This window comes from Ruditapes philippinarum, unplaced genomic scaffold (genome assembly GCF_026571515.1).
Source record: "Ruditapes philippinarum isolate M1 unplaced genomic scaffold, ASM2657151v2 ctg1212_1_1_1_1, whole genome shotgun sequence".
In the NCBI taxonomy this organism is placed as follows: Eukaryota; Metazoa; Mollusca; class Bivalvia; order Venerida; family Veneridae; genus Ruditapes; species Ruditapes philippinarum.
Window position 1 is genome coordinate 25,645 of NW_026856678.1, and position 123,019 is coordinate 148,663.

A 123,019-nucleotide genomic window follows, 5' to 3' on the forward strand; every position below is an offset into this window, starting at 1 on the left:
TTAACATTCAATCGGAAATAACAAACAAATAGTTTTTAAATTTTTGTCATTTCATAAATCAATTGTTGACATTTATAAATATAATTAAATGAATACATTTCTTGTTTAAAGAAGTGGTTATAAAATTATTTGTTCTTTGTAAACACAGTTGGAATACATTAAAGCGTCAAAAAAGCAAACTTTGTACGACTTGATATTGTTTTACACAAACATACATACATACCTAATTGGGAACTGTAAAGGTAGTTTCAATAGCTCCAAAATAAGCACATTTTGTAACGGTAGATGATTTTCATTTTACAGAAAGCTTTGATGAATTATGCAAATACATTTTAAGTATCCTGACTCTCTTTGTTATCATCTATTTTAGGTTGATGTCTACTCTTACCACGAGTTACATTATTGTATTGGTGTTCCTTTGCGCATTGGCGTGTATCACCCTTGCAGCTTGCTTATTATACGTTGTGTTTGATAGCCTGAAAATAAAATTTACCAACAGACTGAACGGGCCAACACGCCCGACAACAAATCCCTTCATCATTAATAATGTTGCTGTCAGGAGCAAGAACAACTATACCGACAGATATAAGACAAGACAACAGAATAATGAACGGACACAACGTTATGGTAATTAACTTATCTTAAAATAGCAGGTCATTTCATTTAGTTCCGCCCATTTTTTTCTCCTTTAGGGCACACGCATTCTTTTACTTTGGGACCATACGCCGCTTTTCATGGAATGGCACGAATGTGTCACATTGAAGGCCGTATGAATATATTTGAGGATGTTTCTAAATTCAAAATTTTATCATTTTCGTGTTTTAATGTTGAATTCTGCTTATGCCGGTGCTGGGTGGGGGGCGTGAACGGTTACTTGCACTTTCCAGCACCGACCATGAACAGACTCAATTAAACCGAGCCGTCAACATTTTCATGTATGTCGTGTTTGGCTTTCTTTAGGGATTCTGTTGTGGGGTTTTTTTTTCGCTATTTTTTTGGCACGATACTTTATTCGTTCAACAAGGAATAATAACCATTGTTATTTATTTGTAGATCACATCAGGTTTGTTGATGCTAAAAAACAACTGCACGTTTTGTAAAAACTGTTATCTTGATCTGAAAAATAAATTGCATGTAACTTAATAGAAATGTTTTTGCAATTTCAGAAGTTGCGATTGAGATGATATCCAAATAGTGTAATGGAGCAGCAACGAAAAAAGACATTGGAGCGTGTAAATAATGATTGGCCCGGTCCATCTGATGCATTCATCTTCAAGTAGTCATATGAATAAGAATTTTATAATTTTGTAATCATATGATATCGTCTGGATCATGGATATACAAATATATCAAGTTATTAATGATAACAAAAGAATATTTACTGCAAAGTCATTATTATTCGTGGGAAACTATTTTTGTGGTTTTCGTGGATAGGTCAATCCACGAATTTATGATCCAACGAAATTTTATTTCGTCTGCCGTAAGATTTTGCATTACTTTATTTACATTTTACCTTTTTTGGAAAAATAAACAGAACACGAATTAAAGAATCCGCGCACGGAAATGTTTTGGTTTTTTTATTTATTTTTGTCACAAAACCACTAAATTTCTTGCCCACGAAATTAAGTGAATTCACAGTATTCAGTTCTTAAGCTGTGCTACAAGATATAACAAAAACACAGAGGTCATAAAGATTCGCCCGAAGAATTTTTTACAATATACGAGTATTATAACACTTACATGAGAACCAAGGAAAGACCTTTCTTGGTCGCCACATAGTGCAATGGCATTAACCAACAATGAAAAAAAATCCGGAATATATCATCATTTTCTTTAATCACTCATTACATCGTTATTGATCTCATAAAGAAAGTCGGAACACCCGTAAAGAGACTTACGGACTTGACCACTTACTTTATTTTTTCATTTCTTTTGTGTTTCTTTGTCTTTTTGCTCCTTGCGTTTCATTACTTTCATATTCATGAATACGTGTATTATTTCAATGTTTTATATAGTAAAAACATAGCAACTTGATTTGATTTATATATATGATTAAGATATAGCACTCTATGGAAATTGTTTGTTTGTTTGTTTTATTAGAATTTAAATAAAAACGACAATGTAAAGGTCTTATGTCGACTTCCGTACTTTACTGGTAGATTATGGTATCAAGTGCACCTCAGGCTCGAGCGAGCACCTGAGTAAAATCATTGGCCTTCCGTAAACATCAATGAAACAAAGGTGGCGTTTCCGTGACGTTATAAAAATCATAGTATTATGATACATGACAATCGTATGTTACTGATGAATGCGATAGAAGTGCAAATAGAAAATGTGTCCAGAAATTGATAACGTACGTGTACGAATATGAGGCAAATTAATTGTGACCCAAACATCCAACGACTCTTACTTGCAGGACAGCTTTAAACTCATCATCACCACATCGCTTTAAAGGGATAGGAATAAATGGTGTGATCAAAGCTTTACGTAATCAATTGTCCTTTAAAGTGGATTGGTGTACAGTGAGAAAATTTTCAAATACAAATTAAAAAAATAACAATATTTGTTTCATTTGCATATTATGAGAAAATGCTTATAGAATGAGCATGCTTGAGCATCAACATATTTAAGATGAATAATAATATTTTGTTTTGAAACGAAGTATTATCTGCTATACACCGATATGTAATATCGCTTCATGTCTGTCTTACCTACCAACAACATTTGTAAATGTGTCTTTTGTTATTTGTTGTAATGACTGATACTGAATACTATCAGCATATTTATTAATGGTATTGAGGACCATTCTAAAAATAGAAACACCATGGAAGTCACCACTTATCCCGGTGCATATTTTCGAAGAACGCAGAAATTGCTACAAGAACAACTGGACAGGTATTCCGTATGCAATGTAATTACAATATTTTGATAATTAATGATTCTGCATTTATAGAAATACCATAGCAACAGTTAGACGGCCGAGTAAATTCACTTATGATTCCTTTGTCCGATAAAATATATTTTAGATTTCTCAATGACATGTAAGTGAAAATTGAACATTTGTAAAAGTAAATATTCTAGCGACATTTTCAATTGTGCATATTTCTGCATGGCTTGCGTTATATCTTGATAAAAAATTGACGGAGTAATAAGCTATAATTGAAGACGATTTCTGAAAAAAATTCTACATGCGAGCCGTTATAATATATGATGCCATTAGGCATGTGGTGACTTCACTGAATACATGTTTGTGTATAGAACGTGTATTGGTCACGTTATCACTTGTAAATGTCATGTAAATTATGTTCTTTGAATGCCCGTATTTCTATCTCCAAAACAGGTCAGCATCCAACCCTTTTCATCTTTTGTATATTGCATTATTTACAATACAGATTATTGTTACGTTTTTAATAATGATAAGAAAGAAATGCAATAGCGACAAGAAACTTTTTGGATTTAGTAGGCGAATTTCTGTTTTTTTTTTTTTTTTTTTTTTTTTTTTTGTTGTTGTTGTTTTGTTTTTTGTTGATCTGCTTTACAATAAATTGCAAATAAGCGATTAGAAGTAACAGGTGCTTGTGCTCGCAATAAACGATACACATATAATTTTAAAAAAAACACTTCCATACAAAATATCAAATCAGTGTAACTGTACTAATGGCAAAAAATCAAAAGATTGTTCAGAAAATTAGGCAATGAGTAACTGTTTGGAAATTATAAAAGGGTTCCAAAAATAAAAAGATTTTGAGTAATAAAAATAAAAGTACATCTACAAAATAATGCGCCTTAAAGGACCAGTTGGTCGATGCTTTAAGTTGGCGACTAACTGTTACTTTGGCTTAAAAAATATGAAGGAAATATAATCACAACATAATCTTTTTATATTAATCTTTATTTATATTCCAGAAATAGGAATAAGCGTCTGCTTTTCAAGACACTTACTGTTTACTGACATATAATAAATACTCTGTGACAGCCATATTTAATAATATAAACAATACACAGGGTATAACATAAAAACACCTAAACAAGATTAAAACTAATGTCAAAATAGCTGGGATTGTAAATATTGCCTAAAAAACTGCATTCGTCAATGTGCAACGCATAAATGATCATATAAATACTTTGAATAATGATTTTGTCCCTTGACTTTGTTTTTGTGAGTGTGTGTATATATATTTATATATATAATAAAAAGTTAAGGTGAAATGTATAATGTGCCTGATTTTATTTTTAAATTATTAAAGAATTAATCTCTTAACATTTTATCCTTCTCTAATCTAAGGCTTGAGATTAACATGTACAGTATTAAACCAGAATATCTTAACACATTTTTGTGTATTAAACTACGCGTTAAAGGAATTATGTAGTTCACGTTGAAAAAACGTAAGTGCCTTTTATTTTCCATTACTTTTTAAATGTTCTAAATATTTTATAAAAAAAACCTTGCAGGTGAATGATATAAGAATAAATTAAGCTGCAAATTTACGCAGTTGTGTGTAGATAACTTCAATACAACCAGTTAAAACTCAATATGAGGAACAGACATATTCATAGGCTCATTATGTCATTGCTACCATTTTTATTTCTCAGAAACTTTCATGTTTAATATTTTGTCACAGTTTCTGAAAATACCAATTTGCCGTATAGAATTATATTTTGCTTCTTTAGCTTTCTTACCATTTTGTATGGATGTCAAAATACTACTGCGTTTACATTTTGCAACCTTTACAACACATAACTGCATGTTATTCATCGGTTGTTAAACATGTTGCATGCTCTTAATCCACTAATAAAATATTATAAAAAAAATGTTTGACATTTCTAAAAACTGAAAATATATGTATTTCTACGACTAAATTTGCCTTAAAAAATATATAAAAACGTAATGTGAATAACGGAAAAAATAAACAACTGATATAATGAACACTGAAATAATGTTTTACACAATTGCATAAAAAGAAAGATCAGATCGTCACCTTAGTGCAATAACTGATTAACTTATTGGATTTAGAATACATTATTACGTTACTGCACTAAGGTGACGTAATGATTTATTTTACATTTTGATTTCAGAATTGTCCATGGCTGGCACAGGAGACGCTGTCCTCATAGGATTTATAATAACAGTAACCTTGATTGGTATAGGAGGCGGTGTAAGTCTTGGCGTCTTTATTTGCGTAAAATGGCGGGAATGCTTAAAGCGAGGCCGAATCCCCGTTGCCCCGTCACGACAACCGACACGACGTAATAGGAAGGATTACGTGTTCACAATGCTACACCACAGCAAACACGACGAAATTCAGGTGAGCAATTCTGTCAATAAACGATAAAAGAATATCATCCTTCATTGATGTATAATAATGAATCCTGTGCTTAAATAATGCATTTTTATGAAGATCACTGCATTTCTTTAAACAATAGGTTTGCTATTATGATAATATATAATCAGTGTAATGAAACAAACGCTTTTCTTTATATATACATGTATTATGTTTTTTTCTCATATCAAAGGGGTTTGTTGTTGTTGTTTTTTACTATTGTTATAATGGCTTTTATCTTTTCAAACATTTCCTCTTTGTGTCACATACGATAATGCCAGTGCAATTAATTGATCACTTTTGTTTATTCCGTTTTGTTATAACAAACTAAACATACATTGTTTACATTGTTGTAGCAATTCCTACGATGGAACCTCCACCCCCATATTCGGAAATAGAGGCGGACCTTCCTCCCCCGTATTCTCTAGGAAATTTTGATTTGAATCAAGCGCGTCAAGGGTCATCTAGAGGAAATACAAGAGGTTCTAGTGGAATAGGTACTCCATTTGCACGGACAAGAAATAACAATTCTGTTGCGCGAAACTCCTTATTTTCAGTTCATTTAAACACCGGAAGTACGAATACTCCAATGATAACGCCTAGCGGAAGTATGTTTGCATCATCAACCATTAATGCTCGTGGACTTTCAGCGACGAATGCTCGTGGACTATCGGCGTCGAATAATGGCCGTCAAGGGCATGAAAATATTGAAGATGGGATAACCTAAGCAATTCGAGAGATTGTTTATTTTTTACTTATTAAATACATGTATATGGCTAAATTAATTAGTTTTCGTGATAATTCAATCACTTATACAAAATTCGTACATTATCATTGTATTCAATCATGTACTTGTACTTGGTGCACTTGTTTGTACATGAGTATTTGTCATTCAGGTACAAAATATATTCATACTTAAGAACTGATTTTAATAGTGTTTGTGCGTTTGTAAAATGAAAAGAAAAAGATAGTTGACAACAGATTAACTATTTTATCACACTCGAGGTATGTCGGCTGGCTGCTTTTAATAATGTGCCTTTTGGCAGCCTCTCCCAGTACTCGATTTTATTTAGTTGCATACGTTTGTTTAGTTTGAGACCATCCACAGATGGCAGTATCAGTGTTTTGAAACCCCACCCTAATCTGCCCCTGGACCCCTGCTACAACCCTGAAAAAAATCAACACTAAGGCTTACTATAAGATACCAAATACAAAAAAACAAGAATAAAGATCAACAAGGCAAAGGCAACTTTCACAGGACACCACCGATTTCAGGGTTGTAGCATTGGTCCAGGTGCAGATAGGAATGGGGTGTCTAAAGACTGATTCTGCCACCTGTGGGACCATCCGCCTCTTGGAAATTGTCAAATATAAAGTTCCATGATCATCTCCGTATGAACGCATCGTTATCACAATTATAATCTATTTGTTACGTTGAAGTCTGTTTAAAAAACTGTCAGAGTATCTGATCGCCTGTGACCATACTTAAATGTTGAATTCTGCTTAAGCCGGTGCTAGGGGCGTGGGTGGAAGCTTGCAAATACCATTTACGTCCTTGAACAATTAAACCTATAATACAACATTTTCAATTTTGCCGTAATGGACTGTTTTTCTCTAGTTTAGTATTCATTTGTTTGTTTGGTTTTAGACGTACCAACACACTTCAGGTCATGTTGGACCAAAACAGGAGATATGATTTTCGATAATCTCGGTTGCCATTTACATGGAAAAGATAAGCCGATGTTTATATCATAGCATGGGGACTTTTCTGTTGAAAATGTGTCAAATTAAATTGTATACATATACATGCACACCCGCACACCAGAGCATGTCCATTGATTGGCCCATTTTTGCTAGGGTTCACTTATTATGACGGCAGAGAAAGGCAATGCGACAGAAATATCATATTCAGATGCTCGTTCATTGGTTAGTTTTTTCTGGGATTTCATACTGTGACGACAGGGAACGTGTTTTTATGCTTGACGTTGATACAAAAGAGAAAGAACATCAAAACACTCGGCAATCTGATTAATACTCGTGGGCTACACCCTCTCGTACAAATCAGATAGCCTCGTGTTTCGATGCTCCTTTTATTACTTATTAAACGGCATATACGTGTCATTATGAAGGTTTTATGACACATCTATGAATCTATAACAAAATTCATGAAAAAATTGTAGTCTCGGTTTGAATGGGCCTGGTATTTGACTGTAACTATGGCCGAGTGATCTTTCATCCTATAGGTGATGACTTTACGGTAATTTTGGCCTCATTTCCCCTTTTCATAAATTATTTTGAGTGGGTTTCTTTATCTTAATAAATTTTATAATTTTTCAGATACAATAATATTCTAAAAGTATCTAAAATAGAGAAAATCAGTCCCAAAAGAACACCCGAAACGTCATAATATTACATTTGTAGGCTCGGGTTGATTGAGCCTAGTGGTAAGCAAGCTACCGTCCACGCCCCCTAGAAACGTCTTAAGGCGAATTCCACATTTAAACATGAAAATAATGAAAGCATCAATTTAGAAACATTCGTAGATCTGTTCATTCGGCGGTTATCATGGAATGGGTATCCAAACTTTCCTTTACCGGTCAACTGATATTTGATTAATTGTGCTGGTCTGTCACCTCGCCGTCAAACAGAAATACTATTTTGTTTGTTATTGTTTTTCTTAGTGCCCTGTAAACTTCCGTTTCTTTTCCCCGTATCTGTTCGGTACTCCTCAGGGTGTCCTGGGACTCCTGGAAGCCCTGTGATTTTAGATTGTGCATGGGCGGCAATCCTTTGTTGTTATTCTCCCTAATTGATTGTTAATACATCAATCACAATTTAATCAATGTGGCTATTTTTAATTATTTCATTATTTTGCTGGCTCTCTATTGTTTAAATGATATATATTAGACTGTAGAGTGTGCTCGACACTTTTTCTAAATATAACCTCTTTAAAGTACGGCTACTCATACTTTAACTAAATTAAAGATTTGTTTGGATTATTTCCCTTGAAAAAACTAAACAGTTCTAACATAAACGCTTGTAATTCTTTTAACCTCTTTTCTCTTTTAAATAAGTATTTTTCACTTTTGCATCTGATTTAAGTAAATATCATCACTTAGCTGCCTTTAAAATGACGGAAGAAAATATGTTAGCTTAAGGTCATCATCTATCGCGTTTAAATGCTGCTGCACATCAGATGAATAAAAAGAAATGAATAAATAGAAATGTTATTAAACGAGCTATTTTATGTTTTGGAAGCTAGAACTAGATGGTAAATATTTTACAATATTGCCTTCACTAAGCAAAAATATTCGTTTTTAGAATACGACAATACTCGGTCTAGAAACACAACTTTCATTGGATAGTAAATATACCCCGGTAGCAAAAATTTGTTTCAAAAAGGGCCCTACAGCTTATCTAGAGGTTAAATATGTTATTTTTAGATTTGTGTCTAATAAGGAAACCCCTTGATCTCTTTAATCTACCCATCCGCTCTCTATATTTAGATTTTAAAGCGGATTTCTTCCTCCTCCATGATGCGCTATAATTAACTCCGGGGACGCTATACCAACACCACCACGTTAACAGTGATATGATGTACTTTTCCGGAAAACATCGTTTGAAACATCGAATAATTGTTTTTCCAACGGAAAAAAAGCTGAAAGTCGCATTAAGAAACGGACGAGTCGATTTTGATACATATCGAGTTATGGAAATGCATGAAAAAAAACAACAACAATCTAATCAAAACAATACGGAAAATTGCTGACTCGATTAGAATGAGCACTGTTTATCTCAGTGTTTGGAGCCAAATTGGGCGTCCAATCAGATCGTCTATAACAACGCAGGTGTCAAAATCCAAAGTGGCAAATGTGAAAAATACCGTGAAACAGAAAAAAAAATCGAAAGAATATTGATATTCGTTTGACTTGAATTAGGTTCTAGTTCTTTTATTGATGTTAATGAATGATGGAGCGATATGCCACCGGAATACGCCTCAGTCGCCGGAACGACAATTTCCCGTGTTCCACATTGTTTGGCAAATGAACATACAGTAGGCTTTTCACCTTTCTTGTTGTGTGTTTGGTATCTTATAGTAAGCTTTAGATTGTTGAATTATTTTTTAGGATTGTAGCAGGGGTGCAGGGGGTAGGGCTGGATGGGGTTGCCAAACACTGATACTGCCACCTGTGCTGTTCACGAGATGTTGAGAATCATGCAACATTTTGCCTCATACCCCTATAAGCACCATAGTTATAGCTAAAGAATATTGAAATAAATGATCGCCCATCACCTTATGACATTACACTCACATGAGTTGCTTACCAATATATAGTTAAAAAAACTCATCGTCGTTTGTATATAATTGATAACTTTCAGTAGGTCACAACTGATAAATAATCATTATGATAGCGAGACTGATGTATGAACAGTTAGTGTTTGTCAAAGTACAAGAGTGCATACATCATTACGTAAGCATGCTTAACGAAGTTTACAGGCACCGGTGTTATGGGGCTCCAAAGTGTGAGATTCATGATATATACAACATGGATCGATCGCAGATATACAAAAAATATGTCAAAATCAGAATTACACACAAACAAATTTTCTACTATTCTTAAATACAAACTTGTTCATCTCCTCTATGTTTTCTTTGATGCTGATAAGTACAGACAAAAGATAAAATATGAAAAACTAGATCAACAAGGAAGGGTGGCGTTTAGTGAACGCAACCTCCGCACGATCCTGTGACAGTACAGGGCCACCGACAAGGGGCCCAAACAGGGCAAACAGAAACAGGACAAGGCACAAAGTCACGTTTTGATAAAAACCATCACGGACGTAACCTACGACATTGCATAACATATCATGTGGATAGATATGGATTGTGTAATTGTGGTAATTTGTTACGTTCCATCAATATTCGTACGCAATAACCTCTCAAAAGAACAATTCAATTTGCTTTCAATTGAACAAAGACATATGTGTCGTTTTCACATTCATTTAACTTACGTGATAAAATTTCTGATCACCTTCCCACAAACTTTTTAATTGTTTATCGCCCTAGGATTGCCAATTTAAATCTAACTTTTATATTTTTGTTTATCATTGATATATATATAAGGAAAGTATGTAGAAAATGTATCTATTTGTGACGAGAAAGATTCGCACGTGTAAGTACGTCTTTTTTCAAACTAAAAATCACTAATTACATATCTGTTATACATATTCAAGTCCCATTATTATACTTTTCCTTATGTTGATAAGTTAAACACAATATCTTAACGTGTTCAAATCTTTCAATCTACGACATTGTTGCATCTTACCATCTTACAACTAAAATTTTCAAAAATGGGTTGATACGTTTATATACAAACACATGTGTTAAACAATTTAAATCCAGAAATGAGAACATGCTTTAAGTTTTGTTTATGTGTTAATTTATTTTTCAAGGAAAGCAAAAACGTATTTTAAACTAATTTATTTATGTAGTACTCGTTTGAGGATAATTGATGAAGTAACAAGTAAAAATAAATTACTAAACCACTTTAACTGTACTTAATTCTGAAATGCAAAAAGGCAAAAGATGGTTAGCTTCTTTGTTAATATTTAACTTTTTGGAAACTGTATCAAAACACCAGATGAAAAAAAAGGAAATAAAGTAATTTCGGAGGACTTAATTCAAATCAGTGCCTTGCAACGCAAACACTGTCCTTTTCTTCACTAAAAAAGTTACATAATATATACGCAAGTTTTTATACAATTTAAAAGCACGTTTATGTTAATTGATTGCTCCACAGTAAAAATAGAAACATCAGATAATGTCAAAGACAAAAATGATAACGGTACAAATGGTTGTAATACATGATATCCCCCCTAAGCACCGCTTTAGGTATAAATCATAGTGAAAAACCACGTTTGAAATTTATTCATTAAATTTATTTGCATATTTATTATCAATTTATTTATTTATTTGATTATAATCAGTCGTAAATTAAATAACTATTAACGAGTCATAATAATTGTGAAGATTCTTTTTCTTTTCTGTTTTGATAAGACTACAGAAAACATATAATTAGAGATCTTAGATATTTTGAGAGTATAGAAAATTATAAAATCACTCTCTGTCACACTTGTTACCATACAAATAAACAGTAAACAAAACCAAAATAGCCATATAATCTGTCCAAATCAAACATTTACATTTTGACTAAGTCATCCATTAAAAATCGTTTTCGAATACATTAATTTGAGTTAACAATTTGCATATTTGTTCTCCTTTAAATCAACTGTGATTAATTCCACTTAACCTAAAGTCATGTAAATCCTTATTTTTCATTCGGAAAGTATTAATTTCATGTTAAATAAAGCGAACATAATCTTTATTAATTTCAAAAGGTCGTGACAAAATAAGAAGCAAAATAGATGTCGGAATTAATGTAATAAGAATTAAAACTGAATGGCTAGAGTAGGATCAACCAAAATTAAGCCCCATTGCAGCCATGCCTATCCTCTAAAGCAGGTGTGTCTTTTAAATGAATATAATAGAATCAGGTGAGCAATCCATTACTTACAAAGGTATTTGAGAGTTTGAAAGTAAAACATTAAAAAAGTTGTATCTTAAAATATTAATTGAAATATAAGGAAAAAAGGATATAGACAGTTTTTTACTGAGGAGAAAGGTATGAAATGTTCATTTATCACATTGTTTTGCTAAAAAGAATTGTGAAGTCTTTGTTATGTTGTATTATGAATAAAATTTTATATGTTAAACAAGCTCCATTAAGGTACATCATCATTTTAATTTATAACTTCATTTCAACGCTGAAAATGCTCGTCGTCGAAAACGTAATTAGTTGCACCTAATATATTCACTTGAAAACGATGTTCCAGCATTTTCTCTTCGTTTGAAACGTTGATTTCCTATCTGTCTCACAGCTGTACAAACTCTTATATCACGGAGAAAAGACGTTGTTGACATATTCATAACATTTTCTAGGCATATTTGTAAACAACATGTAAATGTTATTTGTATAGAGGAAAGCGGATTGTTGGGTTTCTGTCAGTTAGGTGCAATTTTCATTCTAGTACAAATAATGTTTTTGACTTCCAACTTCGAAACAGTTGTTATTAAAAATGCTGAATTTAAAGTAAAATGTGTGTTAGATTTAAAAAAAGTAATATAATTTATGAGCTTTTTGTAATAATACAAATCTAGTAAAGCTTATAAGGCACATGGACTTTCAAGATAAAATTCACTTTTGTTCCCTTAAAACGTAGAAACATTCTGTCCATTCTGTATCATTTTAGGCTTCAAACAATGTGTATATATTCTGTTAAAATTTTAACATTGAAAATATATTGTTTTTTTTTTAAATGGGACGTTCTCATTCAGTTAACCTAAGACAACAGAAGGGAATCTTAAATGATACAATACGTGAAAATTCACTTAAAGTATTATCCGATGCTTTGAAAAATTGGTTTTTATATAAAACAGAAGCTTTTGCATTAACGGACAAAGGTTTGCAAATTACTTTATTTTATTAGCTGGTTTCTTCCAATCATTCAAATCTAGAACTGTTTATTTCTTAAGTACAATTTGTATTTTCATAAGATAACATCACTCAACCTACTTATCGTCTACTTTTTGAATTAATATCTGAAACATGAGAAACAAATTGTACCTAAATTTTCTAAAGTGCCAAACTTATAAAAGTTATTTAAATGGATGCTTCTTTTTTATGTGTCCTCTAAATTATGAATTCTAGGGAAACACAGGTCTTGCAAATAGTTCGTCATCATCTCGTTACAGGCGCATGAATTTTATATGCACCATTTCATTGGTGAATATGCTACAATATCGCAATACAGTCACGTTTATAAAGTTTCAGAAACTTTTCTAATAGATTAAAAGCACCCAATCGATTCCAATCAATAGTAGCATATTATATGATATGTCAAAAATGATTATAGAGTAATTTTATGAAACACAAAAAGAAAGTTAGTTAAAACATTGATAACTTTCGTTTTGCCTTTGCTTACTAGTTCATGTAACTAAATGGCATCAAACTATATTCATAAATTACGGATATCATTGTTGCTATAAGAAAATGCAGGACAAAACTAAACGACAGCATAAGAAAGTGATTTATGATTTATGGCCATCAGAATAATGTTTTCTTCTTAGAGAATGATAAACGAATTCTTTGGTGGATTACAAAGAAGTAAATGAAAGGAACTATTTCATTGGAACCTTCATTAGATTGTCAGTACCTGCATTTTTGTTACAGGTATGAAACAATTATGTCTCAGAATATCAATCATAATTACAGGCTTAATTATATTTTCGCAAACAAATTGTTCACATATCCCGTGTAAAAAGTTTGAAACGGGTTTTTTTTTCTTCCTCGGAATCAGTTTCCAGCTGTGTAAACAGGTTTTCCAAGACAATATTTTCTAAACATATTTGCATCATATTCCTGGCGCATTTATTAAGTCTGATTATATAATCATGACTTTTGCAGGACAAGAGAAAACACGGTGCGTTATAAGATATTATGTCAACTAAGTATTTCAAACAATCCATATACTCAACAAACTAACAATTTGCAAATTACATGTATTATTTTGTGCTTCCTATGAGAATTGTGATTATTGCATATTGTGCACATGTTTTGCTTTTGTAATTATTTAAAAATGTTTCGATAGTGTACCCCATTGCGGGGGATACAGAAAAAATAATTCAAACTTAAAATGTAATATGTTTAAATAAAAACAATTTTTATTTGTTTGGGTCGTCAGACCAAACAAATAATGGTAGCGAAATTTCAGAGTTTGATGCTGTTAATTGCAAATGCCGAAAGTAGGCCGCTTTTTTGAAGCGGTTATTTCCCTTTATATGTTCACTAACGCCGAAAAAATTCAGGGGAGATCACTGCGTAAAGATGGTCAAGTGACAGGCGCATTCATTTAGATATACATGCTTATAATAAACTCCATGATTATTAACATCTGTGTTAAACAACAATGCGTCGAAATAATTAGAGTTACAAACCCTAATTTAGAATAATATGGTTACCTTCAGGCCTTTTACATATAACTTCACCGTGGCCGAGGGGTCTGGAGTTCAAATCCAGGAAGGCAACTCTTTTTTTCTTCAAATTGTTTAAGTCAAATAAACATTGAATTGAATATCAGTGTTGCAATTAGTCTTAAAGCCAATTAACTACAATTAAAACGCTGGAAAGCACTGGTGGCACTATACAAAAACAAACTGGTTTATAATCTCACAACCTTCACCTTTCTGACATTCTGAGACCCAAACAAATTCAGCGCCTTCTGTGCTTTGATTAATATAAAGTAGGGATAAGTTTTTAAATTTGAATATATCGTTCAATGATCATGAATCTTTGATCTTTCATGTTGACTCTGTAAAAAGCTAAGAGCGAGGTTAATGTGTTTTCTGAAAGCATTGAAAAAAGGTATGTCCGAAAGCATTGAAATACAGCACCTTCAAAGAATCAACCTCAAATATGATCATATATATTTGTAACAATTTAACATTTGATATTAAGGGAATATCAAGATTATTAGAAAAAAACTCTAACAATTAACACATAATAAATCTTATTTCATACATTTAATTACAAAATCTGAATGCCTATCCTTAGTGAGGAATTACTGAACAGTGGTTTAAACGACTGCTAAAATAGATAGTTTATTACCTTATAAGTTGAATTACATTTTTTATATATGTTAATGGCAATTTTCGTACGTGCTAGACGATGTAAAAACTGATTTAAATACACTCCTTACACGCTCCTTAAACGCTTAAACGCCTTTTTAAAGTTAGACTAATTGTCATGGTGATATGTCAAATATGTTAAAAAAATAGTCCGTAAGCGAATTGTGGTTATTATAGGTATTTGATAGCAATATTCAATTTGGCTGTACATTATTTAATTTCGCTGATATGTGGGAATGTAAATCACATTAAGACATATTACTGTCTGTCTCTGAAGCGTGTATAAATAGTACTCAAGTGCAATTTGATAACGGTTAATATTATACTATTCCATTTATGTAAGAACTTCTTAAAGTTATTGTTGGCGACGCCGGTGTGCGGCGTCGCCATTTATGGAATGCTTCGGGGTTCTTTGGCCCATGGTAGGAGCTGTTATTATTAGCAGTTAATGTCATGTTGTGTTTATTTGTTTTTTTTTTATTCTTAAAAATTAAGTAAATAAACATGTTGTTATATTTGTTTACTTATGACATTACCTGAACATGCAACATTTTGACCATGTAAAATTTCTTTGTCTGATCATGTCTCCCAATGATTTTCTTTTTCAATTGAATTGTCATTTTATACAATTGATAAACTTTGATGGTCATTCGTGTTTTGTTAAATAATGAGGACATGCCTTGTACAAAAAGTATATTTAAAACTTAATATTCAATAGATCAATAAATCAACGTCATATTAGCGATTATGATACTTCATAAACATTTCTTGTAAATACATTGTATATTAATTTACAATATTTTCTAGACAAATGATGCATCAAAAAGTCATGCATGGAAATGATTTTTGCAGTATTATAGATTCGTTAAATAATTAATGTTATCATATATTTTCCCAGTACATACCACCAGCAACATTTATAACTAACACTTTGATATATGTTGCGGGGTATGTGGAAGTACCAGTAGTGTCTGAAGTGGTGATTAGCGCGAATAATTAAGTATATTAGCACAATCAAGTATCCAGAGTGCTAACGAATCTTCAAATGTGCCAAAGAATACTTCTGTCAAGCGGTTACCCCTGGGTGACCTCTTAATAATAAATAACAGTTTTCAAAAGAGCGTATATTTATTATAACATAATTCATTTACACGAAAACTGTACTCTAAGTTGCTAATTATACATTAATTCATTATCATATAATCTTAAAACGTTTTAAGATTATATCTAAAATATATTTAAAAACGAAGACACTTATAATATCAAAATGATACATTCGAGGAAACTTTAAACAAATTTTCGCAAATGACCTCCAGCTATCGAAATGCGTATCTAAAAAGTTGAAATGATTTATTTTCCACTAAAAAATATGTTAACCTCAAAATTACATTTCAAACAAATCTAAAATTGAAAATCAATTAAGTTACATTTCAGTAAATGATAACATTTGAAAGTCATGTCAAATACCAATTACACAAAAACAAAATGATTTACATAGAAAACAATTTTAATAGTCACAATCGTAACATTACATTCAGTCCAAAAAAAGGAAAGGCAACAAAAATTATCAGGAATAATGCAAACTAGATAATTTAAGATAAAATTTGTCAAACATTCATCGTCATCAGATTTGATAAACTGAGAAATGAGATATAAAAACATTACAAAAAACTTTCGAACATTTTAGCACTGCGTACACCTGCGTACTCCAAGTGTTATGTCAAAACTAAGTGCATAGACTGCACTTTTAGTACGAATCTTGTTTTAAAAAAAACTCCTTAACTATTTTGATGACTATGAATATAACTTTAGCCAAAAAAAACAAATAAGAGAAAAGAAAAAAACTTGCAGTATTGTTACTAGTAATTAAAGTCAGCGACAATTACAAGATTAACGCACTTGAATCCCTGTAGTGAATATAGTCACGTTAATAATTTAGGCTCTCACAGGCCGGAAATTGGGAAGCGAGGAATTTCGTATAGGTTATAAACTGGATTAACCATTATGATACTCAAAAAATCTCACGGGATGAACGCCTTTGATCATTTTGGTCTGGCCGATTCATTCATGAAGCTGGAGAGAACACGTGTTGAGGTTTACACTACAAGATTGCGATACCGTTTGATTTGTTATATACTTGAAGGTGCTTGGAAACACAGGTTTCTTAGAGTGATATTTCTAAGAAACAATGTAAACGGGGAAAAACTGTTTCAAGTGAGGTTTATGTCAATACTTATGATTAGTACCTAAATATTATGTGATTGCATATTATCAAACAAATCAAGGACTAAACAAAAAAGTAAGTATATATTTATTTTGACAGGTGTTAAAATATAGAAACCTGTTAAGTCAATCATATATATATTTTTTCATGCATAAATCTTAATGCTTTATGTACTATTAAGATTTTATTTTCGATAGTTCAATGATAGAATCAGCAGGTTATAGTTTTAAAATTAATATCTAAATAAATGACAGGCATACATAAATGTGCATTGAGTCTTTTTGTGTTATTAAATAAGTAAATACATAAATGAATTAACAATATTTTTCTTTGGTAAGTTTCCGGATTTTAGTTTGCTTTAGATTAATGAATTTTAGGCATTTTTCCATAATATTTCCTTGTTACAACCCGATAATGTCAGGATAAATGTTCTGTGTATAGTTTGTGTAATGTTCTGTATTTTGCATGTAAACTGCGTTTCTCGTTTAGATTCATTTAAGAGTTAGAACTTGTATTGTTTATAAACTGCAAAGTGCCCGATGAAATTGAGCTTAAAGTTTCAGTTTCAATTCTACTTATTTCCCGTTGTCTATCTTCTTATTTTTGTATAATTAAGAAGTGTGATATAGCTCCTCCTTGACGTATACCCAGACTCAGAATCCCAGAACGAGGTTCACGAAAGTTTCCTTTCATTACAATTATTAGATGACATCCCAGAAATGTAATGAAAATTTATGATATTGTCTGACAAATGAAGGCTCAAGTCTCCATTTCGTCTAGTTTTAAGTGTTTCCATATTTTACGTATTACAAGATGATCATTTATATGTCATTAATTCACGTTTTTGTCAAGGTAAATTTGTAGATACTTAAGTGTATACTAAATGTGCTATAAAACGCATTAGCCCCCGTACCACGGTATGATAAAGTGATATGAATCTAGAGACAAATTGAGAAAAATGTAGCTACCTGCAAAATATTACTGTTTCAATTATCGCTAACATAAGCATTGGAAATTCATGACAGAATTGTGTAAGATATTAATAAATTCATAGCTTTTTAAAGTAACGAAAAAAAAAAGATATATGAAATGATAAATTCTATGTGGTTTGGGAAAATGGCAAGGCTTGTTTTTGATTTGATATAACTATTAGGTATTTCTTTATATCACAGACTTTAATACAAAATGGCTCTTCAACCGGTGATATTGCTGAGATTGTTTTCGTGCTTTCTGACTGAATAATACATTGTGATTATAAAAAAAACCCTTTCATTCTTTGTAACTTTATATTAAACTAGCTCGAAAATGTTTAAAAAATTTCCCCAGGCCAGACTTGCATTAGGTTCATTTAAAAAAACTCACGTGTGATCAATTAGATTTATATTCAATCACCGTAGCCGTTGTTAGACTATTTCACATCGTTGTACAAGCAACTTTCATATGTATGTAATAAATTATAATTAATTGCAGTATTGTGGCCTACTGACCCTTCAGTTATGCTAATGACATAATTTGTTTCAGCCTGGAAGTAATTAATTACATGATAATTTTATACAATTTCTATATTTAATTTGTAGTTACTCATGCTGATGAATGTGATTCTTACAAAGCAAAAACAATGTAAGCTTTATCATTAAAATGTACATATATGGTGTCTCGCGCTATTAAATTTTTGTTGAACAAGGCAAAAAAAACCATCAACATAAAAACAAAAAAAAAACGCAATAAATTACGTTTTATAAAAAAATGTTAATCCTGTACAGAATTTGTATTCCGTAAATGTTCGGCTAAGTACGTACATCTTACGTAGATAGACGAAAGTCACCATTCGGTATGTCGAGTAGTAAGCGATAAACTACGTACATTTTTACTGCGTGGCGAATCAAATTCGGTGTTTATATACGCTTAGTTATTTCATTTATAAATCAGTTATTTTATGCAAACAGTGAGGGCAAAAAAATAATAAAGCGATCTAAGAAGCGGTAAATCTAATCATTAAACACTTGTAAAAAGAAAGAACCAGTGTTGAGGTAAATGAAACAGAACTAACAATATAAGTGAATGAAGCAGTTTATGTTGATTCACCAGTTTTCTTGTAACAGAATGTTAAACCTGCGTTAGTAAGGCAGAGAAATATAATGTAAAATGTTTTCTGTATTTTCAGTTTTCGAGAAGCTTGAGACATAAGTAAACATGGTTGTGACATTAGTGCTGGTTTGTATTGTCATGGTTGTAGCGATTGTTTGGATAGTAGTAGGAAGATCAAAGGAAAGATCACAAAGACCGCCACCGGGCCCAAGAGGACTTCCATTTATAGGTCAAGGATTTCATCTTAAGATTAACTCAGCGCATCTGCAGTTTTCGAAATGGAGCAAGGAATATGGGGACATATTTATGTTTAATGTCTTTGGAACCAACGTGTGTGTGCTTAGTTCTCCGGATAAAATTTGGAGAACTTTTCATGATAAACAATTAGCAGATCTCACTAGTGACAGACCTGCGTCATTTATTGGAAAATACATTGCTGAATCTTATAAAGACATTTTATTTCGGCGATATGATGACGTTTGCAAAAAGCTAAAAACTGTAACGTTCAGGGCCATGTATTCATCTGGCACCGGAAGTGACGCTTATATAGCAAATCAGCAAGCTGCTATAAACGAGTACATCAACAACATTACATCAGAGAAAGGAAGTGACGTGAATATCATAGAACCGATGGAAAGGACTCTTTGTAAATTAATCGGTATTATGGTAAGTGTTTTTTATAATTTTTTTTATAAGAGATACATTAATTATCGAATTGCTTGAAATAATGAATAGGATTCTGTTAATACATCTAAATCTGAATATCAAATTTGAATTGGATTTATTGAAAATTCTCGGAGATAACAAGCAAAACAGCTGACCACGAAACAACTGACAAACAAATTAGGGTGCGGGGGAAAAAACTCATTGCAATAAATCGCTATAAATTGCATTCTTGATAAAGTAGATTCTTCAAGAATGAATCCTGTTAGCAAGTTATGTCTGTACTATTCTGCAAGATACAAATGTAATTAAACTAAGTTTAACATGAATGATTAACCATATAAAAAAGGAATGGATTGAACTGAAATTCGATTCAAGAACTATTTCTACCGAGCAAATATGCAATAAAACAATAAATAAGCATTTGAGAGAAATCACAAATTAATTGAAAGAAATCGCAAATAACAAGAAACAAGTCACAAATGACAAAATACAAAAGCGGATGAATACATTAAAAGAAACAATCAGATTTGTAAGAAGTAAGATGATAATCAAATATTTCTGATTTTGACTTATTTTTTCTCTCTGCTTCGTCCTACTTGCCTCTACTGTCATTGTCCCGAGTAGCTTTGGTGTCCTGCTGGGAGCTTTTGCGATGGTCTTGTCTCTTACTGATGTCTGGGCTGCTTGCTGCGAACGTCTCACTCTCTTCTTAGTTCGTTATTTTTTGTACCTGTACTTTTATTTTTTCTCATCCCCCAAATTGTGGGGAGGAATTTTGATATGAAAGTTTTCTAGACATTGCCTTTTATGTAATAATATGAGTATACGGATTAAAGGGATTAGATAATTAACTGAATTCAGAATTTAGCGAAAGGAAAAAAAACATAAACTTGACGTTATAAATTATATATAAATATTAATAAATTTAAAATTGTAAGAAAAGGGAAGGAAAATGAAATACCAAATTGAAAACGGTTGTTAAAATCAAATGTTGTCTTCAGATAAACTTTCTGACTTAACTATGGTAATGTTTTTCTTCTTATGTTTAAAACATATTTTAAATCGCAAACATGTTGTATTTTAAGCATTTAGTTTAAATGATATTTTTTTAAGTTTAAACTATTCATTAAAAAAAGTCTATGAACACATACTACTGTAAAATTATTGCTGTTGATGCTGTTGCTTAAATAATATTATGTAATAATTTCGGATTATCTACATTGTGTAGACATAGCATGTAATTGCTTTATCACTGAAAGATGTCTGAGTAATAAATTAACTTTTAAACATACCTTTTTACTACAATAAATGACAATTTCTTTGACGTCATTTCAACGGGTTGAATGTAATAAATCAAAACAAATATATAATGTATACAATTTGTAATGAAGTATTTATGAACATGGGTGCTTATAAATGTTAGAATATATAATTGAGCCATACTTAAACGTAAACAAGTGAGTACTGTTATTTTCAGATTTGTGTGTTACCATATAAATAAAGATATTGAGGGCAAAGGCTAACAAAAATAATATTTCGTTTACAATGTATTAGTCAGAAAATATCGTTTGTTTGCTACTTAATAGCTTAAAATAGTTAGATGATAGTAATCAGAAAGAAATGAGTTTGTGATACACTTAAAGAAATATACCATTAAAGCAAAGCTTGCAATTTGTTTGATGTTGCACAGGTATATATCTTTTAAGCTAAAGTGGCGGCACGGCCAAGTGGTTAACGCGTCAGACTAGTAATCTAATGATTGCTAGCCGCATGGGTTCAGCACCAGTCAGGGGCAAAATGTTGTGGGTTTTTTTAGCAAAAAACTTTATACACATAGCTCAGTACTGGTTGGTTTCAGGAACAGATTCGAGAGGGTGTCTATAAGCTTATAGTTTCCTACAGAGTCGAACCATAATTAATTCTATATAAACCAAATGAACATAATCAATAATGTTAAGGGGGAAAAGAAACATTATAAGAAATAAAAACATATCCGAGTGCTGTATTTGCAGGTTTAGCAATGAATAACATTATTGTATATATAATGTATTTACAAACATTTTGTATACCAATTTCAATTTTTATAAATTTTATAATTTTTATATATTTTTATTAAGTATTTTATGAGAGAAAAAAACTACTCATTTTTTCTATCTATTTCATAATCTAAATATAGTTATATACAATTTACTGATTTGTATCGAAAAGGAAATGTCAGATTTTATCAACCAGGAACTTCAACATGAACCTATTAATAAAACAGAACGTAATAGCTAACAGGAAATCAACAATGATTAGCAAATTAATCCCCTTCAGAACACATTCTTTTGAAATGTCATCCGAGTACTAATTTGTTTACACGATTTCACACTCTTTCTCAAATTTGGCCATATATGGATTTTGTTTTCCAGTTTTGCAATAAGTACTTATATTCCCGTTTTGAATATGTATCTTGAAAATAGACAATGTGTGCATCTTGTTTCTCAGTGTCTACCTCTTAAATTAAATGTGCCAGGTTATTGTTAAATTATACTTTTGCACTGTGATTTTATTCACATATATTGAATAGCATTATATCAAGTTAAGATTATACGAGCTCCTTTTGACCACGAAACTTAATTATAAGTAAAGATATATGTATCAAACATGAAGTTTATAAGTACATATCAAATAACTACATAGTTTAATATAACTTCAAGCTTTCAAACTTTTTATTAAAATGACCTGATACCACGTTTTTGAGACGGTACATATTTTATATCAGTCTGTCGGTACTTAATATTAGTCTAGAGGTTGATTACAGAGCAGGTGTTTCCAGTTAGTGTTGACCTTGTTGCGGTAGAGTTCCAACTACAAATATTTAAAATATTATAGTCTCTCATAACTGCCATAAAACTATATTGAAAAGCAGTCAAAAAAGCACCGTTGAAAAGTAGTTTTCGTTTTTGAATTTATAAGAAATTGCGAGTGATATAAAAATATAAAAACACATTTTTATGAAACAAATGTAACTAAAAAAATTATTTACTTTGTTTAAAGTTACTTATGTGTGAAAACAATTGATAAAAAACGTTTAGAGTAATTCTTATTCTTATCCACCCTTCTTTATAGAATTTCTTTAGCTATGAAAGTAAAACAGAAACCAATTCTTTTTGTCAAAATAAACCGTTTTTGTCATCTAAAAGCGATACAAGATTGGTTTTATTTCCTGGTTTTATCTACATTATGAAGTGATACAATATTCAGTTCAACATTTATAAGCCCATTCCCTTTAGTAACATAACATCGAAATATCGTTTGATACAGAATTTTATTTTGGTTCGACTGTGTAGGAAGGTAATAGCGTTCGTATAGGGACACTATCGAATCCGTTTCTGGAACCAACACAGTTTTGAGCTATGAGTGTAAAGTTTCTTGCTCAAGAAAACAACGGCACGTTAACCACTCGGCTTTGCCGCCACTTTTCTTCAAGAAATAATTTAATCACAAAATATAACTTATGATATAATTTCATTCATAAATAGAAACATTCTTGATGTTTTGCTTACTAATAACAAAATATGCAACAATGACCCAATTGAAAAAAAACTGTAAGTATCCACAAAAAAATGTTTGTAATTAGTACATTTTTTGTCGGGAAAAATGGATGAAAAGAAAACAACAAGTGCGAATCACTTACATCCATTAACAATACATAAATAAAAGTAACCCCAATAACAGGCCAACATAACTAATACAACATTTAAAGGTAGTAACTCAATATAACTCAAAATTATCTCTTTTTTTTCAGTTCACAGGAGAAATTCTGGAAGACTGTGATCCCGCCCTGAAAGCAATTGTCAACTTTGATCGCCATGGCAACGAGATGATTACACCGTCTGTACATTTTATCCTAAAACTGCTTCCGGTCTTGCGTTGTTTTCCCGGTTACTATGGTGACTTATATAGAAAAACTGTAAGAAGTAGAAATAATCTGAAAGCTGAGCTTCTAGTTAAGTTAAAGGTATATTAAACGTTTTATAACATTTTTTGTTAGTTGTAATTTCTCTAAAAAAAAGTTGTATGCCACTTGTTACATATATTTGAATTTTATTCAATGAATGAATACTTAAATTTAATCGAGAGTTTGTGCATATTAACCAATCTTTTAATTTTTAAAGATTTAAGACCACAACACTTACAATGAAATATTTATGACATATTATTTATGTCGAATCTCATTCATACGTTTCCGGCATTCCGCCATACAATCATATAATTATGTTCTTTTTATTCCATATGATTGATGTTAAAATTACTTTGAACATCAATTTGTACATCATTTCAATATTGTTAAAAGCAAATAAAAAGATGACATTAAAACAAATCGTGTTTTGTTTTCCAGGATGAATTTAAAGTAAGGAGGAGGGATTGCTTGTTGCACTCATTATTCAGTATTCAAGAAGAGGAAGAATGGTTAACTGATGACTTTATCCTAGGTGTTCTGATGGATCTTATAAATACATGTAAGATATTCATGAATTCACAAAATATTTACTTTTACTTCTTTAGAGGTGGGCATAATAGGCATGCTGTATTTACGGGCGAAGACTAAACAATTGCAACATTTTATCTTTTAAATGAGAGTCTTACACGATTGGAACTCCAAACACTTGCAACACGTTCACTATTACTAATTGTTACATCAATCAGAGGCGGTGCTGGATAGGAGTGCTAGATTAATTGAGGGTGATTCAAACTTTCATAACATTCGGACATGTAAACGCGGGTCTAATATGATTGCTCTATTTATGGCTGGAGCTCTAAACAATGGCAACACTTCAACACTTTTACTCCGGTGGGTCTGATACGTGTGCTCTATTTATTGATGTAGCTTCAAGAATCCGCAACACATTTACTATTACTTCATTAGATTGATGAGAAGCGGGCCTTATTATATTACGTTAAACATAGTTATGTTGTAATCTTAATTTGATTGTTATTACAGGTGATTTTAATCATGTTTATCCTTTACGCTTTACGGTCACATGCAAGTTTATTGTGTTTAAACGATCCAAACCGTGGATGATTTATGTCACCTGTTATATAATCGTTTTATTTTATTTTCAGCTACACTTACATCACGAGGTGTGTTATCCGGTCTTTACTTCTTACTTGTACATTTTCAAAATGTCCAGGATAACATATATCAAGAAATTAATGACGTCATTGGCCAGGAACGACAACCGGAACCAGAAGATTTACAAAACATGCCGTATACGCATGCGTGTATTCTAGAAATTCTGCGTTACCAGTCACACCTTGGTTTATCAGCCACACATACAAATACAACTTCTGATATAACAATTGATGACTTTGTGATTCCAAAAGGCACCTCGGTATGTATTAATGTTCAGAAACGTTGTAAACAATTAAACTATATAACAAAGTAAATTCTGATATGAAATCAAGAGTATAATATTACCATAATGAAAACAGATATTAAAAGTATTGAAAAAGTACACTTTCGTATTCCAATTACTGATTAAAAGCAAATTAATTTTGATAGTTGGTCTTTTGTTGTAAGCACTTTATCGTTCTGTTAATAAGTATATTATTTTATTATAATCTTGTATTCTTAATTTAATCCGGATTAGACTTAAATGTTTGATTTTAAGATATCACAACCGCATTGCAATACTACATATTGTGTACCACGCGTTATTTTTTCGCCTGCTCAACTTTATATATTAATACTGTTGTATCAAACCATTACTTGAATTAAACATAAAGGTGACAATAACGGTCTAGCCTTTCCGACGTCAGTCAGCTCAAATTGTTTCATTGTGTCCAGATTGTTTTAATTCACGACTATTCATGAAAAAAAGTGCTACTAAAATGTTTAAAATGTTTACAGAAAGTCAACGGTCATGCACTTTTTACCTCTCAGTGACATACAATGGTTTTGAGTAATTATTTCTGAGCAATTCCATTGATATGATTGTATGTTATCCTATTTATACTTACAGATATATGGAAACCAATTTTATGTACATCATGACGAAGTGTTGTGGGAAGACCCCTGGGTCTTCAAACCAGAAAGATTTCTACAAGACAATGGAAATGTAATAACTATGGAACATGATTTTAGAAATAGGTAAATCTTTTAAACAAATTGCTTTCGGACCCTAACCTAACATTAAACGCTATCTAATGAGGTACTTTGAGTCACGATTTAATACCCAATAGTTTATTTTTTTGGACAAATCATATATGATTTAAAAAAGAATAAACATTAATTATGTCTCCATGGGAACACGTGTGTTTACTTAATTAGATGATAAGAAAAATATTTCAAATGATGTTTGGAAATCCCACTTGCTTATCTTATAATTGAACTCCGAATGTTTCAATTAGTTCTATCTTTACCTGTCTTCATATTAATACTGTGGTGACGTAGACATATCAGAGAATAAGCGTAGATATATTCTAGGGAGAAAAACATGAAAAATAAAACATACGTACCTACACATTATCAAAAGTGATATTCTAATGACATAAACCAATGAGTTAGTTAATGTGCTTATTCAAAATCTGAGGTAATTGTTTGACATTTAGTCAGAAAATACTAGTATTCATGTGGTATTTAAGATATTTAAATTGTATTTGTGGTATTAAAAATGCACTTAAGTAAAACTGGTTCATACTAACGAAGCCAATTAAAATTGAACTGTCAATGGACCAGTTGACAATAATTTACATTTCACTTCAAAAATTTCGTATAACATTTCATACATCATAAGTCGGAAGTAAATGTAATTTATTTATTGATATATCATTACTATTTTTCTGTTTCAGGTATTTTATGCCCTTTGGTGTAGGGAGCAGATCTTGTATGGGGGTGTCAACGACCTTCCATCGGATGTTTTTATTTATGACAATCCTTCTACAAAAGCATAAACTTCTTGCGCCATCTTGTGGCAAATTACCATCCCACGATCCAAGGGAACTTACTCCAGGAACAGTATTACAAGCACCGCGTTTCATGTGCAGAGTTGTCGATCGCTAGACGATTCATTTTTATGTGCCAAAGCTTTTCCAGTGCAATCTTATTTATAAAAACTTCTGTATTATTTATTTATTATTTTGTTTGTCTTTAAATAAAGCATTGATTGATTTAGAGTGAGTTTGTTTTATTGTGCCCCGTATAATTAATTATGAATATAGAAGTTATAATTTAATGAAGATTCATAAATAATTTGTTTGTTATTTTCTAAAGAAATGTCTTAGTTAGTGCAAGGTAAAGAAAAAATCGATTAAAAAGTAGTCTTCATCTTAAATGTCATGTCCATGCGTTACAATCAGATTACTCCAAGCATTTACATTCCTTTCTAACTGTAATTTTACCTTTTTCTTAAATACATCGCATTATATCCAACGCATAAGCATTAACATCAAGCGGATGACTTGACTCGGTTGATGACATCCACATTCTTTTGACGGTAAGCTAAGCTGAGCTGGCCATCATTCTTTCTATTTTGTGGTATTCATTTCGAAGCTGCTTGTGCTTTTAAATCATGTTTGATATTGCCGGTCTCCTTGGCATTCGTGTGATTCGAATGATTTAGTCTGTCCAATCTGACCTTACTCCCCACAATGGCTGCATGGACAAATAGAAATAACTTGAAGTTTGCGGTTTTTCGAAACGACCGATTTCAGCGAATTGCTTGAGAAAATAACGGATAGTATTTTCGTGAAACATCAAAAAATTAAATATCATAAAGGTGAAAAATGAAAATCTGGAAATGGATAGATCTGACGGAAGCAATGAAAACACAATAATTATATGATAATTCCAGGCTCGGTTTCATTGAATCTGTTTTTAGAGATAATGTTAATGTCCAGCATATCGGGAATCAATGATAAACTCTGAGGTTTTTTTTAATTCTGACTTACATGAATGGTGTCGAACTATAGATTGACAAGGGTATAGCTGTTGTTGTTCTTGGATCCACGCAGAAGGCTGAAACGATGATGTGAGAAAATGAATTATCGTCTTTCAAAACTTTATGGAAAAAAATGTCATCGAAAAGTATCATTATCTTCATGAAGTAACATGAAATATAACACAAATCAACCGCCATCACTACTTACATGTATCGATTCTATGGGCGACAAATTGTCAGACAATATCAATAAGAACCTATGAAACAGCTGCGACCCCTACTGCTGATATTTCAGACCCCTTCTGCTGTAAATTAAAAAAAAGTATGAATATTGATTCGCGTGTCAATTGTTTCGTTAAAGTTGACTATTATTACTATATTTTTGAGGATTATCGAATTGACATGGTGCGTTATCTGTCTTTATACGATTTATAATTTTGTCCCTGGTTCCACAATCCTTGTTAGTACTGTTACGCTTTATCCTAAAAATATGATATAGGAATTTTAATAAATGACTGAAATAAAACCATCTTCTTTTACCATCATGAAAGTTATCGAATCTGGTGTATAGCAGATTTCCGGCAAATTTTACAAAACAGTTTATCTCACCAACGCAATTTTAGATAAATCGAGCAATTTTAATACAGTTCTGTCTCTAATTAGTCTGAGTACCAGTAGATCCAGACACAGGAGAAGATCAAAATAACGTTTTGTATTTTAATACATTGTATATATATGAAAACTTTGACCAATAAAGTAACATCTCTATGGGTTCCTTTCACACACTCCGGATATCGTTTTCATTTTATTTGAAATATATCATAGCTGTCGATCAACAAAATTGGCAATTACGCCATCCGATCGTAGATTACTTCCGGTAGTAGTGAAACTTTGCCGCTAACAATTGTACTTTTTGTATTAGAATTGAGAAAAACAAAACTAATTGGAAAACTTTATTATTTTGTACAAATAATGTGAAGTTATTTTCAGAAATGTAGAAAAGCTGTTACAATTACTTAAAAAGCTATTATCGACCGAGCTTTCAGTAAAGAATATGAGAATAAAGATCAAAAGGGCGAGCCACGTTCACAAAACGTAACCCCACAATGTAAACAACCACACCCAAAATAATACCAAACGGGCACTGGCAGACGAACGGGGCGAACGAGGTTCCAATCATTAGATATTCATAAAAGCAATTTTACAACTGGCCACATTAGGCATACAATTTTTATTCCGTATCTTCTATGCTTTTTGATCAGAAATGGTATTTAATGAGTAAATTTCTCAAAAACATTCATCTCTTTGTCACCAGTACAGAGTAAGGCCAGCCTTGATGTTGAAATCAACTTTTCAAAGATATAAAGTTTGGCAATGTTTTACACAAACACGGCAGGTTAAGGGATTTTCCGGTGCTAGAGGAAGTAGGATAACGTTGCTTGCCTCCTTAGTAAATTGATATTTACATACATTTTTTTGTTTTGGTCTTTGCTTTTTTATCATTACATTCAGTATATGTTTGGTTCATTAGATGCAATAGAATAGTCAAAGAGGAAACATTGAAGATTGTCAAATATTAAACAAAGTTTAATATGTTGCTCGGTTTGTTGGAGCCCGTTTATGGACGGTGGTGGTAAAAGCAGGTTAACTCAAGCCTGCTTGCACCATATTAAGCATAAATATGCACTTACAGCTTGTTACAGATGGCAAATGGTTAAACGTTTTAATCAAGAAACAATGGAAGCTGTGATAATATTGTGGTGGTCGTGGAACCCTTAGTCCATAAAATACGGGTCGCTATGTGTTATATGATTGTGAGAAAACAATAGGACACTAAATAAAATGATTTTTTCAAAAGGTCATATCCCCCGTGTTTTCTTATCCTCGTGCTTAATCTTGAATTAATGTGAAATTTATTTAACATGTAGACTTATGCAATCACCTTAAATTGACGAAAGAGAATGTTCTCAATCTTAAACAATTCAAGGATATCTATGCAACACATTCGTTTTCTGACAAAAACTTTCCTACTTGGATGTAGTGAAAGTTGATTTCGATACAAGTAGGTTCAGGTGGTTTCTATTCTGTCTATTTCTCATCATCAATCATGGGTTACAGGGGTTACAGAGACAAAACAAAAACGGGAAACGTAGATCATTTATGTATTGTAGCTTTTTCTATAGATAATTATATCTTAAAGAAGGATGTTTGCGTGGTTTCTCTTATATTCCATTTGAATCTTTGAATAAACGTCTTTGAATGTTTTCTTTTCTTTCTTTCTTTTCTGTTTTTTTCTTCTTTTTTTCACACATTAATTTTAAGATATTGGCAATTTTACTTACTTCAGGTGTGAATGCCATAGTCTAATTTGTTTTCCATCTATTATTATTACTTTTCCTTTCGTAATCAGATAAATTGTAAAACTTTTATCATTAATGTTTTTCTTAGTTTGCTTCGGGTTATAAGTCACACAAAAACTGTTATGGTGACAAAGGTTTATGACCTTCCGTTCCTGCAGCTGTTTACTATAATCTAAAATTAACCGTAACAAGAAATTCATTTTTAACCAAATTAAAAAAATAATCACCGCATATACTTATTTTCTATTTAAATGGGACATGCCTTTTAACCTTAAAACCTTTAATCATATGTCAATCTGCTAATCCGGATTAGGTTTGCTTTTTGTCATATTCACAATACATATTATTCTACTCAAGCAAAAACTAAACTTAGGTTCCCTTACTAAATGTTTGGCTTTTACTTATGTACTTGCAATTTAAGATTTATCAAAAAAATAAAATAATGTTAACACTGGTAACAGCACATTCGGTTCCGTCGCTGTTGTTTGTTAAAATGTCAAACACTTAAAAAACGGTTTATTCAATATTCAAATCAATGGTTTTAATGTAATATCAAATAGAATATATACATATTTATGTGCCCATACAATACGAAGGTTGTCCAGAAATAGTGTATAATTGTGTAACATTGAAATTTTGCAAAATTAACTCATATTTCAAATACATTATTCAAGGACAATTGATTTCATTCTTCAAGGACATGAGTTGAACAAATAACACAAAATTTGAAAACAAAACCGACCACTTAAACTTATTTGAGTTTGTACAATTTAAACGCCGTATTTGAACGGATCGGTGCTAGACTGTATGGGAGCATTTGCAGACATCTCGAAATACTCTCAGTTTACATTGAATGGTACGTTATACAATACATTCTGTTCTTTAAATAGATATACTCGTAAATGTTTGTTTAATTATGTACAATAATCAAACAACTGCTGCTATTTATTAGAATGTTTTTGTAATTAGCTATTAATCATTGTCATCAAATGGTTCGCTATTCATCTAGATGTATATAACTAAACGCTTTTCTGGAACAACCTACACATATATTTTAGTTAGTTTCAAAAGCATTATTATGAGATTCTAATGCAGACAGTATCTTTTATGAATGTTTCTTATACTGTATCTTCTGTTAATGAAAATAATAAAAAATTCTACAAAACAACAATTTTTCTTCAAATTTATATGTTAAGCCAAAAACGCGATTTTGGGTAATTTCAGGTATTTTCATCATTTTTGTTGACCCTTTACCTCATATATACGCGAAACAACGAACTTTCTACCCCCCCCCCCCCCTCTTTTGGGCCTCAAATAGTGACAAAATGTCCTGTTTGGGCCCCAAACACATGTTTTCGTTTGAGAAATGTTGATAAAAAAGTGACCACATTTTCGGCGCCCCCCCAAATAAAAGATACATCAGGGGGTTGCCAGAAGGGGAATGTGCCCCTTTCTGTTTGGGGGTTTGAAAGACGGCAGTCCCCCTCATTACCAAGAAAATTTTAGACTTGTTAGAGGCTACAAATGACCCCAGATCGATCATAAGGTAACGTGTTACCAACGCTGAATAGCATTTGACTCTATCTCAATCCATTGAGAAGTTGCAGCACTTTTAAATCAATTTTGATGGGAAAAAAATCAACGCAATATAGTGTGTTTTGGCAATTTGAGATATCCCCTGGTTGCCACGGTAACAGGAAATTTAAGCTTGAGCATGTTGTTACAAAGCAATGGTCCAGCCAACATTTGTGCCAAGTTTGATTAGTATTGAAGCAGTTTTTATAGTTTTATAGCAATTTGTACTTATAACGGGAGACTTTTCAATGAAAACAGCCATTTTTCACAAAATGCTCATGAAGTAATGGGTTAAACAAACTCCGATTTAGTATTGTTCTTTTTTAATGTATGGAGTTATTCATGCCATTAATTTAGAGGCCTGAAAGAAAAAATTAACGAAGTGAAACTGTATCAACCGATTTTAAAGAATATATATACCTTTACTCAATCATTTAAATAATTGTTTACGAAATGCCTTGGGACTAACAAGGGAATGGCATACAGTGAACGCTCCCACACGACCCAGCAACATAGGACTACAGGCAAAAGTAAAAATACGAGTAACATTACAATTGATTTAATGTTGAAAAAGAATAATTCCAAAATATCTCTATAAAAGAATATGTTTGCATATTTTCTTAAGATTGAATGGCGCATGCATGGAACTATTGTTAAACGTATATTAGGGATTTTGTTCTTGTTTGCGCTATAGTTATTTGATGTATGTAAAATAGCAGAGACTTTCATTTTTGCAAGCATACTTTTCGAAAATCGCACATAAGTTTGAAAACAACTTTGATTTTATTAGATAATTAGATTTTATTGAAATATATTTTATAAGAGATAGCTTTATATTCCTTCAAATAAAGTAACATGAGTAATATATCCAAACAGCTAAGATTATCGTGGAAGTATTTGCGTTTCAGATCAGATTTGCGTTTCAGATCAGAGTAGTAAATGTTTTTAAGCTATTCGGGTCATTTATTTACTATACTATACTCACTATATATTTAAAAAGTCTCGTACCAAGCCATTTGGCTAATTATTTACACAAGAACTATGAATTAAATTTAATTCAAATGTAACATTCTATATTTGTTATGGTTGTGCAACAATATTTCATTATCAAATCGATTATCATACTTTCCCGGAGGAAGGTTTTTCAATCATATTTAAAACATCAACAACAATAAATAAATTAAAAAATAGCATTACTTTTATGTAACTAATTAGTCTGGTGGCAATCTGTTTTCAGCACTGTCATATTTTTTTAAAAAAATCACTGTAATTTCTGAATGAATATTAAGCACTTTGTCATACAAATGTTAACATTCAAGAATACCGGATATCGTTTTCATTTTATTCGAAATTAATGATGGCCGCCGATCAACAAAATTGGCAATTACAGCAACTATCCTTAAGTTACTTCCGGTCTTGTGGTCTTGCTTTCTAGGCATCAATTGCGATTAGTTAATAAAGATTGAAAGTAACAAAAGTAATTGGACATTTTTCTATATAATAAAAGGAGGGTATTGTTGAAAATTTAGATAAGACCTTCTTGTATTATTTTGGTATTTGCATTATAGATTTGATTGCAGTTTCAACAGGTTAATTTTTTTCTTGAGAAGCGTTCTGCGAAGTAAGATTGGAAAAATGTATCTATGCTATAACTAGTACCTTGGAATCAGGACGGCATTCTTCATTTAGTGATGAATTTTCGTTTCTCTTCTATGTTTCAGTATAATCGTATTTCTTATTTTGTTAATATCACGATGCACCTTATCGCAGTAAGACAAGCTCCGTGAATTCTAAAACTAATTTGCCTTGCAAATTGCTTGTGACCGAGAGAGATGTAGTAATTTTAATTTTAAGATCGATATAAGTGTGTGGTGTTATGTGTGGTGTTGTGTTGTGTGTGGTGTCCATTGATGACTTTCTTTAACATGGGGACCATACGCCGCTTTTCATGGAATGGCATGAAAGTGTCACATTGAAAATACCATGATAACCAACGTATGAACACATCTGCTGATGTTTCTAAATTCCAATTTTCACCATTTTATGTTTAAATGTTAAATTCTGCTTAGGTCGTTGGCTGTAGTTTCTCCATGAACAGGCTGAATTAACCGAGCCTGCAACATTTTTTTTCCGTTTTGGACTTTCTTTAGGGATTCCTATTTTCTCTATAGTATTTCGAATGATATATACTTATATTGATATTAGAAGACCTAGAAAAATTTGAAAAATGAATTATATGCTTTTGTTGTTTATTTGTTTGTTTGTTTTTGTTGTTTCTTGTGTTTACATACAATGCATTTTTATAAGTTTATCGTTATATTTTTTAGAACATATTTTCAACCAAACTACACATTTTGAACATGCATTTATACCCTGTAATTGCTATTACTGAATGAACCAACATACAATCAAGAGATAAACTAAAACCAGAGACGCTGTTAATAAGATGGGTCAAATTCAAATATATTTTAAAGTGCACGTAAACACCAATTTCATTAGTTTGACACACGTTTCTTACCTTAAAATGTATATATGTAAATATTCGGCTCCTCCAACAGTTCAATTTTCTACGCATGCAAATCTTAGTAATGAACATTTTTAAGGGTGTCATAACTAAACTTACTAGTCCAAGTTTCCGAGTACATGACATCTGTTAAAACGGCTATATATTCGACGTCCCGTGACGTTCAGGATAACTTACATTAGTTTCAATGGAATCAGGTTTGATGTCATTGACGCCCTCGGTGTATACAAATTATATTTATAAAAGCAAAGTATTCCGGGCTCATTTAGTATATACAAATTAATTTTTGTTCAATTGTGTTGGAAGCTATAAGCTTATTGAAACACTTTCGAATCCGTTCCTGAAACCAACCAATACTAAGCAATGAACGTAAAGTTTCTTGCTTAAGGAAACAACGGCTTGTCAATGACAGTGTTTGAACCCATGCGGTCAGCAATCCTTAGATTACTATTCCGACGCGTTAACCACTCGGCCACGCCGCCACTCATTTTTTGTGCATGACATAAAAAAAGACTTTATGTCTGTAAATACTAAGCTGCTGATATGTGTATGATAAGCGCCATTTTCTTTAATATCTGGGTAAAGTGTGGTCCTTCGGAAGCTTTAATCACAACAAAATTACATGAAAATTGCAGACACGTGTTTGAATGTTTGTACATGGGGGATTATGAAAATGTGCATCTATAAGTTTGCTTCAATTATATTACACCATTTCTCCATATAGCCAACAAAAAATTGTAAATCGAAATTGCTGTAAATGCAGAGTAGATGCACCTTTTTATGTAACTAATTATCCTTTTGATGAATCTTAGAACAAACAAACATCGTTTCCAATGGTCATAAGGTTTTATTATATGCCTTGTTCTAATACAGTTTAATGACAATGGATTTGATAATGTTTAAAGATACAGTAATAATTGACGTTTGAGCAAACATATATAGAATTTATTAAAATTAATAAAAATAACAACTCTTTCGGTACAGATTTTATTATCTTATAAAGTTTTTAAATGTTACAACCTTCAAAAATATTTGTTTTAAAGTCCATATACCTAAAACAACTTTTGATTATAAATGTTTTTACAAATATTGCATGGTAAACTTTTTGAATTTACCAGAAATAATTAGGAAATGAAATTTAGCCAGTTATAAAACACGCATAATATTGTTTCATTAAGCTTTCTCTAAATAATATGTCTTGTTCTAAGTTAGGAAAACAGGAACGTTTGATAAGTAAGTCATACAAAATAAAATTCATGGGCAAAATTAATTCAACTAGGTTATTGGAGAAATAGTTTAAACATTTGATTTATGTATACAATAAACAGTAAAGTTAGAGATTAAGCATTGTACTGAGCTAAACAATAAATTTAAACGTGTTTTAGGGGTCAGACAGGGCGAATGTCTGTTCCCTATTTTTCAATGTTTGTAAATGATATTGAGGATATTTCTAAACAAAAATGTATGTGTACATTTGATACTTGTGTTTGTTACAAGCATGTTACTTTGAATTGTCGCTAAATTTGAATACATGTATATATCTTTGTTTTGCCACATGAGTCTAAGACATTTGGGATGAAAATAAATTTTAAAGAATTCAAATACATGTATCATACAAAACATAATCTTGCTAAAAAGTTAATATGTTTTCTGAACAAAGTATAACCGGGAGTTGATAGAAATTAATTGTAAATAACTAAAAGGGAACGTTGCTTTAAAAATAATGTGTTTAGAATAAACCTCATAATTTTATTTGTCACAAAGGTTATTTAGCAATTTTGCTGATTAAACAATCAGATGTTTGTTTTCAAAGATATTGCAAAACAATCATTTTTTATTTACTCAGAAATGAGATGGTCCATACAACTTTAAAGTTAGATGATATTCCAGTCTTGATTTAATTGAATCACTCTGGTTGTATTAACCTATAGATACGAACATGGTATTTAGAATTAGCATGTTTTATTTAGTTGAGACTTGCATTCATTTTTAAAATTTGATAAGAAAATATACGAACAGAAAATTATAATACAATTTTAATAGACATGGTTATGTTCATTAAAATTATTGCTCGAATAAGCGGTTAAATTCATGACGTCCTTATTCTATTTGCAAATGCAATAAGTATCCGATTATTACTAAAATTACTTTTCTTGTATTTAAATGTTTGATGCATTTGTTTATATGTTTATAAGTATGTATACATAACATTATTGTTTATGGCAATATACATAATGTTACTTGGTGCTTTAATAAAATTTTGAACTTTGAAAATCTTGAAACTTCAATGTGCCTGTTGAAAAGGTGACAATAAAATTGCCTTCAACTTAAGAATGCCCAAGATATCATAACAGCGTATTGACATTGTCTTCAAATAGTTTTACTTATGATATTTCAATAACAACATGATAACCTAATAATAATCAAAACGGCCATTTTAGAATTTGTTTTAGATTATCGTCATTTTGAATTAGTATATCCGGATTTCATCTTAACATTTCCTGTCTGCCTAATAAATGTATGACTGGCATTTTGGTTTTAAAATAGAAATCGTGAGTCTGAATTGTCTCGTCTGTTACGTGGCTTCATGACAAGCTATCATTTTCTTTTTTTCTGTTTTCCTATAACAATCATTTCAATTTGCATAAACATGTTAGTCTGGACATCTAAAAATCTATCATGAAAGTTTTTTTTAGAATCCCTTCGGGATCTTTCATTTCAGACGATTTCATGCTGCATTTCATTTAATGTTCATGAGAATATATATGTATACAAAAATAGTCTGCTATGTGAATTTGATTAGTATATTGAACCAGTTTAGATACAATTCATTGTATTTCTTGCAGAATTTCCTAATACTACGTATCTTGAACAATTTTGATATCGGTGTCAAAGTCATCATGCAAGATACGCGTTTTCTATGATGTTCACATTCTCAGAAGCTCCCCAGTCATCTTAATTTTTGTAAGCATTTCTAGCAAACGTTTAGTTAAAAACCTGGATTATAGTTAAAAATGCATTTATATGCAAAATTATACAAAATTATAGGACTCTTAGTGATATAGTGGCCGTCAATGTCTCCTATCACCCACTAATTCAGAACACATAGTTTATAATATAGTTCAAACCTGATAAACATTGCTTCACATGTTCATATTGCTTGCATAAAAACTATTACACTGGTGTTAAGACTGTGTTTATTAAAATATTGCAATACAAGAACGCTGTTCTTTTAACAAAACATTTGTAACCATTTGCTCAGAATCCAATGAAATGTTTATTCCTTTTTGTTTATTTCTGTTTATTAATTTTGATTGTTGTTTTTAATTTACTGTATCACTGTATTGTTAATGATTAATGTTTTCATACAGTATATACTGACATGTTTCTTTTTAAAATGAAGTAAGTCTATGAAGGCATACAAGCAGGAGTATGCCTATTCAATATATGTTGTCAAACTCCGGATTTATCCGATGAAACAGCTCTAAATATCCATCAATGTCATCTGCTTCAGTAGGATCACCTATATTATAAGAAATAAAAGAAATAAATGTACATTGCATTTAAGTATATACTATTCTATGTAATTATATTCAGTATATTCTATTCTATATATATAATTTATGACAAATGAATTCAAATGATATGTGTCTTGTAACTTTGGGGGGGGGGGTGTTGTTTTTTGTTTAAATGAATTGACGTTTCTTAGTTATTTAGTCCCTCAACTTTAAAAATTGACGTCAAAGCACTTGACTCAGACCTCTGGTGGTTCGCATCCTGCCCGGGACTTTGGATTTTTTTACTTAAGGAAGCAATCTAGCTACTACCAAACGGGACGTCGGTGGTTCAACTCAGATCCCCGTTTGAATATCGTTTTAATATCAAAGCCTTAATACGGGAAAATTCACTTTTTTAATCTCGTGGCGATAATTTTAGCATAGAATTCAATAAACATAGTCCGATTTACTACAAATCAATTAAAATGTTTTCATTAATAAGCGAATCTTATGTGAACAATTGATCCAGGTTTGCCTGATGAAAATATAGAAAAAAGGCGTGTTATATTACACTGGCTTTGAAATGAGAGCAAACCCATCCATGTGTCAACTACAAATTTTACACAGTTTCTGTTTATACCAAAACAACATTCAATGAGGACACCTAAGTGTAAATTCCATCTAAACTATATATGAGCATTCATTCTGTTTCCTCCAAATTAATCAATTAAATTCGATTTAAAAACATTATAGGTTTATACAGGCTCAAACAAACCGAGCCTTGAACATTTCAATGTTGCCGTTTTGGACTTTCTTAACGGGATTCTATTTCTTTTTATTTTATCTCAAATAACCAAGTTTAATAAAAGTTAATTATAATTTATTAAAAAAACTTACGTTGTTTTTCGGATTTATGCTGTACTGCTATTAATATCGGCCGGCTTTCGTCTAATTGTCTTTCCAGTTTTGACTTTCCATATAATTTTTGATCATGTTTACCTAGGTTCCAAGACTGTTCATCACTATCAAAAGCATTTAGTTCTTCATTGTCCGGACTTGTTGTTTTATAAGTTTCTTTATATTTTGGAGACGAGTACTTTCCTTTTAACACTTCAAACATTTCAAGTCGTTTACCAATTCTGGGATAGTCATTTTCACGACTGTTTGTGTAGAAAAGCGTTGAGCAAATATGAGAGCATATTAATATTAATAATAGTTGGCAGCGTAAACCTGTTGTAAACATTGTGAGAGATAAAACCTGAAATAAAAGAAAAATAATGATTTTTAGTTAGGTATTAAGACATTTTGACGAGACGGTGCTAAGGGGCGTAAAGCACTTACTCATTATCCCTCATGTACAGACTCAATCAAACCGAATCTGCAATTTTCATGTAATTGTTGTGATTAATGCTTCCGAGGGATCACTTTGTTTTCAGATTTTTGACTAGTAGTAATAAAATGTAGCAGAAGCCTTTTTTCATTCATTTTTACCTCTCCTCCCAACTCCCCGTCTCTCCTTTCTTCACTTCTCCCCATAATTACCTGTCGGCCCTTTTTAATTGAATCTTTTAAGGCCTCAATTTTATCTTTCATTAAGTCAAATCGCAAGGCTTGTCTAACGCTATTATACTTGCAATTATTAATCTACTGGCACCCTCTATGCTTCGTTCTTTCTTCCTTTTTCGAACGTTTACACTGTATCTGTAAGGTGCCCTGCTGGGAGCATTTCAGGTAGTCCTATATGTTCGGATGTGATCGTAACGGATGTCACTCTTTATATTTACATTGTATATTTTGTTTTTGATAAAGTTCAATTTTGTTAAATTTAAATAATACAATTTTTATTTTTTCTTCTTTAATTTTAAAAAATGTTGGTCTTTTATTTCACAAATGATAATACTTTAGATAGATAATTTAAAATATAAATGATTTGAATAATATTTACATAATTATTAAACAGTAAATTTCATAAGGATAATCTTCAGTATATTTCCATGTGCATCCAAAGCAGTTAATCTGTTTAAGCTTTGGTTGAATATTCTTAACATTTTTATATAATACATGTATATATTCAAGTGAAAAATACATAACCTAGACAAATTCATTTAAAAAAGGTATCACTTACTTTAATCGAAAGCTAGTTAAATTAAATCCAAATATGACGAATTTACAGACGAAGACTCCGAACACCTAAATATAACTTATGTAAACTAGAATTATTGGTCTTATCATGAATATTTATATGAAATGGTTTTATGCGTTACCATAAACTACAGGTATTATCCTATTCAGAGACACAATAAATTATTCCAAACCAAACACTAATCAATAAGGTAAAAATTGGAATCAATGCGTTGTTTGTAAAAAAGATCTCGTAGGAGTAATTTTCCATAAGTGTGATATATTTTTTTTTAGTTTTTAATTAGCCTCAGACTTGAATTCATGATTGTACGCATTTTTTTTCGAAAAATATTTTAAGTAGGCAAGTATAAATAGAGATTTATTACATTATCTATCAATGGAATCGGCTGACCGACCTTTAAATGATCTATTTATACAGCATGATATATACTTTTTTTATATATAATACGTAGTTTGAACGTAATGCCGACAAAAACATTTGTCCTTTTTACAAGATATAGTCAAATTATTGGTACGACTTAAGGTAGTAACAAACGTATAAATTAATTTCGTTGTTTATTCATCAAAATATTAATAATAAAACAGTTTTACTGTAACAATTTTAAATGAATTATTTGGGTACACAATTAATATTTTTGCAATTCAAATATTGCATCAACTTAAACTAACAACTTTAAAATCCCATAAGAACAATTGATTGCTGATAAAAGGTCATATCATTTGATTTAATGAAAACTTTTTTTTTAAAAACTTTACTAGTGAAAAGTTCGTTAAATCCATAGCATCTTAATTATTACATAAATTAATCAAAATATACATCATTACATCAATTAAACAGCTAATTATATTAACTCTTAATAACAGTTTCAGTTTAATTTTCAAGTTAATTTGTTTTATTATCATTATTTAAAACTTACTTAAACCGTATTTTCAATGTAGAATCCGTTAAATAATATTTTTTTCACATTAACCATAAATTCCACCGCGCAAATAAAAAGTATCGAAGATTCAATATTTATACACAAAATTTATTCTTAACCATCAACAAAACGTTTAAATAAACAGAATGCTTATTGAAGTATGCTTAATAGATAAAGTTTTACGTGACCACTCGTTTATTCCTAAAAGATAATATTTTCTGCGTTCAAATACAAAAACACGGCATATTAAATATCCCAATTTATGCACGACGTGTCACGTTTCTAACGCTCATCCTGAGTTAAAGCGAATGAGTCAAATTAGTTGGGTGAACGTGTATATTCAGTCAGAATGGTAGCATATTTAATAAATATACAGTGATTGCTTTTGCATTTAATCATAAAAATTAGTTGATTGGTTGATTTTCTATTGCTACAAACAACCATTGATTACGCATTTACTGTACATGACCTGTCAAGGTATTTTGCGCTTAAACAAATTAAAATCATGATAAAAATATATCTGCTTCTCTATAAAAAAACGAACTTTAATCAAAGTGTACTAAGAAATAGAAATTCAAAGAATCATAAAACAACAAGGCTGTTATATGGAAATTCTTGAGCGCGGAGATACCTCTTGAGTATTGAAAACAAAGTCAAACAACCAATAAATATTTATCATGTACTTATTTCAATTCTGATTTCCTCCCTGTTTTCTTTAATGTTATTTTTTTTAATCTTATAAGTGAAATTCTGACTTACTTTAAATTCTGTATCTAGTTATATCTTAGTTCTTGAATAATTCTTTTCTTTTTATTTACAACTAATATAAAATATAGATGATCTTTGATACTTTTAGTTTTGTATCCTTGATAATTTCAATTTCATTGCAAAAAAAATATATTCCCCCGATGTATGATATTAAAATAATGAATCAGATGCTATTTTAAACCCTAACGATAAAATGTTTATAATTCAAATGATATTTGAATAGCCCTAGACGCATCTAAGATGTTTTTGATTAATTCGATTTTAAACATCCATCCCTGTGCATTTAGATATTTTTATAAGAGATGATGTCCATTTTACAGTTCAGTTTAACTTGTAATAATTTCGTCAGTGAAAAATAAAGTTTTGCATCTAACATTGGTATTGCACCTCAATCATTGTTTTCTAAATTGGTTACGTTCATTCGCATTTTGCATTTTCAAAGCAATTAATTAGCAAATAGATCCACAATTCTTTACCGTCACTTTTAAAGCAAACACTTTTTACGTTCAGCATGTAGCAATATCACATTGTCTAGCCGTTAATAAGAATTAAAATAATATTGTTAATTAAATTGTAATGAATTTACTGAAATCTCAATTATTATAGAGAGGCAAGACAAGAAAAAAATATTCAATTTTGTACTTGATTTTTTTGCGATTCAAAAACAAAGAAAAAAATACTACGACTATTTAGAAATATTAATTTTCTATCAGCAGTCCATAGATAAATATCTATAAATAAATAACATTATTTTTTCAGATAATACAAAAGTCCATACCTACAAAAGCCTATTCGTTCCTTACAGTTTCCAGTAGTTGATCATCTAATATCACTATTGTTCATGTGGGTGAATCTTCAAATGTGATTTATGATATATATGCTATATGATAGCTTCATAAGCCATTAAATACTGAATTCTATTGAAAAGGGGAAGATCTTTAGAAAATAATCAAAGAATACACAAAGTCAAGAAATGTTGTTATTCGCGAAAAGACCATTAAACTCATAAGTACAGTTACGTTTCATTTTTATAGACACGTTTCTCTTTTCTGTTTTTTTCTTCTCTTTTATCATGTAAAGACCAATACAGTTACGTTTCATTTTTATAGACAGATTTCTCTTTTATGTTTTTTTTTCTTTTTTATTATTTATTAATTTATTTATAATTATCTTTTGCGGTTGTTTTTTTTTCTTACCAAATATTTATGTTTTTGTAGTGGTATAGTTTATTGTGTTTCTTTACATTTTTTTTACAAAAGATATATTTTCATTTTATTTCTATCTTTTATGTACACTGAGGTCTTTTCTTGTATGTATATCATTTCAGTTTTGAACTTTAAGGTTGATTTAAGGTTTATGGATTGCAAAAATTCATAAATACAAATATTTTTAAGCCTTTTAATGCTTTTTTTCCTTATTGGATTATATTTATATGATACACTGGTATGAGATGAAACTAGCATTATAGCAAGAATGTCGTTATTTATTGCAAATGTCGTGTTTCGTGTAGCAAACAGACGTTGTCTCTTGAAACAGAAAAAAAATGTAATTGATGCAAGTACGATGAAGTTCAGTTTAAACAAGAAGTGTCTCGTAGTGTATGTCGGAGTTTAGTCATAGCATTTAATTTCTAGATCTATGAAACACAACATATATATGTTTCTTTTTGAAACTGTCGTGTTTCGGTAAGTGTTAGAATGGCCAATAAGATTCCTTGACTTTCAATTTGTTATTTTACAATGACCAATAAAAAGCATACTTGTATTAATTCCTTTCCTGTAAAGTTTACAATTTGACAGGAAGTCAAACTGCTCACAGACTGATTTTGTCCGAAAAACAAAATGTCTGAAATGTAGTTAGTTCTTTTGGACATTAACTGTATGTTTATTATCATTTAATAGATGTCGTTAATATTTTCAAAAGATAAACATACTATTGAATACTGAAAGAATATACAGAATGCACTGTAATTATAACTACAACGAATTAATAGACATAATTGTTGTCATCTTCTTTAGAATGTCAAGTCGTGAATCAACCAACAAGATGGGAGAGTCGCTTTATTAAGATAAAGCGGATGCAATTAGCTTTAGCCGACAGTTTAGAGCCTGATCAGCCTGCACTTTCCTGCAGTCTGACCAGGCTCTTTATTGTTTGCAGGATTTCAATGGTCAAGTGATGGTTGCAAAAGTCATATACTAATATCCCGAAAGAGCAATTGTAGACAAATGTAAGAACATAGTGCTAAAGAGAAAACAAATAACATACGTATTCTCTTTTTTTAAATGAGAGCATTTTTATAGACTTTTTATTATTTCTCATTACTTTTGCAGCATTATCAAATTCATATTTGTATACACATATAACGACTATTACAGTACATACTTCTTATGAATTTGTATTGGAATATATTACCAAATAGCCTAATGGCGTTGCTGTTTTAATACCAAGTTACAGTTTTTTTAATTTATAACAATCAACATTTAATCATCAATAGTACATGCACTTTTAATTTAGAAACTTCTGTGAAAGTAGTATTACAACGGTTATCAGTTGATACTATGAAACCTTCAATGTATCAATATCTTGCAAGCTAAAGATAAAGGTACTTGGTACTGATCATTCCTGTAAAGTTTGGATGAAATTGCACCAGTAGTTGTGACGGACAGAGACACGACGAAGAAGTGATCACTATATTTCGCCACTAAGCTGTGGAGGCGACACAAACATCATAAAAAATAATGAATGTCTTACCACATACGGATAAATGACACCAAATATTAATTAATGGTACTATTATTATTAACTACTGAGTTAAATTTGACAAATAAAAAAATTCTAACTACAATGAAGGCGATAAATTATGAAGATAAATCTATGACATTATAGATATCAGGTGGTTAGTGATCAAATACTTTCATTGTATTTACAGTATGTGTTCATAAGATTTAAAATCACCATATGTGACTAAATTTAATTATTGTAAAAGGGCAAAATGAATAGAAAAAAAAACTCCATAGTTAATGTTAAATCGAATAATTCCTTTTTTATTCAGTCTATCAATAACTATTTTAAAATAAATTGTATTTGAAAAAAGAAAGACATCGCCTCAGTTTGAAACTAGTATTTTTATGTTTGACAAATATAATTTTTTATCAAGAATTTACTGAATTTAGAGGCAAAGACAGTACTTTTTCCTACGGATATTTTTCTTCAATTTGTTGTATATTCAAACGCCAGTGTGCGTAAAATAATTAAGCATTTGTTTTATTTTTTTTTTAAGCAAAAATGCGAATACAATAACAAATATACAATAACAATACTAATGTATTACAAAAATAATAAAATTTGAAATTATGATATATTGAATTTAATTAGAATTAGATAAATGATAATTCATCTATAATCAAATATAGTAAACAAGATCAACAAGGAAAGGTGGCGTTCAATAAACGCAACCCCCACACGACCAAGCAACAAAGGCCAGCTGCAAGGAGCCCAGGAGGACCCCAAACGAAAACATGACAAGGCACAAGGCAGAACGCGTACAAGAAAAAATCACATACTTATACATAAAGGAAATAAAAGTAACCGAAAAAGAAATCAAATATAATTTATTGATTTATAGACGCACAAGGTAAAAGGGCACAGGGGAAGGGGACGGTCAAAATTTAAAAAAAAATAGATCTAGGGGCTAAAGGGAAGATACTTTAAACAAGGGACACAACCAAAAGTGTCACCAAAACAGTATGAAACAACAAAGACATACATCTGAGGAACACATGGATGTCGCCTTTGAACGGTCAGTAGCATAAGTACTACTGTGAAGGGTGCATCAAACAACATTCTCAGCCCCACCATGTTCCTATAAACGAGACAGTGTAAATAAAATGAATACCAGCCAAGTGAAATTCTAACAGTTGTTATGTTCAAAAAAGGTGAAATAAGTAAAACACCGAAATGATCATGTAGAAACATATAAAAGAAAACCCAATGACCATAACAAAATACTCAACATCTTAAAAAGTAAGACAGAGCAACAAGAAAATCACCTACAAAGGTCCGATGAAGCAAAAAAGACAAACATTAAGGCAATTCAGTCCCAAACGGGTTTAAGAACTGTCCATCATAGAATATCCTACTTGGTCTGTCAGATGTAATCAAAATAGGAAAGCGTAGTGTTAAACTGTTCAAGGGTTTAACACTAAGCATGCGGTATGGTCTTAAAATAGTAGTGCCATAATCTCTTCTAATAAAACGTGTAATAATTTTAGTAAAGACAACAGTAGAATTACAATGACCCAAGATCTTACTAAGGTTGTAAATAATATCCCCATAAAAATCAGGCTGGCTAATCCCTTGTCGCAGAAGTGTTTTTAGAGCACTATCGAATTTTGAAATTAAATCAAAATTTTGTAAAATATTTACGTAACTTATAATAGCGATAGCCCTGTAGTAATGAAAATATTCCGCTCGTTTAAATCCTCTACGTTGCTCTAGCGAATCTAATCAGCTAAGATACATAAACCCCGTAAAAAAAGATGTTGCATGCGGTACGTCTTCATCTAAATGTTGATAATTTACTATCGTCTCTTTATCATAGATTTTGTGTTATGTTATTAATATACAATGTACATGTAATTGTTTTTGATAGTAATATGAAGATCCACAAATGATGTACTTAAATTTCAAGATTTCGTTTTATTAAGTTGTAGCTCATTAGGATAAGTATCAGACACAATTTGATCAAAATAAGAATTAACTTAATTAAAAATGTCATCAAGGTATCTGGAAGTGTTATTTAATGCAAATATAACATCTTGTTGTGTATTTTCAGAGAGACTCAACATAAAGTCTCTTTCATATCAATATAAAAACAAATCGGCGACCAGAGGTGTACAATTAGTACCTACAGATAGGAATTCCTATGATTTGTTTAAATAGAGTATTACCAAACCTGACATAAATTTTGTCTAAAACAAAAAAGAGTACTCTACAAACTTCGTCACAGGTCCACATAGTATAATGTTTTACAATACAATTTGTAAAGAAAACTTTTTGAGAGTTACATGCAAGAAAGGTAACATAAGATAAATTAGTATACAATGTACCATTAATCAAATTATATGGCAGTGTAGTATAAAGAGTAGCAAAATCGCATGTACTGACAGTTGAAGTTTGATAGTTCTATCCAAAATTTCACCAGAATTTTGGATTGATCAAAATAGATGTTTACCTGTGTTTTCGTAGACTAATCATTTAGGAATCAAATACATGTTATTTTTCATCGATTCGAACTTTAAGACTGGAAATATAAGTGATATGACTGTTAACAATGTATATTTCAGAAGCAGAGGTTTTGAAGCTTCCTACTCAATCCGTACTATTTATTATTTGTCAATTATCATGTAAATGTAATGTTTATAAATAAAATATTGTTTAAGCAGTAGTTTTAGAATACGAATTAGTACTATTAAGTTCCTTATGGAACACGTTAATGTAATGGATACGTCATACAATAATGATATTATTAGCCGCCTTGTCTGCTGGTACCAAAACAAAATTTGAGTGAAAAGCTAGAATATCTTTTTTTCAGATGTCATAAAGTAAGTCTCGGTTTAGGTAGAAGAACATGTTCATTTCCACGATAAAAATTAATAAGTAAATCAATAATTTTGAACATGTTACTATAGCATAGTATCCGCATTTTCACGGCGACACCATTTAATCGAATAATCCTCAATTGATTCGGCAATCTGACCACGACAAGCATGAAAATCAATTTCCGAAGCATGATGTTTATGTAGAAAACAAACAACATGTCATTAAGTTTATTTAGTTTATTTTTTGGCATCGAAGACCCTTATTAATAATGAGATCTTTTTTATCTTTACTTATTGTAGCATATTTGCGATGTCTACACACAGTGTCTCATTTTGATAAGATACAATCGCATCTATACTCGGTCTAGGACGTATTACGACACCACAATATTCGGGCGTATTCTTTTATCCAAAGGGCCATGAGTTTTGCAGAACCCTTCTAGACAATATCTCAGCTCTTGTCTTTTAATTTCTCTGGACTTTGAGTGCAAAAGCAGTTGCTTTTACTTAAAGGGGTTCTATTCAAAACACTTGAACCATGTGCTGAATTATTTTTGACAATTGTCATTGTATCGTTCATTTATAATGTAAAAAAGATCCACAGATAAGATAAATCAAAATAATGGTTACTTAAACTCTCTCAGCTAATGTATCGTTTTGTCTTTCTGTTACAGACAGTGACAAGGAAAATATGTTATATGTAGAATTATTTTGATTAATTGTTCAATGTTTTGGGTTGGTTTGCAATGTTACGAGCATAGAATATGCCAGTAAAGGTTACGATCGTATTGTTTTCAAAATAGCCATATCTTATTCACAAGAAGGTTATATCTACTTACAAAATAATCAAAATAATGTGTCTAGACAAATAAAGGTATAAATATATCCAGAATTAAGCGGCTAACACGTGCAATTAATGGTTATATGATATGTTCTGTTTCTTGTGTATTGGATTGAATATGTGAATTAATTTACGAGATTACTTCTCAGCTTCATTGAGAATACACCGTATTTAAACTAAAACCTTTATTGTCAAATATCAAATGCACTGCAAGTACTGTTTTTATTGCTGTGGTAAATACGACATACGTATATGGTACAAATGATTGGTCTAAGTCACATTGCTATTTTTTGATTGTCAACATGTTGAAAATACTCTTGGAAAGGCATATCCAAATGCTCATTACAAAATAAAAGAAATTAAGAAAGATATATTAACATAAGACATAATATATGAGAACTATTTTTTTGAAAAATCATCATTCAAATAAACATTATTTTTGCAATAATCTACACATGTTGTCGTACCGCTAATCAATTATTTATCTATTTGTTTGTGTGTTGTTTCATTTAGTTTTTATGTTTTTGTTCGTTAATTTTTATTGTTTTGTGTGTTGATCTTTTTGTTTGTCTGTTGGTTTGTCTTTTTGTAAAACAACAGTCTGTCTTTGCATGAAACATTTTGTCTATGAAGGGAGAAAACAGGGCCGAGAATTATTTGGTTAATTTATGACCCTTAAGCATGTTTTTTCCAAAACTGTTTTTGCAGAATGTCAAAAATGGTAGTTTTAAAATTAGAATTTTTGTGTGTGAAATGTTTTCCGTATTTTTAATTTCTTATTTTTTCGTTTTATTTTTTGCTTTTTAAATTCTTTTCTAGAAAAACACATTGCCAATTAAAACAATTTGATCATATGATCATTAATTTTTAAACATATTGTTTACATTAAAAAACAAAGGCCATGTCATGCAAAGGATAATATTTTATATATGTTTGATTGATGAAGAATTGAATAGTATACATAACACTGAATTTATAGCTATCTGATGATTAAAATATACTTTGAACAGGTGATTTTATTGTTATTCAAGAACTACTTGTGTATGGAAGATTATGCAAATATTACCACACACCAATATTTCTGAATGATTGTGAAAAATAGTACATGTACAGGTGCTTCCAAACGAATAATACATGATTAAGCAATCATTTGTGCATTGTACTTGTTGTTGTTTTTTTTCCATATAAAGCAACCAGAAGTTATCATGTTGTAATATTTTTTATTATTTATCTTCCATAGAAATTTACAAAATCTTTAACTTTCAGAATATAATATTTAATCTTATTTCTGTTTCAACTTAGCAAAGAGAGTTTCCATATACAAACATGCCCAGGGCGGCGTAATTCACTTTGAATGTAAGCAAATAGAATTGATTTAAAATTATTATGGAATGAATCTATAATTTTTATTACATTAATGTAAGACATATGAAGGCTAAAGGGGATCAGGGGAACAATAAAATCGTTTGATACTTGAAACGGCTTTATTGAGCTAAATCTAGATGGTACTAACATTTGCTATAGCGCGGATTGGACCTTTGCAGTGTTTCAAACTAATTAAAAATTATTGTCACTTATCTCTAATGTCATATTAAAATACTGTTAATAAATTCACATATACATTTCATTGTCAAAGTTCTATAAACTTTGTAATAAGCAAATCACCATTGTTTGTAAATATGTTAATCAAATATTCATTTGGTGTCATTACTAGTTATAGTATACATGTATTGCTACGTATTCTAACGATAAACCCCATACCATATGCCCACAGATATCTTTCCAAAAGTTGAAACGGATTGTATCTATTTGCAATTTAAATAATTTTAAAAAATTGACAAAATGTGTCCCCCCGGGAAACAAAAAACACAACAAATTAATGAATTTTAGACCGGTTTGATTGAGTCTGTACATGGGGGATAATAAAATGATGCAACATTCCTCACGTCCCCCTAGCACCGGCTTGAACGATACTCAATTTGCAACACTTAAAAGTGCTGGTATTAATGATTTAGAAGGACCAAAAATATATAACAACATTGAACTTGTCCTCATAATGATACACACTATGTTAAATATGATTACAATATCGCCACTTATATACCAAACATTTATTTACAGCTTTCGAATCACAGCATTTTAGTGTAAGTGTATGATTCAGCCAAAAAATCAAAACTTTTGACCTTTGGCTATTTTTATTTATTTTATGCTGAACATATGACCCTCATCATGGTTTTATTTGTGCGAGTATATTCAAATACAACTACAAGAATTTATTTCTATAAGCAAATAATAGAATAATATATACATGTAATAAAATAATATTGATATAATCCAAAACTCCGTGTTTAAAGGTGTTGCATCTTTAGTCTAAGGTTAACAAGTGAACGCAGATTTTAGGCTTGCTAAAAACCATTTTTGCTAGAATTTTACCATTGACACGGTTAAAACGAGGTACCAAGCTTCTAAAACGGTCATGTATGTTTGTTGTTGTTGTTGGTATTGTTTTAATTTCTTTTTTAAACATTATATTTTAAGCATTAGAAGAAACATTATAGTCAAGTATAATTACTGTAACAGGTTCTATAAATAAAGTTCCGAAATATGAACAATTTTCGCTTTCACATTTTTATGTCTTTAAAATGGGAATATTTCATTCATCAATTATTCTCTTAGATGATCTTATATTGCTACATGTTACAGTGACATTATGCCCATCCAATAGTAAATGGTGGGTGTCAAAATAGCTTTACAATCTGCCATAATCAATTTCATTTTTAATGACCAATCAATAACCTGTCTGGCCTAAACAAATTTGTACAAATATCATTTTTATTGGTAACGCAAAGAAGATAATCATTTGTAAAAGCCAGTTGTTGGTCAGGCACCATTATATTCCTTTGAATTATCTAGCAAATACAATTCAAAGTGGATAGGGATGTATACTTATTATATAGATACTGTGAAAAAATGAGCATAATGTCACTTTTAGAGATATATTTTTGTTATACTTCTCAACTTCTTGAGATGCAGTAATAAGTCTGAATACAATGGTATATTTATTTTTTATTTATACTAAATTACCGTTGCATATGTGCATTAAAATTTATTGTTATTATTTTGATACCACAACATATAAATTTAGATTTTTTATAAACAAAAAAAAAGAAATATAATCTTTTTTAAAATGTCGATCATTAACTACTTTCTTTTTTCCAGATTCTCTTCTGCTAATACTATTATTCTTAACTTTGAAACAAACATTTTTAATTTTCTAATGATATACTTTTAAAATTTGCTGCAGGCAAGCAAAAAGTTCAAAAGCATATATTTCCATGAATGCTTTGTAATATATATTAACATTTATAGAAGATACTCCTTCATGAAAATTTTGTTTCTATATGTATTAAATGTATTATGCTGTTTACAATTTGTATTCAATAGAGCCTTCTAACGCATTAAAACATCTTTATTTTTTAATAGAAAACTTGCTTACCTGATAGTTAAAAATGAGTTGATTTTTTTTTCTGTTACTATGTTATCCCTGTGTTTGAACAAAAGCCCTGACTTTAACAAAAAATATTCTTCCACATATGCCTACAACGAAGATACCATTTACTTATTTTCAGTCGAGTAAATAACCATGGGTAAGTATCCAAATGAAAATCTAATATTTGTGAACTTTAATTTTGTGCCGAGTCGCCTCAGACTTTATTGGATTTATATTTTGTTCAACAGATGTAACTTTAAGTATAAATATAGGCTAAAGAGAACAGCATGTATAAACATTGCTTATGTAAGAATTTAATATACAATAAAAGTGTATTTGAGTAAAAAAAACAAATAGAAGGCCAAATGAAAATATTTATCATTTTGTATACAATGCACATGTATGTCTGTTCAACACAAATAAAAAGCAAAGATTTCATCTTTGGCAAGTTAAAACTTAAAGCGAGCCTGGAATGTTTTCAAATGTGCCGTGTAGGGCGGCCTTTCAAGATTCTACCTTAGCTATTTTTATGAAAATATATATATTTGAGTAAAGAGCAAATTGTTGAAAACTTGTTGACTGGCTGGACTGAATATGGAAGAGAATGCAATAAAAAAACTTACAGTGAAGTTTGATGTACATTGAAGCCACAAAGGTAACTAAACTTTTGAGCGCCCATGAATACATATGTGTGGTGCAAATCATTCTATTTATATTTTAGGAACGCCAAATAGGAAGGAAAAATAGTATGCCAGTCTTTTAGGTTGCTACCTCATTCATTAGAACAATAGTCATTAAATGCAATACACCAGTTATCAATTTCTTTAGGGAAATTACCGTTGTGATCTGGGGTTATTTAAAAATTATTATAGGCTCAATGAATATAAAGATGCTTTATTATAAAGCAATGAGCAACATTATCAGATAAATGCTATAACGAAAAGAAAATATACTTCAGTGCATCTATTGAAAAGCGTTATCCGTACAAGTATTTACCTATTTTTTTTATAAAATGTGTCTTGTAAAGTCTTTTAATAGAGTGTATCTTATAGATTTACCGTAAAAGTTAGAATAAGATCTGTCAAACATGTTTACAAAATGCCGTTTCAAAATGTAAAAAAGAAATCACCATTTTAATCATTAACTTTTTTTAGAAAATAAATGGTTCCAGAGCAATTCAAAATATCGGTGTTCATGATATAATGACAAAGAGTAAAAACATCTGGCAACCTCCCACCCCCGCACCGCTTTAATATAGGAGAAATCAGTAACCACCAGTTTATACTGGTTAGCACTGTAAATAACAAATATACATTTACATATGCACTCTGTAGAATTAATTAAAATTTTCGATCCATTGGCAAAGTTGATACAAACGTATTATCCCGTTGAGGAAAATAATCATTGACAAATGCTTATATCTGAATACAGTGTTGAATATTATGTCTTTCATATTACTAAAACGAATAAATTGACCTTAATTTGATATGCGATGTATCAATTAAATTTTATAATTATTGTGTATTTGAATAATTCATGTAAATCAGAGATTTTTATATGCATTAAGTCGTAAATGTTCAAGTCGTTAATTTTATATAAAATTAAAATCCATTGCTTACGGTTGGATGGGGTCATGTAGCAGATAGGAACAGATTCTACCATAATTCTGGCTTCCCCTTTTTAACATTTTTGTTCATCATTTGATACGGTATGTCAAAGTATATAAACAGACACGCCGAAGACCTTAAGTTAATCCTACCAATACAACTAGCGCAGACTAAGACTAGAGCCCCTCTCACAAAAAAAGAACAAATTCATTTTATTTTTGTTTTTGTCGTTTTGGATTATTTCCATTTGTTTGGTTTCTTTTTTTGTGTATATGGATTTTAACAAGAAGTTTTTCATTTAATAAACATATTTATTTAAAACTATACACATCGCTTTTAAATTGATTTCCAAAACAAAGCATGTCAAAACATTTTGCTTCATATAGAAGTTTCAAAAGAGGTCAAATGCACAAAAGACATAAAAGTTCAAATGCATAAAAGACATAAAAGTGCAATTGCAATGAAAAAAAATATTCAAAAGATAATGAAGAGCTATACTCAAAAATAAATATCGATTGTTTGTGCAATTTTAGCCGGATTTGAGTTAAAACATTATTTGGGTCAATTTGCACTGTAGAAAAATTATTAAAACTACAAATACATTGTATTTACTATCATAAAATATATTATATATATTTAGGAAAAATGGATTGAGAAAATAACATGAAATTTAGACATTCATCAAATTGTAATTAATTCTTGAAAATAAAAGTTTCCACTTCCTTAATGTAAAAACCCACTGTGTAGTCACTTAAACAAATTAAGCCATTAAAATACATTGTATGATAAGCAATAACTGTAACAATTACCAGGAAAACACTTGAATATTATCAATTTGTAGAAAATCTGTATTACTTACTGCAGCTCTGAGAACGACCAAACAGTTGTTTCTTTTATCCAAACTCTTCTAAATCCTGAAACATCGCGAGAAAAGTAAAAAAGAAAACAGTGATATGCTCTTGAAAATTTAGTTTATTTTGTCTGATATTAATATCTTCAAGTATTTACAAGAAATATTCGTGCATTTTAAATTCATTCAAAGCATTGGCGGGCCAATAATTTTCGAGATGAATAATTGAAAAATCAAACAAAATACGAAACAGTCTTACGTTCATGCCATTGCAATTACTCAATTAATTGATATTCAATTCATGACATAGACTGACAAATCTTCCTGAAGAAATAAAAATAAAAGTATCTAAAACGTTTTGGTATCATTTAAACGATTGAAAAAGAGTAAACAGAGTTGAAAGCAATTTGAAATTTGAGAAAAAATGACAAATGACAAATGTAGTTCAATAACCTAATTGACTTGGCTCAAGTTGGCTGTGGTGCGTGCTTTTAACTGGTGTCTATATTTAACTTAATCTAAATATAGAAACAATGGCAAAGGCCAAAAAATGCACGTTCGTGACCAAATGGTATAAAATAAATAAGTTTAAGGATTAATCATTGAAGATACTGAATTGTATTGAAGTAAATATTTGTTTGATTTTTTGAATGTCTGCCAAGTTATGATACATACAACAAAACGAATAACTAAATGATCTTTTAATTGTTGAATCACAGAAAATGATTAGCTGCATGTAGTTCAAAGAAAGACGTTCAAGGGCATTCAAAACCAATGGAAGACATTATTATCTTCGAAGGTCATTCTGGAAGTCAACTTACTAAATAAACTGAAGGGTGAGAAATAATTGGAACGATTTAGGTCATTAGGAGTTGATAGTTACTTTTACGCTTTGGTCAATGAAGTCATTAAGATGATTTATGTTAATGTGAAAAATCAAATTAAATTTGCAAATAATGTTTAGTCAATATAACTGGCCATGCATGTAAGAATAATACATTGGATTCAAGCAAATATATTACAATTCTAAAAAGGGGAGATCTCTCAAAGGCTATGTAGGCAAAACAAAAAGCGAAAATAACGGGTTGGCATTGTTCGTGAGAAAGGTGCGACATCTTTCACGAGGCCCAGCACCTGTATACATGTCAGTAATATTCAAACTTTAATCACTCACGGCTGTGGGTTCGAATTCCGACAGGGACTTTGGATTCTTTCATGTAAGGATACGGAACGTCGGTGGTTCCACGCAGGTGCGCGTTCGTGTTTGAAATAATGCATGGAAGGGCACCTGAGGTCTGACTAACCACATTGAACTGGGGAAATGCGTTCCTGACATTGCTTTAAAAAGACTTTCTTTCTCTCATTTTAATCATAGTATATTATAATAGTTGACCTGTTATAAGAGACGGTGCTTTTTATAAACGTCTCGGCCCTTTTAACCTTAAGTAATTTAAATATGCTGTTCATTTCTTAAATACACGTCATTTTAACTTAGTATGGGAGCAATCCCATCTTATTCCTATCATGGGTTGCGTACTTTTATACGAACTTGTGGTAGGAATTATGGCACACACGTAAACACATGTACCGATAAAACTATAGACAAATTAAATTAGTTCCCATATAAATAAAGCAAGTTTTAAATGAAGTTTGTGCTCGCCCATATGGTTCATTCCGGTGGCTAGGGTAAACAAACCAAACACACACACAGAGGTCTGCCTCCACCAGCAAAACTGATCGATAGTCGCCAAATGTCCTATACTGGGCCGTTGTGACGTAAATCCCAATCAATGAAACAAACAAAATTCAATATTTAAGTATAAGATATGAAATATGATTTCGAAGGGCTTGCAAAATATAACGACAAAGAAATGTTTCATTTATAATGATTTCTGCTGCATAACGTACACGTAAAGATCCCTTGGGGGATTCAAAATTTATTGACCATTGCAGCCGGGGCCTGAGAAATAATTGAGGTACATCGATGTCTTACAATACATCTTACAAGCACTTGAAAATATATAAAACATGTGTTCAAAATCATTAACTGAAGAACTTTCTTGTTGGTGACTTTTCGAACATTTCGACTTTTCGTGTTTTCATCATCGTACTGTCGCGTTCTCACCATAGTAGTTTCGTGATTTCGCGTTTTCATCATCGTACTGTCGAGTATCGCGTTTCAAATCAAACCATTCATAGGCGATGGCCCTAACGGCATTCCGTATATATCCCTGCATGGATCATGATTTGTGTTGAAAATTTTTACTTGTAACAAATTATAAACAATTGACACATTTGTTAAGGTGCACGTATTACTCTTATTTTCGAGCGTCTAGATATAATTATCTATTAAACTTTGTGTATTTAAGAGAATATGACGACAAGTGATATAAGTACGGTGGCACAAAGGTGACATATGTGTGTTTTCATTTATCTCGTGGCCACGAGATACTAAGTCGTGGCCACGAGTTACTAAGTGGTGGCCACGAGATAGCTAAGTCGTGGCCACGAGATACTATGTCGTGGCCACGAGTTACTATGTAGTGGCCACGAGATAGCCAAGTTGTGGCCACGAGATACTAAGTGGTGGCCACGAGATAGCTAAGTCGTGGCCACGAGATACTATGTCGTGGCCACGAGTTACTTAGTGGTGGCCACGAGATAGCTAAGTCGTGGCCACGAGATACTATGTCGTGGCCACGAGATACTATGTCGTGGCCACGAGTTACTAAGTCGTGGCAACAAGATAGCTATAGAGTCTAAGTCGTGACCACGAGATACTATCTCGGTATTTGTTTATGTAACCGAGAATATGAAAGTTCCATGAAATTTCTGTTTTTAAAGTAGAGTTATACAGTTAGTATTGATTTGTATATAACACAGTGTAAGTACAAAGAGGATAAAGGGGTTTAACGAGTTTGATAAACACCGTAATTGCCTTGTTTACTCGATTAGAGAATGGAACTATTTCGGTCAAGGTTTTCAATCGAGCACGCCGCATATGTTTACATTTATTGACCTTTTCGAAAACCTAGCTAAACACCGTTTTCCGGTACGTTACCGATTTAGCTCTGGGGAATTACACCAAATGAAGAACATAACACAGTTACATGATATTTCTATTTTTCTTTCATTATTTTATCGTTTAAGGTGAAAAGAATTGATGTTATTGAAAAATATCAATATTCCGTTAATATCTATTGCAACTTTTTCAAAAAAATAAGTTGTTTAATATGAAAATCAATAAAATTTAAACCGATGTAGTGGAATCTTCCATAATAAATAAGGTTATTTTCGGCGTAAACTTGCGTATTTACTTTATTTTTTTGTATGGAATTATTCATACAATGATATTTAATTATTTTCTTATAAAGAAATAACTGTTTTATTTCAATTTAATTTTAAAAAAGGCGGAAAACATCGAGTTCGCTATTACACTCCATTAGGTGAATTCCCCAGAGCTATGTACAGAAAGTACCGGAAAACGGCGTTTAGCTAGGTTTTCGAATTCGTGAATCTGACAAATAAGAGATTGGACTATCTGCGTTCTTTATTTATTTTATTGTAAAACCCGAGAAAAGTTATGAGTGCAGAAACAAATGGACAAGTTGATGATCCCGCTTCCAGTAGCAGTGGTTTGTATCTTGCATGAGATGATCTGCGCAGTTTTTAACCTTCTTTTTTGCAGCTGACAAATTCATGATATGTTCACATGTTTCCATTTTTTTCTCCATCTTTACCAATGTCACCTACTTCTATAACTGTAATATAGCTCCATAACAATGTCAATCTTTTGGGAACAAATGGGACTTCAAAACTTCCTGTAGAAATCCATAATCCTGAGATAACTCACATAAAGAACTGAGGGAGAAAAGATTCTAAAATTTTTGGGAGTGTCTGTAATAAATTTTTAGATTTTTGTTTGTTTCCATGTCAAAATCCGTGTACAGTACAGTACACTTGATCTGGTTTCCATAACTTGATATATCAGATTTATGATTGTTGATATCCTGATATACCAGTTTATTGAAGTCAGGGTCTTTCAAATAGATTTGTCTGGAATCGGACCAATTTTACGAAAAAAGTTGTCTCGGTTGAAGCACGTGATTAGGACAGTTATGATTAGGTTATTTATCGACCGTGATCTGGCAAGGTATATCACCACTCTAAAATCAAATTATAAGATAAAGTTTTGTTAAATCGATCAAAAAATTAATGAAAACTTATCCCGGCTATACATAACATCAGGGTCTTTCAAATAGAATGGTCTGGAGACGGACCAATTTTACGAAAAAAGCTGTCTCGGTTGAGTCACGTGATCGGTTTATCTACCGACCGTGATCTGGCTTAGCACATCACCATTAAAAATCAAATTATAAGATAATGTTTTGTTAAATTAATCAAAAAATTACTTAAAACTAACTCTGACTACATTTATTACCAGTTTTTACTGTAAAAGTAACAACTTTATAGATTTGCAATGAAATTAAGAATTTTTCATTCCCGGTGTCAAGGTAAAAATCTACCGCTCATACTTGAAAATAGGTCCGAGTTTCATGAGCTTTTTTAAATTTATTCATTGTTCAATGACAAAATAGAAATTGATTTTAAAGAGAAAAGATGTTATTCAATCTTATCATGTAGAAATATCATAAAATTTCACGATATTATTTGTAAATATTGAATGATTAATTTCGCGATTTTCAAAATGGCGCCGTTTATCGGCAAATATTGTGAAAAAGCAATCTATGTTTTTCAACAAATATAGTTTTAAAAAACATTATTTTCTGAAATATTTATCCTTTTTTCACAAGTTTAAAGATTTTTAAATAACATCATGTCGTTAAAATTTTCATTTTTTGCTCTTGTATTTAATATTCGCCCTTTTCTTGAACACTTATATAATTTGCGTACAGCAAACTATACCGAGTTATACCGAGACATGTTTAATTGTAGTGAGAAGGGTTTACATAGCGTGTTTCCAGACCATTCTATTTGAAAGACCCTGATAACATTATTAGTTTTTACTTTAAAAAGTAACAATTTTATAGATTTGCAATGAAATTAGGAATCAGGGCTCTCAGTAGGGTCAGAATTTCATGAGTCAAAGACTCTTTGGCCAAAATTTTCACGAGTCAAATCATTTTTTTTCTAGTGTCATTTGACTACATGAATAATTTTTATGTTACAAAATTGACTGTATTGGAGGTAATTTTTGGAGATTCCAAAGTCTAAATTGACAGAGAAAATCCATAATTATAAATGTCTATACCTCCCCCCCCCCTAAAAAAAAAACAAATAAAACAAAAAAATGAATTGCTGTGAAAGAATAAAATAAGCAGCAGCTTTTCTGATTAAATGTAAAAAATAGGAAAAAAATTATCTTTACTGGTATGTTATATCATATTAATTTTAAATACCAAAATGTACCTTGGAATATTTAATGGAAAAAGAAATAACAAATGCACAGGTACTCCAAGTAAATCAAAGACGTATTATAAAACTTTAAAAGCAATCAATAATTGACACCTCAAGTATGTAAATCTTATCAGTTGTGTAGAGCTATTTTTAGCACTGTCAAATTGCAGCCACTGAATTGTCACGCTTCAGTGCACAGGGTATAAACAATGCAGTGTGTAAAGCATTTTATACACGGCTTATACTGCCTGTTGACATTTTTAATGAGTGAGATTTGAACATATGTAGGATTTGATAGGTAATTAGGGGTGGATTAAAGGTAATTATTATTGCATAGCTGAAAATCCCATGTGGCAAATTGACTCTTGAGCAGATTTTATCACGTGTCAATTTTGTGCATTTCCCGATTTTCACGAGTCAAAACCCGGATCCCCGTGTCAATCGAGAGCCCTGAGGAATTTTTCATTCCCGATCGGATGTCAACATAAAAATTAACTGTTCATAGTTGAAAAGATTTCAAGTCATTTCAGCCCCAAGATGTATCGGCCCAAAATTACCTAAGACGTTTCGGCCCTTTACCAAATCGGCCCCATATTTAGTTAAGAATAAGTCTTACCGTGTTAACGTGTTTTATACCAGAATTTTAATAGCATATAAATAAATGAAAGAATAAAAGAAATGAGATAATTAATTGAATAATTAAATTATGAATTTTAATTGAATGAGGCTAAAATAATAGTAACAAAAACAAACAGAACAGAACATAAATTTTATTTAACAAAACATAGTACACGAACACTGAAACATATTTAATCTGCTTAATATCAACAAGTTTTTTTTTCAAATTTGAACGATTAATAAGGAAGACAAAGAACAATACAAACATTTACATTATCAACAACTATTAAATTAATAGTAAGTGACGAGTTTATGCAATAACAGTTAAAAAATTAAAAGATAAAACAAACAATACTTTGTAAACAGACATTTTTTATATAAAAAAACAAACAATAAAAGTGATAGATTTTCAAGCAGGGCATATATTGTCAAGAGATTATATCAAATCATAAGTTAAAAAAATCTTTGATATTACTAACGGCTGATTAGCAGTACGCTATAAATAATTAATTTGTTAAACCAGTATTAGGTGTTTTGTATTTCTTGCATGTCACACCTTGAAAAAAACATTTATCTAATTAGCAATTGATAGACCTATAATGGATTATCAATTAAGGATTAAAATGTCATAATTGTTTGTGTGCCATCAATTATCAATATACTACAATTTTTAAGGATTTTAAGTATAAAAATTCCTTTTATACTTAAATAAAACTGTAATAAAAAAATAAAACTGTAATAAAAAAGGGCCGAAATGTCTCGCGGAAAAGGGCCGAAACGTCTAGGGGTCGATTTTTGCACAGGGGCTGATTTGGTTTGGGGCCGAAACGTCCTGTTTGCTTTGAAAATAGGTCTGAGTTTTATTAGCTTTTTTAGCTCACCTGAGCATGCTCAGGGTGAGCTTTTAGGATCGATGATTGTCCGTCGTCCGTCGTCCGTTCACATTTAGTTATTAACACTCTAGTGGTCGCATTTTTGCCTCAATCATCATCAAACTTGGTCAGGATGCTTATCTAGTTGATAGCTCGGATGAGTTCGAACATGGGTCATCTCGGATGAAAAACTAGGTCACAAGAGTAAAAAATAGAAAAACCTTGTTAACACTCTAGAGGTCACATTTTTGCCTCAATCATCATCAAACTTGGTCAGGATGTTTGTCTAGGTGATAGCTCGAATGAGTTCAAACATGGGTCATCTCAGATGAAAAAGTAGGTCACCGGAGCTAAAAATAGAAAAACCTTGTCAACACTCTAGCGGTCACATTTTTGCATCAATCATCATCAAACTTGGTCAGGATGCTTATCTAGTTGATAGCTCAGATGAGTTCGAACATGTGTCATCTCGGATGAAAAAGTAGGTCACCGGAGCTAAAAATAGAAAAACCTTGTTAACACTCTAGCAGTCACATTTTTGCATCAATCATCATCAAACTTGGTCAAGATGCTTGTCTAGGTGATAGCTCGGATGAGTTCGAACATGGGTCATCTCGGATGAAAAAGTAGGTCACCGGAGCTAAAAATAGAAAAACCTTGTTAACACTCTAGCGGTCACATTTTTGCATCAATCATCATCAAACTTGGTCAAGATGCTTGTCTAGGTGATAGCTAGGATGAGTTCGAACATGGGTCATCTCGGATGAAAAAGTAGGTCACCGAAGCTAAAAATAGAAAAACCTTGTTAACACTCTAGCGGTCACATTTTTGCATCAGTCATCATCAAACTTGGTCAAGATGCTTGTCTAGGTGAAAGCTCGGATGAGTTCGAACATGGGTCATCTCAGATGAAAAAGTAGGTCACCGGAGCTAAAAATAGAAAAACCATGTTAACACTCTAGAGGTCACAATTCTGCCTCAATCATCATCAAACTTGGTCAGGATGTTTGTCTAGGTGATAGCTTGGATGAGTTCAAACATAGGTCATCACGGATGAAAAACTAGGTCACAGGAGCTAAAAATAGAAAAACCTTGTTAACACTCTAGTGGTCACAATTTTGACTCAATTGTCATCAAACTTGGTCAGGAAACTTGTCTAGGTCATTACTTGGAATAAATCGAACATGGGTCATCTCGGATGAAAAACCTTGTTGACATTCTAGTGGTCACATTTTCGACTCAATTATCATCAAACTTGGTCAGGATGCTTGTCTAGGTAATTGCTTGGATGAGTTCGAAATCACATGTGAAACTAAGTCGACTCAATTATCATCAAACTTGGTCAGGATGCTTGTCTAGGTAATTGCTTGGATGAGTTCGAAATCACATGTGAAACTAGGTCACCGGAGCTAAAAATAGAAAAATCTTGTTGACACTCTAGTTGCTACTGTTTTGATCCAAGTATCCTGGAAATTGGTCTGAAAGTTTGTTTTGATGATTGTTTGAATATGTGTCACCTGGGTAAAAAACTAGGTCATGCACACTGCTCAAATATGGATAATCCTTGTTAACACTGTAGTGGTCACATTTTTGACTCACCTGTCATGAGACTTGGTCAGAATGCTTGTCTAGGTAATTGTTTGGATGAGTTTGATAAGTCAGGTGAGCGATCTAGGGCCATCATGGCCCTCTTGTTTTAAATTTATGCATTGTTCAATTGGAAAATAAAATTTGAATTTACAGATAAAAAATGTTATTTAATCGTATCATGTAAAAAGTTTATAATATTTCATGACTTTATTTACAAATATTTGATGTTTAATTTGGTGTATTTTCAAAATGGCGCTGTTTATGGGCAAATTTTTAGGCCCCCACAGAGTGGGAGCATATAGCTTTGCACTTGTCCGTCCGAGTGTCCGGCCGTCCGAGTGTCCGGCCGTCCGTACGTCCCAAAATCTTGTGAACGCAACTCCTCTTAAACCGGGTGGCAGATTTTGCTTAAACTTCCAGGGATGAACAACCTTAATGTGTGGATGGTAGTAAAGGAAGGAATTTTTGCTGCGACCAAATTTAACAGAATTATGGCCCTTTGTTGATTTTTTCACTATATACTATGTAGAAATTTTGTGAACGCAACTCCTCTTAAACCGGATGGCAGATGTTGCTTAAACTTCCAGGGATGAACAACCTTAATGTGTAGTTGGTAGTAAAGGAAGATATTTTTGCTGCGACCAAATTTAACAGAATTATGGCCCTTTGTTGATTTTTTCACTATATACTATGTAGAAATTTTGTGAACGCAACTCCTCTTAAACCGAATGGCAGATTTTGCTTAAACTTCCAGGGATGAACAACCTTAATGTGTGGATGGTAGTAAAGGAAGGAATTTTTGCTGTGATTAAATTTAACAGAATTATGGTCCTTTGTTGATTTTTTCACTATATACATTGTACTAAGTAGAAATTTTGTGAACGCAACTCCTCTTAAACCGGATGGCAGATTCTGCTTAAACTTCCAGGGATGAACATTGACCTTAATGTGTAGATGGTAGTAAAGGAAGGAATTTTTGCTGTGACCAAATTTCACAGAATTATGGCCCTTTGTTGATTTTTAGTTTTCAACTTGTGGCACATGTAGTCCAAAAAATATTTGACCTAGAGTCATGAGATTGACAGAACAGTGGCGTGTGGGGGCATCCGTGTCCTATGGACACATTTCTAGTTTTAACAAGCAATCTATGTTTTGTATTAGATATGGCTTTAAAACATTATTTTCTGAAATATTTATCCTCTTTTCACAAGTTTAAAGATTTTTCGTTTTTTGCTCTTGTAAATAAATTTCGCCCTTTTCTTAACCCATTACTTCATATACACGCCTTTTAACGCCTTTTTCATCCCCCCCCCTTTTTTGTTGTCTCAAATGATGAAAACATGCCTTATTTAGGCCCCAAACACTTGTTTTTGTTTGAGAAATGTTGTTAAAAAAGTGACCTCTTTTTCGGCGCGGCCCCCCAACCAAAAGATACATTAGGGGGTTTGAAGGGGGGCGGAGTCCCCCTCATCGCCAAGAAAATTTTGGACTTGTGAGAGGCTGTAAATGACCCCAGATTGATCATAAGGTAACGTGTAACCAACGCTGAAAAGCATTTGACTCTATCTCAATCCATTGAGAAGTTGCAGCACTTTGAAATCAATATTGATGGAAAAAATCAACATAAAATAGTGATTTTTGGCAATTTTGAGATGTCCCCTCGTTGTCATGGTAACAGAAAATTTAAGCCTGAGCATGTTGTTGCAAGGGCAATGGTCCAGTCAACATTTGTGCCAAGTTTGATTAGTGTTGAAGCAGTTTTTATAGTATTATAGCAATTTGAACTTGTAACGGGAGACTTTTCAATGAAAACAGCCATTTTTCACAAAATGCTCATGAAGTAATGGGTTAATGAAAAAAATAAATAAATCTACAAAACAACAATTTTTCTTCAAATTCATATGACAGGCCATGTTTAAACATGGAAAAACGCGATTTAGGGTAATTTCAAGTATTTTCATCCTTTTCTGTTAACCCATTACTTCATATACACGCCTTTTAACGCCTTTTTCACCCCCCCCCCCCCTTTTTTGTTGTCTCAAATGATGAAAACATGCCTTATTTAGGCCCCAAACACTTGTTTTTGTTTGAGAAATGTTGTTAAAAAAGGTGACCTCTTTTTCGGCGCGGCCCCCCAACCAAAAGATACATCAGGGGGTTGCCAGAAGGGGGATGTGCCCCCTTCTGTTTGGGGGGTTAGAAGGGGGGCGGAGTCCCCCTCATCGCCAAGAAAATTTTGGACTTGTGAGAGGTTGTAAATGACCCCAGATTGATCATAAGGTAATGTGTAACCAACGCTGAAAAGCATTTGACTCTATCTCAATCCATTGAGAAGTTGCAGCACTTTGAAATCAATATTGATGGAAAAAATCAACATAAAATAGTGATTTTTGGCAATTTTGAGATGTCCCCTCGTTGTCATGGTAACAGAAAATTTAAGCCTGAGCATGTTGTTGCAAGGGCAATGGTCCAGTCAACATTTGTGCCAAGTTTGATTAGTGTTGAAGCAGTTTTTATAGTATTATAGCAATTTGAACTTGTAACGGGAGACTTTTCAATGAAAACAGCCATTTTTCACAAAATGCTCATGAAGTAATGGGTTAAACACTTACCTAATTTGGGTCAGTGATTTTTCTCACTTAATTTGGAAGAGGCCTTTGCCATTTGATTTTGGGAAAAATTATTGCTAAAATTGCTAATTTGGGAAGTAAAAAAGCAGGTTTAAGTTCAGAGTTTTGGGAAAACTGCATGATTTGAAAGACAATTTCAATTGGGAAGAGGTCTTTTATTGTAGTCTGTTATATAAGCAGGAAAATCACTGTGCGTATAGCAAACTATACCAAGTTCTACCGAGATATGTTAAATTATAGCGAGAAGGTCTTACATAGCGCGCTTCTGGACCATTCTATTTCAAAGACCCTGTTGCAATGCAGCATCCGACTTTGAGGCCATGCTACAGAGCCCTTGTGTTACTGATCGAGCCTTTGTATGGCATTGCAGTGTCTGGGCCAATACAAACCATGCTACAGAGCGGTGAATGGGGATATTTCCTTTAATGTTTCTCTTTATTTGATTAAATTAAATTCTTCATTTACATATTTAACAAGCTTTGTAAATGTTTATAAACCTTTATGAATGATGCCGCATGTTGTTTATTCTAGAATTTATATTGATGTTACTGACTTGAAGTTGTTTTCTTTTTATCTTTCCAATGCATTTATTATTATTTGTGTTTATAATCATTATGTGGCATTGTGCCCATCCAAGCATAAATAAAGAGTGAACAGGTGAAAGTCAAAATAAGTTAACATTTTGTAGAAATTCTTTTCAATTTCAAAGTTTACTTTGCATGACAGATAAATATTTATTATTTACTCATGTGACCCAAGGAACTATCTGTAAATATCCATTGGAATTTACTTGTAACGTTCAATTTGTAATTTGAGAGTGGCCTGAACATTTTAGTATTATATTGTACTGTTGGTCTAACTCACCATTTGTCAGTTAAATTTTTTGAAATATATACTAGAAAATTGTTGTCAATTCAGCTAAAATTGATATTGACAAAATGAGGAAATTTCTCTTTAATGAGCACAATTATTGACAACCACATGATAATTATAAAAATACTTGTGTAACTTGACCCAGTGTACATAATTAACCCTGTAAGGAGGTAATTTACCCACAGATATGTCTGTCTCCAAAACCCCAAAGGTTTTAAGAATTTTATACTTCTTACTTCGAGGAAGGATTATTTAAAGAAAACTGCTATCGAGAGAGGGAGGAGTGGTGGCATAGTGGTTAAGGTGTTTGTCTCTCAACCCACCAGTCATGGGTTAGAGTCCTACCTACTCAGGTCAAGACCATGTTGCCTCATATGACACCGGTACTGGTTGCTTCTAGGTCAAGGAAGCAGACTGGAAAGTGATTAATATAAGTTGCAAGAACTTGTTTCACAATCAAGCTAAAATTAATGTGTTTAAACTAAACTAAAGAAAACTACTGTTTTTAACTTAAGTTTCAGAGAAGATTGTTGTCCTTTTGTCGTGCTGTCAGAATCCTTTAGATATTGGTAAATATTGTCTGAATTGGCTACTTTGTTGAAAGTGTAACTATATTAATTATTTCTTAAACTGCTTGTTTTTTTTACAGAGAATTCAAGCTCATCAAAAACTTTTGAGCCGCACTCATTGAAGTTTCCAAAGCATACTCTCAGTGGCGCTGATGACGCGTTTAAAAGTCTTGCGGACACTTATTACCAGCGTACACTGCAGGGAAGGAAGGAGATATCCGCCCCCTACAAACAAGCGAGCTACCCAATAGAACAGAGAGAAGATAACCAGTATTTTGAGCGACAGTTGAGTACAAGGTATATTTGTACAATATGAATAATAATTTATCAGACTGATGATTAACTTTTGACCTGCTGGATGAATAATCAGAATATCAGTGTGTAATGGATTTGCCCTTCTTTGAATTTGGAACAGTCCATTGAGTTTAAGGGAATTCATTATCAAAATACAAAGTATCAAACATTGATCTAGTATCAACACAGAGATCGAATTCTCCACTCGTCTGCTTGAAGTACAAGTGGAATTTAAAATAATTCACTGTAGGACGATTCGAAAAATATTGCCTGCACATTTTATTTAGTAGCTCTAGTGACTCTGAAAATAATTTTCGGTGCCTGCCAACAGTAAAGAATCTGGTCATGTAGCATGGATGTGCAGGCTGCCTGGGCTCTGTACTGGTGGTCAAGACTCAATCACTTCCAGTTCCAGCAGGCTAAGGGTTAATATTGAGTAAATGTGCTGAATTGCTGTGCTTTAACTAACATTTGTTCTCCTTAACATGGTTCCCATTTATTTCCTTACTAAACAATTACTTAGTTCTAAAGAGCGGAAATGTAAAATCTATACCTCATGTTGATATGACATATCATGTATGATGTCACTAAACCAAATTATGTTGGGTTGAGCAACAACTTTTAAACATCAATGAATTTAGAGCCAGAAAACTACAAGCAAATTCAGGCTTATAATTTAAAAAAATTATAAGCCCAACCAAAGGCTTAAAAGGCTACCACTAAATTTGCATACTATTTAGATTTTAACTATTTTGTTGTAATAAAATGAGAATAGGAACATTGATCTTATTAAAGCATGGAAGGTCTTGACATTTTTTAAGAGGAAAATAACAATTTGCAGGGTCACAATACTGTGCATATTCAGTATTGTTTGAGAGTGTCATGAAAGTTGCTTGCTGCTGCATACAATTGTACCAGTACTGTGATTTGAAATTTAAAGTCACTGTTATATATAGGTTTTTTTTATTATCTTGTAACATTTAGTGTCAGTGGATCAAGAAAGATTCAGACCAGTGCTACACCTGATAGGTAAGGATTAGGATGCTCAAAAGAAGGTCTTAGATAATATCTACACTTTAGTCCAGTAATAGGTTAACTCCTTACATCATCTAATAGGAGTTAACCTGTTACTGCACTAAGGTCCTCTAGGCAAAGCAGGCTTATTTGATTAACCCTTAACCTGCTGGAACCAAAAGTGCCACCAGTATAGAGTCCGTCCATCCAGCACATCCGTGCAGTCTGACGCGGCTCTATACTTTTGGCTGACAAAATTAAAATTTTCATCTAAATACCCCCAAAAATGATAATGGACAGTTCCAAAAGTATTAAATGTATGCTGGATTAGTCCATTTTAGAAATTCAGCAGGTTAAAGGTTGAGATGATATGTATTCAATTCAGTTTGCCTCGGCTTTTGGTCTCTGCTTGTTGGATTGACAAATTCAAAGACTTCCTTACTCTGTTGGCTAGACAGGTGGAATTATATTTTCCTGCATCTTTGAGAATACAATCATGTACCTAATCATTATGGGAAGATGATGTTATGGTACCCATATCTTACATGTAACTTATCAAAGGGACTCCACTGAGGTTTTTGACATTATGGGATTGGAAATATTTTCCCAAGATTTGTGTACCAATTGATGAAGGTCTGGATCAATGACTTATGTGCACATTTTCAGGTCTTTCACTCACCCTGTTTTTCTAGAATAATCATTTTTATTGTGCAAAATGACACAAAAATGAAAATCATTACAATGCTTTTCATTCAAATCCCGCTAAGAATCGCACAAAAATAGATATTCAATTTAATTTTGAGTATAATATTTAGTTATCCTTTGCAGAGTTTTCCGTTTTCACAATTTTCCATATTCAAATTTTATCTTTTTATGCCTTTCGACCTCAGTGGAGTTCCTTTAAAGTTATAATCTCTATTCTTTGATATTGTGTCAAAAAATGTATGCATTTTCTGTTAATGTATACGTTTTCTATACGTTTTCCCAAAATCAAACTCTCTAGCTCTAGGTTTTGTGATAATGGTAAATTTATTAAGTAAAACAATGACCTTAAAAAGAAAAAGTTTCATTGACAATTATACATGTACTTCATTTGTATATTATGTATAACTTTCACATGGAGACAACCTTACCGCTGTGGGTTGGAATCCTGACATGGACTTTGGATTCTTTCATGTGAGGAAGCTATCCAGCTAGCTTCTGGAACGTTGGTGGTTCTACTCAGGTGGCCGTTGGTGGTTGAAAAATGCACAGAAGGGCATCTGAGGTCTTCCTCCACCAGTAAAGCTTGAACATTGCCAAATGACCTATACTGTGTTGCTGTGACGTAAAACCAAATCAAACAAACAAACATGGAGACAATCACAAAGATTTTTTTTTTCATTCAACATTTGTCACCAGTCATAATTCTCTTTCTTGTTCTACGTTGTATAACATAATTATATAATCACTACTTATTATCAGTTATCTGGGCACTGCTTAAGTTTTAATGAAAATTACTGTAAAAACCACTGACTTTGCTTCCATTCTACCTTATTGATCCAAAGATCAATGATTTACTTAGTGCTAAGTTATATTAGTTGTTACATATCTGCAATTAGTTCACAAGATGGTCATTGACGTTACTATTTTACATTTTTTTTTGTAATCAGGTGCTTTAGTTATTGTGTAATGCCACTTATATATTATTATAATCATTTACATTTTGGTTATATTAAACTTTTACTGCAAAAACATAAACAATCAAGCTTTATTTTTCATTCTGTGAAAATGCTGTGTGTGGAAAGTGAGCACTTAGATCTTGTTACATGAAAATTAAGGCAATTAATTCAATTTGTGCAGTTGAAAAAAGGGCATTTATTACAATGAAATTGATAATTAATGCTGAATAAAAATGTACAATTGGGTGAAATAGGAATTGAAGCTTAAATGATAATGTGAAAAGAGTAAGAATATGGAAATTGATAAGGAGTACTCAAAAATGTAAGTAGGTTCAGTAACCATTTGTTTTCTCATAAATGCACTAAGGGTGTTCTATTTGTACTTTTATAAATATTGTTTATTAAGGGAGGGAAGTTTATTAGAATTCATACAGCATTTGTTGCATAATAAAGTTATTAAATATAAAAAATCATTGGTGTAATATATTTGTCAGCATCTACACATATATACATTGTATCAATTTGTGTCATCTAAAAATAGAATAGTCAAGACAAAAGCATATTTTTTTTATATAGAATTTAACTATTTTATAAAGTATGCTAAAAGCACTATTAATGGGCCTTTGATATGGTATCAAACCAAAAATGTAATTTTTTCAGGAGTTATGCCCCTTTTATATGCATATTAATGATTAGCTTTATTAAGGTCTGTGACTAAAAGTAGTAATGATATATCAAGGACCTGGATGTAAGTTTGTTTCACATGTATAATGGTGCTTGTTAAAGTATAATGAAAATAGTACATAAGTAAATGTAAATGATATGGTAAATTACTTAAAAGCTGAAGATTTACATCCATTTTTGACATCATAAAGCCCATAAATACCAGAAAATTATGAAAAATTCAAGGTCTGGCTTAAGTTCATGGTGATAAACTGAGTAAAAAAATGTTTATGTATAACCCTTTAAAAGTTAGTAGTAATGATATTTTATTATTTATCACTACCTATCACAGACCCTATGCAAAAATATATTAGATCAGTGAATAATAATTAGATTTTGGAGCTAATTTTACAATAAGATCTCAGATTCTAGTGGTTTCAGAGAAAGACTTTAAAGTAGATTGCCATCGTTGGCTTCTTTAATGTCAATTTAAATGCTGAAAAAGTATTACAAATGTATACAGACTAAATATTGGAATATATAGTACATGAACTTAAAGTTAATACAGTTGTACATGTTATATAATTATGAATATTAATTAAGTAAATATGAATTATATGCTAAATATTGAATATATGCTATTTCGTATAATGTTGAACAAAGGTCTTGTGAAGAAGAAACATTTTATGAATCTTCATGACATTCAAATGTCACCTTTTGAACCATTTAGATCTACTAAGATAATGTTACATGTATATACAATTTGTATTATAAAATGATTGTTTGTTTACTAAGATGTGACTTCCACTAATACAATATTTACTCTGTACGTTTCAGACCTGCTCCGTTAATTGCGGAAACCCTCAGCCCAGTCCATGACGATCCTGTGTGAGTGAACACCTATATATAATGTATAATCTTTACCCTGCCGGAACCGGAAATGATAATCATTTGCCACCAGTACTGAGCCAGGCCAGCCTGCAAATTGGTGCAATCTGGCGAGACCCTTATACTGTTGGCTGAATTACTTTTAATTTTTCATCCTGATTTACTTAAATTGATAATTGACAGTTCCAAAAATGGAAGCTGGACAAGTCCATTTAAGAAATTCGGCAGGGTTAAGGATAATATGCACGCTTGTTTTGTATTTCAGAATGGAATGTTGTGTGTCAGTCAAATTTGTGGTAAAATATCAATTTTGTCAATTTTTCCTTAAACATTAAAATAAGCACAAAACCTCTTTATTTCCCTATGTTTGATTTAAGGAAGATTTGTGCATGAGTCTTGTACTTAATATCTTTCATAATCTATGAAAAATCCTTAAGACTGTAAATTATAAGGATTAAAAATGGTATTTTTGTGTACTGGTTGTGAAGCACTTATAGTAGGTGTTGTTCATTGGTAGATGGCCAGCTTGAAGTTGAACTGTCTCTATATAATTCTACTCCCAATTTTAGCTTTTCTGTATAAAGAATGGATAGTGCTTAATTAAAATAAGGGAATGGTCAATATGGACAGGTCCATTTAAAATGTCCCTAAAATTGATAATGGACAGTTCCAAAAATTGATGCTGGACAAGTCCATTTAAGAAATTCAGCATTGTACTAAGGGCTAATATTTGAAATTGCCACAAATTTGACTGACACTGTTGTGGAAAAACTGCCGGTAGATGATTTAGAAAAAAATGTACTTGTATGCATGGATATTGGGGCATGAAACTTGTCTTTTTGTTTATATGCATGTAATCTACTTTTATTTTTTGTATGTAAATATAATACATATTTATTCCAGAAACATTAACCTTAGAAAAGAATTTATTAACATCTAGAATTTATGTTAAACAAGAGATATGTTTTCTTTTTTTTTAACTGTGAAATAAGTAAAATGAGTTTAATGCATCTTGCAGCATCTTGTTATAGATGTGTAAGTAATACAATGTTTATGTGAACACTTTCTGAGATCAAAATTTTTACTTAATTTATTTTTAATTTCTACATTTATAGAGCTTAGAGTTATAATCAATAATTCCTCTATAATGATAAACAACCAATATCATCAAAATGTCCTTTTTTTTTAAAGTCTGGCATTATAAACTCATTTATTAAGCTATGTAGAACTGTAACACTGTAAACACCATGTGATAACTTAATCCATCATACTCAGTGTAGTTCAGCATAGACCTTAGCTCAAAATTTGCCAATCTTAGTTCATTCAAGATAAACCAGTAGTTCAAGATGAACTAGCTGAAGTTCAATATTTACCCTAGTTTAATTAAGGTGAGCCTTTCCCTATAGTTCTTTAACACCTTTTCATACCACTTGCCCCTCACCGCTGCAGGTGTGAATTTGTAGCTTTCACATTGCACAGTGTAATGACCAAATATATAATGAAAGGGAACAGTGGCCTAGTGGTTTAAGATGTTTGCCAGTGTCAGCCAATGGACTGTAGGTTTTAGCCTTGCTTAGGTGATGATCATGTTTCCTTTTATGACCCAACACTGGTTAATTCCAGGAAGCAGGCATGCATCTGTGGCTATGCACTTTCCCTATATTAATCATGCTGAAATTTGTTATGTTTAAACTTATTATTATTATTTCATTCATACTGCTGTAACTTAAACATGTTAGACTCCTAACAACTCTAGTGTTCATACTTGCATCCTGTATTTTGTTTTATGCACCAATATACCTTTCTTTCAAGATCCAACCTGCAAGTAAACATTTAATAATTATAATAGTTACTTACTTTTCTGCAACTTAAATTGTATTAATGCTGATGCATGAAGTAAAAAACAGTCATTGTCTATCTGTTACCTAGATAATTTTGTATATATAAATTTTCAGCATTTGTATATATAAATTTTTAACAGATTTTAATATGAAGAACAAGAAAAGTGCTGTACAAATGTTCCATAAATAAGAGTAGTGCTTTGAAAATGTATGCCAGAAATTTGATACCATCTTGCTGCATTTCAAACTCTATAACAGATAAAGGGCAATTATTTTCCTTGAAGATGTTACAGCTGAACTTGTGTAACATCTGGACTTATGTGACATCTGAACTGATGTAACATCTAAATTATGTTACATCTTAACTCAACTTATGTTTCCTCTGCACTCATGTAACATCAGAACTTATGTTACCTCTGCACTCATGTTACAGCTGCACTCAAGTGACATCTGCACTTGGGTGACATTTGAACTGATGTGACATCTGAGCTTGTGACACATCTAAATTACGTTACATCTTAACTCATGTAACATCAGAACTTATGTTACCTCTGCACTCATGTTACACTGCACTCAGGTGACATCTGAACTCAGGTGACATCTGAACTGGGTTGAAATCTGAATGAATGAATGAACAAATAAACCGGAGGTTGATAGATTGGTGTAGTTTTCTTTCATTTTTCTCTGGCAAAAAGACCTATCAGTTTAAAGACCTATCAGTTTAACTTCAGCAAATGATGTTATTTTGGCTTTTTATCTAGTTAGAGCAAAATATAAGTGTAGTTTCTTAAGTTATAAACAATCATTTTAACTGGGTCATAATTATAATAACCTTTGGTAAATCAATTTTATACTTATTACCTACATGATTATATATATTTAAGTGTTTGTTGTACAATATTTTGATATCTTATACATTTGGCTATTCCAGTGATATAGAGGCGCTGTCAATTTCAAATGTCTCCTCGTAAGATAATGTTTGTTTCTGTTTAAGAAGTTATTTTCAGATTTTCAAAGTATTCATTAAGAGAAAAAAATGTTTTCAACATTTTTACTGACAAGTTAAATTTATTATGTTTTAAAGAATTTAATTTAAGTTTTTAATTATTATTCAGTTGTATTGTTACAGTTTATAGTTAAATTGTTCAAAAAATCATATTATGTATGACAACCAGGCATCAACAGGATAGTAACACTTTAAAGTTTTGTTTGCAATTTCATATGTAAATTATGGTTAAAGTTATTTTCTTTAAACTTCACAGAATGTCTTTTGGTCATTATTATAGGTTGCTGCCTCATATCTCTCTAGCGTAGACTTTTACCCCTTCATGAACTTTTACTAAATAATATCCCTTTGTAATTTTCAAGAAAAAGTCCTGCATGTACTGGGTTGTTGTTTTACTTTTAAGCAGTGATGATGGGCCATATCTGTTATTTTGTTTTCTTTAATGAGCCTTTAAATAGCAGTATTTTGGTGTTGATTTTATTTTTATTGCATACCTTTATTTTTAGTAAATTTTAGTTTAAGGGAATTTTCTTATTTACATGTTTTGATGTCATTTTAATGAAGATTCTGTTATTTCATGTAATATGATAATGATTTTCAATATTGGTTTTGTTATGACTGATGTGGTCTGTGTGGATTTTCTTTAATTGAGACTGATCTTTTAAATTTTAGGCACCATAATTTTATATACAGGCAGGGGATTCAGGATTGTGTGCACATCAACATCCCCCATCCCCCCCTCTCGACCGCCCCTTAAATTTTCCAAGCAACCCCTCAATTACATAAATTTGAAAGTGTTCATTTTAAATTAAAATGTAATATTTGTAGAGCAAATTTCCTTTGATATCAATAAAAATTAAAATAAAAAATGGGAGAAAGAGAGTGACTGAACACTGACTCTGAATATGGTTCTTATGAATAATTTGGGGAGTGTCTGAATGTCACTAAATACCCTTAATTGCATCTGAATGCATCATTTTACACCAGTCCTACCATTTCTAAATTTATCTTGACCTTTCAGGGCTCATCCTGGGGGGAAATTTTAGGAAGAAGTGACTTCCTCGCGAAAATTAGAGAGAAGGGAAACAACCCAATGTGTATGCATGGCTATACATCCTTTAACTTTAATATAAACACAATAATTATTAACCACACATTTCTACAGTTTATTAATTAATAGTAGATCTGGCAATGGCATCTAAATGTTTTTGAGCTGCAAATATGAATAAAAACAAATTATTTTTGATATCTATTTATCAGCTATTTATAAGCTTTCTCTAAATATATGTTTATATATTTCATGTAGGTTTGTTGATAATAATGTATAAGAAAAAATATGATGAATAAATTAATTTTATATTTTTTACTTTCCTATTGTTACTTTCAAAAGAAGATGAAGTTACATTAGATAATTATTGAATAATAAAACCTGTTCTATTCTGTTCTGATAACAGGAATTTCTTTTAAGATCCTTTATGTAGTGATGTCACCTTTAAGTGAAATTTTATACATGTATATAATTATGCTTATAAAACAATTTTCAAACATCAAAGAATATGTAAAATATGTACTGCAAACATTTGTGCACATTATATTTAATCACTAAAATTATATACATTCTTTTCTTATTCAAAAATTTGACTGAGAAATTATAGAAAATAAATTTCTAATTACCTCCCTTTATTTTCATGAAATGTTTAATTCGGTAATATCTTTATAAATAATGCTTTTTGAAATTTACAATATTGATAAATCTTAATCTGAGCGTCATATTTATGACAAATAAAACAAATATATATATTGAAACATTAAGAACACTTCTTTCCTGACAAATTTTGTTGTTATATACATTACATGATATATGACCGATATTTACAGCATGACGATCATGATTCGTAGTTTTAGCCGGGATGTCGTGCCCACTTGCGTAAACTGTGTCAAATTTGGCATTTCTACACAGAGAACAATGCCAAACACCCTCACTGTCCACAACATACCAATCGTAAGATTTTTGCGAATTTGGCTTTCGTAAATTTTCGCGTAGGTGTATCAGAATTTTCATCTACAGTAACTTTCTTTTACTGCTAGGTTTGGGTTTCGCCCTGTAGCCATGACGTGAGCGACATAACAATTTTACAGTAAAAAATTGATGTTAAAGGACTGATATTATTCAAAACTATGATTAAGTTTTTAATCCGGTCGCTGATCATTAATGAAATTGATTATTTTTAATTGACTAACAGTTTTTTGATAGCCGTGAAAACTCCATTGCACCTTGCCTTTACTCGGGTTAAACACCGCCATGGAAGTGAATTGAGTATATCAATTTAGATATTTGGGAAAAAACAATGTATAATTATTGCTAAATCCCGTATTAAACTCGCAAAAGTGTCACACAATTATACCCGTTTTGGGCCGATGCTCTCATTATTTACTGTTTAAAGTAGTCAGTCAATCGCTTCGCATGCATTCAGGTATATTTAGCGTAGTATAAAGCGACGCTCTGATTGGATAATGATAATTAGCAGTCGTCATATGGGCGGATTCAATCTCTGCTCTTTGCATCGCCAAGTAATTACTCTTTGGGAATTAAGATTTTATCAGCGAAGTTGACTTCTCTTTGATTAATCGGGAGAGGGAAATGGGAATATACACGGCGAAGTTTTCGCCTGAATTGCCCTTCCGGATGAGCCCTAACCTTTGCCAACTTTTAGGGAAGACCCCTTCCATAATATCTACCCCCAACTAGCAGCCATGCTATATTTGCATATGTGCTCAGCTGTGCTTATTGGCATCCAGAATTTTCCTGGCACCCACCCTCCTCCAATCTAATCCTGGAACCGCCCCTACAATACATAAATTCATTACTTGGTGAATGTAGATAAATAAACCTTTGTGAATCCTCAGCAATTATTAAAATGTAAGTACTTGAAATAGTTATTAGATGATAATTACATACAATAAACATTTTAAATTTGTATAACTTTATTTCATGCAATTAAAAATAAAGACATGCTTCAAGATATGCATTCTTTAATTTTCTTAAATTTAAGAGATTTGTAATTTAGTAAAGAAAAGATGTTAACATAAACAAGAGTGCCTGGGCGGATCCTTCAATTTACTGAGAAACATAGGAAAAGGGTATCTGTACTTAAATTTGATATATTATTCAAGAATTTTAGGAGAAATTCAAGATATTATTAATTGGATATTCATAGTTAATATTAATGAATGTGGGATTTAATCCAACACACCACATTGGCTGTGTCATTACACTTTGTTAAGGTTTTTCTAGAACCTTTCTTTTTCTGTAATCAATGAAGTACTCCAACTTCAAATATATCTAATAACCAGATTTATAAAAGGCAAAATGAAAGAAATCTGGTCATTTGGTTGGTGAATGTCAGCTGATGGGCAGACTGTTGGAGAGGGGTGTAAACTAAAATTTCTTTGTGTAAATACTAAGCAATTTAAGCCATATTTCCTTAGAATTACATTCCACAGCTTAAGGGCAGATTTTAGGCAGAAAACTTTGTTTTGTGACTATAATTCTGTCCCTTTTCAGACATGTCTTTGGCATCATATCAGTAATTATAGATCATTGATAAAGATACATAACTCTTACATAGATTTAAATGAATTATTCCCCTATTCCCCTTTTTGAACATCCTAAATTTTCACAACCACTAATAGTTTTCACTGAAAGTCTTTGCAGTATTAATAGTAGATGACAGACCAAGACCTATAACTAGTTTTAGCTAGGATAAGATAACTCTTACTTGTATTGACACTGAATTATGTCCCTTGGTAAATACCTATTAAACACTGAGAATAGTCAAGTTTGCTGTCCCTCTGGCAACATTTATTTGCTTATTTACTGTTGTGTAATTTAATTTAGAAAACTGCCGCCTAATAATTCTTGTTACACTATCAAGCATAACTGCTCTTACAACTTTAATGCATGTTTTTGCTCAGATTGTTTATAACTATACATGGTAACTTACCAATTAACAATATTAATTACTGTATTTTTCAACTCAATAATTTTGTTTTTTGTAGAAGTACATAAAAATCGTAACCAAATTGATTTTTTTTGTAGGAAAGTCAAGTAGGTTAAATTGTTAAAATACTAGTATTTCAGAATGGACATCTGCGGCAATAAAGGTATTTAAATAATGTTTTATTTGCAAATAGTAATGAATTGATTATATGTTTTACAGTTCCGGTAGTTTCCGGCATGGCAGTGGTGGAGACAGGGATGGGCATTCTCATCTTGAACGTTTTCCGAGCCAGATCGAGGATGAGTTTGATGAGATAGCTGAAGTTATAGAGGAGTATGACAATGCTCCCCTGTTCCAAAGAATTCATATCACCGGGGAAGACACTTCTGGGGTAGGTATTTATCTGTACAGTGGAACCCCTAGATATGAGAATGGATAAGTAGATGTTAATTATAAATGTATATAGAAGTCCACAAAGGGCATGCCGACTTAATGGGAACTGGTTTAGAGGGGATACATAACAAAGTGGAGGGGAACCAGTTTTGAGAGGAGATACAGACGGGGACCAGTTTAAAGGGGATACATTACATTATAGAGCGGGACCAGTTGAGAGGTGAAGTAGACTAGAGGAAACAAAAGAATTTAGAGGGGATACAGATAGAGGGGGACTAGTTTAGAGGGCCTTACCAGTTTATTTATTGAGTTTCTTTTTTTATATAGAATTTTTTATCACTAAATAGCATAGATAGATATGTTAGTATGATAAGGGAACCTCATTTATGGAAACAGAATATTAAACTTTTCAATCTATGGCTATAGTTTCTAAAGTTTACAAAATTATTTACCAAACAATTAGGTACATATGTATTGAAATTTCTAGTTATTAGGAAAATAATAAAAGTTCAGATGAATTTTTTTTTCATTTACATTGATTCTCTTTTATAAACTGCACTCAGGTCCAAAGACTTTGCAGTTTTATATTCATCTTTGCAAGGATTAAAGAACATTCCGAAATAGAGTGAGGCAATCTTGTTGGTTAATTTTTTTGTTTATTCAAAATTTATTTCAGTTAGATTGTGTAGAAACCTATACTAATAGACACACTCTCTGTTAGCTTATAGACTGGAACCGCAATGAGTTTCAAGGAAATAATGGCATGCCTCTAACAGGGTTTGAACCCATGCCATTTTTAGTATTCTTTAGATATCTTGACTAACATACTTAAACCACTTGACCATAAAAATATATGATCTTCATCTTTAGATGAATTTGTATTATTCCATTATAATTGTTTGCTTTATGAATACAGATTCATACTGTTGGCCCGGTAAGTGGGGTTTGAGCCTTTGGTGAAAGTTATATTTCCCCTGCCATGTACACAGTACATCTTTAATGTCCTCTCCTTTCCCACATGTTTGTATTGAAATGAAGTCAAGGCATGTTTGGCACATATTAGAATAATTGTTTTTGCTCAGATGCTTACTAAAACATGGTTTACTAAAGGCTTATCTGGCTTGTTTATAAAATAATAATCTGATATTGCCAGTGGAAAATATTCTGACTGGTGACGATGTAAACTGTAGTATTTAGGTGAACTATACAGGTGAGTTTACTACCAAGTTACCCTGTTATAATGTGAAATGAACTTGACCTGATTTGACCTTTGAGAGAGGTCAATTGATAATTACATTTTCATGAGTCTATCAGATTTGCCTTCAATTAATTCAAGTTTGTTTGAAAATATTTGGTTTGGCTGTGGCGACCTTGGGCAATTACAAAAGGTAAAGATGTAAATATGAAAAACAATGCTGAAGGTTAAAGGCTCGACATGCAGAAGTGCTGTTCTAGTGTGAAGAGGCATGTACCTATGGTCTTACAATCCAACCTATAAAACTGTAAATTTCAGTGTTATGGTCTTAACATTATGTTAAGTTACTTTAAACCCAACCTTTATACAATCATGTTTAAAAATGTTATGATAAAGATTAATGCATGAAATGTTTTACCAATGTTTTCTAATATTTTGAAATTGGGTTAAACTGTGATGCTTAACTGATATTTGCAGTTGCTTTGAGTGATAATTTATGATACTGAATAAAAACGGGGAGAAAATGCATGGAGCATGTAGAAAAATTTCAACAATTACTAATCCTCCAAATAAGTCTCTTTAAATGATCAATAAAATAGTACGAGCGTTATTGAAATTTTGGTACATATATGTTCAATGTAGTGCCATTGTTATGTTGAAGGACAGTGGTATGAAGATTTGCATGGCATTAAGCAAATTCTAATTAAGTGTTAAAAAAGTCCCAGAAAAAACAGATTTAAAAATTAAGAATAAAATAAAAAGAGTAAAGTTCAAGTTGACAGTAAATATTGGTCTAGTAAGTTAGGTTTAACATGTAAATCCTTTATTATTGACTTCATAACTCAGGAAAGAAAGTTGACAAAATTGTTATTAAAATGACCATCCGGATATTGTCCTGTAATGTCACGTGGTACTAGAAAAAAATAACACTGAAAAAAAAAATACTGTTGTATATAAAACAACATTTCAATTTATTTCAACAATTTTTATGTATTTTGAAGAGATATTTTATAGGATAAAAAGATCAAAAACCATCACAATTTATCAAAACATGTTTCGCTTTGAAATATTAGTATATCTTGTAGAGGTGAATTACTTTAAGAGAAAAATTATATAACAGATTCATATCTACTCTAATCTTGTACAAAACTTTTTATATATATCAGAATTTCTATAATTTAAAAAAAAAACCAACAAAAATTAATGAATAACATCCTGTCATGATAAGTGTTAATATATAAATCTTATACAATGTATGTGTTATTGAATTTTTTCATGGATAGGTGCCGCAAAAAGACCTTGAATTGGCCTCACAGAGTCTCGTCAAAGCATTGATGATCCGTGAGAAATATATGGCAATGGCCCAGCAGACATTTCCAAAGATTACAGCAAGGTTCCTCCAGTGTCTGGAAGATAAAGAAGAGTTCCAAGGCCTTACAGAGGGGATAGATTTGGCCGATAAAAAAGTTTTAGAAGGTATGAGGCCCCATTGAATAAATGGTTTAAATTTTTATTATAGCTTTTTTCATCTGTTGTGTGCATTATATAGCAATGTTTCTATGAAATGTATTATTTCTTTTCTGTTAAAATTCCTTGGCTATCACTGAGAATTGCAGTATGCTCTCAGTTAAATGGTTACTAGGCATTTAAATAGTTTTACTTCTTTAATATAGAAATGCTCAAGATTTATGCTGCTTATATGTCCATTTATTTTATTTACTCTGTGGCCTGTATTCTTTATAAATATGCCTGATTTTCTTTTTAAAGTCAATGTAATATCAATGGAGCTTAAGCCATTAGAAAAAAACTTCTACATCTATGTTCATATGTTGAATTTGTCTTGTCATTTGTCTATACATGTATATATACACGCACATACATACAGAGAAAAATCACACAAAAAATCTGCAGGCCACAGCCAAGACTGAAACTTGATTGCCAGTCCAGTATGCTAATCACTATTCAACAGTGGTTGTTGCCTTTTCTTCGTGCTAATTGAGTACCAGCTGTGGTATGCCAATTTTTGTGTGTGATTTTTCTGTGAATGACTTCCTGCTCATGACCATCTTTCTTTCATGGTTTGCTAATTGGTGTCATAGTGTTTATAAGTGCATTTATTATTTGCATATTAATTGAAAATATTACAAGTATTCCCTAATTTATCCTGTGAATAGACTAACTCCGGAATTAAGAATATTTGGGTTTTTCCCAGCTAATCCAGGGGTAAATACAAACTTTCACAGTTACAGCTTCGAAATTAAGCGCAACAGGTTGACTAATCTATTGTAGTGAAGCTATAACGCAAATTTACAGATTTCCAGATAACATCTATTAACTTAGCATTCATAATGGCTTAACCTATGCTACCAGTATAGAGGCATGTCAGCCAGCATACCTGTATCCATACACTGTTGGCTGCTTAAATTTTGATTTAAGATATTGATATCCCTCTCATTAAAATGGACTGTTCCAAAATAAAAGCTGGACAAATCCATTATATACTTTTTAGCATGGGAAGGGATTAAGATATGCATGGAAGACAGTTTTCAGGCATTTGCCTGAAGTTCAGGTTTTTTCATACTCCTGAAAGCACTCTTTCCTATATAAAACCAGGTAAAATAATGCTAAATTCAGGGTGTTTAAGGTTTTCTGACATTTTGAACTTGCACCTATGAATATGTCCCTATTATTCATTTTTTTCATAAACTGAGAGATGGATAGAGTTGAATGCATGGTATTTCATTCTTTTCCGTAGTTTTTTCTTTTTACTTTGATGTAAAAATAGTAGATCTTGAACTTACTAGTTTTCTAAATACCATGGTAGGTGATGGATGGCAGTATTTATGTTGGCATTTTGCTGACAGATAACATAGTTGTCTTACTATATGGGAAAAGAAACAAGAATCAATGTCAAAAATGATTTTACTTTTAGTGACTGACTGACACTTTAGTATTATCAATCTTAAAGCTGCTCAACCACAGTAAGGTGATATTTTAACTGAAAAATGTTTGGTTGAGCAAAATATATTGTTCTTATAGAAATATAGTAATCTTAGATAAAAATTTCAGTTGAGCAAAGAAATAGATAAGTCATAAATGTAAAAATGATATTTTCTTTTTATAACTCTCTTAAATGCACAGAAGGGTACCTGAGGTTTTCCTCCACCAGTAAAGCTAGAAAGTCACCATAATTATGAACTATTCTGTGTTGGTGTGATGTTAAGCTTAAACAAAAACAAAAAACAAAAAAACAACAAAAATACATAAATACTGAAAAAAAAACAAAAAAAACAAAGCTTTAAATTATTCATTATTTTAGGGGCACTTCATGCAACTAGCTAGCTAATAAGTCTTGAACTTATATTACCTTGATTGTTTTTGATAAAATCTAACTGTGATGATATAACATGGCATTGTAGATATTTGGTACATTAAAGACAGTACATTCAAAATAGTCCAATCAAATTTAATGTCTATTCTTAAACCAGTGTGAATTTAATTTGGTCAGTTTAAGGAGGCATACATGTTTTAATTAAGATAAGATAAATATTGATGTAACTTTACAATGTTAATTGATAAGAAAGGTGTATAAATTTCCTCCGAACAGTCATGATTTTTTGACGTTTTAATATTCTTTCTTCAAAGGTGCTTTTTTAATACAAGTTTGAATGAAAGTCACAACTTATGAAAGTCACAACTTGATGCTTTGATTTTAGTATAATTATTATAGTTATACCAAACTCTTTAAGTGTTAAAAAATTCATTCTATATTCCCACTTAATTAAATAACAAATCCCTATTTTGTCCTACTTTTTGGTAATAAAAAAAATTAACCATGATAGTTTTTCTATACTTTTTGTTGACAAGGAAATAAAAAGCCTGTATTAATATAAACAGATGCTGTTGATATTAAAGATTGTATAGAACAAATTTTTCACCATGTCAAATATATTTTTATATTCCTTTCATAAGAAGATATTGGAATGATGTTTTATTATTTTACCAAATAATTACAAATCTTCAATATGCGGGGAACGATGTAAATTTTATTAGCAGATGAGCCCCTGTGGGATTGAGGTTTACCATTTAATGGGAAGATTTAATAAGAGTTTTATATTATGTTATTTATAAGTATTATCTGTAATTAAGATTTTCTAATATACTTGTATGCATATTGTCATTTAATGTCTTGTTTTGTTTGTTCCCCTGTAAGAAGGATTATAATAATATGTAGCAAAAAATTTCTTAATGAAATTTTATTCTTAGAATGTAATTAATCAGATTTCTCATAAAGTTCATGTAAAAATAAGAAGGAATAACTATGATTTGTTAGTGAAAAGGCCACTAAGATTTTTCACCTCAGTTGATAATTAACTAAGAATTGCAGAAATTACTAACAAATGGGTGCTTTTTTCACTTCATGTTATTATGTAAAACATGTTAACATATTCTGTTACGGAAGACAAATAAACAAAGTAAAGATAATACAATTTTTTATTGCAATGTCAAAACAAAAATAAGATAAAAAAAAGAGACCTTAAAGGCACATTATGTCTCAGGAATAAATTAAATGTTTCAATCTTGAGAAAGTCATCAGCATTGATTTTAATGGGATGGGGATGTTGGTTATTTAAGGATTTTTAAAGGTAGAGAATAAATACAGGCATTAGTCAAATTAAAGTCCAGTAACTCATAGGGACTTTCTTCATAATAGCTATGATGAGGTTATTATCAGTATTCATCTGTAAATTTCATAAAATGATGTAATATGTAGAAATCTAAAAATTTTATTTTACATTCATGCATGATGTATTTTTTTATTGTTTTATATGAAGATGCAGATTTATCTGTCTAGTGTCTACTGTAAAAAATTTCTCTAACATCTGAGTCAGGCAACTACAAGCAATATGACTGGTTAGAATTTTCTGATTTATTTACATACATTATGGCACATGATAATTAAACTGATAAATGATCATGTCTTGTCATTTTAGGCTATTTATATACTACATTCACACAGAGATCATTTATTTATTACAACAATGTCATCGCATGCTGTACAAGAATATGAATTTAAATATTCTTTAATCTGGCTGACCTATTGCCTTATGATTACCATCTTTAGGTTGATTCATTTTGTCCTGTTAAGTGCTAGATTTAACAATAATTTTTAATAAGAACTCATAAACATACATGCAGAACCAAACTTGTCAGCCTTAATGATTCTATGTAACATATTAAGACCCTAATTGGAGCCATATTCTGTTTAAGCTTATAAGCCTCTAAGTGTTAGTTAGTTCTCCTGCAATTTAGTGTACATAAATTATTATACCCCCAAAAACGAAGTTTGGGGGGGTATATAGGAGTCACCCGGTGGTCGTTCGGTCGGTCCAGACGTCCGTTGCATTTTCCTTGTCCGGAGCATAACTTGAAGACTAATGTTTGGAATTCAATATAACTACATACAATGGTCAAGCACATTGAGAGGAAGTGCACTGCACAAGAACCATAACTCTATCTTGACTAATTACAGAGTTATTGCCCTTTGTTACTTTTCCTTGTCCGGGGCATAACTTGAAAACTACTGGTTGGAATTCAAAACAACTTCATACAATTGTCAAACACAATAAGGGGAAGTGCAGTGCTTAAGAACCATAACTCTATCTAAAGGAATTACAGAGTTATTGCCCTTTGTTACTTTTCCATTGCATTCTTTTGCCGAGACCATAACTTGAAGACTAATTGCTGGAATTCATTATAACTTCATACAATGGTCAAACACATTGAGAGGAAGTGCAGTGCTCAAGAATCATAACTCCTTCTTGACTTATTACAGAGTTACTGCCCTTTGTTACTTTTCCTTGTCAAGAGCATGACATGAAAACTACTGGTTGGAACAACTTCATACAATGGTCAAGCACAATAAGGGGAAGTGCAGTGCACAAGAACCATAACTCCATCTTGACTAATTACAGAGTTATTGCCCTTTGTTACTTTACCTTGTCAAGAGCATATCTTGAAAACTACTGTTTGGAATTCAATACAACTTCATACAGTTGTCAAGGACATTAAAAGGAAGTGCAGTGCACAAGAGCCATAACTCCATTTTTCCAAAACACAGAGTTACTGCCCTTTGATACTTTTCCTTGTCCGGAGCATAACTTAAAAGGTACTGGTTGGAATTTAAAACAACTTCATACAATGGTCAAGCACAATGAGAGGAAGTGCAGTGCACAAGAACTATAACTCCATCTTCAGTATTTATAGAGTTTTTGCCCTTTGTTCCTTTTCCTTGTCTTTCTGGACTTATTACAAAGTAATTCAATAAAACTTCATCAATGGCCAACCACATTGAAAGGAAATGCAACATACAAGAACCATAACTATCTTTAATTGCCCACAACCATAACTCTATATTTCAATTCTTTTACAAGGTATTCTGTTACTAGTAACATCCTCATTTCCGAAGCAGTCTTGTGGGGTATTAATCACATTTAGTGATAGTTCTAGTTAATTATAAAACTTAGGATGGACTAAGCATTAGATATATTGTGTCAATGGAAAAAATGTGCCTTGTTCACTGCAACTAAGTGGCTAATATTAATGTAAGCTAGAGCTGGCTAGCACAGCGCACAAACCAGCTGGCACAAGGTTCTTAAGGGCAAATGCTAAGGCAGAACTTAAACCAATTTACTTAAGGGTCATAGTCTGATGATGGAAGTGAGTGCTGACACAGAGTTCATAAAAATGTTACACACAGGGTTCTCATTGCAAATGCTACATAAGGCTTAAACCACATAGTCTATTGAGCTAACAGGCAGGAGTGCCATAATATCCCTTTACAGCAGTCACAGTTAAAATTGTTTATGTTATTTTAAAGATTATTGTTGTTTTGTATTAGATATTATATTTATACTTATATTATTAGAAGATTGATAATGTTACGAATTCAAGGACTTTTTTTAAACAATTGTAATTTTTTATGCTCAACTTGAGGTTTGGGGACATATCTTAGCTTTGCCCTTGTCTGTCCATCCTGCTGTCATGTCATGCTTTCAGGCTGTCCGTCTGTAGACTTACACATTTCTAGATTAAAATAAGTTGGAACTGATGTGCACAATGTGCATAAGATCAGTTTTTGCCCTCGGCTGAGTGTCGACTTAAAATCCGGCCAGGAATAACTAGTTCAATCTGCGGCAACTTCAACTGAATTTCTTTCGCTTGAGACTTATAGAGCAGAAGACCCGTTTTAAGTGGTGCTTTACACCTTATATTGGGTTTTATTTCTTGAATAGAGAAATTTCTGTAATCCACTGGCCTCCAAAAAATAAAATTACTAACAGTGATATATATTAAGTTAGTTGCCAATATGTATTTTTGCTGGTGACTATTCATAGTCATATAAATTTTAGGTTTGGTACTCCTTTTAGTCTAGATTTTAGGTAACTATTAAGTGTATTGCATGATGATATTATATTATATTGTGTGTATGATAGATATGTGCAAAGTGTTATTTATTATATTACAGAAATGAAAAGACAGTCAGGTATTTGAATTATTACAGGGTTACCAACAAGTTGACATGTTTTATTGTCAGGTTTTTCCTTTGTTTGTCAACACTTTTAACAGAATAACAAATATGTCAATTCAGGATGCATCCAAATTTTGATATTGATGAATTTCTACTCTCTTTTTTTGTTGAAAATTTTAGCTTTCTTCGAAACAAAGATATGCTGATATGAAAAGAATCAGCCACTATAATTAGTATTAAACAATTTTTACTTAATTCCTTTCAATTCCTCCAAACAGTATTTTGCAGAAATGATGTATTGTTTGTTAATTTAAGTGTAATTCATGAATATAGATATAAACTGAATTATAAAAATGTCTGGAAAAAAAGTAAAATTTTATCAGTTTTTGATAAAAAAAATTTGTACATTTCTTTTTATGATGATAAATATATATTTAGCAAGGAAAAGCACCCAGTACTTGAATTTGAATTCTTATTCATTTTTGATTATTCAGATTTTGTAGATTTACTCACAGTCACTGCTTTTCACTCACTCTTTCAATAGCAATTAGCCGCTATAACAGTTTCTTGCAATAGATATGGTATTTTTCATTGCTCAAAATATGAACATAGTCTGTGATTTTCACCTACCAGTATTCATTTTTGCTGTCACTTTTCTCATTGTATCTAGCTTTCCCAAAACTACAAAAAATGTGTTAAGTTTGGTGTGGCAGCTGTAGACTTTTACTTGAATCTCAATGCTGTTATGCTTTTGGGGGTTCTTTGGTATCATTGGATTAAATCCTGCTTAATCAAGTTCAGTGGAGTGTGAGAGATGTTATTTCAAACTCAATCAAACCAAGCCTTGATTTTCTTCTGTTTCTTTTTTGTTTTCACTGCTTAATTCAGAGATCTCTTCTTCGTATACCAATGTAATTTTTAAGCCCAAACCCTGCCAGGCACCAAAATGTGATTAGCCTTTGCACCAGTGTAGAGCCAGACTAGCCTACACTTACATCTGTGCAAATCTGACCTGGCGCTTTCGATTTTCAACTTGATATCCCCAAAATTGATAATAAACAGTTTTAAAAATGGATGCTTGGCAAGTCTATTTAAGCTATTTAGCAGGTTATAGAGTTACAGATCTAAATCCAGCCTCAATAAATCTGTGTAGCTTGACCGGACTGGTTGTAACTCTAATAATATATATCCTTAACTGGCTGAATTTGCGTCTGCTTTGAATTTGATTTGAAATATTGTATCAAACTAATTATCATATTCAGATTTTAATATCAAAATACAAAATTGAACACCTAGTTGTATAGAGCCTGGTCAGACTGCAGGTATATTCAGGCTGGCCTGGCTCTCTATGCTGGTGACGAAGGGTAATCTAATGTTTCCAATAGGTCAACAAGGGCTTAACAAACAGTTTTATCCAACTCCTTGCTTTAAATTTCAATGAACAGTACAGTGGATTGTTAAAAAAAAGTAAAAGTAAAAAATCAAAGACGGAAATTTATAATTTATAAAACCAGTATAAGAAAAGTTAATAAATCATTTAGAACTATTTATCATATGAATGAAGGAAAACTTTCTCTGTTATTTAAATTCCGGGCATCAATGTAATAAATAACCTTTTCAATTCTTCTTTTTTTTAATAAAACATAAATTAAACAAATATATGTGCATTGTCATAAACAGTTTTATTCAGATAGTTAAAAGAAATAGGTAATAAATTATAAGAAAAAGATTATAATATAAAAGATTTTTTTTTCCCATTCTTCAGCCATCCTACATGTTTCTTTAATTATATGTATTATTTAGATAGTTATATAAATTTTATTATCTTTTTTTATGATACGAGGAAAAAAACTTTTATACAGTGTTTACATATTTCGTGGATGGCTTGACAACGCTTTCCTTTTTCACATATCTTATTTGAAAATGTTAATTTAGTGCTCAATATGTAATTACAAAAAAAAGTTCTATGAAAATATTCATGCTTTACTAGAATTTATTCCAGAAAAATTGTCAATTTTAAATTTGTTCATTTTATTCCTCAATTCAAAAGGAAACTAGGTATATTCACGTTAATTTAATAAAAGTGATTTATGTGCTAAGATTGAATGATATTTTAAGGATAATTTAAACCAAGCCTCTATTATAAGTAGTTTCAATATGCAAATAACTGATGGGATAGTTGTTATAGACCTGAAGGATAGTTCAAAACCTTAACATACACAACATTGCTGTACAACTAGTGCACGCCAACATCTGAGTTGGTACATGTAAACCCTATGACTATGGTTGATTCTGTTCCCATTTCAGTCAGCTAGAAAAAAATTTTTTTAATTCCAAAATATGAATGATCTTGTGATATGGGTATATAATCATAACCTTGATGCAGTAACAGGTTAAGTCCTTCTAAATTTAATAGGAGTTAACCAGTTATTGTACTAAGGTAACAATATGGTATGAATTAAGACTTAATATATTGGATCCTGAATAAATTTTTACAGGAATTTTAATTCTCCAGAAAGTTCTGAGAAAGAAAAAAAAATCATATAATCTTTAAAAAATGACAGCCATTTAGTTTGAGCATCAATTAAGTTTAAGTAATTATGTAATTAAGAAATAATGAAAAAATTGTGACTGACAGATATTAAATATAATATAATATATTATATTAAATAGAACTAGAATATAATTCTAACGCTTTAGATAGATACATCCAATTGGATTCTTTTAGAATTGATATCAAGTGCTTTAATATGGAGATTTATTAAACAATGTACTTGCATCCTACGTCCTATATGTCTTTTAATATACTTCACAAAATTTATGATTTAATTTTGTGAGACAGTAACTGTTCCAGAGTGTAATTTAAAGCTGAACGCATAATATGTTTACTTTTCACTGACAATTTATGTCTTTGAAATTGAGCTTCATCTCAGTAAATAAACCAATTTGGTTTTATTCATCTCTGTACTTTTAAAATCATTGCTTGGTAACCCTTGTAATAAATAAAAAAGTTTGAAGTGTGATTGTTTGATTTGCATTTTATTATTGTTACTATAGCAACAGAAATGTTCTTTACTCAGTTGAGCAGTTAATTGTGTTGTTTTACCAGAAAGAGCAATTTTTGTATTAAATGTCATTAAAAAGGTTTTACAGGTATTATGATATAAATATTAATAATGACCCTCTGAGCTAGCTTACAGAAGGCCTGTGGTTCTTCTCAGGTGCCCTGTCTAGGGTTTGTGCCTAAAATAATGCACAAAAGGGCACCTGAGGTCTTGTTCCACCAGTAAAGCTGAAAATATCACCATATGACCTATACTGTGTCGGAGTGCCGTAAAACCCAGTCAGTCAAAACATAAAAATAATGACCCTGATTTTCTGACTGACATGTTATTGAAAGCATGGAATGCAGCCAGTTGACCATATTTTCAGTTTGTTTGTGTTTGACTTTAGATAAATACTATAAATCATGACTGAAGTTTTACCTGTGTTGACATTGATATTGGATGATTATTTTTTAATGTAATATTGTATTGCATTATCACATATTCAAACCTCTATAATTTTGTTCCAATGCTCAGACCAGTTGAAAATTGCTATGTCCTCTACACTGAGGAGGGATGTTTTTGTAAACCTTTAGAAGTAAAGAATTGTTAAGACTTAAAGAATATAAAATTTAGGGCAGAAATGCAGCACAATTAAGCTGTCACGTTAGCTCAATAGGTAGAGTGTTGGACTGTGAATCGGGCGACCAAGGTTTGATTACCTTATGGTGCAGGTCACTTTCATTGAAGTTGATCATTAAAGCCTTTATACGGTCATTCGCATTTTACTTCTATTCTGGCATGTACAGAAGTTATCAGTTCCTTGCTGGACTTGTACTGGTAAACTGCTTGACAGCATGCCCAGGAATGATGCAGTGGCTGAACTGTGCTTTGGTAAATTTCAGTGTGGCTTACTGCTGTGATCTGGAGTGAAAACTACCAACCATTACCATCATACATCATTTTTATCTAAAAAACACTTTTTCTCCCATTGTTCCTGACCAATAAATACAATGCAAGATTGTGAGTTACAGTTTTTGAAAATTTTATTTACTGTGATAAAAAAAGTTATTAAGCATATTATGGGTCTTGTTTGGTTCAGTAATTAGCTGTTAATGTTTGATAAACGTTTTGATGTGGCTAAAAAGAAGGATATGGATTTATTTTTTGCTTTGCAGAAGAATAATCACAGTTTGTTCGACCCTTGTTCAGATTTGCCCTGGATGAAATAACATTTGCTATATCACTTTTAAGCTCACCTGTCACAGAGTGACAGGGTGAGCTTTTGTGATCGCTTTTCGTCCGGCGTCCGTCCGGCGTCCGTAAACTTTTACTTTAAATGACATCTCCTCATAAACCACTAGGCCAATTTCATCCAAACTTCACAGGAATGTTCCTTTGGTGGTCACCTTTAAAAATTGTTCAAAGAATTTAATTCCATGCAGAACTCTGGTTGCCATGGCAACCGAAAGAAAAAACTTTAAATATCTTCTTTTAAAAAACCCTAAGAGCTAGAGCTTAGATATTTGGCATCAAACATCTTCTAGTGAGTGTCTACCAAGTTTGTTCAAATAAAAGCCCTGGGGTCAAAATTGGCCCCGCCCCAGGGGGTCATTGATTTTCCCTATATGCATATAGTAAAAACTTAAAAAATCTTCTTTTAAAGAACCCAAAGAGCTAGAGCTAAGATATTTATTATGAAACATGTTCTAATGAGTGTCTACCAAGTTTGTTCAAATAAAAGCCCTGGGGTCAAAATTGGCCCCGCCCCAGGGGGTCATTGATTTTCCCTATATGCATATAGTAAAAACTTAAAAAATTTCTTTTAAAGAACTCTAAGAGCTAGAGCTAAGATATTTAGCATCAAACATGTTCTAATAGGTGTCTACCAAGTTTGTTCAAATAAAAGCCCTGGGGTCAAAATTGGCCCCGTCCCGGGGGTCATTGATTTTCCTTATATGTGTTTAGCAAAAACTTAAAATCTTCTTTGAAAAAACCCAAATAGCTAGAGTTTAGTTATTAAGCATGAAACATCTTCTAGTGAGTGTCTACAAAGTTTGTTCAAATAAAAGGCCTGGGGTCAAAATTGGCCCTGCCCCGGGGGTCATTGGTTTTCCTTATATACAGTCTATAGCAAAAACTTAAAATCTTCTTTGAAAAAACCCAAATAGCTAGAGTTTAGATATTAAGCATGAAACATCTTCTAGTAAGTGTCTACAAAGTTTGTTCAAATAAAAGACCTGGGGTCAAAACTGGCCCCACCCCAGGGGTGTCATTGTTTTTAACTATATGTGTATAGTAAAAACTTAAAAAAATCTTCTTTTAAAAAGCCCAATGAGCTAGAGCTTAGATGTTTAGCATGAAACATCTTCTTATTGGTTTGGGGGGGGGGGGGGCTATATACAGGTGAGCGACCTCAGGGCCATCATGGCCCTCTTGTTTGTTTATACTGTAGTTTCAAAAGTTGAATACTAAAACAAACACACATAGCAATACTTTAATGTAAATTTTATATTATATTTGGCCTTTATTAACCTTTAACCTGCAGAATTTGTGTAACGGATTTGCCCTGATTTGAATTTGGAACAGTCCATTCAAAGTTTAAGGGATTTCAGTGTTAAGATACAAAGTTGAGCTATCAACAGTATAGGTACTGGTCAGACTGCACGGGTGTGCAGGCTAGCCTGGCTCTATACTGGTGGCAATACAGGTAATCACTTTGGGTTACAGCAGGTTAAGAGTTGAACTACCAGTTAGAATATGTTATAAATTGTAAGACTTAGTGTCAGAAAGATTTTAAAAGTTTTTGTTTATTTTACAATAATACAAGTTTTATAGTTGTTGATAGTATATTTTCATGTTACAGTCTGCACGATTTAATCAGAATTTCTTTCTTTTGATGAAAAATATGAAATTTAGTAGTATAGTTAAGTTATATTTTTTTTTTATATGACCGAGAGTCTGTAGATTATAAAAAAACCTATATAACTTTGTATTGTAAATGACCAACTATTATGTAACTGACATGATAGCTTAATTTTTATTACATGCTTTATGACATGAATGTCACGTTTCTTTATATAATCTTATATAAAATATTTGAGCTGAGTAGGAAGGTTTGTAATGGGGAAAAAATTAGATTATAACCAGACGTTTATTATTTTCACATTTTTTTTAAATATAATTTCTTGTTTTTCTTCAACAGAACACCCAATCAATGCCCCACCCATGAGTGGCGACCCGTTCAGGATTGAGTATCAGGAAAGTGTAGGCTGCTCGTTTAAGATGAAGGAAGGTGTGGTACATGTATACAAGAATGAAGAATCACTGGAGAAAGATCAGCCACTAGACTGGCCGTATTGTGACGTTAAATCATTCCTGAAAGATCAGAATATCATGTACTGTTTTATCATGGATGGCCCACTGTAAGTGAGATTGAGGAGATCCTGTAACACATTTTTTTTAAAGTTTTATATAAAAAATATGATGCTCAAATTAAGAGTGATCAATATTGTAAGTTCCAAAAAGCATTATTTATAAAGATATTACCGAATTTAATATTTCATGAAAATAAAGGGAGGTACAATGTAATTAGAAATTTGTTTTCTATAAATTTTAAGTCAAATTTCCTAATAAGAAATGAATGCATATAATTTAATGATTTCATTTATTATGTACAAAAATTTGCAGTACGTATGTTACATAATTATTCTATGATGTTTGAAAATTGTTGTATTAGTATAATTATATACATATATAATTTTACGCAAGTGTGGTATACAACCACAATTACAAAACAATATTACAGGATCTTTAAAAAAAAATAAAAAAATTACCATTTCATGTTATATGTTGAATACTGCTTAAGCAGGTGCTAGGGGGGCATGGATGGTAACTTGCAACTTTCCAGTAACGTCCATGAACAAGTTTAATCAAACCAAGCCTGCAATATTTTCAATTTTATCGTTTTTTGGCTTTCTTTAGGGATTCTATTTCTCTCTCTTTTGTAATATTCACAAAAACTATGCATTTTGTATAGCATTTTTTTTTAAAAACTCAACTAAGATAATAAAAAAAAAATATAGTAAGCATCTAAACTTACCTTGGTATTTATGTCTAGTTCAAACTTCAAATACATGTTTTTGTTAGTACTTAATTACCCTCATTATATTCATCGTTGGTTACCCATGGTTTATATTCTGTACATACAACATTGTCTAGTATGTGCAGAATATATACCGTGGTTAACCGACGTTGTTTTATATATGCAAAGTTTCATAACTGTGGTATCTGTATTTGACAAACTGTCCTTGTTTTAATCTTAAAATTTCATCTTGGTGTTTGAAAATACTTTATGTCCTATAGAATTACAGTATTTCAAATTAATTTGAATGCATTTTTTTTGTACTATCTGCCTCATTTGATCAGTATGGTAAATGGACTATTCATAAAATTAATTTTAAACAATTATTTGGTTAACATATATTTATAAATAAGCAATTACAATATTAAATTGGTTGAGCCACAGTGCCACTTTTGACCAATTTAAGTTTGTTAAATGCCCTACTAATAACCACCAAACTATACTTAATTATTTCTATTTTCTGGAAACTGAAACCACCTGTTTTGTATTATCACCCACATAACATATGTCAAGGGTCGTAACTCTGGCAATAGTGTAAAAAGACGTAATATTTTAATCACCATTTGAAGATAATTATCACCAGATGATGGGCTCATTCATGAATATAGCCAGTCAAGTTATTTAAGTTGAGAGTGAATCAGGTTGCTTTATATATTCTGTATTTTCTCCTACAGAAAATCGTTTTGTTACCGGAGATTGAGTTACCTATCGGCCAAGTTTCAGCTGCATGTGCTGATGAATGAACTGAAAGAGTCAGCTGCCCAGAAGACAGTTCCACACAGAGACTTTTACAATATCAGAAAGGTTTGTGTTAACATTTGATTAACCCCTTACTGCATAGTCCATGTCATGAATAGAATTATCCTATTTATTACTAACATACTTTGGTCCAGGTTGTTCAATATGTAATGATAATTGACAATGATATAGAGGATATTTGTTCAGTTCAGTGTAAGATCGGAATATATTTCACCGAGTGAGCACCAAAAGGTATATTTCACGAGTGGCGCAGCCACGAGTGAAATATGAACTTTTGGTGTTCACAAGGTGAAATATATTTCGATCTTACACTAAACTAAACAAATTTTCTTTTTATTATATGCAAAGAAACATTTTAAAATACATTAAACCTAATACTGAATGAAAAGCGTGCCAAATAATAATACAACGAGATGTCACTTACAACGTCGCATCATTAAGTTGGTACCCAGTACTGTGCATGCTGGTATTTCACTCTAACAACGTAAGGGGCTTAAAATCAAAACAGTGAAATTATCAAAGTGGTAATTTCACTGTTTCAAACAGTGAAATTACCAGTTTTATATCACGGATATATTTCTATAAACCACCGAAAAGCAAGTAATAAAAATATTTTATTCACTTTATGGCCTCCTGCCTATGCACAAATATTCATGGTACAATATACAAACTTTTATAAATTCAATGTACTTACCAAATGAAATCATGGTTTTTCCACCCGAGTGAATGACAATCAGGGGCGTAGCCAGCACTTGTCAACTTGTAGGCCCATGAAAGGGGTTCCAAGGGGCGGTTGCCCCTTGGTAAGGGGGTCTGGGGGGGCGAAGCCCCCAAGAAGGCAGAAACAGGTTGAGATTAAAAGGAGCAAAATGTATGTTCCAAAGAAGATCTATTTCCAAGGACAATTATCAAAACAATACTTCTAAAATATGAATTTGATAGTATTCAAACTTTACCGAGCATGGTAAATCATGTATAAGCCATTAATGGTAGAATGCTACGTCAGCGCGCACCTGTAAAATGCTCTCAATCGGGCTTTTTTGTGTAAATATCCCGTCGAGTCGAAGATAAAATATGTTTGTATTCCAAGAAATCGTTAGAAAATAATAAGAATGTAGCGTTTTTATTTAAAGTAATTGATATAAGTGCCTAGTTACTGCCTAGTTTAGACCTGAAAACGGATAAAGTTTTTTTTTCTAAATGCTCCCACTCGGACTCCTAAACAAAATTTTGTCTTCGAGTCGACGAGATAACAATTCGATTGGTAGTATTTTGTAGGTGCGGGATGACGTAGTATCCTACCATTGGTCATCGGTGCATCTTAGATAAGGTCCATTTTTTCTGCATTTAACAGAAGCAAACTTGTTGATTACAACATCAACGTCAACATCAATTTCTCTGTGGATATGAAGAATGCCGAGATCGGACAATCTGTCACCCGTCATCGTGCTTCTCATGTAAGATTTGATACGGCGCATAGAACTGAATGAGCGTTCACAGGACGCAGACGTAGCCGGCATTGTTAGCAATACTGACAACGCTTTGTGAATACCAGGATATGCGGCCTTAGGAGTGCTGTCAAGTAGAGACAGAAGAGTTGATGGCCTTGGTCTGCCGTCATCTTGACTCCACCGCGCCCTCTCAGCATCGAATTTCACCCTGAAACACTTCTTTCGATATATTCCTATCCTGGCTGTAGCTTGTGAATATAGAATCTACATGTCCATCATTCAGGTTCCTGATCTTTGAGGGCATGAGCATTTGTGCACAAAAACGATCATGATTGCTCATCACCCGGGTTACTAATTTCCTCGGCAAGATGGTCAACGAAAACGTTGAATAAAGATACTCGCCAGTATTCCTTTGGATCCCCAATCTGATAATTGGCTCTATGGCGCTGTCTGGCGGCTTGACGCGGTACACTTGCATCAATCTGTACAAACACAAACAATAATTGTGAAAATAATTTGATTGTACTATTTTCGATGTATGTGGTAACTGCGTTCGTATACATGTACCATATAAAATATCCCCTTAAAGTTAAAATAAATTGTGGTTTTTATCATAGTGATGTTCGTAATACACGTGCTGCTTCTGTCAAAGGTCAACTAGTTAACTTATACTATTATAAGGTTATAAGGCTTAGTAAGCACTATATTTATTACTAATTGGCCATAAAACAAATGCACTGTTATATGGAGGGATTTGATCGGTCTTAAAAATTTGAAGATCTCATTTTTATAGGCATTTATTATAATAGTGGTTGAATCGTTTTACCATTTTTATATACCATTAAACAATAAATAAGGATTTTCTGATATTTTACCTGAAATTCAGCAGCTATGTCCACGGCTGTCTGGTAAATTGCATCAAACACCGCATCGTCCTGTCGTTCTGCACGTAGAATGTCTACCACAACACCGGCTTCACGTACAGCCTCTAACAAATCCATACTCACCTGTAAGGAAAAATGAATAATCCTACGCATGACAATTGTGATATTCACTTGACGATCTTGGAAATGTATGAGATCTAATAAGTCAGAATTAAAGGATATTGATTGAGTGTATGAGTACTACTGAATTAATTGAACGTGCTCAATAAGATAATATTTTGCAAGCCTCTAAATGAACTTACAAGAATTTAATATTCTAATTATCACAAACATAACACAAAACAAAAAACAAAAAAGACTCAGTGTTTAAAGTGAAAAACAACCATTTGCACGGCAATATGATTCCATTATCATGATTATGGAGTCGCAAAAGCGATACGGGTATGTGATAAAATCCATTAAGTTATATCAAGAAGCTACAGATGCTGTCTTCTTGTAAAGCTGTTTTTAAAGTTACCATACCAATTATGATTATAATTACCAGTAATAAGTTTTTAAAATATTATAAATGATAAATGACAATATAAGATAAAGACAGAGATGTCAAACGGGTTTCAATACCAGTACAATCAATGTAGGAGCTTTTTATTTTCTATATGTTAATTATTTAAAGGCACATTATGCCTCAGAACAAATAAATGTTGTTGTTTTTTTCTTAAGAAGGGAAAACATGAGTTCTATGCTATTTTATGTAATAATTTCAGAAGATGTTAGACACTTATTACCTTTAGAAAGCATCACATTATGTTAAATAGTTTGTCATAAAAAGTAGCAAAATGTATACAACGAAGTATTTTGACTCCACACAAAAACACTTAATCACTGAAAATGTACTAAGTTTAGAAAGGCAGGAAGAGCAAAATATCGTCGTAAATGATAAACCTTTCAGGAATACAAAATATAAATATCATTGTAGAAATAATCATAGTTTATATGGGCCTTTAATTTTACTAACGATAATATAACGAACACATTCATATACAGTAACCTCTTGAAGTATTCCAGTCAGTCCAACAAGGATATTGAGGATGTGTTCGCAGGTAACAAGAGTAATGATGAATCAAAATCGCAGTATAGCACGCACGTGCTCCCCAGCCTTATCGTCATTGTCAGCCTCAAGAGATTCCAGGGCGTGAACGACAACTGGAAATGCCTGTTTGAAAGTTGTTAATGCATCTGCACGGCTCATCCATCTCGTTTCACAGAGGGTCTTGAGCTTCTGTCGACCTTCTAATTGAGCACGTGTGACGGGGTCTTCGGACAACTCTGTAACAAAAGCCTCCAAACGCTTCCCTGAGTAAGAAAATGCAAACCCGATGTCTTGCACTGTTTTCATCATAGTTCTAACACATTGAAGCTTGCATGTGTGTACTACTGACAAGTTAAGGCAGTGTGATTTACAGTGCACGTAACTAGCAAGGGGTACGCGCTCACGCACTAACGCTTGAACACCGTTGTACTTTCCGGCCATATTTCCTGCTCCGTCGTAACACTGACCACGTAACTTTAAAATGTCAAGTCCACAGCCTTGCAAGTGGTCTAAAATTTCGTTTGCCAGGTGTACACCTTTAATAGAACTGCAGGTGACAAAACCGATAAACTTTTCAAAGAGTTGATACTGTTCACCGTTATGAACAACATAACGCACGCATATCGATAACTGTTCCTTTGTTGAACAGTCAGTAGCTTCGTCAGCCATCACGGCAAAAAATCAGATTTTCTGCATTCAGAAATTATCTGCTGCCTTACTTGATCAGCACAGAGGCTTATCAGCTCATTCTGAATCTCGGGGGAAGTGTATCGTGCGTTATCTTTTCCATGCTGAAGGTGGTTTGCCAGTAGAGGGTCAGTTTGTGCATGAGACTGCAACACTGCCATAAAATTACTCCGTTCTTCAGTATGACCCCTAAAAGGTATGTTTTGTTTCCCTAGCAACAGCACAACTTGAATAATCTTGGCTAGTATGTGCCTATTATGCTGCACTGTCTCCTTCGCTGTAGATGACAACTTGCATATTATAGATTCCTTCTTTCCATTAAGAATATCAACAAAATTATCTGCCATGACGATGTTATTCTTGTGAACTTCATCTACGCAATGGCGGGCCAACACTGTTGATATGTTTTTCCAGTCATTAAATGGAGTTGATGACAAAGTCCTTGACTTCCCGTTACTGAAGATCAGGCATGGAGCGCACATGACTGAGTCCATGGAAACCGAGTAAACCAGCCAATGATGAGATTTCAACCAGTTCTCGTTGAAATGCCGTAATTTACCACCGATAAATCTAAAACAAACGGGGGAAAATATATATTACAAGCTTTAACTTTCTTCACGTATAACCAAAAATCACGTTTAACCAAATAGAAAAAAAGATAGAAAAAATGCGCACTTTCGTATATAGATCTATAGACATATCAAAATTAATGCACACTTGTTTGTTGTGATGTGCTTTCTTTTGCTCGAAGTATACTTTGGAAATCGACTAACAGCGTTTTATTGCGTGCGGGTCACATTTTTTTGTTTTTGTTTTTTTTATATTTAAGAATTCTGATATTCAGTTTAATCCTAATAGTTGTAATATAGGCCTTAATACATGTTAATTACTTCATTTTTTTTCCATTTTCTACTAGATTTATAAATTTGTATTCTACCAGATTTCACATAAAGACAACTGACCTGGACGGGAACTTATATTTATGAGCATCATTCCAAGGTTTTGAAAGCAACGACAGTTTGTCATTTTCATCTAAGTCAGCTAGTCTACCAGACACTGTGAAAACATCACGATAAGGAGGATCACATAAAACAGTTGACATTTTGAAAAAATGCCGCCTTAAAACTACCGGCATTTCCGATGTAAACATTTCATACGGATACCAATGTAATTTGACGATAAAGCGCTATGACGTAAGTGTCATTATGAAGGGGGACAACTGTAATCGTTCTATATGTTATACTGTACAACAAATAAAGCGTTACAAACACAGAAATAATGGAACATAGGTAGGCCACCCGAGCAAAGAAATATAATGTTTCCTTAGAGGCAAATAAAACATTTGATTTTAGACCACACGCGTCTTAACCCACTACCACCACGTACACCCCTCCTGTTTTTATTGTATTTTTGGGACTTTTGAAAATGTCATTTTCTTGACCAACTTGTAGGCCCGGGCCTACAGGGCCTAATAGTAGCTACGCCACTGACAATAACTGAAATGTTCACATAAGCCTTAAGTTGAATTAAGACTTCTATAACAGTTTAACAATTATGACAAGTTATTCCCCCTTTCAAATGTAAATTTTTTTTCATTGGAAGCTTTTACGAGGGCTGTCCAAAAAATTCTTGCACTGCAGTTATTGTTGTGAGAGTTATTGATATAAAAACATTAATTATATATCACTTGAATGGGGGATCTGTCTCGAATGAGAAAACAAAAGAAAAAAACGTGTAACCGGCATGTCGTGAAAACGAATTGTCATACAGTAACCTTGGTAACGTAATACCGGCGCACGACAAAAAATTGGGTTAGTTCATTACTTTGATGCATCACGGTATTCTTAAAACACAACAAATAAGCGTTAAAATCCAGGGAAAAGTATGTGTACGTATTCCAAACGTCACTATTAAATATTACGTCATTTGCCTTATTGTAATGTCGTAAACAAACATTTGTGTGAGGTCGTCAATATTGTAATTACGTAAAAATGTCAGTCGCTAAACGTCTCGAAATACTGACGATCATTACATTTTGTGCAAATATTGGTAAAACACAAACAAATACCTACAAAGAACTTATTAGGGCAAGCGGGGACAAATTCAGTGTCACCAAGGCTGGTTTTTAAATGGCACAAACGCTCTGTAGAAGGGCGAGAGTCGGTAGACGATGACAACCGGTCAGGCAGACGTCCATCCATAATGCCGGACTATGTGACGAGGGTTGTCCAATATATTCGTTCACTGGTGGGATAGTTACATGTACTTTGCATAAGAACAATAAAAACTACAACATACTTTGCATCAATCTTTCCTCTTTTGACAGTAAAACAAATAATAACATAAAAAACAAATGCCTCTTTACAAGCAACAAACAATTAATACAATTACAGTAATGAACAAACCCAATTTTTTGCCGTGCGCCGGTATTACGTTACTAAGGTAACTTAATGACCATTCTGTTACACGACATGCCAGTTACCCGGCTTTTTCTTTTGTTTTCTTATTTGAGACATATTTCCCCTTCAAGTGATATATAATTCATTTGTTTTTATTAATAACTCTTACGACAATTACTGCAGTGCACGAATTTTTGGACAACCCTCGTAGTTATCACAGATGGAGTGAAAATGTCTTTCCTTCTTTTTCCAGACAAATGGTTCGATTTTTTAAATGTGATAAAACTATATTTATTAATTTTAGTTTGTTCATATATTACCATGGCAGAAGTTACATGTAGCCATGATTGTCAAATGATTTTGATATATGTGTAATGTGCTTCTTTTTTTTAAAGGAATGCAAACTTTCTAATTTTTGCCCTATAAATCATATTTTAAAGACAAAAACACAAGGAAGAGTATTTAAAGAAGAACACTCTTTTTTTTTTGATACGGTATAAAATATATTTTCCTTTCTGAGAAAAAGTTATATATCTGCATACAAAATATCAAATTTTCATTCCATATCTATGTACACAGATGGTGTTATTGTTATGCAATACATTGTTGTACAATTAAAAGTTTGCTAATTAATTAAATTCTGTAAGTTTATAGTATCATGGTTAAAGGAGTGGTTATTTTCTCCATAGTAGATGCAACTCCTTGGTGGAAAAAACGTGAAATTTATCACGCATATAAATCTACTTGTGACAAATTAAGAAGAAAATATTAACAGATTGTCATGGAAAAAAAATAGCAAAATTAATAAGCTTACTTCAGACTGTAAAAATGAATTAAGAAATGTTGATAAGTTGAATCTAAATGAATAACTTTTAAAGGTTTTAAGTTTGCACTCTTTTGGTGAAGAAAAAAAAATGAAAAAAAAAATTATTTATGTATATCCAGGTTTAATTTTGACATTTTGACTTGGAAAGTCCAAATCAATTTTTTTTTTTTAATTCATGATATTGCTCAGTTTATCATTTTTGAAGAAATAAGGGATTGGTAGAGACACTGGCTTTAATTGAAAAGGATAGCTTTCATGCTATTGCATGTAAGTAAACTCCTACAGAAAAATGCAATACAGAAAGCATTCAAGTGACATAACTGTAAGTTACATTTTGTTAAAATTACTACCGTTTTCAGTTTTAAGAATATTGGTTAAAACTTACATGATAAACGGAAGAAATGAGTTCTGACGAAAGAACATTTGAGCAGCGTCATGAAAAAACCAACATAATGGGTTTGCGACCAGCATGGATCTAGACCAGCCTGTGCATCTGCGCAGTCTGATCAGGATCCATACTGTTCACTTACAAACCCTATAACAAGTAGAGAAACTGATAGCGAACAGCATGGATCCTGATCAGACTGCACGGATGCGCAGGCTGGTCTGGATCCATGATGGTCGCAAACCCATTATGTTGGTTTTATCGTTACACAGCTCATTTTCTGTGTTTGACATATATCAGAGTTCGCTTTTTTTTTGGCAGGTGGATACCCACGTTCACGCATCTTCGTGTATGAATCAGAAACATTTGCTGCGGTTTATCAAGAAGACGATGAGAACTAGTCCTGATGAAGAAGTGTGCAAGGACAAAACTGGCAAAGTTATGACACTCAAAGAGGTATATATAAGAAAATTATATTTAAAAGGCACTCCACTGAGCTATTTTTGACATGACTGGATTAGAAATATATTTTTGAGATTTTATGTACCATTAGATGTAGGTCTGGGCTCAAAGTTCAAGATCATATTTGCTTACTCTGTTTTGTTAAAATTGTTTTAATTGTGCAAAATGAACCAAAACGAAGACTTAGTGCTTGATGCTTTTAAAGTAAATCAGGCTAAAAATCACCTAAAATCTATTTTCATTTTAAATTAAGTTAAGCCTGGCAAGTCAGCAAGTGTCTTATGCATTATGACAAGACTCTTAAACAATTGGCTTCTTGAATATAAGCCTTGACCTGCTGGCGGCAGCTGACTTTACCCATACAACCAGTGGCAGGCCAAGATTAGCGGGTCTTTCAGTGCTATCTGAGCATGGTCTGCACGGTTTGCTCTTCAGTCAGTACATATTTTACAAGTACATATATCCTACAAATTGATAATGAAATATTCCAAAGTGGAAGTTAGACTAGTTCTTCCAGAAAATTCACCAGGTTAAGTGCTTGAAACAGTACTAAAAGGTATAATTGATATTTTAAATATTTATTATTACTTCAGGTTATGTTTTGTATATGAAATAAATCTTAGATCTCGTGGAATCTTCTTTTCAGGTTTTCCAGTATATAAATCTTGAGCCCTATGATCTGAGTGTGGATTTACTAGATGTACATGCAGTAAGTGATACTTGAATTATTAAGTTTTTTTATTGTATAACATGTTCCATAAAATTATTTTATTAGAATTACTTCACTTCAAAATAGTGCCACTTTGAAAGTGTATTAAGAAAAAATGAAGTTGTCTACACATTTTAAATAAGATCTCTTTTGTTTTTTATTAAGAAAATTTCCATATGCTTGTTTCTATATTTAACTTTGTTACTATATATAGAATTATGATGGATGTGCTTGATTATTTTATTGTAATTTCAGGACAGGAATACGTTCCATAGATTTGACAAGTTCAATGCTAAGTACAACCCTATTGGTGAGAGTAGGCTTAGAGAGATATTTATCAAGACAGACAATTATATCAATGGAAAATATTACGCACAAGTTATGAAGGTATTACTTAATGAAATAGAGACTTTACTTTCAATTACCACTTTTTAAAATACCGGTATATCATCATTTATAGTGTTAGTTTGACTCCAAACCAAAACTCACAGAAAAATTATTCAGAAATGTGAGTAAGGATGTAAGCTACATTATAAAGCTAAAAATACCATGCAATTTTACCCAATGACTTACTGCTGTTGCTAATTTTCATATTTGATTTCACAATTTTCCATGCTTATGCAAAAGGATTTCAATATGTTTTAAGCATATATTATACATGTAATTAAAGTTTCATGCTTATAAGATGCAATTTGAGGTCGGCTACCCAGGTCTAACCAGTAATGAAGTTTGGTATACTAAACCATGATCATGGCCCAAGTATGGCTTGAACCCAGAACTCCTGGGTTGGGAGGCAGCAACTTTGTCAACTTTAACCACTTGTTCCATTTTCCTCTAACTTTGATTAATCTGATTGTCAGATTGATAAAGGAAACTCTTAATGTTTATGTTACTCATCAAAAAAAGAAAGAAAGAAGTCATCAAAGTTTGAAATACAATATGTAACATGATTTACAGCCAGTATAATATGACTCCCCAATCTGTTTGATGTTTACCTATGATTTTACCTAGATAAGATTTTGTAATTAAATAAGCATGCTTTATGTATATAGGATCTATTTTATATGTTACAGATACCTTGGTCTGATGTATCTTTTATCATATTATATGCTATTTAATACCAACATACATGTGTATTTCAATAGATTTAAGTCCTTAATATCTATTTCTTTATTTCTTTTTGATGTTTACTTTTGCCAACTATGAACGTAACAAAAAAAGAAATTTAGCAACCTCTAGGTTTATTTTTAGCACTTTGATATACACTAAACTATGTCTCCATGTACAATTATTAATCATTTTAACGCTCAAAATCTGGATGATAATTCTGTGTACAGTAATCAAAAGTAATGTGAAAAAGTTGTTGTATTTATTTTTGTATTTACATAAGCTATATTTTTTTGGGGTTCAATTTAATTGACACCTATCTTTTTGAACATTATTTTTTTCTTGTCAGTCTCTCTGAATAACTTTAAGCTTGGTTATGAAACCTTCATTTTATGTGCTAAATTTACACATTATTTATCTGTAGAACATTCTTATTTTATTATATTGAAATAAAATATTATGAACTTTGACCCCTTCATGACCTTTACCTACAAGGTCCAATTTTCTAACTTCAAGTTAAATTTTTGTGATATGGATATAGACAGATGTATTTTTCTACTTTTTATAGTTTCACTTAATTTTCAATTGTGATGTAATTCTTGTTCTACAGGAAGTGATGCAAGATTTGGAAGAGAGTAAATACCAGAATGCCGAACTGCGCTTGTCCATATACGGCAAGTCTCGTGACGAGTGGGACAAACTTGCAAAGTGGGCGGTAAACAACAAGGTGTATTCTGATAATGTACGATGGCTGATTCAAATTCCTCGCCTCTAGTAAGTAAAGTTAGAAAATGTGTTTAAAAACGACCTTCATCTTTTCTAAATGTTAATTATATTATTTTTAGATAAATTGTTTTATATAATTGTCAGATCAAAAGAATGAAGGTGGAAATTGAAATTTGTCATGATAGGACTTGATTCATTTGGATATTGTGCTCTTTTGATATAAAACTAGTTTATTTCAACCTTGGATCATATTGAAAGCAATTACATTAACAATTCAGTAAATACAATTAGCATTGTATTCACTTTTAATATGATACACGGTTGAAATGAAATGATTTTTTAAAAGAGAGAATAATGGCCATCTGAATAAAATTGTGAACATCCATTAAAATACAAAACATGTGGGGGTATTCATGGCCCTGTGTTTAAGGTTGTTGACTTAAAACCACCAGCCCCTCACCTCTGTAGGTTTGAATCCCCTCAGGGACTTTGGGTTCTTTCCTGTGAGGAAACTATTAAGCTATCTTGCAGAAGGTTGGTGTTGTCTGCACAGGTGCCTGTTTGTGAGGCTTTCTCAATGAGTCGTGGTGGTCAACAATTATGAGCAAATTGTCTACAAATGTTATGAGTGAGTCACATAAATAAGTGAAAGATTATTGAGTTGATATAGAAGTTCAATGGATCAAATTTGACACATAATTTAAGTAATGCTTTCAAGTTATTATTAATTTATGTATATTTCAATGATTTCAGCGATGTGTACAAGACGAATAAACTGGTGAACAACTTTCAGGACCTGTTGGAAAACCTGTTCATGCCACTGTTTGAAGTCACCAGTGATCCCAAATCTCACCCAGAACTTCATTCATTCTTACAACATGTAAGCACTCAGTATATCCTTCAATTTACATTTTTCGGGTTTGACACTTCTTAAAAAATATTAATTTTGGGCTATCTTGTTCACCCTAGTGTGAGTTTTAACTTCACACTTGGTTCAGTATTTGCGTGCAGTTTGATATATCTTTAACCACAGACAGTTTTTACTTGAAAGAAAATTCACACATGTATTGAAGTTGATGATTTTAGGTCAGAGTCCCAGACATATAACTCTAACCAATTCATTTTGAATGTTTAAAATGTTTTTATTAACCGTTATTAACGCCACTAAATTTCTTCAGTGAACTTGCCCATCTTTCATTCTTGACAAAACCATTCATCATTTTTAGGGAAAATTTCAAAGTATGTAGTGACTGATCAGCAAACAGTGCAGACTATAATCAGATGGCATGGATGTACCAGCTGATCTTGGTCTGCACTGGTTGCATGGGTTGACAAAGTCTCAACTAGCAGACTTAAGGATTCAGATACATTATTGGAGAATCAACCTGTGATATTTTAAATATTATATAATGTAATATAGCTGATATGGCGTTATTTACATTTTAAACACATTTTGAACGAATTTTGAAAGTACAGGTTAATAAACTATCGTGTTTGTGGCTTTCTGGATTTTTTTCTCTATATCATTTACACTCACAATTCATCATTAATTTTTTCTTCATGTTTACCACATTTCTTCCCTAGTCGCAGATGATACTTTTGGGAACATTCATCATTTTCAACGTTCTCATTGTTTAAACTGTAGTTTTGGGTTTAAATTTTACTTTTATACAATTCATGAAAGTTTTGATGAAATTGTTTAGAATGTTTAACATTTGTTAGTATCAAACATTCATGCATCATGTTATATCATTTGTGATTGACTTTTAATTGTTAATGTCGAGGTTTCTTAGAAGGTAACAGGACATCATTTGTTATGAGTTAAAACAAATTTCCCCCTTTATTATAATTATGGTGAGTAACATACAGTTGCAACTTTTCAATCCTTTTTATAGAACCATAGTAAAGAATATAAGTTTCGAACAAGATTAAGTCTTTTTACTGGCCCTTGGCCTTTTATGATTAATCAGAGAGTAGTAGCTATTATGGTGAAATATTTTTGGTTTAATAACTTCTCCCTTCCATACATAAATTCAATGTTATCTCCCTTTGTTATAAAAGGTGACAGGATTAGATTCAGTTGATGATGAGTCAAAGACTGAACATATCAGGTTTGATTACGATACCCCGATGCCAGACAAGTGGACGCAAGTGGAAAACCCTCCATACAGCTACTACATTTACTTCATGTATGCTAATTTAGTGGTCCTTAACCATTTCAGAAGGTAAGAGTCAACTAAATTTATCATTTCATACTAAGCTCAAGTGAGCAAGTATTCTGTGTTTTTGGACCTTGGAATTTTTTCAGAAAGTTAGATTGTGGGATTATAACTTTCTCTATGGGCTTAAACATATTTATTTTAGCTTGATTGCCAAACAAGTTCTTGCAACTTATATTAATCACTTCAGAGTCCACTTCCTGGAACCAACCAGTACTGGTGTCATATGAAGAAACATGGTTGTGACCCGATTATGGCTCGAATCCATGATCCCTGAGTTGCGGATAACTTAACCTCTAGGCCACCGCTTCACTTTCTCTGTAATGTTGATAAGCTTAAAATGTTCGGGAACTTACCAGTTTATCACAATATGCTTTTACTTATTTACATAATGAAGATTCCATTATTATGTCTCCCCCACCTCGGGGGGAGACATATTGTTTTTGCCCTGTCCGTCCGTCCGTCCGTCAGTCCGTCCGTCCGTCCGTCCGTCCATTCTTTGTTTCCGGACGATAACTAGAGTTCCTTTTGACCTACAGCTCTCAAACTTCATAGGATGAATGGTCTTATTGAGCAGATGATCCCTATTGTTTTTGGGGTCAGTAGTTCAAAGGTCAAGGTCACAGTGACCGTTGGTCAATTTCTCGTTTCCGGATGATAACTAGAGTTCCTTTTGACCTACAGCCCTCAAACTTCATAGGATGATTGGTCTTATAGAGCTGATGATCCCTATTGTTTTTGGGTCAGTAGGTCAAAGGTCAAGGTCACACTGACCGTTGGTCAATTTCTCGTTTCGGGATGATAACTAGAGTTCCTTTTAGACCTACAGACCTCAAACTTCATAGGATGATTGGTCTTATTTGAGCAGATGATCCCTATTGTTTTTGGGGTCAGTAGTTCAAAGGTCAAGGTCACAGTGACCGTTGGTCAATTTCTCGTTTCCGGATGATAACTAGAGTTCCTTTTGACCTACAGCCCTCAAACTTCATAGGATGATTGGTCTTATAGAGCAGATGATCCCTATTGTTTTTTGGGGTCAGTAGGTCAAAGGTCAAGGTCACAGTGACCGTTGGTCATTTTCTCATTTCCGGATGATAACTAGAGTTCCTTTTGACCTACAACCTCAAACTGGGGGGAGACATATTGTTTTTGCCCTGTCCGTGTCCGTCAGTCTGTCCCGTCCGAGTCCGTACGTCCATTCCTTCGTTTCCGGACGATAACTAGAGTTCCTTTGACCTACAGCTCTCAAACTTCATAGGATGAATGGTCTTATTGAGCAGATGATCCCTATTGTTTTTGGGGTCAGTAGTTCAAAGGTCAAGGTCACAGTGACCGTTGGTCAATTTCTCGTTTCCGGATGATAACTAGAGTTCCTTTTGACCTACAGCCCTCAAACTTCATAGGATGAATGGTCTTATTGAGCTGATGATCCCTATTGTTTTTGGGGTCAGTAGGTCAAACGAGTGGAGTCATCCCAACACACTACAGTTATCATGATTTGACATACATTGAAATTTGAGTTGTCTTTCAATAGTGTAAAAAAATCTGACAATATGAACGTTTGTTTCAAGTATCATCAAAATCCTTCAAAGGGTTGAAGAGTTATGGAGCAGACACAATTTCCTTTAATTTCGTTTGTGAAACTATATATGATATGACATTCAAGTGTCAAGTAGACCTTGACCTTGGAACCAGCCATACGAAACATGTACTCTACACGTTCTCTGGATGTGGTGAATTTTTAGCTCACCTGTCACAAAGTGACAGGGTGAGCTTTTGTGATCACTTTTCGTCCGGCGTCCGTCCGTCCGTCCGTCGTCCGTAAACTTTTTCTTTAAATGACATCTCCTCATAAACCACTAAGCCAATTTCATCCAAACTTCACAGGAATGTTCCTTTGGTGGTCACCTTTAAAAATTGTTCAAAGAATTTAATTCCATGCAGAACTCTGGTTGCCATGGCAACCGAAAGAAAAACCTTTAAATATCTTCTTTCAAAAAACCATAAGAGCTAGAGCTGAGATATTTGGCATGAAACATCTTCTAGTGAGTGTCTTCCAAGTTTGTTCAAATAAAAGCCCTGGGGTCAAAATTGGCCCCGCCCCGGGGGGTCATTGATTTTCCCTATATGCATATAGTAAAAACTTAAAAAATCTTCTTTTAAAGAACCCAAAAAGCTAGAGCTAAGATATTTAGCATGAAACATGTTCTAATGGGTGTCTACCAAGTTTGTTCAAATAAAAGCCCTGGGGTCAAAATTGGCCCCGCCCCGGGGGGTCATTGATTTTCCCTATATGCAAATAGTAAAAAACTTAAAAAATCTTCTTTTAAAGAACTCAAAGAGCTATGGCTAAGATATTGAGCATCAAACATGTTCTAATGGGTGTCTACCAAGTTTGTTCAAATAAAAGCCCTGAGGTCAAAATTGGCACCGCCCCAGGGGGTCATTGATTTTCCCTATATGCATATAGTAAAAACTTAAAAAATCTTCTTTTAAAGACCAAAAGAGTTAGAGCTAAGATATTTATCATGAAACATGTTATAATAAGTGTCTACCAAGTTTGTTCAAATAAAAAGCCCTGGGGCCAAAATTGGCCCCGCCCCGGGGGTCATTGATTTTCCCTATATGCATATAGTAAAAACTTAAAAAATCTTCTTTAAAAGAACTCAAAGAGCTATGGCTAAGATATTTAGCATCAAACATGTTCTAATAGGTGTCTACCAAGTTTGTTCAAATAAAAGCCCTGGGGTCAAAATTGGCCCCGCCCCGGGGGGTCATTGATTTTCCCTATATGCATATAGTAAAAACTTAAAAAATCTTCTTTTAAAGAACCCAAAAAGCTAGAGCTAAGATATTTAGCATGAAACATGTTCTAATGGGTGTCTACCAAGTTTGTTCAAATAAAAGCCCTGGGGTCAAAATTGGCCCCGCCCCGGGGGGTCATTGATTTTCCCTATATGCATATAGTAAAAACTTAAAAAATCTTCTTTTAAAGAACTCAAAGAGCTATGGCTAAGATATTGAGCATCAAACATGTTCTAATGGGTGTCTACCAAGTTTGTTCAAATAAAAGCCCTGAGGTCAAAATTGGCACCGCCCCAGGGGTCATTGATTTTCCCTATATGCATATAGTAAAAACTTAAAAAATCTTCTTTTAAAGAACCAAAAGAGTTAGAGCTAAGATATTTATCATGAAACATGTTAATAAGTGTCTACCAAGTTTGTTCAAATAAAAGCCCTGGGGCCAAAATTGGCCCCGCCCCGGGGGTCATTGATTTTCCCTATATGCATATAGTAAAAACTTAAAAAATCTTCTTTAAAAGAACTCAAAGAGCTATGGCTAAGATATTTAGCATCAAACATGTTCTAATAGGTGTCTACCAAGTTTGTTCAAATAAAAGCCCTGGGGTCAAAATTGGCCCCGCCCCGGGGGGTCATTGATTTTCCCTATATGCATATAGTAAAAACTTAAAAAAATCTTTCTTTTAAAGAACCCAAAAAGCTAGAGCTAAGATATTTTAGCATGAAACATGTTCGTAATGGGTGTTCTACCAAGTTTGTTCAAATAAAAGCCCTGGGGTCAAAATTGGCCCCGCCCCGGGGGGTCATTGATTTTCCCTATATGCATATAGTAAAAACTTAAAAAATCTTCTTTTAAAGAACTCAAAGAGCTATGGCTAAGATATTGAGCATCAAACATGTTCTAATGGGTGTCTACCAAGTTTGTTCAAATAAAAGCCCTGAGGTCAAAATTGGCACCGCCCCAGGGGGTCATTGATTTTCCCTATATGCATATAGTAAAAACTTAAAAAATCTTCTTTTAAAGAACCAAAAGAGTTAGAGCTAAGATATTTATCATGAAACATGTTATAATAAGTGTCTACCAAGTTTGTTCAAATAAAAGCCCTGGGGCCAAAATTGGCCCCGCCCCGGGGGTCATTGATTTTCCCTATATGCATATAGTAAAAACTTAAAAAATCTTCTTTAAAAGAACTCAAAGAGCTATGGCTAAGATATTTAGCATCAAACATGTTCTAATAGGTGTCTACCAAGTTTGTTCAAATAAAAGCCCTGGGGTCAAAATTGGCACCGCCCCAGGGGGTCATTGATTTTCCTTATATGTGTATAGCAAAAACTTAAAAAAATCTTCTTTGAAAAAACCCAAATAGCTAGAGTTAAGATATTAAGCATGAAACATCTTTTAGTGAGTGTCTACAAAGTTTGTTTAAATAAAAGACCTGGGGTCAAAATTGGCCCCGCCCCGGGGGTCATTGATTTTCTTTATATGTGTATAAGCAAAAAATTAAAATCTTCTTTGAAAAAACTCAAATAGCTAGAGTTTAGATATTAAGCATGAAACATCTTCTAGTAAGTGTCTACAAAGTTTGTTCAAATAAAAGCCCTGGGGTCAAAACTGGCCCGGCCCCAGGGGTGTCATTGTTTTTAACTATATGTGTATAGTAAAAACTTTAAAAAAATCTTCTTTTAAAAAGCCCAATGAGCTAGAACTTAAGATGTTTAGCATGAAACATCTTCTTATGGGTGTCTACCAAGTCTGTTCAAATGAAAGCCCTTGGGTAAAAATTGGCCGGGGGGGCTATATACAGGTGAGCGACCTCAGGGCCATCATGGCCCTCTTGTTGTTTCAAGTATCTACCAGAGAGGCTTCATTGTGAAAACGAGTGGAGTCATCCCAACACACTACAGTTATCATGATTTTACATACATTGTAATTTGAGTTGTCTTTCAATAGTGTAAAAAAATCTGACAATATGAACGTTTGTTTCAAGTATCATCAAAATCCTTTAAAGGTTTGAAGAATTATGGAGCAGACACAATTTCATTTAATTTCATTTGTGAAACTATATATGATATGACCATCAAGTGCAATTTCGTTTGACGCCCGCCTGCCATACGCTGATTGAATAACCAGGATTTTCAAAATTGAATACCTGGTTAAAAACAAACAGTTTAGGAAGCATCTTCTCATACAACCTTAACAATAGAAACCATCCATAGACAGCCTTCATTGAAGTGACTACCGGGTATTTACATTATCTTATCTCCATTTCCATTCCTGTTTCCATTCACAGTTATTCTCAGCAGTGGGGGAGACATGCGCTTTTTTACAAAAGCATCCTCTAGTTGTTTATTAATTTTCACATTTTAATTTTTTAGCACGATTCTCAAAAAGTTTTTCCCAAGATACCAGTAAACTACCCTGAGTAAAATTATATCATTTTTTAATGCTGAATAAATAATATGAATAATTTGTGATTTTTTTGCAACCAAAGCAATGCTAGGTAATAAAATGTCCAATTTATGAAAAAAAATGAAAATCATGTTTGTTCATCTGTTTAACATTGTGTATTACAGAGAACGAGGTATGAACACGTTTGTGTTGCGGCCACATTGTGGAGAAGCGGGTAATGTTACCCATCTTGTAGCAGCGTTCATGTTTGCTGAGAACATATCACATGGTCTGATGCTCAGAAAGGTATTTTTTTGTTGCAAATGTTGTCAGTGATTTCTCCCACTTAAATTGGAAGAGGTCATAGCCTTTTGATTTTGAGAAAAATTATCACTAAAATTTTCAATATGGGAAGTAAAAATGATGGAATAAGTTCAGATTTTTTGGGAAAACTGCATGATTTCAAAGAAAAATTCAATTGGGAAGAGACCTTGTATACTAGGCTAAAGTTATATAAAAGTTTAATGGTCATTTGCCTCCTACAAGTGATTTCAGGATCATGTGGGATGAGCAATCGGTCACTAGAGGAAATATTGGTCAATACTGGTCATATATTTACTGATTAGATGGACTGACTACCAAGAAATGACCAAACATTTGCCTTCTCACATATAAAATTGAGTTTTTTCTTTATGTACATTTTACAAAAGTAAACATTACTCTTATAATAATTGAAGGTAAAGCTATATTAACAAAAAAAATATGGGTCAGTTGAAAAACACTCAACATAAATGAAGCTTTACTTAGCAATGTCAAAGCCAGTTCATTGAGAATATGTCAGTGACCTTAATGTTCATGTTTGGCTATATTTCAAAACCTTAAAGTGCATGTACAACATTTGATATGAATGAAATATTTTTTCTCTATATTTTAGGTACCAGTGTTACAATACCTGTATTACCTGTCACAGATTGGATTGGCTATGTCACCACTGAGTAACAACTCTTTGTTTCTCAACTATCATAGAAACCCCCTGCCAGAATATTTTGCTAGAGGTCTCAATGTCTCCCTTTCCACCGATGATCCTCTTCAATTTCACTTTACAAAGGTTGGTGTACAATTTTTATTATCATTATACCCCCAAAAATGAAGTTTGGGGGGGTATATAGGAGTCACCCGGTGGTCGGTCGGTCGGTCCAGACGTCCGTTACATTTTCCTTGTCCGGAGCATAACTTGAAAACTAATGGTTGGAATTCAATATAACTACATACAATGGTCAAGCACATTGAGAGGAAGTGCAGTGCACAAGAACCATTACTCTATCTTGACTAATTACAGAGTTATTGCCCTTTGTTACTTTTCCTTGTCCGGGGCATAACTTGAAAACTACTGGTTGGAATTAAAAACAACTTCTTACAATTGTCAAACACAATAAATGGAAGTGCAGTGCACAAGAACCATAACTCTATCTAAAGTAATTACAGAGTTATTGCCCTTTGTTGCTTTTCCATTGCTTTTTTTTTTGTCCGTTGCATTTTCCTTGTCCGGAGCATAACTTGAAGACTAATGGTTGGAATTCAATATAACTACAGACAATGGTCAAGCACATTGAGAGGAAGGGCAGTGCGTAAGAAACATAACTCTATCTTGACTAATTACAGAGTTATTGCCCTTTGTTACTTTTCCTTGTCCGTGTCATTACTTGAAAACTACTGGTTGGAATTCAAAACAACTTCATACAATTGTCAAACACAATAAGGGGAAGTGCAGTGCACAAGAACCATAACTCTATCTAAAGTAATTACAGAGTTATTGCCCTTTGTTGCTTTTCAATTGCCTTCTTTTTTTGTCCGGAGCATAACTTGAAGACTAATGGTTGGAATTCAATATAACTACATACAATGGTCAAGCACATTGAGAGGAAGTGCAGTGCATAAGAACCATAACTCTATCTAAAGTAATTACAGAGTTATTGCCCTTTATTACTTTTCCATTGCTTTCTTTTGTCCGGACCATAACTTGAAGACTAATTGTTGGAATTCATTATAACTTCATACAATGGTCCAGCACATTGAGAGGAAGTGCAGTGCACAAGAACCATAACTCCATTTTGACTTATTACAGAGTTACTGCCCTTTGTTTCTTTTCCTTGTCCAGAGCATGACTTTAAAACTACTGGTTGGAATTCAAAACAACTTCATACAATGGTCAAGCACAATAAGGGGAAGTGCAGTGCACAAGAACCATAACTCCATCTTGACTTATTATAGAGTTATTGCCCTTCGTTCTTTTTCTGTGTCTTTCTGGACTTATTACAGAGTAATTCAATTAAACTTCATCAATGGCCAACCACATTGAAAGGAAATGCAACATACATGAACCACAATTATCTTTAATTGCCCACAACCATAACTCTATGTTTCAATTCTTTTACAAGGTATTCTGTTACAAGTAACATCCCCATTTTCGACAAGCAGACTTGTGGGGGTATTAATCACATTTAGTGATAGTTCTAGTTTTAAATAAGAGATTGATCTTTTCCAGCATTGGTTAAAGGTCATAACTGTAATCCATCAAGCAAGCACTGCTTGTCACCTAAGTGCAATAGCTGCTTAACTCCAATTACTGCAATCAGGTGTCATGCTAAGGAGATCATCACAGGTCTAATGCTGTGAAGGGATGAGTGTCTAGTCAATAAAGGGTCTGACATTGTATTTTTGTCTAGACTTAGAGTCACTAGCGAAGTTCTATAGTAACTAGCAAAGTTACAATAATTGATTAAGTCCTATAGTTATTTTCAAAGTCCTAAAGTTATTGACAAAAGTCCAGTAACTATTGACAAAGTTTTGTAACTATTGACAAAGACCTATAGTTATCAGCAAAGTCCTATAGAAATTGACAAAGTCCTATCGACAAAGTCCTAAAATTATTGGCAAAGTCCTTTTCTTATTGAAAAAAGTCCTGTAATTATTTACAAAGTCCTAATTTTTTTGACAAAGTCCTATAGTTATTAACAAAGTCCTATAGTTATTAACAAAGTCCTATAGTTATTAACAAAGTCCTATGGTTAAAAGAGAAAGTCCTATAGTTATTGACAAATTCCTACACTTGTTGACAAAGTTCTATAATTATTGAAAAAGTCCTATAGTTATGAAGAATTCCTATTGTTATTGATAAAGTCCTATAGTTATTTACAAAGTCCTAAAATTATCGGCCAAGTCCTAAATCCATTAATGAATATAATATTACAATTACAGGAACCTCTGATGGAAGAATACAGTATTGCTGCACAAGTGTGGAAGTTGTCAACATGTGATATGTGTGAAATATCTAGAAACAGTGTGGTACAGAGTGGCTTCCCACATGAGGTAATGTCATGTTTGTTTATTCAATGATTCCGGGAATATAATATAACAGGAATTACCGTCTTAATTTCCCCTGAAATATTTCCTGCCCACAAGTATCTGAAATGTTTTCTGCCCAATAGTACCTGCCTTCTAATGACTGAAATAAATTCTGCGCACTGGTTGTAAACTATGGGCAAAATATGTCACTTTTAAATTTTAAGAGATAAAATGTAATGTTGTTGTGCACAGTGATCAATATAATTCTCCGCCATATATGAGTACAGCTAATAAGTTTCCGGTTTTGTTTATGTCTGGGTGTGTGTTTGCATATTCATATCTATCTTCATGATTTTAACCACCATTAATTACCATAATATTTATACTTTAAACACTTTTAATTAACATCGTCCAAGAGCAGAAGAAAAAATTCAATTAATTAATGATATTCACATTTGTATGCTTTATATATGAGTTTAATTCAAGGGTAAAAAGTAAAACTGCAGCAAATTGGATTCTGATTGTGCTGCATCTATCTTGTATGATTAGTGTAGAAAATGTTCATACTTTTATGATTTGTGTTACTACTCTAATGTGTTCAATATATACAATAAGTGAACACTTGTGACCTCTCATTTTTTTACCTTGACTATAAAAAAGCATATGAAGAGGTATTATTCGTATCTTGAATCAGTGTCCATGTATTTTAATGTGCCACATGTAAGTGAACACTTGTGACCTCTTGTTTTTTTTACCTTGACTATGAAAAGGTATATAGAGTGGTACACTTCACATCCTGAATCTGTATCCATGTATTCTAATGTGCCATATGTAAGTGAACACTTGTGACCTTTCATTTTTACCTTGACTTTAAAAAATCTAATTATGAAGAGGTATTCTCACCCTGTTTTCACATTCTTGTGTTCTAATATGCTCCATATCTATAAGTGATCATACAAGCTCACTTGTTTTTCATAATAACAGGTCAAGTTTAAGACAACATCAAGATTGATTATGTTCAAAAAATCTCTAAAGAATACACTTTTGATGCAAAAATTCTATGCTAACGCCTCAGGCCTTCACATTAATATAGAAAAAAGAAAAGTTATCTCAGGTTCGGAAGCATGAAAGGAAATAATATTGAATTTCAGATAGGAGAAAATCGGACTTGGGAAAAAGAAACTTTTACTGTTCTCGAAAATTCAATACTCACTTAATCTGAAAGATATAATAAGTCTTAACTATAACGATAAAATAGAAGATTTAAAATTATTTCTCCAACAATCAGGTCTAAAAGAATTTTAAATCCGTACGGGAAAATAACTGTTAATAAAACCATGGCTCTATCGAAAATCAATCATATGTTTATTTCTCTTCCTAATCCATCAAACAAAGTTATATAAGAACTAGAAACTATATTTTTTCAACTTTCTTTGGAACAATTCCCCAGATAAAATAAAAAGAGAAATGAGCCGCGTCACGACAAAACCAACATAATGGGTTTGCGACCAGCATGGATCCAGACCAGCCTGCGCATCCGCGCAGTCTGATCAGGATCCATGCTGTTCGCTTACCAACACTATTACAAGTGGAGAAACTAATAGCGAACAGCATGGATCCTGATCAGACTGCGTGGATGCGCAGGCTGTTCTGGATCCATGCTGGTCGCAAACCCATTGTTGGTTTTGTCGTGACGCGGCTCATATATTCTTACCTCACATTAAAACACAAGAAAATTTACTGTTGTATGGTTGTATGAATTATTAATAAATGAGGTTCCACATTTGTGGACCTGAAGCTGGAAAAAAAAAAAAACAGGAGATTGTTTATGTTCTAATTTAATATTAAGAACAGCCACAGTAGTTTTTTGTTTACAAAGATTTGTGATATTATTTCTTTGTAAAAAAGTTTATGAGATTGAATTGTTTCATGGCTTTTAAATATATATGCCATGCTTAATCGATTGATTATATTTAAAAGAAATTGATGGTGAATACAATTTGACCAATGTCCTGATAAAATTATATAAAATATATGAGTAAAGGGAAGTAACTGAATTCTTCTTTAATACTTTCTCATAGAATTGTCACTAAATTTATGGATTTTTTGTGTACTTGATGAAATGATATAGGTGGAACCAGGTGTTATTGAGCATGTTTTTAGATTGTGTGCCAATTGTGGCTCTGTAGTATTATTATAGTTAAATAGGTCAAATTTTTTTAATTAAGCAATATTTAATTTCAAATTTACGATTTATTCTTAGATAAAACTAACATTCGGAAAGATTAAATTACATTTGTTTATAAAAGGAGTACATGGTAATGAACAATGTGATTTAAATAACCTAAGCATGTATATATAGTTTATGGTCCAGTGTGGTTTGGAAGCTTTTAGAAAAAATATGAAAGTCAGTTGGAATTTCAAATTTACGCTATTATTTCAGGTAAAACAGCATTGGTTAGGATTGAATTACATGAAAGAGGGAGTGCTGGGTAATGACGTAAGCCGTACCAATATTCCGGACATCCGGTCATCGTACAGATACGAGACCCTGGTGGACGAGCTTAAGTGTATATGTAGAGGTGCTCTCACATTCAGTATGTCTTCCTCCAAAAGCTCATTGAAATAAACTATTACAGTCAAACTTGTGTATAAAGGACAGTAAAACCTGTGTATAAAGGCCAATCTTGAAATATGAGAAAATATGGTGTTTAATGACAGGTGGAATTTGAAAATGGGTTATTTCATCTTGTTTTAATGTAAAAAGTAAGAAGCTTTCCATTACTGACAGGACTTTAATATATTTGGTCTCAATTTAGAAGTGGTCTTTTAGAACAAGTTTGATTGTAACAGCTATTTTGTTAAGGTATTTAAATTCATAATTTCCTTTTGATTGTTAAGTTGAAGAAAAAAGGAAAATTGTGAGAATGAAAACCATTCTGAAATTCAGAGGTCTGATTGGTTGATTTTTTATAGAAGATTTGAATTGAACCAATCACAGTGTTGTGTTTCAAGACTTGTTTTCAATCTTGCATAACCATTTTGAATTCTTGTGAAGATGCTCAACTTTGACCCGATTCAGTCCTAAAGGAAAATATGTAATTGAATTGTTTTGAGTTTTTGTTTGTGATTACAATTTATATTGAAACTATTGTTAATGATAAAAATTATGTATGATAACTTTCTGTGAACTGGCAGGAGTTGTATTAGTTGAAATAGAAAATGGTTGCCAATAATGTATGTTGAAATTTAAGCTAAAATGTACCATATGATTGGAAAGATCCTTTTGATATCTGAATGTTGTATACCATGTTGCAATTGATTTCATTTTTACAAATGATTAAAGAAGCTTGTTTTTGAGAGTAGATGCCAGTTAAAGGGTGCAAAATGTGTCTGCTTCTCAATCAGGGATCAAAGTTTGAGCCCCTACACGAGTCATGACCATATTTCCTCATATGACACCCGTACTGGTTGGTTCCAGTAGCAGGTTCGAAATGATTACTATAAGTTGCAAGAAGTTGTGTTGCAATCTAGCTTAACTAAATACAGGTATGCTTAAACTAGTTATCAATTTATAAAAAAAGAATGGCAAAAAAACAAAACAAATAGAAAATATTTTATTAGTCCCCTACCGGTTTACAGGAGGGGACTTTAGGTTTACCCTCTGTCCATCCGTCTGTCTGTCCAAAGGAACCCAGAGGTACTTGTGTTGACTTGGAGAACAATGGGTAACAGTAAATTCAATTAGACTGAAAATATGGCAAATTTAACACATCAACTGGATCCAGTGATAACTCAAAAAGTACTGAAAATATTTTAATGAAACTTGACATATGGGTAGATGGCAGTCTGGAAATTATGCACGTCTTTTTCTTTTCTTCCTATGTTGAAAATTCTGGTTGCTACGGCAACAAATAGACTAAAAATTATGGCAATTTTTACACATAAACTGAATCCAGTGATACTCAAAAAGTACTGGAAATATTTTTATTTAAAGATGGCAGTTTGGAAATTATGCATGTCTTTATCTTTTCTTCCTATTCTGAAAAAAAATGGTTGCCATGGCAACAAATAGGCTTAAAACATGGCAAATATAACAATATTTGTGATTAGTCAAAAAGAGGTAAAAATTTTTATGAAATTGCATCTTTATTTCAAGAGTTATCTCCTCTTTAAGAATGTTGCTTTTAAAAATGTTATATTTTGATAACAGGGATGTTTCATCTTTAGAGTTATTATTAACTTTAGGGTGTCCTTCAGTCCGTCTGTCTGTCTGTTCATAAAAACTGTATCCTGTGATCACTTTTAAAGAACTTTTCCAACAAATTTACTTAAAATAGAGTAAAATTGAAACATTAGTGAATGGCCACTGGCCCTTACAGAATGTTGATGGGGTTCTAACTGGTAGGGGACTTATGGATTGCTTGCAATACTATGATAATTGCTTGTTTCTTTTAGAAAAAGGCATAAATCAGAGGGCACATTCAGAGGGCTTGTGTAAGTACTGGGGTTCCTTTGAATGAGAAAAAAAGGAAAATGTTTTGTTATTTAATAGGAAATGGATTGTTGTTGAAATTTTTTTATATAGAGTAGATTTTTAAGTATTGTTTTTGTTGAAGTGTTGTTTGAAGATTTTAAGGGGAAGGGAGTATGTCAAGGGGTAGGGAGGGGAATTTGAATTGGATATGGACGGAGAGGAGAGAATATGGGATACACAGCAAGGGGGGATATGGGGTTTAGAAAGAAAGTTATGTTTTTGTAGAAAATTTTAATAGACTAGTATAATTATGTAATATTTTTAATGTTATTTATGCTTAACATAAATGCTTATTATTGGATTTTATGTTAAAAAATTAATTATTTTTTCCATATTTTCTGTCAAAAGTGTGCTTGATTTTTAATTTGTCTTGTTGAACAATTTGCTTTGAATGGATTAGAAACACAGATGTAAGAAATTAGATGATCAGTGCATTTACATAAGGTAGTGTGTACAGAAAATATTTCATAACCAATGGGAATTCCAAATTATGGAAGGTCTGTGGTTCTAGTTAGTCGCCTGCTTATGCCCTGAAATAACCCAGAGCTTTTTTCTCTCTGCCATTAAAGCCCAAAAGTGATCATGATGTTTTTAACATAAGTGTAAATAAACATTGAAGAATGTATGTGTATGATGAATTATCTTATAAATTGCCAAACACATTTAATATAGAAACATAAAAAAAAAAAAAAAAAAAAAATGCACATTCAAGTAATGTCACATAAATATACATAGCTAAATTGCTACTACAAATGTTTTAAAGAAGATGCTTTAATTGAGGCTTTCCTTATGTATACATATATATAAATCTCTAAATTACGCATTCATGCTTTATGTTTTTCAATTTTTAAGAACGCTTTTTATAACCTTTAATTACCAAACTAAATTGCTGAATTCACAGAAAAACTAGTTCACATTAATATTGTTCTCTTATATATCCCACACATGTATATTTTCACTTTCATAGACAATGTAACTTCTTTCTTTTATTTTTTGTTTGCTATAGAGAAATAAACTACATTTTTAGTGGCACAAATTCATCAAAGATAATTAAATGATCACATTCAGAGTTCTGAGCACACATTTATTAATCAAATACTGTATAAAATTGATCAAAATATTTACAAATTTTTGAGCATATCTTTATGATTATTTACTTTATTCTTCATGTTAACGTTGATCAAAATGTATCTAGGTACATGCTTATTCATTTATTTTATTCTTAAATTTGTTATTGTTTTATGTTTTTATTTAGTTCTTCTATCTATAATGCCATTCCAAAAAAATGAAAAGTATTTAAATATATTGTATATAGAAACAATTTTCACAGATCATACTATTTTTTAAACATTTGAAAATTATCAAAATATTTCAATTTAATGCCACATTTAATACATGAATATGAAACATTTTTATGGAGAATTCAAATATTTTTGAAATTATCTTTTATTTTAAAAGGAAAGTTTTTTAGTTTTAGTTTGAAAATTTATTTTCATATTTTTGATTTTTTTTTAATGCAAAATTGATGTGAAAGTTTAGATAAGACATAAAATTTTGTTTTATTAACAGTTCTCTCTCTATAGCAAAAAAGAAGTGTTAAATCTGTCTCAAAACTTTTTTTTCCTTATACATGCACTGTGTTTTGAATGAAAAAAATGATTATTAAATGACCAAAAATTAATTTATTTTTTTTAAAATGTAGATAGTCATTAAGTTGATAACTTGACTGTGTTAGCATTGCTTTCTGAATACTTGAGTTGTTTTTTTCTTAGAGTGTCATTTCATGTAAATATGAGCCGTGTCATGACAAAACCAACGTAATGGGTTTGCGACCAGCATGGATCCAGACCA

General features: G+C 32.1%; 4 protein-coding genes and 1 long non-coding RNA gene across 17 annotated transcripts in view; 3 read left to right on the forward strand and 2 right to left on the reverse strand.

The window, feature by feature from the left end:
• Window positions 1–1,552, forward strand: part of LOC132747300 (uncharacterized) — a 2,473-nt gene extending 921 nt beyond the window's left edge. The window contains exons 2-3 of the long non-coding RNA XR_009628112.1: window positions 371–627; window positions 1,167–1,552. This is a non-coding gene — a long non-coding RNA (uncharacterized LOC132747300). The remainder of the gene's footprint in view (window positions 1–370; window positions 628–1,166) is intronic.
• Window positions 1,553–13,501: 11,949 nt separating this feature from the next.
• LOC132747303 (steroid 17-alpha-hydroxylase/17,20 lyase-like) lies at window positions 13,502–27,203 on the forward strand. 3 transcript variants are annotated; one of them, XM_060736639.1, is made up of 7 exons: window positions 13,502–13,612; window positions 19,455–20,044; window positions 23,835–24,047; window positions 24,429–24,549; window positions 25,154–25,422; window positions 26,053–26,180; window positions 26,882–27,203. In XM_060736639.1, the coding sequence occupies exons 2-7, from the start codon at window positions 19,484–19,486 to the stop codon at window positions 27,090–27,092; spliced, it is 1,503 nt and encodes a 500-aa protein (XP_060592622.1). In that variant the 5' UTR covers window positions 13,502–13,612; window positions 19,455–19,483; the 3' UTR covers window positions 27,093–27,203. The 3 variants fall into 3 exon arrangements, with proteins under 3 accessions (XP_060592622.1, XP_060592620.1, XP_060592621.1); XM_060736637.1 differs by lacking the exon at window positions 13,502–13,612 and adding an exon at window positions 16,986–17,365; XM_060736638.1 differs by lacking the exon at window positions 13,502–13,612 and adding an exon at window positions 19,166–19,320.
• Window positions 27,204–37,607: 10,404 nt separating this feature from the next.
• On the reverse strand, window positions 37,608–54,409 carry LOC132747304 (uncharacterized). 5 transcript variants are annotated; one of them, XM_060736640.1, is made up of 3 exons: window positions 54,156–54,409; window positions 38,823–39,183; window positions 37,608–37,951 (listed from the first exon to the last, which is right to left on the reverse strand). In XM_060736640.1, exons 2-3 carry the CDS (start codon window positions 39,166–39,168, stop codon window positions 37,869–37,871), a joined length of 429 nt encoding a protein of 142 aa, XP_060592623.1. In that variant the 5' UTR covers window positions 39,169–39,183; window positions 54,156–54,409; the 3' UTR covers window positions 37,608–37,868. The 5 variants fall into 5 exon arrangements, with proteins under 5 accessions (XP_060592623.1, XP_060592624.1, XP_060592626.1 ...); XM_060736641.1 differs by lacking the exon at window positions 54,156–54,409 and adding an exon at window positions 51,696–51,876; XM_060736643.1 differs by lacking the exon at window positions 54,156–54,409 and adding an exon at window positions 42,534–42,620.
• Window positions 54,410–57,661: 3,252 nt separating this feature from the next.
• Window positions 57,662–121,643, forward strand: LOC132747305 (AMP deaminase 2-like). 7 transcript variants are annotated; one of them, XM_060736646.1, is made up of 21 exons: window positions 57,662–57,781; window positions 66,797–67,013; window positions 67,995–68,039; window positions 71,186–71,236; window positions 78,304–78,475; window positions 79,394–79,411; window positions 80,956–81,148; window positions 87,201–87,218; window positions 93,453–93,672; window positions 95,066–95,195; window positions 103,194–103,328; window positions 103,981–104,043; window positions 104,299–104,430; window positions 105,761–105,924; window positions 106,630–106,756; window positions 107,938–108,101; window positions 113,472–113,592; window positions 114,221–114,394; window positions 116,545–116,655; window positions 119,075–119,228; window positions 121,090–121,643. In XM_060736646.1, the coding sequence occupies exons 1-21, from the start codon at window positions 57,730–57,732 to the stop codon at window positions 121,152–121,154; spliced, it is 2,526 nt and encodes an 841-aa protein (XP_060592629.1). In that variant the 5' UTR covers window positions 57,662–57,729; the 3' UTR covers window positions 121,155–121,643. The 7 variants fall into 7 exon arrangements, with proteins under 7 accessions (XP_060592629.1, XP_060592630.1, XP_060592631.1 ...); XM_060736647.1 differs by lacking the exon at window positions 87,201–87,218; XM_060736648.1 differs by lacking the exon at window positions 79,394–79,411.
• On the reverse strand, window positions 96,951–100,382 carry LOC132747301 (uncharacterized). The gene is made up of 4 exons (XM_060736635.1): window positions 100,225–100,382; window positions 98,534–99,832; window positions 97,477–97,608; window positions 96,951–97,083 (listed from the first exon to the last, which is right to left on the reverse strand). The coding sequence occupies exons 1-2, from the start codon at window positions 100,362–100,364 to the stop codon at window positions 99,244–99,246; spliced, it is 729 nt and encodes a 242-aa protein (XP_060592618.1). The 5' UTR covers window positions 100,365–100,382; the 3' UTR covers window positions 96,951–97,083; window positions 97,477–97,608; window positions 98,534–99,243.
• Window positions 121,644–123,019: the final 1,376 nt, after the last annotated feature.

Bases quoted from the DNA above. Each gene is read 5' to 3' on its own strand.
- LOC132747305 (XM_060736646.1), top strand. From the start codon at position 57,730: ATGAGTGCAGAAACAAATGGACAAGTTGATGATCCCGCTTCCAGTAGC. The intron at 95,196-103,193 runs GTTTGTGTTAAC...TTTTTTTGGCAG, and splicing joins ACTTTTACAATATCAGAAAG to GTGGATACCCACGTTCACGC. The intron at 104,431-105,760 runs GTATTACTTAAT...CTTGTTCTACAG, and splicing joins ATTACGCACAAGTTATGAAG to GAAGTGATGCAAGATTTGGA.
- LOC132747301 (XM_060736635.1), bottom strand. From the start codon at position 100,364: ATGTCAACTGTTTTATGTGATCCTCCTTATCGTGATGTTTTCACAGTG. The intron at 99,833-100,224 runs GTCAGTTGTCTT...CGTTTGTTTTAG, and splicing joins AAATATAAGTTCCCGTCCAG to ATTTATCGGTGGTAAATTAC.
- LOC132747304 (XM_060736640.1), bottom strand. From the start codon at position 39,168: ATGTTTACAACAGGTTTACGCTGCCAACTATTATTAATATTAATATGC. The intron at 37,952-38,822 runs GTAAGTTTTTTT...CTTATAATATAG, and splicing joins GCATAAATCCGAAAAACAAC to GTGATCCTACTGAAGCAGAT.
- LOC132747303 (XM_060736639.1), top strand. From the start codon at position 19,484: ATGGTTGTGACATTAGTGCTGGTTTGTATTGTCATGGTTGTAGCGATT. The intron at 20,045-23,834 runs GTAAGTGTTTTT...CTTTTTTTTCAG, and splicing joins GTAAATTAATCGGTATTATG to TTCACAGGAGAAATTCTGGA. The intron at 25,423-26,052 runs GTATGTATTAAT...TTATACTTACAG, and splicing joins TGATTCCAAAAGGCACCTCG to ATATATGGAAACCAATTTTA.